The sequence below is a fragment of the Scyliorhinus canicula genome, chromosome 3, assembly GCF_902713615.1.
Source record: "Scyliorhinus canicula chromosome 3, sScyCan1.1, whole genome shotgun sequence".
Classification (NCBI taxonomy): Eukaryota; Metazoa; Chordata; class Chondrichthyes; order Carcharhiniformes; family Scyliorhinidae; genus Scyliorhinus; species Scyliorhinus canicula.
Genome location: NC_052148.1, coordinates 275,085,548 through 275,217,561, shown reverse-complemented (window position 1 = coordinate 275,217,561; position 132,014 = coordinate 275,085,548). Strand labels below are relative to the sequence as shown.

General features: G+C 48.2%; 2 protein-coding genes across 3 annotated transcripts in view; both read left to right on the top strand.

The window, feature by feature from the left end:
* The first annotated feature begins 23,021 nt into the window (after positions 1-23,021).
* On the top strand, positions 23,022-78,564 carry LOC119963571 (ubiquitin-conjugating enzyme E2 D2-like). Of its 2 annotated transcripts, XM_038792895.1 has the most exons (8): positions 23,022-23,316; positions 29,966-30,029; positions 37,122-37,153; positions 37,235-37,312; positions 39,886-39,991; positions 59,145-59,238; positions 71,518-71,567; positions 77,720-78,564. In XM_038792895.1, the coding sequence occupies exons 1-7, from the start codon at positions 23,293-23,295 to the stop codon at positions 71,564-71,566; spliced, it is 447 nt and encodes a 148-aa protein (XP_038648823.1). In that variant the 5' UTR covers positions 23,022-23,292; the 3' UTR covers position 71,567; positions 77,720-78,564. The 2 variants fall into 2 exon arrangements, with proteins under 2 accessions (XP_038648823.1, XP_038648824.1); XM_038792896.1 differs by lacking the exon at positions 71,518-71,567 and having other exon boundaries at positions 23,024-23,316.
* Positions 78,565-111,795: 33,231 nt separating this feature from the next.
* Positions 111,796-132,014, top strand: part of manba (mannosidase, beta A, lysosomal) — a 125,061-nt gene continuing 104,842 nt past the window's right edge. The window contains 3 exon segments of the mRNA XM_038792894.1: positions 111,796-112,045; positions 118,472-118,566; positions 119,537-119,642. Of these exon segments, the coding sequence (XP_038648822.1) occupies positions 111,809-112,045; positions 118,472-118,566; positions 119,537-119,642 (438 nt within the window). The 5' untranslated portion in view covers positions 111,796-111,808.

The following is a 132,014-nucleotide window of genomic DNA, read 5'->3' as shown; positions in this document are numbered from 1 at the left end:
AAACCCCCAAGAGCCTAAATACCCCAAACCACAAATACCCCCAAACACCCCAAAACATAAATGCCCCCACAAAACGTCCCAAATACCCCCAACTCCTCCAATACCCATCCCCCAAACACCCTAAACAGACCTCCACGCAAACCTCCCAGACCTCACAACCCCCCCAAATACACCCAAACAAACCCCCACCCAAATACCCCCAAACAGAGCACCCCAAATACCCCAACTCCCAACAACCTCCAAAACATCCCAAACACACACCCAACCAAACCCTCCAGACCCCACACAAACCCCCAAATACCCCCCAGACCTCCACGGAAACCCCACCAGACCCCACAACAACCCTCCCAAATACCCCCAAACAGAGCCCCCCAATACCCCAAACCGCCCCCAAACACCACAACCCCCCCCAAACATTCCATCCCAAATACCCTCAAATAGATCCCCCCAAAAACCCAAAACCCCTCTGAAAAACCCCAATCCCCCCAAATACCGCAAAAACCCCAAATACCCCCAAACCCTCCCAAATACCCAAAATACCCCACCCCCAAAACAGCCCAAACAGACCTCCACCCAAACCTCCCCCCCAGTCCCCACAACAACCCTCCCAATGCAGAACAATGCAGGCAGCGCGGGTTCAATTCCCGTACCAGCCTCCCCGAACAGGCGCCGGAATGTAGCGAAAAGGGGCTTTTCACAGTAACTTCATTGAAGCCGACTTGTGACAATACGTAGCTATATATATATATTATTAAACCCCCCCAAAACAGACTCCCACCCAAACACCCCCAAACAGAGCCCCACCCAAACCCCAAACCCCCCAAACAGAGCCCCACCCAAAACCCCCAAACCCCCAACAGAGCCCCACCCAACCCCCCCACCCACCCCGCACCCAAACCCCAAACCCCCCAAACAGAGCCCCACCCAACACCCCCACCCGCCCCGCACCCAAACCCCAAACCCCCCAAACAGAGCCCCACCCAACCCCCCCCACCCGCCCCGCACCCAAACCCCAAACCCCCCAAACAGAGCCCCACCCAACACCCCCACCCGCCCCGCACCCAAACCCCAAACACCCCAAACAGAGCCCCACCCAACCCCCCCCCCCACCCGCCCCGCACCCAAACCCCAAACACCCCAAACAGAGCCCCACCCAACACCCCCACCCGCCCCCCCACCCAAACCCCAAACCCCCCAAACAGAGCCCCACCTGCCCCCCACCCAAACCCCAAACCCCCCAAAACAGAGCCGCAAACCCCAAACCCCCAAACCACCCCACTCGTACCCCACCCAAACCCCAAACCCCCCAAACAGAGCCCCCACCCAAACCCCAAACCTCCCCAAACAGAGCCCCACCCAAACCCCCCCCCCACCCACCCCACACCCAAACCCCAAACACCCCAAACAGAGCCCCACCCAAACCCCAAACCCCCCAAACAGAGCCCCACCCAAACCCCAAACCCCCCAAACGGAGCCCCACCCAAACCACCCACCCACCCCCCACCCAAACCACCCAAACAGAGCCGCAAACCCCCAAACAGAGTCCCCACCCAAACCACCCCCACCCGCCCCGCACCCAAACCCCAAACCCCCCAAACAGAGCCCCACCCAACACCCCCACCCGCCCCGCACCCAAACCCCAAACACCCAAAACAGAGCCCCACCCAACCCCCCCCACCCGCCCCGCACCCAAACCCCAAACACCCCAAACAGAGCCCCACCCAACACCCCCACCCGCCCCCCCGCCCAAACCCCAAACACCCCAAACAGAGCCCCACCCAACACCCCCACCCACCCCCCCACCCAAACCCCAAACACCCCAAACAGAGCCCCACCCGCCCCGCACCCAAACCCCCCAAACAGAGCCCCACCCGCCCCCCACCCAAACCCCAAACCCCCCAAACAGAGCCGCAAACCCCAAACCCCCAAACAGAGCCCCCACCCAAACCCCAAACCCCCCAAACGGAGCCCCACCCAAACCCCCCCCACCCGCCCCCCACCCAAACCCCAAACCCCCCAAACGGAGCCCCACCCAAACCCCCCCCACCCGCCCCCCACCCAAACCCCAAACCCCCCAAACAGAGCCCCACCCGCCCCCCACCCAAACCCCAAACCCCCCAAACAGAGCCGCAAACCCCAAACCCCCCAAACAGAGCCGCAAACCCCAAACCCCCAAACAGAGCCCCCACCCAAACCACCCCACTCGCACCCCACCCAAACCCCAAACCTCCCCAAACAGAGCCCCACCCAAACCCCCCCACCCACCCCACACCCAAACCCCAAACACCCCAAACAGAGCCCCACCCAAACACCCCAAACAGAGCCCCACCCAAACCCCAAACCCCCCAAACAGAGCCCCACCCAAACCCCAAACCCCCCAAACGGAACCCCACCCAAACCCCCCACCCACCCCCCACCCAAACCCCAAACCCCCCAAACAGAGCTGCAAACCCCCAAACAGAGCCCCCACCCAAACCACCCCACCCGCCCCCCACCCAAACTCCAAACACCCCAAACGGAGCCCCACCCAAACCCCCCCCACCCGCCCCCCACCCTAACCCCAAACCCCCCAAACAGAGCCGCAAACCCCAAACCCCCAAACAGAGCCCCCACCCAAACCACCCCACCCGCCCCCCACCCAAACCCCAAACCCCCCAAACAGAGCCCCCACCCAAACCCCAAAGCCCCCAAACAGAGCCCCACCCCAACCCCCCACCCGCCCCACACCCAAACCCCAAACCCCCCCAAACAGAGCCGCAAACCCCAAACCCCCCAAACAGAGCCCCCACCCAAACCACCCCACCCACCCCCCACCCAAACCCCAAACCCCTCAAACAGAGCCCCCACCCAAACCCCAAAGCCCCCAAACAGAGCCCCACCCAAAAACCCCCACCCGCCCCACACCCAAACCCCAAACCCCCCCAAACAGAGCCCCACCCAAACCCCCCCCACCCGCCCCACACCCAAACCCCAAACCCCCCCAAACAGAGCCGCAAAACCCAAACCCCCCAAACAGAGCCCCCACCCAAACCCCAAACCCCCCAAACAGAGCCCCCACCCAAACCCCAAACCCCCCAAACAGAGCCCCACCCAAACCTCCCCCCCACCCACCCCACACCCAAACCCCAAACCCCCCAAACAGAGCCCCACCCAAACCCCCCACCCACCCCCCACCCAAACCCCAAACCCCTCAAACAGAGCCCCACCCAAACCCCTCTCACCTGCCCCGCACCCAAACCCCAAACCCCCCAAACAGAGCCCCACCCAAACCCCTCTCACCTGCCCCGCACCCAAACCCCAGAGCCCCCATCCAAACCCCAAATACCTCCAGAGCCCCATCCAAACCCCCCCAAACAGAGCCCCCCACCCAAACGCCCCCCACCAGCCGCCCCCCCCCCCCCAAACCCCAAACACCCCCAAGCAGAGCCCCACCCAAACCCCCAAACACAGCCAACCACAAGTCGGTATTCCTACTTCCGGCTTACAAACAGCAACTCAAGCGTGCTGAGCCAGTCAAGAAAACCGTGCAGTGCTGGTCCGAGGCATGAGAGGACACTCTCCGCAATGCTTGGAGTCTGTGGACTGGTCCATATTCAAGGCCGCGGCAGGTAGCCTGGACGAGTACCCAACCACCGTCACAGACTTCATCAGTAATGGTGTCGAGGACTGTGTCCCAAAGAAGACAATACGGGTATTCCCCAATTGGAAACCCTGGCTCAACCAAAGGGTTCACTCCCTGCTGAAGTTCCGGATGGTGGCATTCAAGTCTGACGACCCTGACCTATATAATAAATCCAGGTACGACGTACGGAAAGCCATCAGGGACGCCAAAAGACAATATCGCATCAGATTGGATTCCAAGGCCAACAACACTAACCCACGAGGACAATGGCAGGGTCTACACAAGATCACAGGCTATAAAGCAAGGCCAGGCGGAATATCTGGGGCTGGAGCATCCCTACCCAATGATCTGAACAAGTTCTATGCCGGCTTTGAACAGTCAGCCAATGTATCAGTGCCACCCACCCCAACAACCCTGGGCACACCCATACCCACTATTACAGTCTCGGAGGTAAGAGCTGCCTTCTAGCACGGTAGCATGGTGGTTAGCATAATTGCTTCACAGCTCCAAGGTCCCAGGTTCGATTCCCGGCTTGGGTCACTGTCTGTGCGGAGTATGCACGTTCTCCCTGTGTCTGCGCGGGTTTCCTCCGGGTGCTCCGGTTTCCTCCCACAGTCCAAAGATGTGCAGGTTAGGTGGATTGTCCATGCTAAATTGCCCTTAGTGTTGGGTGGGGTTACTGGGTTATGGGGATAGGGTGGAGGTGTGGACCTTGGGTAGGGTGCTCTTTCCAAGAGCCGGTGCAGACTCGATGGGCCGAATGGCCTCCTTCTGCCCTGTAAATTCTATGAAAGCGACGGGCCCCGACGGAGTCCCTGGGCGAGAACTCGGATCCTGCACAGACCAGCTGGCGAGTGTATTCGCAGACATCTTCAACACCTTCACTGATCCGCTCCGAGGTCCCTATCTGCTTCAAGAAGACCACCATAATACCAGTACCAAAGTAGAACATGGTAGCCTGTCTCAATGACTACCGACCGGTGGCCCTGATGTCTGTTATCATGAAATGCTTCGAGCGGCTAGTCATGAGACGGATCACTGCCAGCCTCCCAGACGGTCTCGATCCACTGCAGTTTGCCTATCACCGCAACCGGTCCACAGCGGACGCTATCTCCCTGACTCTACAATCAACACTTGAACAGCTCGACAACAAGGACACCTACGTCAGACTGCTGTTCATAGACTACAGCTCCGTCTTCAACACCATTATCCCGACAAGACTAATAACCAAACTCTGCAATCTTGGACTTGGCCCTCCCTGTGCAACTGGATCCTCAACTTCCTCACCAACAGGCCGCAATCTGTCAGGATCGGCAACAGCACCTCCCCCACAATAGTCCTCAACACCGATGCCCGACAACGCCTCTACTTCCTACGGAAGCTAAAGAAATTCAGCATGTCTGCATCGACTCTCACAAACTTCTACAGATGTGCAATAGAGAGATCCTATCCGGTTGCATCACAGCCTGGTATGGCAACTGCTCGGTCCAAGATTGCAAGAAAGTGTGGTGAATTCAGCCCAATGCATCACACACGCCCCACATTGATTCTGTCTGCACCTCCTGCTGCCTCAGGAAGGCAGACAGCATTGTCAGAGACCCCTCCCACCCAGGCATTGCCTTCTTCCAGACCCTTCCATCAGGCAGAAGGTACAGAAGTCTGAAGACCCACACATCCAGACATAGGAACAGCTTCTTCCCCACAGCTACCAGACTCCTCAACGACTCTCCCTTGAACTGATCTGTTTCCTATAAGAATACTATTCACAACGCTCTATGCTACTCTAGTTTGGCTCTTTTTTTTGCACTGTAACCAATCACCATTTGCCGATGTACCATTGTCAATGTACTCTGTTGATTATTCTTTTTTGTACTTACTGTGTACGTTTCCTTGGCCACAGAAAAATACTTTTCACTGTACTTCGGTAGGTGTGACAATAAATGTCAATCACCCAAACCCCCAAACCCCCCAAACAGAGATCCCACCAAAACACGCAAATACCCCCAGAGACCACACCCAAACACCCCAAACAGAGCCCCCATCCAAACCCCCAATACCCCCAAACAGAGATCCCACCAAAACACCCAAATACCCAAAACAGAGCCCCATACCAAATCCAAAATACCCCAAACAGAGATCCCACCAAAACACCCAAATACCCAAAACAGAGCCCCATACCAAACCCCCAATACCCCCAACAGAGATCCCACCAAAACACCCAAATACCCAAAACAGAGCCCCATACCAAACCCAAAAATACCCCAAACAGAGCCCCCATCCAAACCCCCAAATACCCCCAAACAGAGCCCCCATCCAAACCCCCAAATCCCCCAAACAGAGACCACGCCCAAACCCCCAAACCCCCCAAACAGAGCCCCCTACCAAACCCAAAAATACCCCAAACAGAGCCCCCATCCAAACCCCCAAATACCCCCAAACAGAGATCCCACCAAAACCCCAAACCCCCAAACAGAGATCCCACCAAAACACCCAAATACCCAAAACAGAGCCCCCTACCAAACCCCCAAATACCCCCAAACAGAGATCCCACCAAAACCCCCAAATACCCCCAAACAGAGATCCCACCAAAACACCCAAATACCCAAAACAGAGCCCCCTACCAAACCCCCAAATACCCCCAAACAGAGATCCCACCAAAACCCCAAACCTCCAAAAAGAGCCCCCATCAAAACCCCCAAATACCCCCAAACAGAGCCCCAGATGAAATCCCAAAATACCTCAAACAGAGCCCCCAGTCAAACAGACCCCCTGCCCAAATACCCCAAACATCACAAATGGAGCCATAAAGCTTTACAGCAGAGAAAGTGGCTCGTCAACCCATCGTGTCAGCACTGACCATGAGCACCTCACTGTTCTCATCCCATTTTTCAGCACTGGCTCAGCCACGGTATTTCATGTGCTCAGCTAAATACTTTTTAAAAATTCATTTATAGGATGTGAGTGCCGCAAGATAGGACAATGTTTATTGCCCATCTGTAGTTTCCCTTCAGAAGATGGTGGTGAGTTGCCTTTTTGAACCTTAAGTTCTTGAGGTGTAGGTACACCCACTGTGCTGTTAGGGAGGGAGTTCAGGATGTTGCCCCAGTGACAGGGAAGGAACAGCGATTATTTCCAAGTCAGGTTAGTGAGTGACTTGGAGGGGAACCTCCAGGTGATGGGGTTCCCAGGTATCTGCTGCTCTTGGCCTTCTAGATGGTAGTGGCTGTGGGTTTGGAAGGTGCTGTCTAAGGAACCTTGGTGAGTCACTGCGGTGCATCTTGTAGTTGATACACACGGCTGCTGCTGTTCGTCGGTGGTGGAGGGTTTGAATGTTTGTGGAAGGGGGAGCAATCAAGCGGGGCTGCTTTGTCCTGGATGGTGTTGAGCTTCTTGAGTGTTGTTGGAGCTGCGCTCATCCAGGCAAGTGGAGAGTATTCCATTACACTCCTGACTTGTGCCTTGTAGATGGTGGACAGGCTTTGGGAAGTCAGGAGGTGAGTTACTCGCCGTAGAATTCCGAGCCTTTGATCTGCCCTGGTAGCCACAGTACTTTTTTTGATAGAAATTTAGAGCACCCAATTCGTTTTTTCCAATTAAGGGGCAATTTAGCGTGGCCAATCCAGCTACCCTGCACATCTTTGGGTTGTGGGGGCGAAACTCACGCAGACACGGGGAGAATGTGCAAACTCCACACGGACAGTGACCCAGAGCCGGGATCGAACCTGGGACCTCAGCGCCGTGCGGCGGCAATGCTAACCACTGTGCCACCGTGCTGCCCGCTCCTCTGTATACATGGCCAGCTGGGTGTAAGTATCCCGCAAGGTAAGTGTCTGGATTCCCGAGCTAAAGAAAATGTAATAGATATGACAGGACAGGGTAGCACAGTGGTTAACACTGCTGCCTCACAGCGCCAGGGCAGCATGGTGGCACAGTGCTTAGCACTGCTGCCTCACAGTGCAGGGAGGCATGGTGGTACAGTGGTTAGCACTGCTGCCTCACAGCGCCAGGGACCCGGGTTCAATTCCGACCTCGGGTGACTGTCTGTGTGGAGTCTGCACGTTCTCCCGTGTCTGCGTGTGTTTCTTCCAGGTGCTCCGGTTTCCTCCCACAGTCCAAAGATGTGCAGGTTAGATGGATTGCCCATGCTGAATTGCCCTTTAATGTCCAAAAAGGTTAGGTAGTGTTACTGGGTTATGGGGATAGGGCGGAGGCGCGGGCTTAAGTAAGGTGATCGTTCCAAGGGCCAGTGCAGACACATTGGGCTGAATGGCCTCCTTCTGCACTGTAGGGATTCTATTCTATCTGTTTAAAATTAAGGGGTCGTCTGAATTTGAGACAGAGGTGAGAAGAATTTTTTCCTCCCAGGTGGTTGTGAGTCTCTGGAACTCAAAAAGCAGTGGAAGCAGAGACTTTGAATATTTTTAAGGTAGAGCCAGGTAGATTCGTGTTTAACAAGGGAGGAGGGGGTGAAAGGTTGTCGGGGGTGAGCAGGAATGTGGGGGTGAGGTTCCAGTCAGATCATGCATGATCTTATTGAATGGCGGGGCAGGCTCGAGGGGCCGAGTGGCCTCCTCCTGTTCCTAATTCATGTGTTTGTATGTTCTTGATTCTTTTCCATGCGTTCTGGCATAGTGCACCCCACTGGCTAGCTGCTGCACTGTAGACTGACTGCTTGTCCCCTTACCCTGGGTGACTTTGGCAGACAACCCCTACTGAGTCACAGGAGTAGCTTCTGTCATCATGGCAATCGGAAAGGACTGTGCCAATGGTGAACGCAAATACAATGTTAACATTCATATCGAGAGGGCTCGAATACAAGACCAGGGATGTACTTCTGTGGCTGTCTACGGTTCTGGCCAGACCCCATTTGGAGTATTGTGAGCAGTTTTGGGCCCTGTATCTAATGAAGGATGTGCTGGGGCCTTGGAAAGGGTCCAGAGGAGGTTCAAAAGAATGATCCCTGGAATGAAGAGCTTGTCGTATGATGAACGGTTGAGGACTCTGGGTCTGTACTCGTTGGAGTTTTGAAGGATGAGGGGGGGGATCTTATTGAAACTTACAGGATACTGCGAGGCCTGGATAGAGTGGACGTGGAGAGGATGTTTCCACTTGTAGGAAAAATGAGAACCAGAGAACACCATCTCAGACTAAAGGGACGATCCTTTAAAACAGAGATGAGGAGGAATTTCTTCAGCCAGAGGGTGGTGAATCTGTGGAACTCTTTGCCGCAGAAGGCTGTGGAGGCCAAATCACTGAGTGTCTTTAAGACAGAGATAGATAGGCTCTTGACTAATAAGGGGATCGGGGTTTATGGGGAGAAGGCAGGAGAATGGGGATGGGAAAATATCAGCTATGATTGATTGGCGGAGCAGACTCGATGGGCCGAGTGGCCTAATTCTGCTCCTATGTCTTATGGTCTAATAGGAGAATTTGCCCCTATATGGCGTGCCATGAGAGATGCTTTCAGATGGTGGCAGCTGCTGCTTATCCTCCGCTATGAAGAATTAATTAGTCCCCTGTGCCTTCCGGTGAGGTTCTCAGAGCTGGACCAGTGTCCAGGCTTCCAGTCCACCTGGGCCCCTGAGCCCAGGGTCAGGGCAGTGATGTATCCAGTCCACCTGGGTCCCTGAGCCCAGGGTCAGGGCAGTGGTGTATCCAGTCCACCTGGGCCCCTGAGCCCAGAGTCAGGGCAGTGGTGTATCCAGTCCACCTGGGCCCCTGAGCCCAGGGTCAGGGCAGTGGTGTATCCAGTCTACCTGGGCCCCTGAGCCCAGGGTCAGGGCAGTGGTGTATCCAGTCCACCTGGGCCCCTGAGCCCAGGGTCAGGGCAGTGGTGTATCCAGTCTACCTGGGCCCCTGAGCCCAGAGTCAGGGCAGTGGTGTATCCAGTCCACCTGAGTTCCTGAGCCCAGAGTCAGGGCAGTGGTGTATCCAGTCCACCTGGGTCCCTGAGCCCAGGGTCAGGGCAGTGGTGTACAGGTTAGAGTGTATATCACGATTGCGGCAGCAGTGCGCTCATTTTGCCCCTCCAAGACAGTCGAAGCGTGGAACTCTAAAGAGTGGGTGATCGCAGTGCTCATGGCCTTGATGGACACTTCCACAGTCTGCACCAGAGCATGTAAACCCCTCTGGTATATCCGCCAAATCCCTACGCACCTTGCGCTGGACATCCAGCGTCTACTATCTCGTGGACAACTCCAGAGGTTCATATCTGGTAGATACGCATACAGTGCTGTTAGGGAGGGTGTTCCTCCACCTCACGGACTGCAGACGTTCAAGAGGGTGGTTTATTGCCCTCAAGGGCAATAAGGATAAACAATAAATCCTGACTTAGACATCCCCTGAATGACTGAGTAAAAAATATATAATATTTCAACAAAATCTCATGTTGCAAGAGGGATAATGACGAACAAACTATATCCAGGGATGTTTCTGGAGGTCTGATAAATATTTGGAAATTTAATTTACTTACTGTATCTGTATGTTTGCATTGATATCTTTGTATGTTTGTTTTATTCATTCAGGGGATGTGGCTGGGCTGGGCCAGCATTTATCATCCATCCCAATGGCCCTGGAACTGAGCAGTTTGCTAGGCCATTTCAGAGTCAACCACACTCCCATGTAGGCCAGACCAGGTTTTAGGGCAGATTTCTTCCCTAAAGGACATCAATGAACCAAATAGGTTTTTCTGACAATTGAAAATGGTTTCATGGTGATCATCAAACTTTTAATTTCAGATTTTTATTGAATCCAAATTTCACCATCTGCCATGGTGGGATTTGAACCCAGGTCCGCTGAGTCTCTGAATCATTAGTCCAGTGACAACACCACTACGCCACCGCCTCTCTATTTGTATGTCTCTGTACCTGTATTAGTGTATCTGTATCTCCGTATCTGCATATCTGCAGCCCTATGTCTGCATCTGTATATCTGTGCCTGTCGATGTGTATCTGTGTATTACTGTATCTGTATATCTGTGCCTCTCTATCTGTATGTGTGATCTCCAGTGTGAGATCCACTTCTCTGAAAAGCTGTTCTGTCTTGGATGAGTGATAATAATAATAATCTTTATTGTCACAAGTAGGCTTACATTAACGCTGCAATTACGTTACTGTGAAAATCCCCTAGTCACCACATTCTGGCGCCTGTTCGGGTACACAGAGGGAGAATTCAGAATGTCCAATTCACCTAACAGCACGTCTTTCGGGACTTGTGGGAGGAAACCGGAGCACCCGGAGGAAACCCACACAGACACGGGGAGAACGTGTAGACTCCGCACAGACGGTGACCCAAGCTGGGAATCGAACCTGGGACCCTGGAACTGTGAAGCAACAGTGCTAACCACTGTGCTATCGTGGTTCAAGGTCTCCAAATTCACACGACTTATCTCGATTATGAGGGGCATAGTCAGAGTGGATAGTCAGAGACTTTTTCCCAGGGTAGAGGGGTCAATTACTAGGGGGCATAGGTTTAAGGTGCGAGGGGCAAGGTTTAGAGGCGATGTACGAGGCAAGTTTTTTACACAGAGGGTAGGGTGCCTGGAACTCGCTGCCGGAGGAGGTGGTGGAAGCTGGGATGATAGTGATGTTTAAGGGGCATCTTGATAAATACATGAATAGGATGGGAATAGAGGGATACGGGCCCTGGAAGTGTAGAAGATTTTAGTTTAGACGGGCAGCATGGCGGCACAGGCTTGGAGGGCCGAAGGGCCTGTTCCTGTGCTGTACTTTTCTTTGTTCTTTTGTTCTTTGTGTGTGTCTCTCTATCTCTGTATATCTGTGTCTCTCTATCTGCATCTCTCTAGCTCACTACCTGTGTGTCTCTATTGTCAGGATACTGAACCAGGGTCTGGTTAGAATGTTGGGGACCAACATTTGTTAGGATATCGGACATGAACCCCGAACAATTTTTTTTAAATTTGTAAAACTGTGAGGAAAGGATGCTTCACCCCAGGAGTGATGATTCTGACCAATTGGTATCTTTTATGTTAAAACAAACTTTAATTTAAACACACAATTAACCACATTACCATCAAAGAAATAGCTTTACAATGAACAGTTATACAATTCTTAAACACAAGGAAAATTGCTATCTATATCTGCTACTAACTCCAATTAAGCAACCCAATACAGTTCAAACGCCACTTGTAAATGAAGTTAACAAAACAGGTTTACTTGCTTAGCTGTGTAGAGACTTTTGGAGAGAGGTCCTTTCAAGAGCAGATCCAGCGTATTTCTGTCTTGTCAAACTCAAATCCTATGGCAAACTACTGTTCAATTTAAAATATTCCAGCAGATTACAAAACTACAGACAGTGCGGCTCCTCCCATTAATTACATCATCTGTATCCCACTAAGTTCCATGACCTGCTTAGCTAGGACTACACATCTACACCCCCCCCCCCCCCCCCGGCCCCCTCCACATAAATTAACTTCACTCCAGGGAATCTCCAGCAATCAAAACACAATCACATTGACTCTTTAGAACAAAGAACAAAGAAAAGTCCAGCACAGGAACAGGCCCTTTGGCCCTCAAAGCCTGCGTCGACCATGCTGCCCATCTGAGTTGTGCTTTTCACTTTCAAACGCTACACTGAATTCAATCATGATGCGATCACTATTTGATAAATGTGCAATTCGGCCTTAACCCAGGCTTTTAAAAACATTATTGCAACAGATAGATAATATATAGCACTTTCTACATTCATCATACTATCTGTGTTTCTCTGTGTATTTCTATCTGTGCCTCTATATCAATATATCTGTATATCTATATGTGTCTCTATATCTGTGTCTACATCTGTATCTTATCTCTATCTCTGTAAAGTAGCATTTGGTGAAAATTTGTCTGATGGAAATAGGCGAAGACGATCTTGATTGGTGATCACAGGAAAATCTGAGATAAAGTTCAGTCCATTTCTAATTCATCCATTGTGAAAGATCCGACATCCCCCAATTTCAGCGTGTAATTGTTTCTTTTTAAAAATAAATTTAGAGTACCCAATTATTTTTTTTTACAATTAAGGGGCAATTTAGCGTGGCCAATCCACCTAGCCTGCACATCTTTTGGGTTGTGGGGGTGAAACCCACGCAGACATGAGGAGAATGTGCAAACTCCACACGGACAGTGACCCAGAGCTGGGGTTTGAACCCGGGTCCTCAGCGCCGCAGTCCCAGTGCTAACCACTGCGTCACATGCCACCCCGTGTAATTGTTTCTTAAATAATTCCATGGTTCCTCCCTTTTATAACTTTACCTGAAAGTTAACTTGAGTCAAGTGTTAATTACTCATTGTATGTAGAAGTAACTCATGCCATTATTTTAAATTTACCTCCCTCCTAGTTTCAATTTGACCTGCTCTTAGAATGTAATTTTGGGATCACAGATTAAGGTTTCCAATTCCTTAACTTTGCTTTTATCCTTAACTATTTTATTTTATTTTCAATATTAAAATTACCAGGTGTGTTACAAAGTCACATTTCAAAACACATTCTTTTCTGAAAGACCCTTTGGCAACTTTCAAAGATGTGCAAAAGAGTTTTCCTAATATCCTGACCAACACAGGATATTCCCCATGGCTCAGTGCTGGGAACACTGCTTTGCTTGATCTATATTAATGACCTAGACTTGGATGTACAGAGCATAATTTCAAAATTTTTGGATGACACATAGCTGGGAAATATTGTGAGATTGAGGAGGATAGTGTAATAGATTTAAAGAGCGCAGTGGCAGGATGGTGGAGTGGGTGGTCGCACAGCAGACAAAATTACGTGCAGAGAAGTGTGAAGTCATACATTTTGATAGGAACAGCGAGGAGGGCAATATGAAATAAAGGGTTCAATTCTAAAGGGAGTACAGGAGCAGAGAGATCGGGGATACAAGTGCACAAATCTTTGCAGGTGGCTGAGTAGCTTGTGCAAATGATTTGAAAAGCAGAAGGGATCCTGGGCTTTTTAAATAAAGGTATGGACTATAAAAGCAAGGGGGTTATGATGAATCCAAGTAAAACACTGGTTTGGCCTGAACTTGAGAAATGTGTCCAATTTTGGCCGCCACACTTTAGGAAGAATGAGAAGGGATTAGGCAGAGTGCAACAAAGATTTACAAGTCTGGTTCCAGGGAAGAGAAACTTCAGTTATGTGGATAATTTAGAGAAGTGGGGCTGTTATGCTTAGAGAAGAGGAGGTTGAGGAGAGATTTGATACTGTTCAGAATTATGAGAGATCCAGACAGGAAAGTTGAGAGAACTATTCCCATTAACAGAAGGCTCGAGAAGCAGAGGGCATAGATTTAAAGTGATTGTCTATTTCGCCAATGTGAGGAAAATCTTTTTTTACACAGTAAGTTGTTAAGATTTAGAATGCACTGCCTGAAAGACTGGTGCAGGCAGGTTCCACTGTGAGTTTCAAATGGAATTGTGTTGTGTTAAGACCCTGGATCAGATGCCAGCATTTATTGGGATACCATAAAAGAACACCAAACACATTCCTTTTAATTTGTAAAACTGTGAGGATAGGGTATATCACTCCAGGAGTGATTCTACTGACAAATAGGGATATGTTATATTGAAATAAGATTTATTGTCAACACAGGATTAAACTACATTAACATCACAGAAAATAGCTCACAATTAAAAGTTAAATAATTCTTAACAATAAGAGGAAAAACTTTAACTTCTAACTGATACGGCAGCATGGCGGCCTAGTGGTTAACACAACCGCCTCACGGCGCTGAGGTCCCAGGTTCGATCCCGGCTCTGGGTCACTGTCCGTGTGGAGTTTGCACATTCTCCCTGTGGCTGCGTGGGTTTCGCCCCCACAACCCAAAAATGTGCAGAGTAGGTGGATTGGCCACGCTAAATTGCCCCTTAATTAGAAAAAATTATTGGCTAATCTAAATTTTTTTTAAAACTTCTAACTGATACTTTATCTCCAATTAAGCAAAGCTCACCACAGGTCAAAGCCACTTATAAATAAAGTTAACAAACACTTGTTGACCTCTGTATAGAAGTAAATTGGAAAGACTGCTTGGAGAGGGAGAGAGAAACCCTTTCAAATACCAGCTATACCAGGGGTGGGCAAACTACGGCCCGCGGGCCGCATGCGGCCCGCCAAAGGTTTTTATGCGGCCCACCAAGTCATTTAAAAAAAAAATTTTATTTTTTTTTAAAATTTTTTTTTTAAATAAATTTTTTTTTTTAAGGTTAATGGGGGGTGGGGGGGGGGCTGTTGGGTTACTTACTGGTATAGGGTGGATACGTTGACTTGAGTAGGGTGATCATTGCTCGGCACAACATCGAGGGCCGAAGGGCCCGTTCTGTGCTGTACTGTTCTATGTTCTACATGAGGCGCCCAGAATCATAACCGGGTGAAGTAATTATTTTACTTAATATACTATGCGGCCCTTTAAAATTGTGAATTTCTGAATGTGGCCCTTGCATGGAAAAGTTTGCCCACCCCTGAGCTATACGTTCTGCTGTCTTTGGCAGACTAAAAGCTAAATTGCTTGCTACAGACCTGGTTCCTCCCACTAATTACATCATCTTTATCCCACTCAGATCCCATGTGCTGCTTACCTAAATCTTAACAATCAAATTATCTACTCTCCAGGGAATCACCAGTAATTATAACTACATTTCAATAGGCCTTATATAGGCAAACAATTACATGGTTGGAATGAATGATGATCTCACTGTTATGGCATCTTAATTGCACTTTTTTCAACCATAGATTCTGGATATCTTAACCTAGATTCTTTAATGATATTACTCCAACAGATATATATACCTGAACTCGGGCTTTCAAAAAACATTTCTGCAACGGATATAAAATACAATATATATAACAATTTCTTACATTCATCACAGTTAGTAGTTGAAGGAAAAATGTTCAGGGCTATGGGTAAAGTAGGAAGTGGGACTAGTTTAATTGCTCATTCAGAGTGCTGCCATGAACTCAGCAGGCCGAAGGGTTTTCTTATTGACTGTACCCATTATTTGATTCTATAATCCTTTGCCCTCAACTAACATCGCTGCACTCCCGCTCTCCCTCGCGGGGAGAGTTCAGACGATCAAAATGAACGTACTGCCCAGGTTCCTCTTCCTGTTTAGATCCATTCCGATCTACATCCCCAAGGCCTTTTTCAAAGCGCTGGACAAACTCATCATGGCGTTCGTATGGGGGGGTAAAAATGCTAGGATCCCAAAGAAGGTCTTACAAAAAACAAAAACCAGGGGAGGGTTAGCCCTCCCGAATCTACAATTCTACCACTGGGCAGCAACAGCCGAGCGAGTAAGGGGATGGATCCAGGAGCCAGAAGCTGAGTGGGTGCGTGCGGAGGAGGCCTCCTGCATGGGAACCTCCCTCCGGGCCCTCGCCATGGCAGCACTCCCATCCCCACCCAAAAAACACTCCAGCAGCCCAGTGGTGACAGCCACCCTCCAATCCTGGAACCAACTGCGGCAGCAACTTGGCCTGACCAAAATGTCGAACAGGGCTCCCATCTGCAACAACCATAGGTTCAAACCAGCACTGACCGACGCCACCTTCAAAAGGTGGAGGCAGGACGGGGGGACACTGACAGTCAGGGACCTATACACGGACGACAGGATCGCAACACTGGACGAACTGACAGAGAAATTTCAGCTAGCTGGGGGGAACGAGCTACGGTACCTGCAGCTCAAAAACTTCCTACGAAAGGAGACAAGGACGTACCCACAACCGCCACGACAGACACTACTGGAAGACCTACTGGACGCAAGTATCCTAGAGAAAGGGAACTGTAGTGACATGTATGACCGACTGGTAGATAGGGACGACACCGTACTGGACGCAACAAGGAGGAAATGGGAGGACGACCTGGGGATGGAGATCGGGTGGGGACTCTGGAGCGAAGCACTGCATAGGGTCAACTCCACCTCCACGTGCGCAAGGCTCAGCCTGACGCAACTAAAAGTGGTACATAGAGCCCACTTAACAAGAACCCGTATGAGTAGGTTCTTCCCGGAGGTGGAAGACAGATGTGAACGGTGCCAAAGAGGCCCGGCCAACCACGCCCACATGTTCTGGTCTTGCCCCAGACTCGTGGAGTACTGGACAGCCTTCTTCGAGGTAATGTCCAAAGTGGTGGGAGTGAGGGTGGAGCCATGCCCGATAGTGGCGGTCTTCGGGGTTTCAGAACAGCCAGATCTATTCCTGGGGAGGAGGGCAGACGCCCTTGCCTTTGCCTCCCTGATCGCCCGCCGTAGAATCCTGTTTGGCTGGCGGTCAGCAGCACCGCCCAGAGCTGCGGACTGGCTGTCCGACCTCTCGGAATCTCTCCAAATGGAGAAAATCAAATTTGCCATCCGAGGGTCGGACGACGGCTTCCACAGAACGTGGGAGCCATTCATGCAACTGTTCCGGGACCTATTTGTGGCCAATGTACAAGAGGAAGAATAGTCGGGGGAAGGTAGCGGGAGGGGGGGGGGGGCTACAGGTCCGTTACGGGGGTTCGATGGCTAGCTAAGGCCCAAAACCAAACTAAATAAACATGTTGAGGGGGGGGGGGGGGGGGGGGCGCAGTTACTACTACGAAGATGCTTACCTGTAAATATGTATGTTAATTTTTGCGTGTTTGTTTTTTTTCTTTTTTCTTTCTCCTAACAATTTGTAATTTGTTCAATATAAAATATGAAAACTGAATAAAAACATTTATAAAAAAAAAACTAACATCGCTGAAATATATTATCTAGTTATGTATCCCACTGCTCTTTATGGGACCATGCTGTGCAAAATTGACAGTCATGTTTCCTACAGTACAAGAGTGATTACATTTCAAAAGAATGTAATTAGCTGTAAAGTGCTTTTGGATGTCCTGAGGTTGTGAGAGGTGCTATAGAAATGTCAGGTCTTTTTTTACAATGAGAAAATCAACTATAAAAGTGCCACCAGTTCACCTGTAGTTGGTGCTGTGACATAGGTTTCCAAAGCAAATCATTTCTCTGCTTCCTGAACTAACACCACATGTTCAGCTCCTCCAACGTACTCTCCTTCTTTGATGGGCCCTATAAATTGGGATTGGCAAACCTACTCACTGTTTAAATATTTTAGCCTACAAAGCATTTAGGAAGTTGTTTGTGATTCAGAAAATTGTAAAAGTTTCATTGTTGTGGAATCTCTTATCCACCCATTTTGTGGCCACACTGTCTAAGTAACGATGGACAGATTTCTTCCATAAATGACCATGAAATGCAGCACCGCCAACCACATTGCAACTGTTACCGATTTGCTTTCAATCTCAATTGTCACAACAGCAATTGGTTAGGACGTCAAAATTGCTACAACAACAACAAAACTTAGGTTTCTGCAGTGCCTTTAATGTAATGAAATGTCCCACGGTGCTTCACAAGAGCATTATGAAACAAAGTATGATACTGAGCCACATGTTAATAGTGGGGAATACACAAATAGCAGGGACACTAAATCAGTATTTTGTCTCCATTTTCCGGTGGGGGACAACAGTTACAGGCAATGCAGAGATTTGCATTCAATCTCAGGGAAAGGGAGGAATTTACAACAATCATCATCAATAGGGAAAAAGTACTGAACAAACTATTGGAATTGAAGGTAGACAAGTCCACGGAGCCTGGTGGCCTACTTCCTAGGGCATTAAAGGAAGTGGCAGTGGAGATAGTGCATCTATTGTTTGTAATATTCCAAAATTCCCTGGATGCAGGAAAGGGTCCAGTGAATTGGAAAAATGCTAATGTAACACCCTTTTTCAAAAAGGGAGGGAGGCAGAAAGTAGGATACACCAGTTAGTTTTTAAAACATTTTTTCCAATGAAGGGGCAATTTGGTGTATTCAATCTATCTTTGCATCTTTGAGTTGTGGGGGTGAAACCCACGCAAACACGGGGAGAATGTGCAAACTCCACACGGACAGTGACCCAGAGCCGGGATCGAACCTGGGACCTCGGCGCCGTGGAGCAGCAGGGCTAACCCACTACGCCACCGTGCTGCCCTATACACCAGTTAGTTTAACGTCTGTCTAAATTTGCAGGTGACACTATAATAGGTGGGATAGTAAGTTGCAATAAAGGAATAGACATTTACAGATGGATAGGTTAGGTTAGGTGACTGGGCCACAATTTGGCAGATGGCGTTTAACATGGATAAGTGTGAGGTTATCCATTTTGGTCAGTGTGGTGAATGTGATTCACACCGGATTATAATCTGTATATACATGTGTCTATATTGTAAGTGCAGTTGCACTACCTGACCACCAGGGGGAGTAGCTCTGGGAATGCTCGAGAATTGTACTGGGCTTCTCCCTTGGCTCCGCCCAGGACTCCTCCCCCGGAGCTGCGGTATAAAGATTAGTGCCACATGGTCAGCCGGCCAGTTCACCGAAAGTTCAATGGCTAACAGGCTGGCTCTGTTGTGAGTATATTAAAACCGCTATTCTAAATCTACAAGCACGTGTCCGTAGAATTGTTGGTTCCAACAGTCAGAAAAATGGAAAAGCAACTTATGATCTAAATGGAGAGAAACGTCAGAGTGAGTCGGTGCAGAGGGATCTGTGTGTCCTTGTGCATTAATTGCAGAAAACTAGTAAGTGGGTGCAGCAGGTAACAAGGAAGACAAATGAAATGTTGGCATTTATTACCAAAGCAATAGAGTATTGTTGGTCTTGCTGAGTTAGTGTGTTTAACACTCCTCCAATAGAGGCAGTGTGCTTAACACTCGTTTGGCTCTGTTTCTTATTTCTATGCTCTGGAGTCGCCAGGTACCGTAAGAGACACCGTCACAAGTGCTAAGGTCAAGTTCAAGTCAATAAAGTCATACACCGATTAGTAAGTCCAAAACAATTAGAGTTTATTATAACAATTATAATAAATACTCATGCACACGCTAAAAGACTAACTTACTTCTACTATTAAACGACTAATACTTATCTAAGTAGGAACAAGCAAGGTCAGGGAACAAGGCCTTTGTTCCTTTCTGGTCTGCAACTTCTGTTCGCTAATAGTCGGCAAGAGTACAAGCAATGCCTGGGTCACGTAGCGATCGTTGTTTTGGCACTTACTTATAGATGGCTGCTGCTCAACGGCCGGTGATGAAAGACAAGATCTGGAGGCTGGAGTCGGAGGCCGGAGATAGGAGGCAACAGGAGACAGCAGGCCGAACCATGTGCGGGACCTTCTTTTTATAGGTCCCCAGAGGTCCGTGCCCCTTGGGGTGGGCTCTCTCTCACCTGCTGGGGATCGATTGGGTCTTTCCCAATCGATATGAATCGAACCCCCCTATCCTGGGGTCGTTTCTCGATGGCTGGGGCGGTTCCTAGGGCTCATTGTCCTGGTTCCTCTGGCGCCATCCTGGCTGGGTAGCTATAGAAAAGTATCAATCAATACTTAAATGTATCTATTGTATCTGGGGCTGTCCCGGTATCACCTCATTAGTATGCAGATCGTTTTCCCATTAACATCGCTGCCTGGACTCTGCAGCTGTGGGGAAACCGGTTTTTACGAGTGTCTCACTGTTGAAAGCTTCTGCAAGCTGTTTGTCCTGGACTATGTCCGTTTTTCCCTGCAGTCTTTGCAGTTCTCCATTTTGTATACTGGTGTCCATTTTAGATGCCTACAGTATAAAAGTAAGGAAGTGTTGCTGCAACTGTATCAGGTATTAGTGAGACCGCACCTGGAGGACTGTGCACAGTTTTGGTCCCCTTATTTGAAGAGGGACGTAGGTGCATTAGAGACAGTTCAGAGGAGGTTCACTCGATTGATTCCAGAGAAGAGAGCTTGAACAGTTTAGGACTATATTCTCTTGAGTTTAGAAGAATGTGTGAAGATCGAATTGAAGAATATAAGATGATAAAAGGTATGAATAAAGGAGACGTAGAGTGGATGTTTCCTCTTGTGGGGCATTCTAGAATAAGGGGTAGCAGATTTAAAATAGAGATGAGGAGAAATTACTTCTCTCAAAGAATCGTCAATCTGTGAAATTCGTTACCCCAGAGTGAAGTGGATGCTGGGACATTGAGTAAATTTAATGAGGAGCTTGACAGATGTTTAATTAGTAATGGGTTAAAGGGTTATGGACAATGGGCAGGAAAGTGGGGTTGAGGCCGAGATGAGATTAGCCATGATCGTATTGAATGGCAGAGCGGGCTCGAGGGGCTGAATGGCCTACTCCTGTTCCTAGCTCTTACGTTCTTATGAGGCGATATTAGATCAGATGACAAAATGCTTCGTCAGAGTGGTCTTAATGGACGAAAACAAAGTACAGGTGTGGAGAGTTTGGGGCCTAGTCAACTGGCCGAGAGATTAAAATTTAGGATGCACAAGAGGCCAGAATTAGAAGATCACAGATATTTCAGTGGATGGTGGGGTTGGAGAAGATTACGTAGATAAGGAGGGGCAGGGCCAGGGGAGGAATTTTAAAATCAAGGCATTGCTTGACTGGGAACCAATTTAGGTCAGTGAGCTTGGGTGTGGTACCTCATGGAATATTTGAAGTGAATAAAGAATGATGTATTTAAGGGCCTTATATAGGCAAGCAATTACAACTCAGTAAACAAGGGATAGGACTGTAAGGATATGCTGATTGGGTTCATAGAATTTACAATGCAGAAGGAGGCCATTCGGCCCATCGAGTCTGCACCAGCTCTTGAAAAGAGCACCCTACCCAAAGTCAACACCTCCACCCTATCCTCATAACCCAATAACCCCACCCAACACTAAGGGCAATTTTGGATACAAAGGGCAATTTAGCATGGCCAATCCACCTAACCTGCACATCTTTGGACTGTGGGAGGAAACCGGAGCACCCGGAGGAAACCCAAGCAGACACGGGGAGAACGTGCAGACTCCGCACAGACAGTGACCCAAGCCGGAATCGAACCTGGGACCCTGGAGCTGTGAAGCAATTGTGCTATCCACAATGCCACCGTGCTGCCCTGGGTTAGATGCAGGATAGGTGGAGCATAAATACTGTGTGTGGTTTTGAGCTATAAATTCCATGGTGGGGATTTTCCCGATCGCCACGGCATGTTTTCGGAAAGTGGAGGCAGTTCCCCATTGGCAGCTATCGGGATCTTCCGGGTCCTGCTGAACTCTAAGGCATTTTGTAAGGCTCACCCACCCCGGCGGGCGCTGAAGATCCCACCGCCCGGAAGGGCTGGAAAATCCCAGCCCATGTGCAATACGGTGCAACTCGACTCCTGAGACTCCTTCATTTTCTGAGTCCAAGGTGGGAAAATTATTGGTCAGTGGTATGTGGTCAGTGACTGGTCAGTGGTATGTGGTCAGTGACTGGTCAGTGGTATGACGACACATTGGGCGGGATTCTCTAATAATGGGGCTATGTACCCATGCCGGCCTGAAATCCGGTGCCAACGACTCCGGCGTCAATGGTCCTCGAAAGTGAGGAATTCTCACCTTTCTAGGGGGCTATGTTGCCACCGGAGGCGACCCCACTGCTCCAGCCTGCGGGGAACAGCCCGCGCCGTGTATTTCCGCGCATGCGCGGAACAGCCGGCATATTTTCACACATGTGCCGGGGTTCCCTTCTCTGCGCCGGCTCCCGGGCAATATGGCGGAGCCCTCAGGGCCCGGCGTGGAGTAAAATAGGCCCCCACGGAACCAGCCCGCCCGCTGATCGATTGGCCCCGATCGCGGGCCATGCCACCCTCCAGGATGGCCCCCGCACACCTACATTCCAGGTCCCGCCGTGTGGAGGTGAGGAACCCACCCCGGCGGGACTCGGCCAAACGCGTAGGGCACTCGGCCCATCGGGGCCCATCGGGGCCCGGAGAAATGCCGGGGGGGGGGGGGGGGGGGGGGGGGGGGGCGCTGTTAATGGCCCTCGACCAGGATCCCGTGGGTGCCTGAAAAACGGCGCTGGAGAATGGTGCAACTGGCGGCGGGGTGAATCCCAACCATTATATTGTATCGTTAGTTATCTTTACTATGTTTTGTTAACTAATTGAGTATTAAGTAAAAAGAACTCACAAATATAATTTATATTACTGAATAAATTAGTTTCTCTTGACAAGAAGACTACTGTTCATCTCATCAACTGGGCTGGTTGAAAAGAGTAATATATGTATAGAGTATATAGTAATACATATAATGCACAAAGTAATGTAACAAGTGGTCAGTGACTGGTGAGTGGGACCGGTTCTGCGCAGACTCACTGAATGTTACTTGTGGGGCAGCAGCTGCTCTGGGAGGGGCGTGCGCGTGCCAGTGGGGCGTGCGCGTGCCCGCGCGGGAATGGGCAGGGCGGGCTCGGTGACGTGAGCGGGTGGCCCCGGAGATCTCGCGCGGTCTCAGGCTGCCGGGATGTATCCCTCCGCCGCGCTGTGTCAATGGGGCGGCGCGGACTCTTTCTTCGGCGGAGGGATCTGCGGCCCTGGGGGAGGGGAATGTAGTTCCGGCGGCCGCCATCTTGTGCCGACAATCCGAGTCCCGGAGGCCGGCAGCGGGGAAGTGAGAGCGAGGCGAGGCCGGCAGCGGGCAAGCGGAGCCGGGGAGTGGCCGGCAGCAGGCAGCGAGCAGCGGAGCCCGGCAGTGGGCAGCAGGAGCGGACCGGGCGCCCGGGGGGTGGGGAACAGGCCGCCGCCTGCCTGCTCTCAGCCTCCTTTCCCACTGTTCCCCCGCCGCCGAGCGGCTGAGGCCCGCCCTCGGGATGGCGCTGAAGCGGATTAACAAGGTAACCTGGCCGGGACGGCGCCTCTACTCCCTCACACTACTCACTCTGAGCCGGGAACAGCCTCTGGACCGCGGGGTGGCGGCGACATTCCCGGGGGAGGCCAGCCCAGGGACTGGGGCCTCGGGCTGGGCTCGGAAACTGCGGCCTGTCCTCCGGCTGGGGCCTCAAGATGGCGGCCCAGACTCTCCACCAGCAGGACATTCTCCCCCTGTCCCTCCTGGGTGCCCCCCTACCCTTCCTGGGTGCCCCCCTACCCTTCCTGGGTGCCCCTACTCTTCCTGGGTGCCCCCTACTCTTCCTGGGTGTCCCTACCCTTCCTGGGTGCCCCCCTACCCTTCCTGGGTGCCCCCCTACTCTTCCTGGGTGCCCCCTACTCTTCCTGGGTGCCCCCTACCCTTCCTAGGTGCCCCCTACTCTTCCTGGGTGCCCCCTACCCTTCCTGGGTGCCCCCTACCCTTCCTGGGTGCCCCCTACCCTTCCTGGGTGCCCCCTACCCTTCCTGGGTGCCCCCTACTCTTCCTGGGTGCCCCTACCCTTCCTGGGTGCCCCTACCCTTCCTGGGTGCCCCCCTACTCTTCCTGGGTGCCCCCCTACTCTTCCTGGGTGCCCCCCTACTCTTCCTGGGTGCCCCCCATTCTTCCTGAGTGCCCCCCTGCTCTTCCTGGGTGCCCCCCTGCTCTTCCTGGGTGCCCCCCTGTCCTTCCTGGTTGTGCCCCCTCTGCTCCTCCTGGTTGTGCCCCCTCTGCTTCTCCTGGTTGTGCCCCCTCTGCTCCTCCTGGTTGTTCCCCCTCTGCTCCTCCTGGTTGTGCCCCCTCTGCTCCTCCTGGTTGTGCCCCCTCTGCTCCTCCTGGTTGTGCCCCCTCTGCTCCTCCTGGTTGTGCCCCCCCTGGGTCCCCCCCTGCTCTTTCTGGGTGCGCCCCCCTGCTCTTTCTGGGTGCGCCCCCCTGCTCTTTCTGGGTGCGCCCCCCTGCCCACACTTGAGTGGTCTGGACAGCTGGTTCCTGATGCAGAGTGAGGCCAGCAAACACGGGTTCAATTGGATTTATTTATTGTCAATTGTACCGAGGTACAGTGAAAAGCATTTTTCTGCCAACAGCTCAACAGATCATTAAATACATGGGAAGAAAATAAAATACATAATAGGGCAACACCAGGTATACACCAGCGTCGGATGAGGCAAACAGGTTGTAGTGTTAATGAGGTCAGTCCATAAGAGGGTTATTTAGGAGTCTGGTGACAGTGGGGAAGAAGCTGTTTTTGAGTCTGTTCGTGTGTGTCCTCAGACTTTTGTATCTCCTGCTTGATGGAAGAAGTTGGAAGAGTGAGTAAGCCGGGTGGGAGGGGTCTTTGATTATGCTGCCCACTTTCCCCAGGCAGCGGGAGGTGTTGATGGAGTCAATGGATGGGAGGCAGGTTCGTGTGATGGACTGGGCAATGTTCACGATTCTGAAGTTTCTTGAGGTCCTGGGCTGAGCAGTTGCCATACCAGGCTGTGATGCAGCCAGATACGATGCTTTCTATGGTGCATCTTTAAAAGTTGGTAAGGGTTAATGTGGACATGCCGAATTTCCTTAGTTTCCTGAGGAAGTATAGGTGCTGTTGTGCTTTCTTGGTGGTAGCTTCGACATGGGTGGACCAGGACAGAATTTTGGAAATTTGCACCCCTAGGAATATGAAACTGCTAACCATCTCCACCTCGCCCCTTTGATGCTGACAGGGGTGTGTACAGTACTTTGTTTCCTGAAGTCAATGACCAGCTCTTTAGTATTGCTGGCATTGAGGGAGAGATTGTTGTCGCTGCACCACTCCACTCGGTTCTCTATCTCCCTCCTGTATTCTGACTCGTCGTTATTCAAGATCCGGCCACTATGGTCGTATCGTCAGCAAACTTGTAGATGGAGTTGGATCCAAATTTTGCCATGCCATTGTGTGTGTACAGGGAGTAGAGTAGGGGGCTAAGTACGCAGCCTTGCGGCGCCCCGGTATTGAGGACTATTGTGGAGGAGGTGGTGTTGTTCATTCTTACTGATTGTGGTCTGTTAGTCAGGAAATCTAGGATCCATTTGCTAGTGGGGAGCCAAGTCCTAGGTTTTGGAGCTTTGATATGATCTTGGCTGGGATTATGGTGTTGAAGGCGGAGCTGTAGTCAATAAATAGGAGTCCTTGTTGTCGCAATGCCCTATGGATGAGTGTAGGGCCAGGGAAATTGCGTCTGCTGTGGACCGGTTGTGACGGTATGCGAATTGCAGTGGATCAAGGTGTTCTGGGAGTATGGAGGTGATGTGCTTCATGATCAAGCTTTCGAAGCACTTCATTACGACTGAAGTCAGGGCCACCGGCCGGTAGTCATTGAGGCACAGTGAAGCAGGTGGGGACCTCGGAGTGGAGTAGGGACAGGTTAAAGATGTCCGCGAACACCTTTGCCAGCTGGTCCGCACAGGCTCTGAATGCACGACCAGGGAACCCGCCCGGGCCCGTCGCCTTCCGAGGGTTCACTTTCAGGAAGGCCGATCTGGCTTTGGAAGCTGTGATGGTGGGTTATGGGCTGCTGGGGCACTCGACAGTGGATTGTTGGTTACCTGCTCGAACCGTGCATAGAATGGATTGAATTCATTGGGGAGGGGTGCACTGTTGCCGTAGATGCTGCTTGGTTGCTTTGTAGCCCGTTATGTTGTTTAGTCCTTGCCACAGAGAGTCTGCCTGTGACTTTAGCTTGGTTTGATATTCTCACTTGGCATCTCGGATGACTTTGCGGAGGTCGTACCTGGATTTCTTGTATAGGTCAGGGTCGTCTGACTTGGAACGCCTCAGATCTGTCCTTCAGTAGGGAGTCAATCTCGTGATTGAGCCATGGTTTCCGGTTGGGGAACGTACCTACTGCTTTCTTTGGCAAGCAATCGTCCACACGTTTGCTGATGAAGTCTGTGGTGGTGGTGGCACACTCATTTAAGATGGTCGCTGAGTTCTTAAATATGGACCAGTCCACTGTCTCTAAGCAGTCACGTAAGAACTCTTCTGTTTCCTCGGACCGGCACTGCACGACCTTCTTAGCTGGATTCTCCCACTTGAGTTTCTGCTTGTATGCCGGGAGAAGGAGCACCGTCTTATGGTCTGATTTCCCAAAGTGCGGTTGGGGATGGAATGGTAGGCGCCCTTGATTTTTGAGTAGCAGTGGTCAAGAGTGTTGTCGCCCCTGGTGGGACAGGAGATGTGCTGGTGGAATTTTGGCAGTACACTCTTGAGGTTGGCCTTGTTGAAATCTCCGGCCACGATGAACAAGGCCTCCGGGTGTTCTGTTTCGTAGTTGTTTATAACTGTGTACAGTTCGTCCAGCGCCTTCCTCACTTCTGCCTGGGGTGGGATGTAGACCGCTGTGATAATTGCTGAAGTGAACTCGCGTGGAAGATAGTATGGGCGGCACTTTACGGTCAGATATTCCAGGTCCGGGGAGCAGTGGGTCGTCACATCCAAGCACCAGGAGGAGTTGATGAGGAAGGACACCCCTCCACCCTTTGCTTAGCCTGATGACGCGGTGCGGTCCACCTGGTGAATTGAGAAGCCTTCAGGTTGTATGGCATCCGGTGAGGAGGGGGTGAGCCATGTTTCTGTGAAACAGAGCACACAGCAGTCTCTTACTTCCCTCTGAGATGGAAGTCTGGCGTTAAGATCATCCAGCTTGTTTTCGATCGCTTGGACGTTTGCCAGGAGTATGTTGGGGAGAGGGGTCTTGAAACCGTGTTGCTTCGGTCTAACCTGCAGACCGCTGCGTTTCCCTTGCCTCTTCGGTCGGCGTCTGCGGCTGGATGATCCTGGGATCCGATGGGAGGAGTCTGACCTTGTGGAACGTAGGTGGTTGCGACTGGCGGGGTCCAAGGCGCTGGCGGGGACCAGGCCGCTGGTTACGTATTCGGGGTCGCGTCTGGCAGGGTCCCGGGCGCTGGTTGAGGGGTTGCTTGGGGGGGGGGGGGGGGGGGGGCATGTTTGCGATCCGGGTGGGTCCTGGTGTTCTGCGGGTACGGGTATACCTTGCAGCGCGTTCGGGTCCTCGCGTGGGGTCTTCGCCATTTCGGGGGTCCTGGGTCGTGGGCGGGCTGTACCGGCTGAGGTTATTCATGAAGGCCCCGCTTTCCCACCCTTCACTCTGCGGTGTGGTGATCCTCAGGTTAAATCATCACCAGTCAGCTTTTCCCCTCAAAAGGGGAAACAGCCTCGGGTCATCTGGGACTGTGGTGACTTAACATCTGAAAAACAAATTTGCAATCTAAGTATTGTGAAACCATTATGAATGAAATTTTGTCCATGGATGCTTCAGTCCTCATAGAATGTTTAGACCACCGTCATAAAGTACTGCCTGAGAGTGAACTCCATAGTGTTTGTTTTCTGCAGGCTGATAAGATTTTGTCCAGTGACATTGAACAATTTGAAGAGCCATCTGAAAAAAAAAAAATCATCCCTCAAAGGACATTCGGTTGTTGCCAAATGCATAGTGGTTACATTGGAGTCAGGTTCAGTTAACCTCATCTGCTGTCATTGTTAAAGTACAGAGCTTTTGTTAGATTAGGCAAATAGCTAGTTGGTCAAGGGATTATAGATTGGATGGTTTTATGGCACTGAGATTAGGATTTTGGATTAACGGTGATTTGAAACACTGGCATTAATATAGAAGAATGTTCACAGCAAACATCTGATCATTTCTAATTGAAAACAGCCCCAAATTGGAATGACTTATTTATTTTGACTTGCTTTTGTACAAGCTGGTTACTCATACAAGCAATTCATTCAGTGTGAAATTAGTTAAGCGAAAGCATCAAATAATTAATCTCTATTATTTTCCTATACAAATGCAAGTAATCACAATTTGTGCTAAGCAGGATAATAGAAAAGGAGAATTATGGCATAAAAATGAGGCTAGCTTACTGGCTTCTCTGAAAGTATCCCAAATTACTAAGCAATCAAAGAACCAGGAAGACGCACTTCGGCAATACAGTGCTGTACCTTGCTAAAGGAGGTGACAAAAGTACGGTTGTGCAAAATAACAAGAAACAGGAGCAGGAGTCTGCTATTTGGCCCTTTGAACTTCATCATTGAGTAAGGTCATATACTCCCTTCATGCCCAGAATATGGCAATCTCAGCCTTGAATACCCTCACTAGTAGAGAACTGAAGATTCGAAACTGAGTGAAGAAGTTCTTATCTCAGTCTGAAATGGTCAACCACTTATCTGAGGGAACAGTTTCTAGTTTTAGACTCCCTAGTCAAGAGAGCATCAACCAAGCTTTCTAAGAATTCTATACATTTCAATGAGATCACCACTCATTCTTCTAAATTCCAGAGAGTATAGGCCCATCTTGCTTGACCTATACTGATGGGACAGCTGCTCATCATGGGAATCAATCTAGTGAATAAAACTTCACAACAAGCCACATGGGGATATGATCAAAATGTAGGCTTTAAGGTGCAACGTCAAGGAGGAACAGTTTAGAACTTCAGAGAAGTTTACGGATTGAATATAGGGAGATGGAGAACCTAGTGGCATGGTGTAACGACAACAATCTCTCCTAAGTCAGTAAAACTAAGGAGCTGGTCATTGACTTCAGGAAGCAAAGTATCGTACATGTCCCTGTCTGCATCAATGGTGCCGAAGTGGAGATGTTAACAGCTTCAAATTCCTAGGTGTGCACATCACCAACAATCTGGCCTGGTCCATCCATGTTGACGCTACAACCCAAGAAAGCATAACAGCGCCTATACTGCCTCAGGAAACTAAGGAATTTCGGCATGTCCAGATTGACTCTTACCAACTTTTACAGATGCACCATAGAAAACATCCTATCTGACTGCATCACAGCCTGGTATGGCAACTGCTTGGCCTAAGACCACAAGAAATTTCAGAGAGTCGTGAACACAGCCCAGTCCATCACGCATACCCCGCCTCCCATCCATTAACTCTGTCTACACCTACTGCTGTCGTGGGAAAGCGGGCAGCATAATCAAAGACCCCTCCCACCCGGGTTATTGTCTCTACCAACCTCTTCCACCGGGCAAGAGATACAAAAGTCTGAGAACGCGCATGAACAGATTCGAAGATAGTTTCTTCCCCGCTGTTACCAGATTCCTGAATAGTCCTTTCAAACCCAACAACTGGAAATAAGAACAGAAAATGCTGGGTAAACCCAGCAGGTCTGGAGAGAGAGAGACAGAGTTAACATTGTAAAAGGATCATTTAGGTCCAAAACGTGAACTCTGTTCCTCCATAAATGCTGCCAGACCTGTGAGTTTACCCAACATTTTCTATTTTTATTTCAGACTTCCAGCATCCACTGGAAAATTTGCGTTTACTCAACTACCGGATGCTAGTTGAGGTTTAACCAGTGATTCAGAAAGGTCCAGCATAGCTTTGTTGCTGTGAAGGAATTCAGTCGGCATCAGCAGAAAAAACAGTGACCGTGAAGCTGTTGGATTACTGTAGATTGTGTATTTTGTGCGCACCTTTGTATTACCTAATTGTCACCAGTTATTACCTGATTGTCACCATTTGCAGAGTGTCCCATTTGCAGAGTGTATGTTTGATTTGGATGTTGGCACAGCCAAGATTGTCATTCCACATCTGATCCATGAAACTTTAACTTGGTTTTCATTTTTAAATCTAGGAACTCCAAGATCTGGCTCGTGATCCTCCAGCACAATGTTCTGCAGGTCCAGTTGGAGATGACAGTGAGTATTTTAAATAAAATGGTTTGGAAATATAAATGCTTCTTAGTGTTCTTTGAGTTCCATTTAAAATGGATATTGCTGGTCTGTATGAAGGAAACATCAAAAGCACATCAGAGCATTGGCATGATTGCATCAGGTATTCTTCACTGTCCATTTAGCTGTCAGCGGCAGCTGTCTGCCGTTTGAATGCAGGTGTTGTTTGGTTTCCAAGCTTCGCTAAAGAATAGTTGTTTTCTCTTAAAGGGTTCGTGTCGAAACTTTTTAACAATCCGGGTTGGGTTTTGCTGTTTAATCAACATAGTTACCTTGCTGAAAAAACCTTGGTTTTAAGTAGATCTTTCTTTGGCCTTGGCAACCATAGTGTTGAATTATTGACATTATCAATCTTAACAATAACGATCTCTAGATACATGTGTTTGGTAAACCTGTGTTGGATTTTGTCCCAGTGAAGCTACCTGATTCTGTTATGGACTATTTCTGGATGTATTGCCCTCCTTTCCACAGGACAATATAGGAGTATTTGAACCAATTTGCACCCGTTTTATGTAGACAAAATAAATTAGTGATGTTATGACCGCCTAGGTTAGTGCGTGGTCAATTCCAGCCTCACTTGACCCAGAGTCGCAACACAATTGAAATTAAGAAATATTTGTTAGCAAAACACCCAAAGTCTTTGGCTCTTGGCTGCCCAATAACCACAGTTACCAGGTTTGTAAATGTAAACAATAAATGTTATTAATAACAATAACTATGATTAAATAGGCAGAAAATACAACAGGTTAATTATTTAATTCTTACCCCCCCCCCCCCTCTCCCGCAGTATTTTTACAAATGGGGTGTGTAGCACATCCTCAGTATATCCCAAAGAGCTTCATGCCCAGTGAATTATTTGAAAACATAACTAGTGATACAAGGATTAATTCTGAGCTTCTATAAGTGTTTTCAATAGAGTGCCCTGGACTACCTAACAATAAGGTGAAGTACTTAGGAGAAGGAGTAGGCCATTCTGCCCTTCGAGGTTGCTTTGTCATTCAAACAAATCATGGCTAATCCTCTATCTCATATTTCCCTTCTTTCCCCATATCCCTTGGATATAGTACTGGAGGTTAGTGAAGCAGTATTTAAGATGGCTGCTTGGTGGCACAGTGGTTATGGGCTTCATGCTGGCTCAGTGGTTAGCACTGATGCCTCAACGTCAGGGACCCGGGTGACTGTATGGAGTTTGCACATTCCCCCGGGTCTTCAAGTATCTCCTGGGTGCTCCGGTTTCCACCTATAGTCTGGGGATATGTAGATGAGGTGGATTGGCCTTGATCATTGCGTGGGGATAGGGCAGGGGCCTAGGTAGGGTGCTCTTTCAGGAGATTGGAACAGACCTTTTTTTTAAATTTAGTGTACAAATTAATTTTTTTTTTTCAATTAAGGGGCAATTTAGCGTGGCCAATCCACCTAATCTGCACATTTTTGGGTTGTGGGGGCGAAACCCACGCAAACACGGGGAGAATGTGCAAACTCCACACGGACAGTGACGCAGAGCCGGGATCGAACATGGGACCTCGGCGCCATGAGGCTGCAGGGCTAACCCACTGCGCCACCGTGCTGTCCTGATTGGAGCAGACTTGATGGTGAAATGGCATCCTTCTGAACTGTTTGGATTCTATGGTTTTGGGTTATTGTACAAGGTGTTTAGTGTTTGACCATGTTGGTTTATGCCTTTTGTTTCCGACCCTACCAGCACAATAGAGCACCAGGTGGATTTCATTCTGTTGTTTGCCACTTCAACCGTCCACAAATAAGAGTAGTCCCTGAGAGGACTTCATGTAGATTGTCACCTCCTCGGGATTAATAAACTATTCATTGCAAGCTTTTGGGTCTGGACACATTCTTAAGCAGTCCATGAGCCAATTATCTTTCAGCTGAAAAAATTGTTATTGAGAAGCGCCAGAGAGGAAGTTTAGTTTGTAGTGAACCTAGATGTGAAGTTCAGAATATTGAAGCCCGGAACATGTTTACATTGGTTATCTGAGACTGAGGACTTGCATTTATACCACACCTTTAATATAGCACAACTTGTCCAAAGTTCTACTGAAACATATCAAACAAAATTTATCTCTCTGAGCCACATATTGGGAGACATTGGATCAATGACTGACATTTGATCAGAATTCGGTCTTGGAAGTGCAGAGGTTTGGAGAGGGAATTCCAAAGATGGGACGCGTAATTGCAAGCAGAGTAATCTGTTTGGATTTGACCACATATACTGGTTAATAAACAAGTTTGAATTTTGATGAGCTTGGATAATTCTACAATCTTTCCGTTATAGGGACGACTGGGGTGGTTGTGATGGACAGAAATCTGAACCAGCCATTCTTCTGTGATTTGTCTCAGTCACGTTTTGTCAGTAAAGATCCTGGGCAAAAGAGACATTAGGCAGCTTGGTGACTTTGTTTAGTTGGTTGCAGAAATAAATGATTCTGAAGTTACGAGTTCAAAGGATCAGCTGACAGTGTTGAATCTTTCACCAATGGATCTGCTGATGCAGGATTATAGGATATCTTTGAAAGCTATAGCATTACATAGGGTTTATGTTATCAAAAAATAGAAAGGTTCTTGGAATTGATTGAATATGATGCAACCTCCGGGTCTGTGGACGGATGCCCTAAGCAGGGTTAATACATCCTCACCAAGTGCCAGCCTGACCCTGATACAATTCAAAGTAGTCCACCTGATGTTTGAATGTTCTAATACTCTTAACTATTTTAGTCCCTTTTATTGTACACTTGAATTTAGCATTTAGTTTGACATTGGTATCATTAAGGAATTTTTAACAATGCACTTAGAAAAACATAGTATGATTAGAACAGGTCAGCGTGGTTTGAACTTGGGTCCTCGGTGCCATGAGGCAGCTGTGCTAACCACTGTGCTGCCCTTCAAAAGGCTTTTTATAAGTTATCATGCAAAAGGTTAATACACACGATCAGGGCCCATGGAGTTCAGGGGTGATGTATTAGCACGACTAGAGGATTGATTAATGGAAGGGGAGTAGGGATAAATGGTGCATTTTTAATTTAGCAGACGGATAGGTGGTGGAGTCCTGCAAGGATCAGTGCTAGAGCCAAGGCTGTTTGCAATCTATGTTAATAGATGAAGAAAGTAATGTATCTTCAGTTTGCTAATCATAGAATTTACAGTGCAGAAGGAGGCCATTCGGCCCATCGAGTCTGCACTGGCCCTTGGAAAGAGCACCCCACTTAGCCCACACTTCCCAACCTATCCCAGTAACCCCCCCCAACCATGATAAGGTTGGGTGTACATGCAAGCTGAGAGGGGGGCAGTGAGGGAAAAATGGAGGTGAAGCTGCTGATCAGCCAAGATATTGAATGGTGGAGCAGGCTTGAATGACCACATGGTCTTTTCCTGCTCCTATTTGCTATGTTCACTGATCATGTAGATTTCTGTGAACAAAATTGCTGAACTTTATTCTTTTAGATCCAACTTGTGACAGATCCATCTAGATGGCAAACATGACCTGGGGCTGGATTCCCCGCCGCGCCACGTTTCTGTTTCACCCCGCCAGCGGAATGCTCCGTTACACTGGCTAGTCAATGGGTTTCCCATTACCAGGAACTTTTGGAATCTGAGGAAACTCCGGTGGAGGAGCTTAAGGGCTAGTGGGAAAACAAGCTAGGAGGAGAGATAGAGGCGGGTCTGTGGGCGGATGCCCTAAGCAGGGTTAATACATCCTCATCATGTGCCAGGCTTAGCCTGATACAATTCAAGGTAGTCCACCGGGCACACATGACGGTGGCTAGGATGAGCAAGTTTTTTGGGGTAGAGGACAGGTGTGCGAGGTGCGCGGGAAGCCCAGCAAATCATGTCCACATGTTTTGGGCACGAAGCTCAGAGGGTTTTGGCAGGGTTTCGCTAAGGCACTGTCCACTGTACTCAAAACATGGGTTGTGTGTTGGGGGAGTGAGAGTGAGAGAGATGCAGCACGGTGGCGCAGTGGTTAGCATTGCTGCCTCACGGCGCCGAGTTCCAGGTTCGATCCCGGTTTTGGGTTACATAAGAACATAAGAACTAGGAGCAGGAGTAGGCCACCTGGCCCCTCGAGCCTGCTCCGCCATTCAATTAGATCATGGCTGATCTTTTGTGGACTCCGCTCCACTTTCCGGCCCGAACACCATAACCCTTAATCCCTTTATTCTTCAAAAAACTATCTATCTTTATCTTGAAAACATTTAATGAAGGAGCCTCAACTGCTTCACTGGTCAAGGAATTCCATAGATTCACAACCCTTTGGGTAAAGAAGTTTCTCCTAATCTCAGTCAGAAATCTACTTCCCCTTATTTTGAGGCTATGCCCCCTAGTTCTGCTTTCACCCGCCAGTGGAAACAACCTGCCCGCATCTATCCTATCTATTCCCTTCATAATTTTTAATGTTTCTGTCCGTGTGAAGTTTTCACATTCTCCCTGTGTTTGCGTGGGTTTCGCCCCCACAGCCCAAAGATGTGCCAGTGGATTGACCACGCTAAATTGCCCGTTAATTGGGAAAAATGAATTGGGCACTCAATTTATTTTTAAAAATAACAGAGTGTAGTTACTAACTCGGAAAACTGTCTTTAATGGGGCGTATATTCAGCACAAAGACAGGATAACAATAGAATGTATCTTTGGGTAAAGATCACAGATCGTTCTATTTTTACAGTGGGAAATGCATGGATCAAAACTGTAGAAGCTTTAACTTGCTGCTGCCTTGAACAGTTTGGACACTGTTGATAGATATTGTCCAAATACATTGGCACAGGAAAATGAGCAACCTGGTATTGCAGCCCAAGTGATTTGCGTGACGTCACTGAACCCACATCTAGGTTCTCACTTAATTTAGGTTTTTTTTTTGGAATCAAAGAAATAAAGCTGTGAACATGTATGTTTTTCCTCGTTCTGTAAATGTACTTCAGCTCCTCTTTCGAATCCTTTCACCTGCCTGCCTTCCATTTCGAACAGTGATCTGTGGTGCTGTTTTAATGGCACTTGGGAGAGGAATAGTTACCTCTCTGGTTTAAAGCTAAGGCAAATAAAGTGCCTCCAATCCAGAGTTACATGATGCAGTTATGATGAGGCTCTTTGTGATAGTGTCTAGTTTTATTTCTTCCCCCTTTAGTTGATGGCTCCCTCTTTGTGGAGTTCATGGAATGTGGAAATGAAACCTATGATCAGTATCAACAGTGCAATTTCTATTCATATAGTCATAATACAGGTAGTGTCTCAAATCTGGCTCTGAAAACTGGAGTTGTGCCATGCATGAATTTTAATTCTTAACAAATGAGTAAGAGAACTTACTGACTTGTTTGGCTGGGTGCTGTAAAACACACTCTGCCCAACTCCAAAAACCGACTAAACCTGAAATTCGGCATGGATTCAGTCCCAAGTCACCAGTTTTTGAGAACGTCTCTGTGCCACAGAAGGAGGTCATTTTGCCCCTTCACTCAACGCCAGCACTCAGTAGAGTGCTGCCAGTTCCATTGCTCTGCTCTATCCTTGTAGTCCTGCAAATTTATTTCCTTCAAATGTTCATTCAATTTCTTTTTGAAATTATTAATCATCTCTACTTTGACAACCTCATAGGCAGTCAGTCTGCCTGCAGTGAAACAAAAACGTTCTTCCTCACATGCTTCCTGTATCTCATGCGCAATACAGCTTTTTATTGTCTACCTTGTCTAAACCTGTGAATCTTGTACACTCTTATCAAATCTCCCCATAGTCTCATTTGTCGCAAGAATAACCCCAGCTCCTCCGGCCCAACTTTGTAGTTAAAATCCCTCATCCCTGGAACCATTCTGGTAAATCTCTGCATCCCCAAAGACCCTCTTGTCTATCCTTTTTTTAAAAAGAGTTCCCAATTCTTTTTTTCCAATTTGGGTGCAATTTAGTGTGGCCAGTTCACCTACCCTACACATCTTTGAGTTGTGGGGCGAAACCCATGAGACACGGGGAGAATGTGCAAACTGGGGCAGCAGGGTAGCATGGTGGTTAGCATAAATGCTCCACAGCTCCAGGGTCCCAGGTTCGATTCCCGGCTGGGTCACTGTCTGTGTGGAGTCTGCACGTCCTCCCCCTGTGTGCGTGGGTTTCCTCCGGGTGCTCCGGTTTCCTCCCACAGTCCAAAGATGTGCGGGTTAGGTGGATTGGCCATGCTAAATTGCCCGTAGTGTCCTAATAAAAGTAAGGTTAAGGGGAGTGTTGTTGGGTTACGGGTATAGGCTGGATACGTGGGTTTGAGTAGGGTGATCATGGCTCGGCACAACATTGAGGGCCGAAGGGCCTGTTCTGTGCTGTACTGTTCTATGTTCTATGTTCCACACAGACAGTGACCCAGAGCCAGGATCGAACCTGAGACCTGAGCAACATGAGGCAGCAGTGCCACCGTGCTGCCTCTTCGCATCCTTCCTATATGTGATAACCAGAACTGGATGCAATGCTCCTGTTGCCTAACCAATGTTATCTTTGGAACATTTGAAAATAGATGCTAGGAAGTCTTATCTTTTGTAGATTTAGTCCAAGCACATCTCTGCTTTCTGTATTTGTGGTGCTGATACTTGATTCTGACTGCCCGGTTTGACCTGTCTTTGGGAGTGCAGACTGATAATCTGTTTCTTGGTGTGACTTTGCAAGGTTGGGCTTTAAAGTGTGACGCGTTTTAGCGTCTCAGTCGTAAATGGTTAACCATTCAAATTCTAAGTGGATTCATAAATCTAAATTGAAACACATTAGACATTGACTGTTTAAAATATTTGCTGATACTGTTCTGGGTGGCTAGGAAAGATGATCCCTTTTGGGACATGCCTACCCACCATTTGGAGAATGTGTAATGACTCAAGTTATTCTAAACCAGGGGTACTGGCTTTCAGACTATTGCATGTTTCAGTAATGTGTGGTGTGCAATTTTCCATCCCTGTCTTTAAATATTGAATGTAGGATACAACTATACAAACCAATTGGTTGTTTTCCTTCACTTCTCTATATTGGCTAATGGAACAGTCCAAACTGATTTGTACTTTATACTAATTGCCAGTATTTCTTTCTTCTTAGTGTTTCACTGGCAAGCCACAATCATGGGACCTGTAAGTATTTGTTCAAAGTTTGATACGCAAGAGCTTATTATTAAGGGATTGTAAAATTAATTTTTATTTCTCTCTCAACAGAATGACAGTCCATATCAGGGTGGAGTCTTTTTCTTGACAATTCATTTTCCTACAGACTACCCTTTCAAACCACCCAAGGCAAGTATAACTGCTGACATCCAGCATTATTTTGTTGCTTAAAATATGACTAGTCTGACAAAATTCAGTATTTAAAGCCAGGCATTGGAGTAAGGAGGGATAACAAGGAGGGCAAATGCAGTTGGGGACATCAAAGCTGATCCACATCTTAAATTTTCCAATGTAGATGCTTAGAAATGAATAATGTGTGTTTTCCGTAAAGTCCTGGTATACACTTATACCAGCTCCAGCCCACTGCACCACCCACTTCTGCTTGGCCCAGCACAGGACCTTCTCCTTCACACTATACCTACGGAAGCAGAGTCACTACCTGTGGCGGCTCACTCGCCTTTGGTACAGGCCTCCACGACCGATGAGCCCGATCCAGTTCATATCGGGAGGGATCCTCCCCCACCCCCAATAGTTTCGCCAGCATCGCAGCAAAATACTCAGTCGGTCTCGTCCCTTCAACTCCTTCGGGCAGCCCCACAATCCTCAAATTCTGTCGCCTGGATCTGTTTTCCAGGTCTTCCATTTTTCCTCGCAGATCCTTGTTAATCTCCATCACCTTCCACATCTCCTTCCCCATCGAGGTAAGTTGATCACCGTGCTGCAATAATGCCTCCTCCACTTCCTTCAGTGCCTTCCCTTGCGTCCGCAACTCCGCCACTGCACTCGCCACCGCCGTCATCACCGGGGAAATCGCCTCCTTCACCAGCATACTCAAAACCTTCCTCATCTCCTTCCTCATTGTCTCCATGTATTTTGTAAACTCCCTTTCGAATTCCGCCGCCATCACCCTAGTTATTTCTTCAGCCGTAAGCAATGCGGCCTCCCCTAGTGCTCCAGCCTCCATTTTCTTTACCGACCCCGCGGTGACCTTTCTACTCCCCAATGGACTTTCAGCTGTTTTCACAGCCGTTTTTTTACTGGTCCTCGACATATCCCTTCCCTGTGCTTTCTCCTGACCTTTACTGCCTTCGCTGCCCCGAGGACTGAACAAACTTTGTGCTTTCCAAGTTGTACCAAAGAATTTCACAGTCAATAATGTACTTCAGAAGAGCAGTCACTGTTTTAATATAGGAAAGCCTATTAACCAATTACCCACAAACAATGAGCTACTTGACTAATCTCTAGTCAGATCAGTTAAGGGGTAATGGTGATGGTTTGGAGAATCATATGATGTACAGTGTAGGGCAGCATGGTGGCGCAGTCGGTTAGCCCTGCTGCCTCACGGCGCCGAGGTCCCAGGTTCGATCCCGGCCCTGAGTCACTGTCCGTGTGGAGTTTGCACATTCTCCCCGTGTCTGAGTGGGTTTCGCCCCCCACAACCCAAAGATGTGCAGGGTAGGTGGATTGGCCACGCTAAATTGCCCCTTAATTGGAAAAAATGAATGCCCTTGGAAAGAGCACCGTACTTAAACCCACACCTTCACTCTACCCCAGTAACCCCACCAAACCTTTTTGGACACTAAAGGCAATTTAGCATGGCCAATCCACATAATCTGCACATCTTTGGACTGTGGGAGGAAACCGGAGCACCCGGAGGAAACCCACGCAGACACGGTGAGAAAGTGCAAACTCCGCACAGACAGTGACTTAAGCCGGGACTCGAACCAGGGACCCTGGAGCTTTGAAGCAACAATGCTAACCACTGTGCTACTGTAAAGCCTTTATGTGAATCTTCTAGTAGCCTGGGATCTGGAGTGGAGCTATGTTTGACTGTAAACTAACTTGCTCTTTAATGACTGTTATGGTGCATTTTGGATTTTGCATTACTTTGCATTTTACCTGAAAATAACAAATTTTAATATTATTTTGATTGTGCACCATATAGTGGAGTAGAGGCAAATAAAAAAATACAGTGGATGCTGAAAATCTGAACTATTAACAGAAAATGCCGGATAAACGCAGCAAGTCTGGCAGCACCTGTGGAGAGAGAAACAGAATTTATGTTTTGACTCACTGTGACCTTTCTAGAGAACGTCTGTTTGTGGCAGGAAAATTGGAAAGTGCTGACTGGAAACCCCTTGATCAGATCAGTGAATGAAGTAATATGCAGAGACTTGCACCTGGAATGAATTCAATTGCTGAAGATTCCAGTAATGTGGTCTGTTTGACTCCAAATAGCCTGGAACTTGAGAGATTTTTAGACTTGTATCCTGAGATTAAAAATGGTTTTGGTCCTAGTTCTACACCATTTGTTCAATGAGTTGGCTGAGACCTGGAGAACATCTGTAGTTTTAGCTGCAACATGTTTACTGTTCTTCCCTCTGTGCCAGGAATCAACCTTGGTTAATTGTCAGTTAATTGCAGGATTCCCTAGTTTAGTTCCTTTTTCAATACCTTAGATTATCTCCAATTTTAGAACTAACTTTCTTTAACACTATCAGTTGTGACATATTTGTGGGTTCTGGCACCTTAAACACTTATCTGGAGACAACCAAGATTTTTTTTTTTGTTTCTAGATGGTATTTGACGTTAGTTAATGAACCCTCTAAATTTTCACATTTACGTCAAAGTGTTTGTATTGATTGTCTGACTGTGTTTGTGTGATGTTGGTGCAAATTGACTAATGTTCTTTTTTGTTGCAGGTTGCGTTTACTACGAGAATTTATCATCCAAATATTAACAGTAATGGCAGCATCTGTCTTGATATTCTAAGATCACAGTGGTCCCCTGCATTAACTATTTCTAAAGGTACAGTGAAACCATTTTTTTTTTTGAAGGATGCAATCTATAGCGCACCACTGCAAGAGCAGATTGATTGCTAGATACCCTGCGGTGAGTAACTCACCTGACCCCCCAAAGTCTGTACACCATCTCCAAGGTTTTTGAAGGATGCAATCTATAGCACAGCACTTTCCGGGCTAAGCAAGTTGCTTCAATTAGTCCTGATGGTTGAAAGTATAAAGGTGATCCAGCAGCATTTGACCTGGTTATCACCTGCACTTTTTGAGCATTGCCTGCTAATTTCTAGTTGTGAAAACAAAGTAATGGTTAATGGAGGAAATGAGTTAAAATTCTGGAAAAAGTGGAGAGAGGAGAGAGCTAATATTGAGTCTGGAGGACTCTTCATAAGTGAAACAGGTATGGTTTCTGATTAATACAAAACTAACTGAGTATATTTTGTTGCGTAGTACAGTAGCAGTTGATGCATTACTGATTGTTCCTTTGTTTAAGCAGGGATAATCCAGGAAATTATAGGCTGGTGAGCCTTCTCTTGCTTCATCCCATAGGACTGAATGGCTTTAGTAAAGTTACCAATGTTCTCGAGCTGGTGCCAGTTTAATTTGGATTCATTTATTTTCTTGATTGAATTAGGTTGTAGCTTGTTGATGAGCAAGAAGCTGGATGAAAACTTTATAAATTGTGGTGAAATAGAGTAATTTTTAGCTGCTTTGCAAAAGTTTATTTAGATTTATTGTCATGTGTACGGTATAGTGAAAAGTGTTGATCTGTGAACAGTCCAGGCAGTTTGCTCCATACATGAAAACATAGAACATGCTATAAATGCACAATGTAAATGCATAAACATAGACGTCGGGTGAAGCAGACGGAAGATAGTGCTATTATATTGTGCAACTTTCATACTGTTGGGGGGACTTTAACTTTCCAAATATTGACTGGAAAGGCTATAGTTCGAGTACTTTAGATGGGTCCGTTTTTGTCCAATGTGTGCAGGAGGGTTTCTTGATGCAGTATGTAGATAGGCCAACGAGAGGCGAGGCCGTGTTGGGTTTGGTACTGGGTAATGAACCAGGACAGGTGTTAGATTTTGAGGTAGGTGAGCACTTTGGTGATAGTGACCACAATTCGATTATGTTTACTTTAGCGATGGAAAGGGATAGGTATATACCACAAGGCAAGAGTTATAGCTGGGGGAAAGGCAATTATGATGCGATGAGGCAAGACTTAGGATGCATCGGCTGGAGAGGAAAACTGCAGGGGATGGGCACAATGGAAATGTGGAGCATGTTCAAGGAACAGCTACTGTGTGTCCTTGATAAGTATGTACCTGTTAGGTAGGGAGGAAGTGGTCGAGCGAGGGAACCATGGGTTACTGAAGCAGTTGAAACACGTGTCAAGAGGAAGAAGGAGGCTTATGTAAAGATGAGACGTGATGGTTCAGTTAGGGCGCTTGAGAGTTACAAGTTAGCTAGGAAGGCTCCAAAGAGAGAGCTAAGAAGATCCAGGCAAGGACATGAGAAGACTTTGGCAGGTAGGATCAAGGATAACCCGAAAGCTTTCTATAGATATGTCAGGAATAAAAGAATGACTTACGGTAAGAGTAGGGCCAGTCAAGGACAGTAGTGGGAAGTTGTGCGTGGAGTCCGAGGAGATAGGTGAGGTGCTAAATGAGTATTTGTTGTCTGTATTCACACAGGAAAAAGACAGTGTTGTCGAGGAGAATACTGAGATACAGGCTACTAGACGAGAAGGGCTTGAGGTTCATAAGGAGGAGGTGTTACCGATTCTGGAAAGTGTGAAGATAGATAAGTCCCCTGGGCCGGATGAGATTTATCCTCTGATTCTCTGGGAAGCTAGGGAGGAGATTGCTGAGCCTTTGGCTTTGATCTTTAAGACATCTTTGTCTACAGGAATAGTGCCAGAAGACTGGAGGATAGCAAATGTTGGCCCCTTGTTCTAGAAGGGGAATAGAGATAACCCCGGTAACTATAGACGAGTGAGCCTTACTTCTGTTGTGGGGAAAAGTCTTGGAAAGGTTTATAAGAGATGGGATGTATAATCATCTGGAAAGGAATAATTTGATTAGAGATAGTCAACATGGTTTTGTGAAGGGTAGGTCGTGCCTCACAAACCTCATTGAGTTCTTCAAGAAGGTGACCAAACAGGTGGATGAGGGTAAAGCAGTTGATGTGGTGTATATGGATTTCAGTAAAGCGTTTGATAAGGTTCCCCACGGTAGGCTATTGCAGAAAATACAGAGGCATGGGATTTAGGGTGATATGGCAGTTTGGATCAGAAATTGGCTAGCTGATAGAAGACAGAGTGGTGGTTGATGGGAAATGCTCTGACTGGTGTCCAGTTTGTTGCACGTTTTACTATGGGCGTAAAACGCGTTTATTGGAGTGTATTAACACGCCTCCGAGTTCGACGTGTGCTTAACACTGCTAGGCTCTGTTCTATGTAATTATTTAAGCTCTGGAGTCGCCAGCTGCCGTATAGGCAACGTCACAAGTATTCCAAGGTCAAATTCAAAGTAATAAAGACGATACACCGATTAGTCAAGTTCAAACGATCAATATTTATTATACAGTTAATAATAAATACTCATGCACACACACACTAAGAGACTAAGCTACAACTAAACATAAGCAAACAGAATACTTATCTAACAGGAACAGGCAAGGTCAGAGAACGAGGCCTTCGTCCTGGTCTTGTCTGCAGCCTTCAGCAAGCGTTCTGGCACTTGGGAGTCTAGCGGGCTTGGATCGCGTAGCGAGCGTTGAACTTACGGTTTCGGCGGCTGGTGCTCAACGGCTGGAGTCAGGATACCAGGTGTCAGTCGAGGCCGGAGCACAGGTTTAACAGACCGGACAACACGAGGTCCCTATCTTTTATAGGGGTTCCGTTGTCCTTCCCTCTTCTCGGGCGGGCTCTACCTATTGGATCAATTTCTTATCGATACTGGATTAATTCCCCAATGCGAGGGGGTCTCCGTGATGGAGGGGGCGTTTCTTATGTCCTTTTGTTCGGAGGTTTCTGGTGCCTCGATGTCTGGGTCTTGATTGGAATGTGTCCATTCAGAACCAAATGTATCTATTGTGTGGGTGTTCAAGTCTGATGGCCTCATTAGCATGCAAAGCGTTTTGCCATTTGCACCTAGCTAAGGTCTCTGCACCTGAGCCCAAACTGGTTTCTGCTGCTGCAGAATGCAAACTGCTCTTTGCAGACTGCTGTTCTGGCTGAACTGTCTGTTTCTCAGCAGCCTTCCATTTTAGTTTGGCTCAGTGTCCATTTTGCGTGGCCAGCATGGCTACATTCCCTCCTTGTGATCCTCACAATCATACTATTGTGAAGGATCACCTATGTACTTTGCCTCCTTGTGTTCTGACCTCTTGCCAGTTCCTGTTCTACTCTGTTCTAAACTATGGGAAGAAGAGAAAAAAAATTTAACTAACATTTCTACTTGGCCCTATGTCAAAGGGACATGCATTACTACAATTGGGAACCTCTACCTATCACTATTAACCTTAACTTAACTTAAACATTTAATCACTCTAAACCTTAACCATTCACACCACAACATCACACTTCCCAACTCGGCAGTCGAGTATGGAACAATATAATACATGGCTGAATTTTATTTACAGAGTGTTGTAATCAGTGAGGGGTTGAGGGGTTTGGTGGAATCCGAAGATGGGGGATTGCACTCTATAGATGGGTGAGGTGCTGGAACGAGAGGCTCTCCTCTTCCATTTCCTCAACCTGAGGGTCTGCACTAGGATGGTGAGGATCGCAATCACCAACAGTGATTCGATTATGTAGGACATGGAGTACCACGTCATGAATTTAGTACACCAGGTCTGAACCTCGCTGATCAGAGCTGAGCACTGGGGGTTTGCTGTACTAACATTTACGGTGGGGGTTGTGGGGGAAACGTGTCTTGTTTCCACACATATACATATGACATTAAATAGTAATAAGTGGGCTTCCATCATTTTGCTGTTCTTCTTCTTTCTCTTCCTTCTTCCTCCGGTATTGACAATCCTGGCTTCGACCTCTGTCTCGTCCTTTGAAACCTTTGGGATCAAGCACAGTATCTGTCAATACACAGTTTAAGACCTTTACTTGTTAGTGCATCTGTCTTTCAAATCCCAATTGACCCTTTAAAATGACTGGCTAAGTCACACCCTGTGACTCCCCTCATTTTTTTTTTTCAAAAAGCGAATTTAAAGACCAGCATACACCTAACAATCCTTCCTTCTGCGAGCCGTCTCGCAGGCTTTGCTGATTTACCATCCGAATGTTTCCGGATGTAAATAGCATGTGGGATGGCGGCCGAAGGGCTACCTAACCTAAAATGAAAACAAATTTGGAAAGAAACATCCGAATGAGTTGCGTATGGGCCGCTACGGGTACGAGTTGGATGGGATCCCCGGGTAGGGCGTGCTGTGCCATACCCGAGCTTGGCTGACCAAGGGTTGGTTCTCAGACAGGGCGGGTCCTCAGTGCCGTTTGTCCACTGCCTGAGTAACCTGGAAAAACGGGTACGAATGTGTTTACCATGACTTGCAGCCTCTATTTCGCCGAATAGAGGGGCACCTAAAAAAACCAAGGGAGCCAAGATGCTCCGTTCTGAAAACAGGGAACAAGTCGTGAACCGTGTCGGTTCACCAGAGGATACAACTGAAGTTCTCAGAAATATCTGCGGACAAGCTATTTGGCGTGTGGCCTTACAACTTTGGAAAAGATCTCCAATCAAACCGAAGTTCTCAGAAGTATCTGCGGACAAACTAACGTGCATGTGAGGTGGTCACAATCTTTTCAGCTGAAAAGAAGATGTCCATCCTCCAACGGAAACATTGTACAATCCTGAGACAAACAAACATAAAACGAAGACAAACATACGTGCAGGTTCCATCAGAAAGGACATCGTTTCCCTCAAACGATTCCTATCTTACATCATCTGGACACCTCACTTTGATTCTACCTCTGTGAACAGGGTCACAAAGGGGTTGCCGTGTCGGGAGTCAGACACCGTGTCGTCCTGCTCTCCCGGATCCCACACCCTTGTGTGGATCAGGCATGCTATTTTGGCATTGTGTGACCGGGGGTCACTCTCATCATTGCGGACAAGTCTGTAGGAATTGTCCCTGTGCCATTGTGTGGCGTCGAGTGTGTTGTCGGGGTAGTCGGGGTCGGGTGGTGGTTCTGGGTTTTTAAGGTAAGTGACTTCCATGGGGTCACTGGAGTCGGGGTCGTAGGTGGTGCAGTGTGGGCTGTATGGCTGTGTGGTGTCGCTGTCTTCAGAGTCAGTGTCTGTCCTACTGTCTCTGCTGTGGCAGCTTGTGGGCGTGTCGGGGCGTGGTCTGTAGTGGTCTGTGGGCGGAGTCGTGGGCGAGTCCGTTGATGAACTGGTCTGTGAGGGGGATGGTGGAAAAGTGTCTCTGGTGGGCGGGGTGAAGTGTTCTGCTGCGTCTAGCAGGACATGGTGAGCATGGTTGGCCTGTGTTCCATATGCCTTTAACTGGTTTATATGGAACCACGCGGTCTTCCCATTAGGATACTTTATCCTGTAAACGGAGGGGCTAATTTTGTCCGAAATTGAGTAGGGGCCGGAATATTTTGGAGCCAAAAAACTGCTGGGGTTATAAACAGATAACATTACCTGTTGCCCAACCTGGAATTCTGTGGTGTGTACGGTCTTGTTGAAACAGGCAGTCCGTTGCTGTCGGCGTTTCCCTAGCTGGACTGCGGCTGCGAGCTGTGCAGACCTCACAGTCTCAACTAGTTCTTTAACTGCCTTTTCATGTGTGAGGGCCGTCACTTCGGGGCTTGTCATGTCCAGTCCTAAAAGGAATTCTGTACCTTTCATAGGGCGTCCGGTCATGAGTGTGTGTGGTGTGTATCCTGTCGATGTGGAGACAGTGTTCCTTATGAACATAAGTGCAAAGGGGAGCACTGAATCCCATGTGGAATTGTTCTCTTGAACCATTTTCCTAAGGGTAGTTTTTAGGGTCCGATTCATGCGCTCCACAATCCCGCTGGACTGTGGATGATACGCAATGTGGAAGTTATGTTTGATTCCGAATATTGTCAGGACGTTCCTCATGACCCGTCCTGTAAAGTGAGATCCCTGGTCCGAATCGATACTTCGGGGTAAACCCCATCTCGTGAAGATGTGGTGGGTCAGGATCTTTGCAGCTGTCTTAGCTGTGTTTGTTCGTGAGGGAAATGCCTCTACCCACTTGGTAAAGGTATCTATCACCACCAGAACGTATTTATAGCCATTCCTACAAGGGGGCAATGGACCTATAAAGTCGATCTGGAGGTTTGTCCAAGGGCCGTTAACTGGGCGAGTATGCCGAAGTTGTGCTTTCCTAGAATACCTCTCCGGGTTATTCTGAGCACAAATCAGGCAATTCTCTATGTAGTGCGTTACATCATTCCTGAGTTTAGGCCACCAACAGAGTTGCCTGAGGTGCCTCGTCGTTGCATCAATTCCCTGATGCCCGTGTCCGTCATGGAACAAGGCAATCATCTGATTCCTGTCTTGCTGTGGGACCACATAAAGTCGGTCCTTAATGATCACACCCTCATGTGTGGTCAGTGCGTGTTTAAAGTGCTCGTAAGCAGGCACAAAGTTTCCCTTGAAAACCTCCCTGAGGTCTCCGTCCTGTTTTTGTGCTGCCACGAGATCTTTAATATCAGTCTGTGAGACTTGGAGTGCGCTCACAGGGGCGCTAGCTGGTGCGCTAGCTGGGGGGGTCCATAAGTGTCCTCTCCTGGAACCTGCCTTAGCCAACGCGTCGGCTTTTACATTCCCAGGTGGTGATGACCTATGGTGGCTGCGAACTTTTATAATGCCGAAGGTCCTGTCCTTCGCTTTCGCTAAAATATGCTGGAGTAGAGGGGCTGATGGAAGGGGTTTTCCGTCTGCGGAGACAAAACCTCGTGTCCTCCACAGGGGCAGAAAATCGGTTAAACTGTTACAGACATATAAGCTGTCTGAATATATGTCTGCTGGGCTGGGGAAAGAATCGGGGTGGTCCACTATGTACGCTATGGCTGCTAGCTCTGCTGCCTGCGCGCCTAAGTGACCTGGTAACTTAAGAGCGATTTCTTCGAGAGCGCGCCCCTGCGCGTCCTCTACATAGATGCCGCATCCTGTGATACGCTCACCATTTAAAACTGTGGAGGAACCGTCTACATAAATCCTCAAGGGTCCACACGTGTCTGTGGGCTGGGGGTTTTGTTTCGGGTTCCCTATCTTCCTGGGGGGTGTTTTTGCTAAAAAGGGTCCTGTGTTATGCAGGGGAGCTACAATTTCACAGTCATGGGGCTGTCCGGGGTATTGGAGGTTGTCTGCTAAGTATGTGTGGGTGCGTGTCCGTTTCACTGTAATGTCCCGTCCTTGTAAAAGTAGGGTCCACCTAGCTGCCCTAATCTGGCTAACTGAACCGTCCTTCAGTCGACCGTCTAGTAGTAGCTGTGTGGGTGTGTGTTCGGTTAGAATGGTGATGGGGTTGAGTCCGGTGATGTATGAGAAATACTGCACAGCCCAGAAGACAGCAAGGAGGTGCCTCTCACAGGCCGAAAATCCTTGTTCTACTGGGTCTAACAGTCGGGAGGCATAAGCCACTGGTCTTAGCTGCTCGTGCCGTTCTTGAAGCAACACGGCCGAGAGGGTTAGATCGGTGCTCGCTACCTCTATTGCGTACGGTGAAAGTTGGTCGGGGACTAGCAGCGCGGGTGCTGCACTAAGGGCTCGTTTCAACTCTTCCACAGCGCCTGTATGCTGCGGAAGCCATTCCCAGGGGGCTCCTTTCTTAAGGAGGTCTGAAAGTGGGGCGGCTTTTGTCGCGAATCCGTCGATGTGGTTCCGACAATAGCCAACCAGTCCTAAAAACGACCGGAGGGCTGATACATTCTGGGGAAGGGGCAATTTGACGATCGAATCAATTCTTTTGAATTCGATCTCGCGTTTGCCGTGCGTGATGACTGATCCCAAATACATCACTTTACTTTCCAATATTTGGGCCTTTTTCGGGTTAACTTTACAGCCAATTTCAGTTAAGAGTTCTAGGAGTTCGGCCAGAAGCGAAATGTGCTCTGCCTTTGTGTCCGTCTGCAGTAGTAGGTCGTCTACATACTGTACCAGACAATCGGGTCGGGAAAATTTTCCTAATCCACTTGCCAGCTGTCGGTGGAAAATGGAGGGGGAATTGTGGAATCCTTGTGGGAGGCATGTCCACGTGTACTGCTGAGTTTTGAAAGTGAATGCGAATTTGTATTGGCACGCTTTTGCCAATGGTATTGACCAGAATCCATTACTGATGTCCAATACCGTGAAGTACTTGGCGTTGAGACCCTGCTTGAGCATGGTCTCGGGACTAGTAGCTACCGTTGGGGCTACTGCGGGGGTTACTTTGTTGAGTTCCCGATAATCGATGGTCAGACGCCATGATCCATCGGGCTTCCTCACTGGCCAAATAGGGGCATTGTTGGTGGAGGCTACCGTTCTTAGTACACCTTGGTCCAACAAGCTGCCTATAACCTTTTCTATTTCCACCTCTGCCTCGAGGGGAAATCTATACTGCTTTTGCGGTCGGGGGTCCTGTCCGGTAACATGAACTTGTCCAGTCATTCTGCCACAGTCATGACGGTGACTTGCAAATGCTGTCCTGTGTTTGTTTAGTAGGGCCTTAATTTGTCGGTCGGTGTGGAGTGTAGTCAGGTCGAATGAGTACTCTCCCACTGCGCTAATCCGATTAGCGTAGTCTCCTACTGTGAGGGTGGCTGGGGCTCTGTCTGATCTCGCCATTCGCCAGACACACTGGTTCACTGGGTCGAACGACAAGCTGTGGGCGTTCATAAAATCTATCCCCAGGATGTGCTCTGCTGTCCGGGGAAGATTTACTAAAACTACGGGGTGTCTTGTGGAAATGTTCCCTAGCTGGATCGCTACGGGTGCTGTGATATGTCCCTGCTGCGAGTGTCCGGTGAACCCGCTAAGTGTGATGGTGGAGGTGGTCGGCCACGTGTCTGCGTGTGCCGTGGTTGTGGAGTTAATGGTGGTGCGGGATCCTCCTGTGTCCCACAGTAACTCTATGGGCTTCCCTTTGACTTTTGCCGTGACTACGGGCCTCCCTGATGAGTCCCATAGTGTGTCACAGACCCAAGTGGGGGAGCCCGAACACCGTCAGTTCGTCTCGTCCACATTGGTGGGTCCTGACTGTACTGCTACATTGTGGATTGGTTTTGCTTTGTTGCGGTTCAGAGTGCCTGTCTGCTGGCCTCTCTGAGATCGCTGGGGTGCATTACACTCTTTTGCCCAATGCCCTAACTGTCCACAGTTATAGCATTCCTGGCCTTTCTGTTGAGGGCTGCTCTTGCCTTCATTTACCCATGCGGGCTTCTGGTGCTCTCTGACTGCTTGGATGTCTGCAGCAGCCTGAGCCTCTTCTGGGGATCTAACCTTTGCTTTTGCCTGAAGCGATTGCTCCCAAGCGCGGGACAATCTTTTGAGGACCCATTTTTCGTTATGGGCCTCTTCTGAGGGGTCGTAATTATTGCAAGCGCTCTGTCCTGCTTCTGTTGCGTGTGAGATAATTGTGCGCGTCCACTTAACCATGTTTTCGCGGGTTAAATGCGCTCTATCTAGCTGTCCGAAAACTGCGCTGAAATGAATCCACAGCCTTCCGGCGAATGCTGTGGGGTGTTCAGATCTCTTCTGCCTGCACTTATTCAAGCCTTCTACGGGGTCACCTCTATTGTACCCGATGGCATCTAAAATAGCAGTGTGCATCTCCTCTAGGCTGCCTCCTGCCACGTTTTGTGGGTCGGGGAGGGCTGCCACTACACTCTGGTCTAAGCTCAGCACGGTGAGCTTAACCTGCTCTCTCTCATCCAGGCCGTACATGGTAGCCTGCTGTTTTACTTTCGCAAAGAACTGGTGGGGGTCTGCGGTGGGGAGGAACGGAGTGATCTTTTCACAAGCGTCCCTTAGCTGGGTTACTGTTAAAGGGGTGGTGTAAGTTATGTCTGGGGCGCCTTCTGATTCGGCTTTCCTCTGTGTGGTTACGGGATTCATGGGTGCGGTTATGATCTGAGCTGTGGGGGGTTGGGGTGCCTGTCGTTTCTGCTGAGCTGCGGGCGCACATGTTCCCTGAACATAACGCTGCGCTGTCTCGCTTAATTCCTGCCAATCTGGGGCGTTTTCCCCATCTAACTGAGCTCCAAAGGTGCTTTGGAAGCCATTCTGCACCGAAAGCAGAGATTGCAGTTCCGCAATCTGTTTTCTGCATTTCGCGTGGTCAACTGTGCTTTGTCTTTGTTCGGTTGTTGCAGCGTGGAGTGCTCTCAAAGCTGCTTTGAGATCGGAACATTGCCTCTGCAATGCCTCCACCTGCTTTTCCGATTCCTGTCTTATCAGAACGGCACGTTGCACGTCCTGATAGGCTTTCTCATACTGGGTCTGGGAACTGTTCAGATGAGCTAGACAAGACTGGTGAGCCCTCTTGGCATCATCCACCTCTCTACCCTTCTCTGCCAACTTCCCTTTTAGATCCAGGTTTTCTTTCTCGATGTCCCTGACATCGACCTTACTCATTCGGTTCCTTTCCTCTAAATCTGCCCGGAGCGTCCTGATGACCTCCTCTGCGCCTCGCAACTGTGCCAAGCAGGACACAATCGCCATCGGCTTGCGTGCTTTACTTAAACTCTTTTTGTGTATCTGAGAGAGGTTCTCCCACCAAGTATGACCTATACTTCCGGGACCTGTCTCCTCATTTGCACAAAACTCTTTCCAAAGGGGCCATCCCTTTCCCTGCAGATATTTGCGGAGTTCCAGCTCCCACGTGGGACACTGGCCTACTCTGCTACTGCTGCTGGTCGCTGCGACCACAAACCTTTCTGGGTCCATCAGACGTTCCATTGCCTGCATGGCCATTTCCTCTGACTCTCTTTTTATAATTTGGAACAGGGGGTTGCTGGGGTGGTGTTTTGAGAAAAGGGTACGGCTTACGCTATTTTCCGATCACAAAACTACCGAAAGTTTGTCGCAACAAAAAGCTTTCAGTTTTACCTTACAGCCCTGTTAGTACGCATGCACTAAAACACACTTCCGAATTTCGCTTATTATTTTGAACACCTTGAATACTTGTGATCTCTTTCTTTCTCTGCAATTTGGAGTTCTAATTCAAATTTCAGGGTCCTGGACACTGTGGTGTTTCCACTTACAACAGGGTCCCGGCGGATGTCGCCACTAAATGTTGCACGTTTTACTATGGGCGTAAAACGCGTTTATTGGAGTGTATTAACACGCCTCCGAGTTCGACGTGTGCTTAACACTGCTAGGCTCTGTTCTATGTAATTATTTAAGCTCTGGAGTCGCCAGCTGCCGTATAGGCAACGTCACAAGTATTCCAAGGTCAAATTCAAAGTAATAAAGACGATACACCGATTAGTCAAGTTCAAACGATCAATATTTATTATACAGTTAATAATAAATACTCATGCACACACACACTAAGAGACTAAGCTACAACTAAACATAAGCAAACAGAATACTTATCTAACAGGAACAGGCAAGGTCAGAGAACGAGGCCTTCGTCCTGGTCTTGTCTGCAGCCTTCAGCAAGCGTTCTGGCACTTGGGAGTCTAGCGGGCTTGGATCGCGTAGCGAGCGTTGAACTTACGGTTTCGGCGGCTGGTGCTCAACGGCTGGAGTCAGGATACCAGGTGTCAGTCGAGGCCGGAGCACAGGTTTAACAGACCGGACAACACGAGGTCCCTATCTTTTATAGGGGTTCCGTTGTCCTTCCCTCTTCTCGGGCGGGCTCTACCTATTGGATCAATTTCTTATCGATACTGGATTAATTCCCCAATGCGAGGGGGTCTCCGTGATGGAGGGGGCGTTTCTTATGTCCTTTTGTTCGGAGGTTTCTGGTGCCTCGATGTCTGGGTCTTGATTGGAATGTGTCCATTCAGAACCAAATGTATCTATTGTGTGGGTGTTCAAGTCTGATGGCCTCATTAGCATGCAAAGCGTTTTGCCATTTGCACCTAGCTAAGGTCTCTGCACCTGAGCCCAAACTGGTTTCTGCTGCTGCAGAATGCAAACTGCTCTTTGCAGACTGCTGTTCTGGCTGAACTGTCTGTTTCTCAGCAGCCTTCCATTTTAGTTTGGCTCAGTGTCCATTTTGCGTGGCCAGCATGGCTACAAGTTACTAGTGGTGTACCACAAGGATCTGTTTTGGGGCCGCTGCTGTTTGTCATTTTTATAAATGACCTGGAGGAGGGCGTAGAAGGATGGGTGAGTAAATTTGCAGATGGCACAAAAGTCGGTGGAGTTGTGGACAGTGCAGAAGGATGTTACAAGTTACAGAGGGACATAGATAAGCTGCAGAGCTGGGCTGACAGGTGGCAAATGGAGTTTAATGCAGAAAAGTATGAGGTGATTCATTTTTGAAGGAGTAACAGGAAGACAGAGTACTGGGCTAATGTTAAGATTCTTGGCAGTGTGGATGAGCAGAAAGATCTCGGTGTCCATGTCCATAGATCCCTGAAAGTTTCCACCCAGGTTGAGAGGGTTGTTAAGAAGGTGTACTGGTTGGGGGGGGGGGAGGGTGTTTTTGCGGCGGTGGGTTTGTTATGTTATTTTCTTCTTTCTTGTATTGCTATTTGTTATTATTTATTTTGGGGGGGAGGAAGAGTTGTTTTCTTGTTTTGGTGTGGAACATGCCTTGTTTGTTTTAAATTGTGGGGAGAAAATTTGTTACTGTTATTAAAAAACTTGAATAAAAATTAATTTAAAAAAAAAAGAAGGCGTACGGTGTGTTAGCTTTTATTGGTAGAGGAATTGAGTTTCGGAGCCATGAGGTCATGTTGCAGTTGTACAAAACTCTGGTGCGGCCGCATTTGGAGTATTGCGTGCAGTTCTGGTCGCCGCATTATAGGAAGGATGTGGAAGCATTGGAAAGGGTACAGAGGAGATTTACAAGGATGTTGCCTGGTATGGAGGGAAGATCTTGTGAGGAAAGGCTGAAGGACTTGAGGTTGTTTTTGTTAGAGAGAAGAAGGTTAAGAGGTGACTTAATTGAGGCATACAAGATGATCAGAGGATTAGATAGGGTGGACATTGAGAGCCTTTTTCCTCGGATGGTGATGTCTAGCACGAGGGGGCATAGCTTTAAATTGAGGGGAGATAGATATAGGACAGATGTCAGAGGTAGGGTCTTTACTCAGAGAGTAGTAAGGGCGGGGAATGCCCTGCCTGTAACAGTAGTGGACTCGTCAACACTAAACCCATTCATATGGTCATTGGATAGGCATATGGATGATAAGGGAATAGTGTAGAGGGATTTTAGAGGGGTTTCACAAGATGGCGCAACATCGAGTGCCGAAGGGCCTGTACTGCGCTGTAATGTTCTATGTACTATCGCTAAACTAAGCCAAATAAAAGGAACAGTAACTTGTTGAAAACCAAACCCAGAAAAGGGCAGGAAATTGTTGCTATTCAATTTTAAATCTTCACAATCGGCAACCAATTTATGGGATCAAATTATTGGCTTCCTTTGTAATAATCTGAAGTCTGATTTCTTCAGATTATTCCAGAATATTTACACAAACTGGAAGTAGTGTTGGAGGTTTTTGTAAAGAAGCTAAACAGTTTTGTACATGCCCTTTATCAAGTTTTTTAGTTCTAATTGTGTTTTTTTGTGCTGTTGCACACTTCTGTCTCACAGTGCAGCACGGTAGCACAGTGGTTACCACTGTTGCTTCACAGCGCCAGGGATCTGGTTCCCGGCTTGGGTCTGTGCGGAGTCTGCACGTTCTCCCCGTGTCTGTATGGGTTTCCTCGCACAAAGATATTGCCCTTGGTGTCCAAAAAAAAAGTTAGTTGGGGTTATGGGGATAGAGTGGAGGTGTGCCTTAAGTGGGTACTCTTTCCAAGGGCCGGTGCAGACTCGAGGGCCGAATGGCCTCCTGCACTGTAAATTCTATGATCTATAACACATTGTTTGCATCTAATCATAGTCAAATTTATTATAACCTAGGCAAATTTAGTATGCACATTCGCTCTCCCTCAGCTGACTGATTGGCAGCCTTGACATCCACAGCAACTGCAACCACCACAGATAAGAAAATTTAAACAAACACAAAAATAATTGAACAACTCCCATGTGAGGGGTAAATATAAGGAAGTTTAAATAATACTAATCTTTATTAGTGTCACAAGTAGGCTTACATTAACACTGCAATGAAGTTACTGTGAAAATCCCCTATTCGGGGGCAGTGCGGTGGCGCAGTGGTTAGCACTGCTGTCTAAGGCGCCGAGGTCCCAGGTTCGATCCCGTCTCTGGGCCACTGTCCGTGTGGAGTTTGCACATTCTCCCCCTGTCTGCGTGGGTTTCGCCCCCACAACCCAAAAGGATGTGGAGGGTTGGTGGATTGACACGTTAAATTGCCCCTTTTTAAAAAAATATAATAATTTAGAGTACCCAATTTTTTTTCCTTTTTACCCAAATATGGAAGCATCACATTTTTTAATGATTCTAAAAAATTGGATATTTGGTTCCTCTGGTTCCTGTCAGTTTGATATGGCACAATTTTTAAAAAATAAAATTTAGAGTACCCAATTCATTTTTTCCAATTAAGGGGCAATTTAGCGTGACCAATCCACCTACCCTGCACATCTTTGGCTTGTGGGAGCAAATCCCTCGCAGACACGGGGAGAATGTGCAAATTCACACGGACGGTGACCCAGATATGGGATCGAAGCTGGGTCCTCGGCGCTCTGAGGCAGTAATGCTAACCACTGTGCCACCTTGCTGCCCTATATGTCACAATTATTAATGGGTTTTTTGATTATCTAAAGCCAGGGCTCGGATCTACAGCTTGACCTGTAGCATGAATCTGCAGTAGTTATACCTTACTACAAAAGAACAAGCATGCAAATATTACAGCACTTATCCCTGTATTTAAATATCCCAAAGCTGCCAAATATTGCCCCCCCCCCTTCCAACTGCATTGCCCTCCGTACCTGTGGGACAGGTGGATTCTCAACCCTCCTTGTGACTTGCATCTACTTTCCTTTCTGTTCCCTTTCACGAGGTTCACCTACATCTGTATTTCCCCAATTATTTTCTTTCCCTCCTCTCCGGTCATGATGCCCCTGCAAATTGAGTCACTCAGCATGAGGCTGGAGGTGGTGACTGACCCCTCACAGCATCGCAAAAGAGATGGAAATCTGCACCAACCATATCCCATCCCTGAGTAAGCAAATACATTTTGGGGGGGCTGGGGTGGGAGCACAATTTTTATTTCCATCCAGTCATAACATAAGAAATACGAACAGGAAAAATCCACTCAGCCCCTCGAACCTGCTCCGTTGTTCAAAAAGGTCAGGAGTGATCTGATTGTGACCGCAGCTCCATTTTGTTTGTCTGCTCACCAACTCCCCATAACCGTTAAAAATGATCTAACTCAGCCCTGATCATATTCAATGAATCAACCTCGACTGCTCGCTGGAGAAGAGAATTCTTAGAAATTCCACCTGTGTCATAAATGGGAGACCAATAGATTAGTCAAGCAACAGCTTTGATGTAGTCATACTCATGGAATCACAGATACCACCATCCCATCAGAGGTGGCGGTGACACTGGTAGAGTTGACTGGTTTGGGTGTGCTGTAGTCCTTTCCGGTGCCTTGCTCGATGCCAGGTGGCCTCTCTGGTTTCATTGCTTTTTTTCGACTTCATGACATTTTGATTGAACTGAGCAGTTTGCGAAGCCATTTCGGAGGGTGTTTGAGTCATCTACAATGCTATGGGTATGGAGTCACGTGTAGGCCAGACCAGGTAAAGACGGCAGATTTCCTCCCCTAAAGGACATCAGTGAACCAGCTGGGTTTTTACAACCATAGACAATTGTTCCTTCGTTACTATTACTGAGACTAGCTCTTTAATTTCAAATTTACCAATTTAATTTAAATTCCACCATTGCTGTGGTGGGATTTGAACTCGGGTCCCCAGAGTATTAGCCTGGACTTCTGGATTACTAGTCCTCTGACATCACTATGCCACCCTCTCCCCTCAATTGGCAGTGCATCACGACTCCTTGCTCACTGTAATTTGCATGCAAGTGTTTGAATGGGCAAGGAAGTCTCCTGGTTTCCATCTACCGTCTTCCACGGCTAATGAATTGGTAATCCTCCCATGTTGAACACCACTTGGAGGGAGCATTGAGGGTATCAAGGGCACAGAATGTACTCTGGGTGGGAACTTGAATGTACATCACCAGGAGTAGCTTGGTTACAATATCACTGACCGAGTTCGCCAAGTCCTGAAGGGCTGCTGCACTGGGGCTGTGGCCTGTGGTGAGGAAACCAACAATAGGAAAAAACCTACATCTACCAGGGGCAGCAGGGTAGCATGGTGGTTAGCATAAATGCTTCACAGCTCCAGGGTCCCAGGTTCGATTCCCGGCTGGGTCACTGTCTGTGTGGAGTCTGCACGTCCTCCCCCTGTGTGCGAGGGTTTCCTCCGGGTGCTCCGGTTTCCTCCCACAGTCCAAAGATGTGCGGGTTAGGTGGATTGGCCATGCTAAATTGCCCGTAGTGTTCTAATAAAAGTAAGGTTAAGGGGGGGTTGTTGGGTTACGGGTATAGGGTGGATACGTGGGTTTGAGTAGGGTGATCATGGCTCGGCACAACATTGAGGGCCGAAGGGCCTGTTCTGTGCTGTACTGTTCTATGTTCTATGTTCTACCTGTTGTGGACACATTCATCCACAACAGTATTGGTAGGAGTGACCACCACGCAATACATGTGGAGACAAAGTCCTGTCTTCACATTGAAGATGCCCTCCGTTTTGTTGTATGTCACTACCACCATGCTAAATGGGATAGATTTTGAACAGATCTAGCAATTGGGCATCCCCGAGGCACTGTGGGCCGTCAGCAGCAGAGTTGTATGCGACCACAATCCGTAGCCTCATGGCCCATCATACCCCCCCCCCGCACCACCATTACCATCAAGGGGCAGCACGGTGGCACAGTGGTTAGCATTGCTGCCTATGGCGCTGAGGACCCGGGTTCGAATCCCGACCCTGGATCACTGTCCATGTGGAATTTGCACATTCTCCCCGTGTCTGCGTGGGTTTCACCCCCCCAACCCAAAGATGTGCAAGGTAGGTGGATTGGCCACGCTAAATTGCCCCTTATTGGAAAAAATAATTGGGTACTCTAAATTTTAAAAAAAAAGAGCTGGGGATCAACCCTGCTTCAATGAAGAGTGCAGGAGGGCAGGCCAGGAGCAGTACCAGGCACACTCAAAAATCAGCTGTCAACTCGTGGCGCTACAGCACATGGCTACTTACAAGCAAACCAGTGAGAGTAACATGTAGTAGACAGAGCTAAGAGTTGTGAATGGTGGTGGAACTGGGGGAGGACACTCCACAAATATCCCCATCCTCAATGATGAGGGATCTCAGCTTATCAGTGTAACAGATAAAGTTGAAGCTTTTGCAGCCATCTTCAGCTAGAAGTGCAGAATAGATGATCCATCTCATGCCAATCTTCAGTCACAGTAAGAAGTCTTACAGACCGTCACCCAAGGCTGGAATTGAACCCGGATCCAAGGGTAATGTGTCAAAGTTTGTGGATGACACTAAGATGAGTGGTAAAGTGTGCAGAGGGCACTGAAAGTCTGCAGAGGGATAATAGGTGGTTTAAGTGAGTGGACAAGGGTCTGGCAGATGGAGTACAATGTTGGTAATTGTGAGGTCATCCATTTGGTAGGAATAACAGTAAAATGGACTATTATTGAAATGCAAAAAGTTGCAGCGACCTGGGTGTTCTTGTTCATGAATCACAAAAAGTTGATTTGCAGATGCAGCAGGTAATTAAGGAAGGCAAATTGAATTTTGTCCTTCATTGTGAGGGATGGTGTTTAAAAGCAGGGAGGTTATGTTGCAGCTGTATAGGGTGGTGGTGAGGCCACACCTGGAGTAATGTGTACAGTTTTGGTCTCCTTACTTGAGAAAGGATGTGCTGATACTGGAGGCAGAAGAGATTCACTAGGTTGATTCCAGAGTTGAGAGAATTGGCTTATGAGGAGACTGTGACTATACTAATTGGAATTTAGAAGAATAAGAGTGATCTTATAGAAACATATAAAATTATGAAGGGAACGGTTAAAATAGAAGCAGAGAGGTTGTTTCCACTAGCGAGCGAAACTAGAACTCGGGGGCATAATCTCAAAGTAGGGGGGAGCAGATTTAGGACTGAGTTGAGGAGAAATTTCTTCACCCAAAGGGTTGTAAATCTGTGGAATTCCCTCCCCAGTGAAGCAGGTGAGGCTACCTAGAAACATGTTTTTAAGGCAAAGATAGATTGATTTTTGAACAGTAAAGGAATTAAGGGTTATTGTGAGCGGGCGGGTAAGTGGATCTGAGTCCACAAAAAGATCTTATTGAATGGCGGAGCAGGCTGGAGGGGCCAGATGGCCGACTCCTAGTTCTTGTGTTGAGGCAGCAGTGCGAACCACTTACCATGCCGCCAGGTTTCTATTTCAACTTTGATTTCAAATTTCCAGTATGCTTTCTTGGGCAGCATGGTGGCACAGCGGTTAGCAGTGTTGCTTCACATCGCCAGGGTCCCATGTTCGATTCCTGGCTTGGGTGACTGCGGAGTCTGCACGTTCTCCGTGTCTGTGTGGGTTTCCTTCGGGTGCTCCGGTTTCCTCCCACAAGTCCCGAAAGACATGCTATTAGGTAATTTGGACATTCTGAATTTTCTGTGTACCTGAACAGCGCTGGAGTGGCGACTAGGGGATTTTCACGGTAACTTCATTGCAGTGTTAATGCAAGCCTACTTGTGACAATAAAGATTATTATTATTCAAGTGCAGATACATTAGTAATTGCTAATCTTTGACATATCCATACTTAATTTACACTGAAGGCTGGAAGAGCATTCTGAAGAAGAAATATTGACTTGGATATTATGCAACTTGTGGTTTTTCTTGTACAGCTAGCGTTGTTTCATATTCAGTAAGATGATTTAAAACTAGAATAAATTGCAAATGTATAAATGTTTCACAAGAGAGACGAAAAGCTAGCTGATTATAGAATAAAGCTGAATTGCTTATTATTTCTTTTTCAGTTCTATTGTCCATTTGTTCACTGTTATGTGATCCAAACCCTGATGACCCACTAGTGCCAGAGATTGCACGTATCTACAAAACAGATAGGGAAAAGTGAGTATCCTTAAAAGGAACATTATTCAATGTCAAACTTGAACGTTTTAAATGTGCAGTCTTCTGTTTCTACTTTATGCAGTGTCAAATGGCTATTTTGTATAAAATTCAATGCTTTGAATGGCAAAACTTCACAAAGATATTAAAAACAGTAATATTTTAATGGTAGCCTCTAGAAACATGAACTGAGTTACAGTGGGACATCACTTTGGTGCAGCAGACTGCACTGGAGTACTGTTATAAATACTGAATCTAATTTGCAATAGGAGGAAAATATTCTCAACAGTCTACTTAACATGACTTGAAATGCAATAAAAATTTATGTCATGTCATGATGCCTTGATTTGGTTCTTAGAAATGTTCAGTTCTAGTTGTTGCATAATAACTATTCACCTGGTATGTTCAGCTTGCAGCTGTTTTTAGTGAGCCTGTTCCATTGTTCATTGTGTTCAAATACAATCTCTTGCTAATTGTGCAACCTTTTCAAAACCACTCTTCCTCAACCAGCCTATTCATTCTCTTTCCCCTGCCTCCAAGTAGGTCATGGGTTTGTAAACAAATGAATTAAGAGCAGGGGTAGATCTTTTGGCCTCTTGAGCCACCTCCGCTGTTCAATAAGATATTTATTTTTCCACTGCAAGTGCTGGCAGGAATCGGTAAATGTTTGTTAAGACTGCCATTGGAAGCAAACTTCAAAAGACCACGTTATTCAGGAGCAATCTTCCAGTGAAATATTGAAACCTGGCAAGGCTCCAGGAGACCCTGTTCAGTTGAGTTCCACAGCATTTCACACTCGGGTGTGCAGTGTATGTTTGTTATACTGTAGGTGAGAAGAGCATTCCCAACCTTCGGTGGTGAGATTGTGTAAAGCAATTCTAAGGGCCTTTAAATGGCTTTGTGTTTAAGTAGCCATCAATGCATTGGTGCCTTCTGTTACTTTTTTTTTAGCGTGCCCAATTCATTTTTCCAATTAAGGGGCAATTTAGTGTGGCCAAAACCTACTCTGCACATCTTTGGGTTATGGGGACGAAACCCACGCAAACACGAGGAGAATGTGCAAAGTCCACACGGATTGTGACCCAGAGCTGGGATCGAACCTGGGACCTCGATGCCGTGAGGCAGCAGCACTGACCACTACGCGACCGTGTGTCTTCTGTCACTTTCTAAGCATGGACTGCTGCTACGATCAGTTCCTAGGCCTGTGAAAGTGGATACATGGTGCAGTTCAAGATGGTTCCTGGGTTCTGATGGTGGTATAGGCTTTTAAAAAGCACTCAGGAAAGTTGCAATTTGTCCTGAAAGTCACCTGATAATTATAGATGAGCAAACCAATGGAGCGAGATTTCCAAGCACCAACCAGGTCCCAAACCCACATTGTTTTCTGAAGAGGCCCTCGATCAATCACAATGTCTGCCTCTGAGAAGGCCCTCAAAGAAGATCACTTGCACACTCCCTAGGGATAGATATTCTGGGAAGCTGAACATTTTTTCAGAAATTGAATGAAAGCAAGATTACCATTAACATGCTTGCTTTATAAAATTGTCATGTAATCAGCATGGGACTAGCCAAGATGGTAATGGGGGCTATCTGTATGGATTTAATACTAAACCACTGTCCAAACCTCCCCTAACAGCACTAAGGTGTATCAGTGTACCACTGGACAGAAAAGATGTTTTGGGGAACCATCCTTTCTGGTGCTGTCCAAATTCTAGACAATACTTTCAAACAATCATAAATCATAGAACATACAGTGCAGAAGGAGGCCATTCGGCCCATCGAGTCTGCACCGACCCACTTAAGCCCTCACTTCCACCCTATCCCCATGGGACAGCATTTCTAGCCAATAGAAAATGGGGTATGTGGGCCAATAGAAAATGAGTATTTTCAATCCTTTGTTTGTGCACCATATTTCCCCAATTGTCCTTGGGTGGTTACTGCAGTTTACAGAGTACATTTGTTTTGGTTACATTGAATCATAGCTATGAGGAGCGGTTGAATAAACTCGGTTTGTTCTCACTGGAACGACGGAGGTTGAGGGGGCGACCTGATAGAGGTCTACAACATTTTATTATTCCAAATTTTTCAATAATTTTTCAAAACGCTACAAAAAAGAAAATAATAGGGCAGCACGGTGGCCTAGTGGTTAGCACAACCGCCTCACGGCGCTGAGGTCCCAGGTTCGATCCCGGCTCTGGGTCACTGTCTGTGTGGAGTTTGTACATTCTCCCCGTGTAGCGTGGGTTTCGCCCCCACAACCCAAAAATGTGCAGAGTAGGTGGATTGGCCACGCTAAATTGCCCTTGGAAAAAATTATTGGGTAATCTAAATTAATTTAAAAAAAGAAAATAAAAAAAAAAAAGAAAATTTAAAAAAAAGAAAATAATGCAAAGAGAACAAAGCAATATATCAACAAAAACCACTTAACCTTCTATCCAGCTAGAAATTAACAAACAAAACAAAATGGGGCATCGCCCCCAACAAATAACGTAAACCCCCCCCGGATCCCTGCTGCTGCTGACCTCCACCTATCGTTCCGCGAGAAAGTCGAGGAACGGTTGCCACCGCCTGGATAACCCCTGCAGAGACCCTCGCAAGGCAAACTTTATCTTCTCCAACCTGAGAAACCCAGCCATGTCACTGACCCAAGCCTCCATGCTTGGGGGATTTGCGTCTCTCCACATTAACAAGAGCCTTCTCCGAGCTACCAAGGAGGCAAAGACCAGAACTCTGGCCTCTTTCGCCTCCTGCACTCCCGGATTGTCCGATACCTCAAATATCGCTATCCCCCAACTCGGTTTTACCCGAGTATCCAAGACCGTGGACATATCCTTTGCAAAGCCCTTCCAAAATTCTGTAGGTGCCGGGCACGCCCAGAACATATGGGCATGATTTGCTGGGCTCCCTGAACACCTCACACACCTGTCCTCTACCCCAAAAAACTTACTCATTCTCGCCCCCATCATATGCGCCCGATGCACCACTTTAAACTGAATCAGGCTAAGCCTGGCGCAAGATGAGGAGGAATTGACCCTCCCCAGGGCGTCAGCCCACAGGCCCTCATCCAGCTCCTTGCCCAGTTCCTCCTCCCACTTGTGCTTCAGGTCTTCCAACGAGATGTCGTCTGCCTCCTGCAGCTCCTGATATATTTCCGATATCTTGCCATCCCCAACCCACACGTCTGAGACCACCCTATCCTGCATCCTCCGAGCAGGCAGCCATGGGAATTCCCCCACCTGCTTTTTCACGAATGCCCGAACCTGCATGTACCTAAAGGTATTCCCCGGGGGTAACCCAAATTTCTCCTCCAGCGCCCTCAGACTGCCCAAGGTCCCATCGATAAACAAGTCTCCCATCCTTTTGATTCCCACCCTATGCCAGCTTAGGAACCCACCATCTATCTTACCTGAAACAAACCTGTGGTTGTTCCATACCGGGGTCCAAACTGAGGCCCCTACCTACCCCCTATGCCGTCTCCACTGCCCTCAAATCCTCAGCGTCGCCGCCACCACCGGGCTTGTGGTATGCCGCGTCGGCGGAAGCGACGGGGAGGGGTTGCTGGTGTAGGGTGGATACGTTGGCTTGAGTGGGGTGATCATTGCTCGGCACAACATCGAGGGCCGAAGGGCCTGTTCTGTGCTGTACTGTTCTATGTTCTAAGCTAGTGTCTATACAGGATGCCGCTTCTAACCGTTTCCACGCCGCCCCCTCTCACTCCATTACCCACTTCCGAATCATAGACACGTTCACTGCCCAGTAGTAGCTGCACAAGTTCAGCAGTGCCAACCCACCCCCTCTCACGACTGCGCTCCAGAAACAGTCTCTTAACCCGCGGGGTTTTATTTGCCCACACAAATCCCGTGATACTCCTGTTTACCCGCTTAAAGAAGGACTTGGGGATGAGAAAGGCAGGCACTAGAAGGCGAACAGGAACCTAGGGAGGACTGTCATCTTTACGGACTGCACCCTACCCGCCAGGGAGAGTGGCAACACGTCCCACCTCCTAAAGTCCTCCATCTGATCCACCAGGCGCACTAAATTGAGTTTGTGCAAAACCCCCCCAACTCTTGGCCACCTGGATACCCAAGTACCGAAAGCTCCTCTCCACCATCTTGAGCGGTAGCTCCCCTAATCTCTTTTCCTGGCCCCTCGCATGCACCACAAAAAGCTCGCTTTTCCCCACACTTAACTTGTATCCCGAGAAGTTTCCGAAATCCCTAAGAATCTGCATAACCTCCCCCATCCCCTCCACCGGATCCCCCCCCTCCCCCCCGAACCAATCCCCTCCAGTTTCTGGATTCCCTCAACGCCATGGCCAGCGGCTCAATCGCCAGGGCAAACAGCAGGGGGGACAAAGGGCACCCCTGCCTCATTCCACGAAATAACCTGAAATACTCTGACCGCAGCCGGTTCGTCGAAACACTCGCAACCGGGGCCTGGTACAACAATTTGACCCATCCTATGAATTCCTCCCCAAACCTGCCTAACACCTCCCACAGGTACTCCCACTCCACCCGATCAAAGTCCTTCTCCGCGTCCATTGCCACTACCACTTCTGCGTCTCCCCCCCTCTCTCTCTCTCTCTCTCTCTCTCTCTCTCTCTCTCTCTCTCTCTCTCTCTCTCTCTCTTCCCCCCCCCCCCGGAGGGCATCATGATCACTTTCAGGAGCCTCCGCACATTCGTATTCAGCTGCCTGTCCTTCACAAACCCCGTCTGATCCTCATGAATCACTCCCAGGACATAATCCTCAATCCTAGTGGCCAGGATCTTAGCCAACAGCTTGGCATCAACATTAAGAAGCGAAATCGGCCTATAGGAAGACCTCGTTTATTTTAGCTGGACTCCGCACCATGTTCCCCCTCCTATCCCTAATTCCCCCAATCTCCCTAGCCGCCTCCCTCCTCCGCAGCTGATGTGCCAACATCCGACTTGCCTTCTCCCCATATTCATACACTGCTCCCTGTAGCTTCCTCAACTGGGCCTCAGCCTTCCCCGTGGTTAGCAAGTCAAACTCCGTTTGGAGGCTCCGGCACTCCTTCAACAACCTCTCCTCAGGGGATTCCACATATCTCCTATCCACCCTCAGTATCTCCCCCACCAATCTCTCCCTCTCCATCCTCTCCCCTTCTCCCTGTGGGCCCTGATTGAGATTAACTTCCCCCCTGACCACTGCTTTCAGCGCCTCCCAGACCACATTCATCGACACCTCCCCATTATCTTTGGCCTCCACATATCTTTGGATGCACCCACAGACCTCTTCGTCCGTCAGTAGTCCCACATCCATTCGCCACAGCGGGCGCTGGCTTCTCTCCTCCCCCATCGCCAGGTCCACCCAGTGCGGGTCATGGTCCGAGATTGCAATGGCCGAATACTCCACCCCCTCCACTCTTGGGATTATCGCCCTGCTTACCACAAAAAAGGAAAACTCCCTCGCCCTTGGCCTAGCAAATCGCCACGGATCCACCCCCCCCCCCCCCCAAAATCTGGTCCATGAACCCCCTCAGAACCTTGGCCGCTGCCGGCCTCTTACCCGACCTCGATCAAGACCGATCCAGTGCCGGGTCCAGAACCGTATTGAAGTCCCCCCACCCCATTATCAAACTATCTGCCTCCAGATCCGGGATCCGACTCAACATCCGCTTCATGAACCCTGCATCGTTCCAGTTTGGGGCATACACATTCACCAGCACCACCCAGGCCCCCTGCAGCCTGCCACTCACCATAACATATCGGCCCCCTTTATCTGCCTCAACACCCACCGCCTCAAATGCCACCCGCTTGCTCACCAGGATTGCGACCCCCCCTGTTTTTCACATCCAGCCCTGAGTGAAAAACCTGTCCCACCCATCCCTTCCTCAGCCTAGTTTGATCCGCAACCTTCAGGTGTGTTTCCTGTAGCATGACTACGTCTGCCTTCAGCCCCTTTAAATGCAAAGACACCCGGGCCCTCTTGACAGGCCCATTCAAGCCTCTCGCATTCCACGTGATCAGCCGGATCGGGGGGCTACACGTCCCCCCGACTAGCCATCTCCTTTAGGCCTCCCGCACTCTCCAGCCCCCCAGGAGGAGGCGCCCCGCCTGACTCTCCCTCTTACCGTCAACTCCCCCTCAATCAGCACAGCAGCAACCCAGTTTCCCCCCCTTTCCCCGGTCAAGCAAATGCTTTACCCCCCCCGGCTGCTCCAGCCTCTGCCTCCGATCCCCTTTTGGATTTCCCATCCAGATGACCAACCCTCCCCCTACCAAAGTGGGGTAGTGAAAGTCGTTGTCTCCCCCCCCCCCCCACAAACACCCCGTATAAACCAACGCGGACATCAAACACAGTACCCCCCCCCCCCCCCCCCCCCCTTCAAGTACCGCCCCCACCATTTCACGGGAAAAAGCCACGTTCCCTGCCTGAGCCGACCCCGCCCCCTGTGGCGCAGCTCCTTTCAACTGGTATTCTCCCACGTGCTGCTCCGTTCCTCCTTCGCCCATCGCAGGACACACTCCCTGTCAGTGAAGCGGTGAAACTTCACCACCATCGCCCTCTGCCTCCTGGCCAGGACTCTGTGCGCTCCATCCTGCTCCAGGGGCCTAGGGAAGGAAGCATGCGACCCCTCCACGCCTTCAGAGAGACCCAGAATCCTCAGGTTCTGTCTCCTCGACCTGTTCTCCAGGTCCTCCAGCTTCTCCTGCCACTTTTTGTGAAGCTCCTCGTGCGCTTCCACTCTGTCCACCAGGCCTAGAATCTCGTCCTTGTTGTCAGAGGCCTTCTGCTGCACCTCCTTGATCGCCGTGCCCTGCATCTTCTGGGTCTCCACCAACCTTTCAATCGACGTCTTCATAGGGGCCAACATCTCCGCCTTCAACTCAGCAAAGCAGCTTTTTAAAAACTCCTGCTGCTCCCGAGACTACTTTTTGTTCTACTTTACAGTGTAGAAGGAGGCCATTCAGCCCATCGAGTCTGCACCAGCCCTTGGAAAGAGCACCCTACTTAAGCCCCATGCCTCCACCCTATTCCCTTTATCCTGGGGATGGTTTAACACAATGGGCTAAATAGCTGGCGTATAATGGCGAACAAGGCCAGCAGCGCAGGTTCAATTCCCGTATTGGCCTCCCTGAATCGGCGCCGGAATGTGGCGACTAGGGGCTTTTCACAGTAACTTCATTGAAGCCTACTTGTGACAATAAGCAATTATTATTATTATTTATCCCCATAACCCCACCTAACCTTTTTGGACACTATGGGCAATTTAGCATGGCCAATCCACCTAACCTGCACGTCTTTGGACTGTGGGAGGAAACCGGAGCACCCGGAGGAAACCCACGCAGACACGGGGAGAACGTGCAGACTCCGCACAGACAGTGACCCAGCCGGGAATCGAACCTGGCACCCTGGAGCTGTGAAGCGACTGTGCTAACCACGGTGCTACATCCATCATTCTGTCTCTGCAGACCCATGTCATTCGCTAAGAAAAAGTTTTTAATGGATTCCACATATACACCTCTTGGGCTTCTGTTTAGAGCCCTCCATATCTGCCATAGGCCTCCCTTTTTCTCCTTATCTAATGCTGTATGTCCTCGATATCCAGGGTTCACTGAATTTGTTAGTCCCACCCTTTTTCTTCATTGGAATATGTTGGCCCTGTATTCTCTCTATTTCCTCCTTGAATGTGTCCCAGTGTTCTGTCACAGATTTACCTAAACGTTCCTGCTCCTAGTCCACTCTGGCCAAATCGCATCTGATCTTATAGAAATCGGCCCTCCCCCAGTTTAGAACTTTGATTTCAGGCCCACCCGTGTCCTTTTCCATAACCAGTTTGATTCTAACTGAGTTATGGTCAGTCTGCAAAATGCTCCCCACTGATACTTCAATCACTTTCCCAGCTTTGTTACCTAAAATTAAGTCCAGGACCACCCCTTCTCTTGGAGGAGATTATTGCATGGCTTGGAGATTAACTGAGGTCAACACAGATTTTACAATACTAGGCTGAATCAACGGACAGGTGGTGTTAACCAATGATGTTCTACATTGAATCTGGTTAGTGTTCTTGGCTAGAGCTGTATGCTTTGGAAAACATTAAGCACTTTAAAAAATATGTAATATGCCTCACGGTAGCATGGTGGTTAGCATCAATGCTTCACAGCTCCAGGGTCCCAGGTTCGATTCCCGGCTGGGTCACTGTCTGTGTGGAGTCTGCACGTCCTCCCCGTGTGTGCGTGGGTTTCCTCCGGGTGCTCCGGTTTCCTCCCACAGTCCAAAGATGTGCGGGTTAGGTGGATTGGCCATGCTAAATTGCCCGTAGTGTAAGGTTAATGGGGGGATTGTTGGGTTACGGGTATACAGGTTACGTGGGTTTAAGTAGGGTGATCATTGCTCGGCACAACATCGAGGGCCGAAGGGCCTGTTCTGTGCTGTACTGTTCTATGTTCTATGGTTCTGACACGGGGGTGCTTAGCTTTGATTTTCTGTTGAATGGCATTCATTAAATCTACAGTGCAGAAGGTGGCATTGGCTCAAATGGGTCTGCACCGACCCTGCGCACATTCCCCCACCCTATCCCCGTAACCCCACCCTATCCCCGTAACCCCACCCTATCCCCGTAACCCCACCCTATCCCCGTAACCCCACCCAACTTGTACATCCCTGGACACTAAGGGGCAATTTATCATGGCCAATCCACCTAACCTGTGCATCTTTGGACTGTGGGAGGAAACCGGAGCACCCGGAGGAAACCCACGCAGACACGGGGAGAAAGTGCAAACGCCACAGACAGTTCCCCAAGGCAAGAATTGAACCCGGGACACTGGAGCTGTGAGGCAGCAGTGCTGATCACTGTGCCCTCCTCGGTTGATTTAAATCATCTGCAGTTGAAACTGGAACCTAATGCTGTTAACTGGATGGAGTATATTATGTTGAATTGGATTCATTGTTAAAACTTTCTCAAGCTTTAAGTCTGTTAATCCAGTTTTGTCTGATGTGAATTTAAAATCGTTGATGGTGTCGTTTTTAAAAAAAAATTTTTTAATACAGGCACTGCTTGTGATAATTAACGATAAATGTGATCCAGCCATTTTTTAAATTTAAGAATTTGCCATGATCTCAAACCCATTGCTGTGGGTCTGGAGTCACAGTGAGGCAAGGCACAGTAAGCACAGCGGATTCCCTTCGCTATAGGAGTCAGTGAGGCTAAGTACAGTAAGCACAGCGGATTCCCTTCGCTATAGGAGTCAGTGAGGCTAGGCACAGTAAGCACAGCGGATTCCCTTCGCTATAGGAGTCAGTGAGGCTAAGTATAGTAAGGACAGCAGATTCCCTTCGCTATAGGAGTCAGTGAGGCTAGGTACAGTAAGCACAGCGGATTCCCTTCGCTATAGGAGTCAGTGAGGCTAAGTATAGTAAGGACAGCAGATTCCCTTCGCTATAGGAGTCAGTGAGGCTAAGTATAGTAAGCACAGCGGATTCCCTTCGCTATAGGAGTCAGTAAGGCTAGGTACAGTAAGCACAGCGGATTCCCTTCGCTATAGGAGTCAGTAAGGCTAGGTACAGTAAGCACAGCGGATTCCCTTCGCTATAGGAGTCAGTGAGGCTAAGTATAGTAAGGACAGCAGATTCCCTTCGCTATAGGAGTCAGTGAGGCTAAGTATAGTAAGGACAGCAGATTCCCTTCGCTATAGGAGTCAGTGAGGCTAAGTATAGTAAGGACAGCAGATTCCCTTCGCTATAGGAGTCAGAGGCTAGGTACAGTAAGCACAGCAGATTCCCTTCGCTATAGGAGTCAGTGAGGCTAGGTACAGTAAGGACAGCAGATTCCCTTCGCTATAGGAGTCAGTGAGGCTAGGTACAGTAAGGACAGCAGATTCCCTTCACTATAGGACATCATTGAACCAGATGTGAATCATTCACAGGCAAGGCACGGTGGCACAGTGGTTAGCACTGCTACCCGGGTTCGATCCCGACTCTGAGTCACTGTCTGTGTGGGTTTACCCCCACAACCCAAAGATATGCAGGTAAGGTGGATTGGTCACACTAAATTTCCCCATAATAAATAAAAAAAAATAATTGAACCAGATTTTTGTGATGACAATCCAGGCCTTTTTTAGTCACCATTACTGAAACTGTTCTAACATATTATTCCAGTTTTCTTTATTAGCTAAATTTAATTTTATCAGATGCTGTGGTGGGATTTAAACTCATGTTTTTGGATTGTTAGTGCAGGCCACTGGATTAGAATCATAGAATTTATAGTGCAGAAGGAGGCCATTCATCCCATCGGGTCTGCGCCAGCCCTTACAAAGAGCACCCTACGTGTCTACCCTATCCCCGTAACCCAGTAACGCACTTAACATTTTTGGACACTAAGGGCAATTCAACATGGCCAATCCACCTAACCTGCACATCTTTGGAGTGTGGGAGGAAACCGGAGGAAACCCGCGCAGACACGGGAGAACGTGTAGGCTCCGCATAGACAGTGACCCAAGCCGGGAATCGAACCTGGGACCCTGGAGCTGTGAAGCAACAGTGATAACCACTATGCTACCGTGCTGCCCTTACTAGGCCAGTTATATAACCACTATGTTACTGTTCCCTATTTGATGCTGCAAGTAAAAACATAATTTGCTTACATTGCAACGTTTTGCTATTCCTTAAGGGAGGCGGGATGAAGTTTGTGGTTGGAGAGAGCAGAAGAGGAGATGATGATTATATTTCCATAATCATTTCTCCTCCTCTCCCCATTCAAACCAAGGCCATGATGAAAATATATTCCGTGAGGATGCCATGAGATATTTATTCTGCAGTCTGGAATCTTGGCAGGGGTCCTCGCTTTTTTGACAGAGAATCAGGATTTGTTTTTGAAGAGCAAACCTGTGACCTCGCATCTGAATTTTTATATTTGCCTGCTTTTGGAGTTTTTGCCTCTACTGACAATGTGCTGGTTACTAAGAATTGTGCAGTTTGATTTACTAGAAAGGCAGCTGTGCTGTTCTGAACAATGGAGTGTAAAGGTAACTAGCAATAAATTCAGGTACCCCTTAGTTAACTGTTTCTGTCTCAAAATACAAGTTTGTGTGTCACGTGTATATAATGCTGTAAAATGAAGCCAAAATACTCTGGGTGCTGGCAGTCTGGAATGAAACAGAAAATGGTGGAATCCTTCCGGCTGGGCAGCATCTGTGGAGGAAGAGATAGTTAGCATTTCAGACTGATTGTTCCATATCAAAAAAAATGAAAATCGCTTATCGTCACAAGTGGGCTTCAAATGAAGTTATTGTGAAAAGCCCCTAGTCGCCACATTCCGGCGCCTGTTCGGGGAGGCTGGTACAGGAATTGAACCCGCGCTGCTGGCCTGCCTTGGTCTGCTTTCAAAGCCAGCTATTTAGCCCCGTGCTAAACCAGCCCCTGACAACCTGATACTGCGTTACATTGCCTGTTTAGAGCTACAGTTATACCGCAGTTGTTAAAAGCATGACTAAGCTACGAGATAGTTATCAATAAACTTATTATTGCCCTTGCTAATTAAATTGGATTTTAACCTGGTCTTGTAAGACTTCTTTCTGTAAATTCAACAGATGAAGGAGCTTCGCTCCGAAAGCTAGTGATTCCAAATAAACCTGTTAAATTTTTTTTTTTTAAATTTAGATTACCCAATTATTTTTTCCAATTAAGGGGCAATTTAGCGTGGCCAATCCACTTACTCTGCACATTTTTGGGTTGTGGGGGCGAAACCCACGCAGACACGGGGAGAATGTGCAAACTCCACACGGGACCTGTTAAATTTTAACGTGGTGTTGTAAGACTTCTTACTGTGCTCACCCCAATCCAAATTGAAGATAGCTATACTCCTATTTGGGAGAATTGGAGAAATCCTATGTTCTCAAGTTTTCTAATTTGTAGGTGGGCATTTGTAGTCCGGGGGCAGCAGGGTAGCATGGTGGTTAGCATAAATGCTTCACAGCTCCAGGGTCCCAGGTTCGATTCCCGGCTGGGTCACTGTCTGTGTGGAGTCTGCACGTCCTCCCCCTGTGTGCGTGGGTTTCCTCCGGGTGCTCCGGTTTCCTCCCACAGTCCAAAGATGTGCGGGTTAGGTGGATTGGCCATGCTAAATTGCCCGTAGTGTCCTAGAAAAAGTAAGGTTAAGGGGGGGGGTTGTTGGGTTACGGGTATAGGGTGGATACGTGGGTTTGAGTAGGGTGATCATGGCTCGGCACAACATTGAGGGCTGAAGGGCCTGTTCTGTGCTGTACTGTTCTATGTTCTATGTTCTAGGTCTGACGTTTGTGTTTATCAACATTAATAGGTATAGCAGACTAGCAAGGGAGTGGACAGAAAAATATGCAATGCTCTAGGGTAAGGTGCTTGCAGCTTTTGAAGCTCAATGCGTACCCTTGGAAGTTCTCTTATACTAAATACATCTGCATGCTGGCTCATGGAGTGATCGGAGGTTAACTAAATCATAAATCGCATGTTTTGTTTGGTTGGAAGGTAGAGAAAGCACAGCAAGGATGACCAGTCTTTTGTCAATTGATAATTTTATCAGTGCATGGCAATGTTTAGGATGCTTGATCTTTTAGGCACTGTTCCACAACAATACTAAAGTGCAAAATTACTAGTGTCCTGTGACCCTGCTGTTTTCATAACACAAACTAGATATTTTAACTTGTGATTGAATTCTCAGATTTAGAAGTAAATATGTTCAGTGTGGTAATTATTGGAATCCCTGTGGCACTTCTGCCAATGCATTTTAATTTACACCATTAGAATTGTGGAACTGCAGTGTACCTTAACTTGTAACAATTTATTTGACGCCTAATTTGACAATTAAGAATTGCCCCTGTGCAGTAGTATTGGCTTATCTTGTTCCCCACACTAATAATATGGCTCAAACATTGGATAACCACCAGAATTAAAATAGAAAAGCAGGTTAACCGCAGACCAGTTAGTCTACCTGTGGGAAAATTCTTGGAATCCATGATTTAAGAAAAAAATAGTGATCGCTTATAAATGCACAGATTAATCAAGATTATCCACTAGGATATCTTAACGGTCAATTATGTTTGACCATTTCCATGGATAGTTTTGAGGTATGGATAGATTAATTATATACAGTTAGATGTATCTTCACGAAACTTTCAGATGGTATTTTAAAAAAACTTAGGATATATCATATAAGGGACCGTAGTTTCTTGGCGAGTTGAGAGAAATCTGTATAAATGGGTGCTAGGATCAGAGTTCTTTTTCTCTGGGCTCAGTCCACTTTTGAGCTTTCTTTATGATTTGGCTTAGGTAGATGTAATGGAATCTTAAAGCTGCTGACACAAGTAGATTATTTTCCTGTCGTCATTGGGATGCTGAGAAGGCTAGCACCTTTTGCCCATCCTCAATTGCATTTGAGAAGGAAGTGGTGAGCTTTCTTGTTAGAGGTGCTGCAGTTCCTGTGGTACGAGCACACTGATGCTGTTAGATGGGGAGCTCCGTGCTTTTGACCCAGCAAGTGGGAGGACTACAAATGACTTCAGTAAGACATGTTAGTGTAATAGACAAGTGGCATTTGAATTTCAATCCAGGTACGTGAGATTGGAAGAGAATGGAGGAGTGTTGGAAAGATCCTGAAGGAGTGTGATGAATAGATGCCTCTGGATTCAAATATACAATTGGCTGAAAGTATAAGTGCAGGTTGATGGTCATCAGACCAACAGAATTCTGTGTTTTGTATATAGAGACAGCACACTATTAAAGGATGTTGAAACCCAGTGAATATTGTCGATTCACCCGAGTTAAAGAGGTGGGATGATTTAGTTGAAGGAAAGATTAATGATGTTGGGAATATTTCCACTGGGACAGAGCAACCTAAAATGAGGTTTGATTTTTACATTGGAGTGTCAATGGAAAGACTATCCCTTGAGATTATGGAGTTAGTTTTAATGAGATTTTTAAATTATTTATATAAAGAGAGGGCTGAGGAAATATTCTTCAAGCAGAGGGTTTTGAGGCAGAGACCATTGCATCTTTCAAAGGGAAATTGAATAAAATGTTGAAATTGGAGGAAGATGTAGCACCATGTGGAGAGGGCAGGGCAGCGAGATTTGTTTTGGATAGACCTGTCAGGTTGACATCAATAGTGGGGAAAACTGATGGAGGCCATAATATGGGATGAGATTCGCTTAGAGAAAAATAGGTTAATACTAGACAGTCAACGTGGCTTTGTCGAGGGCAGGTCATGTCTGACAAATTTAATTGAGTTCTTTGACGAGCTGACACAGGTGTTGCCCAAAGAGAAAATGCTGGAAAATCTCAGCAGGTCCGGCAGCATCTGTTGGGAGAGAAAAGAGCGAACGTTTCGATTCTGGATGAATGACCCTTTGTCAAAGATGAAGGTGGTGCCATGGATGTTGTATATTTGGACTTTCAGAAAGCATTTGATACAGTGCCACATGGCAGGTTGGTTAGCAAATTAAAAACGTTTGGAATTGATGGGACCTTGGCAGCATGGATTAGAAGTTGGCTGAGAGATAGGAAACAGAGGGTTGATATAGATGGGCTTGTCTCAGACTGGAGACGAGTCAAAATTGGTGTTCCCCAGGGCTCAACACTGGAAACCTTACTTTTTCTGATTTGTATACATGATTTAGAAGTGGGTATTGAGGGCAAAAGAGTTGGATACATATTTGAAAGTGATTAATCTAGAGCCCGGCAAGATCGGGCTGGAGAATGGGACTAGCTCGAGAGCTCCTTTGGGAGTCAGTGCGAAAACGATGGGCCAAATGGTAAATAACATTAGCAGAGTTGCTATAGACATGACTCAGCTTCCTGTGCAGTAAAGGCCTACAGTTCTATGGAATATTCTTTACTGCAACAGGAAATACTTGTTGCATTGAATTTATCATTGCTGCAGTCAGTCTTTGGGAACTGCATTTTTCAGATTCTTCTTCCGCTGCGTTTGATCAGGGGTTGACGGGCTTTTTATCCCACTCGAACCATTTTAAAAATTGTGTAAATTAAAATCAATCTGAAGCCGCAAGGTGAAAGTTAGCATTTCTAAACAGACTACTTGACGAATTGCCAAATGTCTGTCAGGATGTAGATTTACATACAGGCAGTCCGCAGACTTATGACCCAACTGGTTCCTGAAAATCGCATCTGAAGTTGAAATGTGGAACGTCAGAACTAATTTTCTCATGAGAGGAATGTTATAAATCCGGGATTGGTTCCTGAACCAAGGCCTGATGGCTAATTTTCATCAAAATAACCCAGAATTTTGTATTCAGTATAAAAAAAGTAACACAGCAATAAATTAATTTAAATATAAATTTCAAGAAAACGTTTGCAGAAACAATGATTCACCAAGTACAAATACGTCAGACCAGCAACGGAGTGTCTTAAATCAGGGAGATGGACGACACCGAGAGCGATGTGCATGTAAGAAGGTTGAACTTGTTTGCTGGTATCGTAAAGTCGAGACCAATATTATAAGTTTGAAACAGGGTGTCAATTCATAAATGTTGTAAGTGCCGTTGTCGTAACTCGAGCATCATAAAATTGAGGACTGCCTGTATATAATAAATAAAATACATGAATTGAATTCGTGAATCAATAAAAAAAAATTGGCCCAACTGAATTGATTTTTGATTATTTTTGTATTATAATTTTAATTCGGTCACCTTTAAAGCAAACTGACTTAAGATTTGTAGAATTAAGACAATTTTTTGGCAATCATTTTTTTTAGTGCTGGGTTAAAAACCGTAATAGTCGTAACCATAAAACCAGGGGTGATACAGTGACACAGTGGTTAGCACTGCTGCCTCACCATCAGGGATCCGGGTTTAATTCCGGCCGTGGGTGACTGGAGTTTGCATTTTCTCCCTGTGGCTGTGGGTTTCCTCCGGGTGCTCCAGTTACTTCTCTCAGTCCAAAGCTGTGCAGGTTAGGTGGATTGGCCATCCGAAAACCACAGCTTTAACTTTTTGATTGAGGCTTTTTTTTTTCAAGTTAACGTATTCCATACCGGGCAAGTTTGAAAGCCACAAATGAGGTTTGAAGAGCTACGGGGGGGGTTGCAGTCCGATGACTGCGTGAAGGAGGCTGACATGATTGATATTATATATTACAAACAAACAATTGAGGGTGATTTGAAATGGGAGTGTCTGTGGATTCTTGTTTGACCATCCCATTTGTACAAGTAATATGAGTAACCCAAGTTAATTTGTTCATCCACTGTATTTTGCTCTATATGTTCAGAATACCATTTGCAAAATTAGGATTTTCTCTGACTCGTGTTGAATCAGAGGGTGAATTGAAGCAAATTACTGACTAGTCAGTTGAGTCTGGGTTCTGATTGTATGTGGATGTTCCAGATATAGGTGTAAAGTGCATGTTTGGACCATGATACTAGCTGCTGTTTTTTTAACTATAAATTACAGTACCCATTTATTATTTTTCCAATTAAGGGGCAATTTAGTGTGGCCAATCCACCTAACGAGCACATCTTTTGGGTTGTGAGGGTGATACCCACACAGACGCAGGGAGAATGTGCAAACTCCACACGGACAGTGACCCAGGGCTGGGATTCAAACCCGGTCCTCAGCGCGTAGTCCCAGTGCTAACCACTGTGCCACCCAGTGTTAACCAGTGCACCACACTAGCTGCTGTTTTGTGGGGGTAATGTGCCAGACTTAATTGCCTGTGAAGTATATTGTAACTTGTTTTGTTTTATTTCAGAAAGCTAAAATTTACTCCGCTTGAATTGGTTTTAAAATATTGCAGCTTTTATTGAGCAGCACAGCACAGTGGTTAGCACAGTTGCTTCACAGCTCCAGGGTCTCGGGTTGGATACCCGACTTTGATCACTGACTGCGGAGTCTACACATTCTTCCTGTGCCTTCGTGGGGTTTCTCTGGGTGCTCCGGTTACCTCTCACAATCCAAAGATGTGCAGGTTAGGTGGGGTTACTGGGTTACGGGGATCGGGTGGAGGCGTGGGTGCTCTTTCCAAGGGCCGGTGCAGACTCGATGGGCCGAATGGCCCCCTGCACTGTAAATTCTATGTCGCTATGAAAATTTCTCTTTAAGCTTGGTACACATTGCAATAAAATGGAGTGGAATAGCTAGTGTAGACCAGTGGTTAGGTGGTTTTCCCTCTTTGTCTTCTTGACCGTTGACACAATTGACCACATCATTCTCCTCCAAATCTCTTCCCACTTTTGTCCAACTGGTTGGGACTGCTGTCACCAGGTTCCATTCTTATCTATCTATTCAGAGTATCACTTGCAGTGCCTTCTCTTCCTGCTCCTGCATCATTAACTCTGGTGTTCCCCAGCAATCTCCCCTTGGTTCCAAAGACGAGTTCCAAAATTGAGGTCCTGGGCAATAATACATTGCAGCAACATCTTCCTTTCAATACTGGAGGAGGAATTTCCATCGGGCAGGAGATACAAAAGTCTGAGAACACGCACAAACAGACTCGGTTTCTTCCCCGCTGTTACCAGACTCATAAACGACCCTCTTATGGACTGACCTCATTAATACTACACTGCTGTATGCTTCATCCGATGCCGGTGTCTATATAGTTACATTGTGTACCTTGTGTTGCCGTATTAGGTATTTTATTTCCATTTCTTTTCAAGTACCTTATGATTTGTTGAGCTACTCGCAGAAAAATACTTTTCACTGTACCTCGGTACACGTGTCAATAAACAAAATCCAAATCCGCAATGCAGAGGATTGTGTGTTTTATGCTCAAGGGGAATGAGTTAGAATTTCCGGAACTGCACTGATCAGAGTCCTCAAAATGGAGACAGATTTCCAGGGATTGATTGATTGGAATTTGGAGCTGCAAAGGTTTACCCAGTTTTTAAAAAATATTCCTTCAGTGAAAACTCATTGGATCCATGAACATATTGGATGTGTTTTATGGAGTTAATGAGAGGGAAAAATGAGAGTTTTGAATGAAAATGGAATCTTGCTTCTTGGAGGAGAATTAGCAATGGAGCAGTTTTAGAATGAAGAGAAGCTAGTTCATCACCTTGCGTAATCATCTGCATGTTGTGGAGCGTGAGCTGCTGGCTGAAATGGAGCATTGGTGCTTCTGTTTGAAAATGGCTCTGATCTATTGCTCTTCTCTCCGTTTGCAATTCTGGGCTTTCTCTAATCTCCACATTTTTTGGGGGCAGAAATATGGTGCTGTCTAAATCCTCTCTTTTCTCATTGTGCAAAAACATGCACCATGATCCAGGTCTCAAATTGGTAGCAAAGGGAAAAGAGTGTATTCTGACTGCCCCTAATCTTCCCTCTGCTTTGGAGTGTGACTTCATTGTTAACAGTAGATAGTTAAATCTCACTTCTCAGTTGTACCTCATGTTGGTGCTCAAATCTGTTGCCTTGATCCATGTGCTTGTGTTCATGTCCAATGCCAGAAAAGGTTTTTGCAGTTTGCTGTATACAATGTCTTCCATATAAATTGATCAAAGGGTAAAATCATGTCTCTTTTTCTCTCTCCACTTGCAGGTATAACAAAATAGCCCGGGAATGGACTCTGAAATATGCAATGTGATACCTTGGAATTCAAATATCGTACATTATAGCTGGAATAAACTTTAAATTCTGATTTTTGGTTTTCTATTTGGCTGCCCCCATATAAGACCACATCCTTCATTCCACCATCCACATGCTATTGAGAAAACAATTTAGTACTTCCTGCTTCGACATGACCAGCTCTCTGAATTTCTAATATAGTTTCATCAATCATCTGAAACTCTGACCTCCTTTATATATGGAGCATGTGTTAAGTGGCCAATACCTTCATAATAACTTGGTTATGAGACTAAAAGCATTCCTCGTTGCAGTAAGTGGTGATTTTTTAAATCTGGAATTGGATGGTCAGCAGCTAAACTCTATCATTAAAGGATTGCTGCATTGTTGGGATGGCATTTTTCATTTTCTTCACATAAAATGGCATTTGAGTTTATTTACTTTATGCTCATAACTTTGTTATCAATGGTGGATTGGTACAGGATGTTATAATGTCGGCATTAATTAAAATATCCGCTGTATTTTATGCATGTGTTAATAAAAGGAATGACTTACGGTTTTTGTTGGTTTTGCGCAGAATGGAAATGGAAGTTACTGTCTCTCCACCTTCCCAAATGGACTAGCTCAGATCATTTTTGTAAATTTCATTTATAGTACTGCTTTAAAAAAAAACGCTATTAGTTAATCTGTTTCCCAGAACACTTTTACATGGCACTGAATTATGATTCAAATCTGTTGGTTGACTGATCAACTAATAGCTCATATTCACTGGGTTTTTCTTTTTAATAAAGTTGCATAAACCAATTTTTGAGCAGCCTGAATGAATGCAGTACAACTTGCTTTATTTTAGTCATTACGACATAGCTGTATCATTGCTGTAAGTGTGGAGTGTGCAGCATTTGAGATTGTGTAAAAATTGGGTAAAGCCTCAAACTGTTTGTAATGTGCGAATTTAAATATTTTGCCAAACAATTCTAACTAGTGGTTATAGATGTCTTAATGCTGTACTTGGAATACACTGTTCTACATAATGTTCCTGCTTGATGTATGATAATGCTGATTTTTTAATTACACTAAAAAGTAATTCCAGGGGCATCACGGTGGCACAGTGGGTTAGCCCTGTTGCCTCACGGCGCTGAGGACCCAGGTTCGAAGCCCGGCCCTGGGTCACTGTCAGTGTGGAGTTTGCACATTCTCCCCGTGCCTGCATGGGTTTCACCCCCACAACCCAAAGATGTGCAGGTTAGGTGGATTGGCCACGCTAAATTGCCCCTTAATTGGGAAAAAAATAATTGGGTACGCTAAATTAAAAAAAAAAAGTAATTCCAGAAATGAATTGACAGATGTAAGCTTACAGAGTTTCCATAGAATCCCTACAGTGCAGAAGGAGGCCATCGGGTCTGCACCTTCTGAAGGAACCTTACCGTACCCTATCCCGGGAACCCATCAAGCCCGCACATCTTTTAGACACTAAGGGCAATTTATCATGGCCATCCACCTAACCGGCACATCTTTGGACTGAAAGAGGAAACCGGAGCACCCGGAGGAAACCCACGCACACACGAGGAGAAGGTACAAACTCCACACAGTCATCCAAGGCCAGAATTGAACCCGGACCCCTGCGCTGAGGCAACAGTTCTAACCACTGTGATAGCGAGAATGCAGTTTGTAAATCGAGTGAAACCCAGGAGTTCAACTTCCCATCCATCCACCCACCACTTTGCACTTGGGTTTTGCAGCCTAAGATATCTCATTTTAATTGGTGAGAGAGGAGGAGCAATTATTAATTATGCTTCATTTTAAAATATTTTCAAAGTGTGGATATTTTTGATAAAGTAACTCGTTACGTCTTGAACTGTTAATAAAAGCTGTGTAAATCTGAAGATGCAGTAATTAAAATATTACTGAAATGAAGATGTAGCAAGGATTTCCGAACTATATTAGAAAACTTGAATTTTATCTTTAATTTTGAACATTTAAAATGTTTAACCTTAAAACATAAGCTAAAATTGGTTTTAGTCTTGGCAGTTAGTGATTAGGGTTGATTGTAAACTTAGTCAATGGTATTTGTTCTAAACTTGGTGACTTTGTATGAATACTTGCAGCTACTTTAACTTCTGTGGAAATTCCTAGCACTGAGAAAATATGGAAATGGTGGCATGGTAGTTTAAACTACCATAGCTATGGGCAATTCACTTTATTATGCAACATCCTACATCAAATCCTGGAGGTTTTAATGCCTGGCTGTAGAGTATTTTGCATACCATCTCAGAAACTGAATTTTCTTGGCAACAAATCGCTTCCTGCAATAAATTGCTTGTCTTAACCATGGCTCTGCAGGGTAAATGGTGCATGTTGCTAAATTTAATTTCATTTAAATGTGGGATCTTTCTGCACTGTACAACTTCCTTTCTTTGTGTTAGTATTGGGTCTCTACATATTTTGTACGGGATGTGGGCTTTGCTGGTTAGGCCAGCATTTTATTGCCCATCCCTAATTACCCTTGAGAGGGTGGTGGTGAGCTGCCTTCTTGAACCGCTGCAGTTCCTGAGGTGTAGGGGAGGGAGTTCCAGTATTTTAACACGGTAAAGGAACGGCTGATATATTTCCAAGTCAGGGCAGTGAGTTACGAGGAGGGGAAACTTCCAGGTGGTGGGTTCCCAGGTATCTGCTACTCTTGTCCTTCTAGATCAGGGGTGGGCAAACTACGGCCCGCGGGCCGCATGCGGCCCGCCAAAGGTATTTCTGCGGCCCACCAAGTCATTAAAAAAAAAAATAAAAATTTTTTTTTATAAAATTTTTTTTTTTTTTTTTTAATTTTTTTTTAAAGGTTAATGGGTGGGGGGCTGTTGGGTTACTTACTGGTATAGGGTGGATACGTTGACTTGAGTAGGGTGATCATTGCTTGGCACAACGTCGAGGGCCGAAGGGCCTGTTCTGTGCTGTACTGTTCTATGTTCTATATGAGGCGCCCAGAATCATAACCGGGTGAAGTAATTATTTTACTTAATATAATATGCGGCCCTTTGTGAATTGTGAATTTCTGAATGCGGCCCTTGCACGGAAAAAATTGCCCACCCCTGTTCTAGATGGTAGTGGTTGTGGATATGGAAGTTGTAGCCAAAGGAAATTGGTGAGTTCCAACTGTGCATCTTATAGATGGTGCGTACTGCTGTGACTGCGTCGGTGGTGGACAGAGTGAATGAAATGGAAATCGCTTATTGTCACAAGTAGGCTTCAAATGAAGTTGCCGTGAAAAGCCCCTAATCGCCACATTCCGGCGCCTGTTTTGGGAGGCTGGTACGGAAATTGAACCGTGCTGTTGGTCTGCCAATCAAGTGGGCTGTTTTGTCCTGGATGGTGTTGAGCTTCTTGAGTGTTGTTGGCGCGGCATTCATCCAGGCAAGTGGAGAGTATTCCATCACACTCCTGACTTGTGCCTGTAGGTGGTGAACAGGCTTTGGGTGTCAGGAGGTGAGTTATTCCTCACAGGGTTCCTAGCCCCATACCTGCTCTTGTAGCCACAGCATTAATGTGGCAAGTCCAGTTCAGTTTCTGGTCAATGGTAACCCCCAGGATGATAGTGGGGGATTCAGTGATGGCAATGGAACTGAATGTCATGGGGCGATGGTTTAATTCTCCCTGATTGGAGATGGTCATTGTGTGGCACGAATGGAACTTGCCACTTGTCAGGCCAAGCCTGGATATTGTCCAGGTCGTGCTGCATTTGGACATGGACTGCTTCATTATCTGAAGGGCCATGGATGGTACTGGACATTGTGCAATCATCAGCGAGCACCCCCACTTCTGACCTGAGGATGGAAGGTGAAGCAGCTGAAGCTGATTGGACTGAAGAAAGTACCCTGAGAAACTTCTGCAGTGATGTCCAGGGACTGAGGTGAATGACCTGCAGCAACCACAATTCCTTTGTGCTTTTATGAATTCAACCTGCGGAGAATTTTTCCCTGATTCCCATTGACTCCCTGATGCCATACTCTTATCAAATACTGCTTTGATGTCAAGAACAGTCACTTTTTCCTCACCTCTGGAGTTCAGCTCTTTTGTCAATGTTTGAATCAAGGATGTGTTAGCAGCTGAGTGACCCTGGCAGAACCCAAACTGAGACTGGGCAGGTTACTGCTGAGTAAGTGCCGTTGGTTAGCAGGGTTGTTGACCCCTTCCATCACTTTACTGATGATTGAGAATAGACATAAGGGCGGTAATTGGCTGGGTTGGATTTGTACACAGGACGTACCTGGCAATTCCCCCCATTGCTGGGTAGATGCCAGTGTTGTAGATGAACTGGAATAGGTTGGCTAGAGAAATGGCAAGTTCTAGAGTACAAGTCTTCAGTACTATTGCTGGAATATTGTCAAAACCCATACCCTTTGCAGTATCCAGTGCCTTCAGCAGTTTCTTGCTATCACGTGGAGTGAATCGTATTGGCTGAAGACTGACATCTGTGTTGCTGGGGACCTTTGGAGGAGACAGAGATGGATCATCCACTCGGCTCTTCGGGCTGAATATTACTGTGAATGCTTCAGCCTTGTCTTTTGCACTGATGTTCTGCGCTCCTCCATCATTGAGGATGGAGATATCTTATGAAGCCCCCTCCAGTGATCTGTTTAATTGTCCTCCATTCATGACTGAATGTGGCAGGCCTGCGGAACTTGGATCTGATCCGTTGGTTGTGGGATCGGACTGTTTAGCTCTATCACTTGCTGCTACAGTTGTTTGACATGCAAGTAGTCCTGTGTTGCAGTTTCACCAGGTTGACACCTAATTTTTCGGTATGCCTGGTGATGCTCCTGGCATGTCTTGGACTTTGCATGGAACCAAGGTTTGGTAATGGTAGAGTAAGGGATATACCAGGCCATAAGGTTATAGATTGTGAGTACAATTCTACTGCAGGATTGGCAGCTGAATGTTGGAGGATATAGATGCGCCAGGAGAAATAGAAGGGGGTGTAAAAGGGGTAGGGGAGTGGCATTACTGGTTAAGCAGGCTATTCTAGCCGTACTGCGGGAGGACACCTTGGAAGGCTCACACAATGAGGCAATTTGGGTAGAGCTCAGGAACAAGAAGGGGGCAATCACAATGTTGGGGTTTATTACAGGCCCCCCAACTGCCAGCGAGAGAGAAGGAGCAGATAGGTAGAATGTTTTTGGAGAGGTGCAAAAGTAACTTGTTGTGGTAGAGGATTTTAATTCCCCTATATTGACTGGGACTCTGTGCTGGGGGTTTGGATGGGGCAGAGTTTGTAAGGTGTATTCAGGAAGCCTCCTTGATGTAATATGTAGATAGTCCAACTAGGGAAGGGGCTGTACTGGATCTGGCATTGGGGAATGAGCCTGGACAGGTGGTTGAGGCTTCAGTAGGAGAACATTTTGGATGTAGTGACCACAATTCCGTTAGTTTTAGAGCACTTTTGGACAGGGATGAGGTTATCCCTCGTGTTAAGGTGTTAACCTGGGGAAAGGCAAATTCCAATAACTAGATGGGAATTGAAGAATTTGGATTGGGCGCGGCTGTTGATAGTAAATGAACATCGGACATGTGGGAGTCTTTCAAGTGACAGTTGATTAGGATTCAGGAAAGTCATGTTCCTGAGAGAATGAAGGATCGGTATGGGAAGTTTAGGGAGCCTTAGGGATATTCTGAACCTCGTCAAAAAGAAAAAGGAGACTTTTGTACGGTCTAGAAGGATGGGAACAGTCAAAACCCTTGAGTATAAAGAAACTAGGACGGTACTGAAGCAGGAAATTAGGAGCGGTCATGAAAAGTCCTTGGCAAGTAGAATTAAGGTGAATCCCAAGGCTTTTTATTCATATGTAAAAAGCAAGAGGGTGGCCGTGGAAAGGATTGGACCACTTAAGGGAATCTGTGTTGAGCCAGAGGAAATGGGTGAGGTGCTAAATGAATGCTTTGCATCAGTGTTCACTAAAGAAAGGGACTTTGTGGAAGATGATTCTTGAGTAGGGTCTAGACATCAAAAAGGTGGTGGTATTGGGTCTTTTAAAAGATATTAAAGTGGATAAGTCTCCTGGGTCAGATGAGATTTATCCCAGATTACTGAGGAAAACAAGGGAGGAAATTGCTGGGGCCTTGACTGCCATCTTTGTATCCTCATTGGCTACAGGTGATATCCCAGAGGACTAGAGAATAGCTAATGAGTTTAAGAAACATAGCAGAGATCATCCTGGAAACTATAGGCTGGTGAGCCTCACGGTAGGTAAATTATTGGAGATAATTCTCAGGGACAGGAATTATTCCCATTTGGAAACAAATGGACTCAAGCGATAGACATCATGGTTTTGTGAAGGGGAGGTTGTGCCTCACTAACTTGATCGAGTTTTTTGAGGAGGTGACAAAGATGATTGATGAGGGGAGGGCAGTGGATGTTGTTTACATGGACTTCAGTAAAGCCTTTGACAAGGTGCCTCATGGCAGACTGGTACAAAAGGTGAAGTCACACTGGATCAGAGGTGAGATGGTAAGATGGATACAGAACTGGCTTGGTCACAGAAGGCAAAGGGTAGCAGTAGAAGGGTGGTTTTCTGAATGGAAGGTTGTGACTAGTGTTCCACAGGGATCGATGCTGGGGCCTCTATTGTTTGGTGGACATAAACGATTTGGAGGAAAATGTAGCTGGTCTGATTAATAAGTTTGCAGATGACACCAAGGTTGGTGGAGTGGCAGATTGTGTTGGGGATTGTCAAAGATACAGCAGGACATAGGTTGGAGACTTGGGCAGAGAAATGGCAAATGGAGTTTAAGGTAAGGTGAATTTTGGTAGGTCCAACTTAGAAGGGAAATGTAACGTAAATGGTAAAACTCTTAGATCTGGGCATGCAGGTCGAAAGATCTTTGAAGGTGGCAACACAAGTGGACAATGTAGTCAAGAAAGCAAACGGAATGCTTGCCTTTGTTGGACGGGGCATTGAGTATAAAAACTGGCAAGTCATGCTACAGTTGTATCGAACTTTGGTAAGGCCACACTTGGAATATTGCGCACACTTCTGGTCGCCATACGACCAGAAGGATGTGAAGGCTTTGGAGAGGGTGCAGAGGAGGTTGACCAGGATGTTGCCTGATGTGGAGGGTGTTACCTATGTGGAGAGGCTGAATAGACTTGGATTGTTTTCATTAGAAAGACGGAGGTTGAGGGGTGACCTGATAGACGTCTACAAGATTATGAAGGGCATGGATAGAGTGGAAGGGCAGGCACTGTTTCCCAGGGTGGAGGAGTCAGTCACCAGGGGGCATAGGTTTAGGAGATGTGCGAGGCAGGATTTTTTACACAGGGTGGTGAGTGCCTGGAACACATTGCCTGGGGAGGTTGTGGAAGCAGATACATTAACGGCGTTCAAAAGGCATCTTGACATCCACATGGATTGGATGGGTGTAGGGGGATACGGCACAAGGAAGTACTGAGGGTTTTGGCAAAAGTTGGTATCATGACTGGTACAGGCTTGGTGGGCCGAAGGGACTATTCCTGTGCTGTATTTTTCTTTGTTTCCACTCTGTGCCGATCCATACTGGCTACTGGTACAGCATTGTCTCTGTTAAAATTCTCACGTGTGTTGAAATACTTGCATTGCTTAACCCCTCCTTATCTCAACCTCCTTAACCCCACAGTTCTCTGGAAGGTACATTCCTCTTGTGGACCCCCACTTCCTTCGCCCTATCGTGGGCAGCTATGCCTTCTGCTCAGGCCCTGAGCTTTCAGATTCCCTCCTCAACCTCTATCCTTTAAGAAATGCTTTAAAATCTACTTTTTTTGACTAAAGTCCACCTTGAATTGTCTGAATGAAATGGCTTTGTACGTTTTACTATGAAAATGCTTTGGAGGTAGGTATCATTTGTGTATTTAAAAATGTAACATCGAAACTTAAACAATAGCTGAAGAAGCCTGAGCAAAACAATGTAATGAATTTGCTGCTCTTTGATTGACAATCTGCTGTAACTGGTGAAAGATAATGAAATTAGAGTGGGTCCCAGCCTTCCTGCACAAAGCATTGGCTAGCCTGGTAGTATGTTATTCAAATTCAGAAAGATGAAATCAGGAGTAATCTCAAAGTAATCAAATGTGAACATTTTAAAAACTGTTTTCAGTTCAGATTTTCCCTCGACAGTAAGGTTCCAGAAATGCAAATAAAAATACTGGTGCTGAAAACCAGGCTACAACCTGGTCTCATGTTAAAAGATAGTATCACACATCTGAGGGGGGATCAGCATTGTCCCTGTGTCAGCTCTTTGGAAGAGCCGTATGATTGGTCCCGCTCCCTCTGCTTGTTACCCAGGGGCCTAAAAGCTCTCCTTTTACAAGTATTCATCCAAGTTTTTTCAGTTATTGAATCAGCTGCCACCACACTTTCAGGAAGTGAATTCCTGATCATAACTTAGTGTTTTAAAAAGGTTTCCTCTCTGATTATTTTGCCAAATACTTTTTATTTACTCAATTGATTTTTAACACCTTTCTGCTTCCAGTTTTCTTGCATACAAATGCAAACTGAGTGTAATGCAAGTTGATTTTTCACTACAAATTATCAGGAAAATATTGTCAATTTGTATATTAAAAGTTTTTTATTTGGGAGATGTGGGCATCGCTGGCTAGGTCAGCATTTATTACACATCCCTAATTGCCCTCAAGACAGTGGTGGTGAGCTGCCTCTTGAACCGCTACAGTCCATGTGGTGTAGGTACACACACAGTGCTGTTAGGGAGGGAGTGCCAGGATATTGACCCAGTGACAGTGAAGGAACGGTGATATATTTCCAAGTCAGGGTGGTGAGTGACTTGGAAGTCAAGCAGTCTGCTTTGTCCTGGATGGTGTCGAGTTTGTTATGTTGTGGCAGCTGCACTCATCCAGGTAAATGGAGAGTATTTCACTCTGTCGCCTTCATAGATTTCATAGAATTTACAGTGCAGAAGGAGGCCATTCGGCCCATCGAGTCTGCATCGGCTCTTGGAAAGAGCACCCTACCCAAACCCACACCTCCACCCTATCTCCATAACCCAGTAACCACACCCAACACTAAGGGCAATTTTGGACACAGAGCAATTTAGCATAGCCAATCTACCTAATAGTCACCTAATCTGCACATCTTTAGACTGTGGGAGGAAACCAGAGCACCCAGAGGAAACCCACGCGCACATGGGGAGAACGTGCAGACTCCGCACAGTGACCAAAGCCGGGAATCAAACCTGGGACCCTGGAGCTGTGAAGCAATTGTGCTATCCACTATGTTACCATGCTGCCTCTTCACTATCTGCCAATCCTTTGTGTCGTCCACAAACTTACTAATCAGACCAGCTACATTTTCCTCCAAATAATTTATATCTACGATGAACAACAAAGGTGTCAGCACTGATCTCTGTGGAACATCACTCATCCCAGCCTTCCATTAAGAAAAGCACCCTTCCATTGCTACCCTCTTGTCTTCTATGACTGAGCTAGTTCTGTATCCATCTTGCCAGCTGACCTCTAATCACGTGTGACTTCACCTTCTCACCCAGTGTCAGGAGGGACATTGTCAAAGGCTTTACTGAAGTCCATGTAGACAACATCCACTGCCCTTTAATCATCTTCATCACTTCCTCAAAAATCTGGATCAAGTTAGTGAGACACAATCTCCCCTTCACAAAACCATGTTGCCTATCACTAACAAGTCCATTTGTTTCCAAATGTGAGTAAATCCTGCCCCTAAAAGTCTTCTCCAATAATTTCCCTACCATAGAACGCAAGGCTCACCAGCCTATAATTTCCTGGATTATCCCTGCTACCCTTTTTAAACAAAGGAACAATAAGTAATGCATCAACTACTACTGTACTACGCAATAAAATATACTCAGTTTTGTATTAATCAGAAACCATACCTGTTTCACTTATGAAGAGTCCTCCAGACTCAATATTAGCTCTCTCCTCTCTCCACAGATATGCTCACCACTTTTTCCAGAATTTTAACTCATTTCCTCCATTAACCATTACTTTGTTTTCACAACTAGAAATTAGCAGGCAATGCTCAAAAAGTGCAGGTGATAACCAGGTCAAATGCTGCTGGATCACCTTTATACTTTCAACCATCAGGACTAATTGAAGCAACTTGCTTAGCCCGGAAAGTGCTGTGGTATAGATTGCATCCTTCAAAAACCTTGGAGATGGTGTACAGACTTTGGGGGGTCAGGTGAGTTACTCACCGCAGGATATCTAGCAATCAATCTGCTCTTGCAGCTAGTCCAGTTCAGTTTCTGGTCAATGGTAACCCCCAGGATGTTAGTTGTGCGGGATTCAGTGATGATAATGCCATTGAATGTCAAGGTATGATGGTTGGATCCTCTTGTAGGAGATGGTCATTCCCTGGCACTTGTATGGGATGAACATTACTTGCCACTTGTCAGCCCAAATCTGGAAATTATCCAGATCTTGCTGTATTTGGGCATGGACTGTTGCGTTATCTGAGGAGTTGCGAATGGTGCTGCACATTGTGCAATCATCCGCAAACATCCCCACTTCTGACCTTCTGATGGAAGGGAGGTCATTGATGAAGCAGCTGAAGATGGTTGGGCCAAGGACACTACCCTGTGGAACACCGGCAGTGATGGTCTGGATATGAGATGATTGACTTCCAACCACCACAACCATCTTTCTTCGTGCCAGGTGTGACTCCAACCAGTGGGGGGATTTCCCCCTCCCAACTGGATACCAGTGTGCCACCCGCTACTGCTGCTGGGTCTGTCCTGCTGGTGAGACGGCATACCCAGGGATGGTGATAGTGGTGTCTGAGACATTATAAGGTATGATTCTGAGAGTATAACTATGTCAAGCTGTTGCTTTGAGATGGCTTTCTCCATTTGGATGATAGGAGGTCGTCAGGGCTAAGTTTGTTTCTGGTGCCAAGGCTGATGTCGGGTGGTCCATCTTCATTCCTGTTCACTGACTTTGTAGTGGTTTGATACAACTCCATGGCTTTCTCGGCTATTTCAGAGGGTATTTAAGAGTCAACCACATAGGTGTGGGTCTGGAGTCACATGTAGGCAAGACCAGATGAGGGCGGCAGATTTCCTTCCTAAAAGGCATTAGTGAACCAGATCGGTTTTATAACAATTGATTGATGGTCATCATGAGATTTTTGTTGAATGTAAATTCCATCATTCCAGAGGGGTACCAATATCCTGGGGGGGGAGATTTGCTAGTGCTCTTCGGGGGGGGGGGGGGGTTTAAACTAATTCAGCGTGGGATGGGAACCTAAATTGTAGTCCCAGTGTACAGGATGTTGAGAGTAGTGAGGTCAGGGATAGGGTTAAAAGTTCGAAAGAGGGCACCGGCAAGCAGGACGCTGGTTTGAAGTGTGTCTACTTCAACGCCAGGAGCACCCGGAATAAGGTGGGTGAGCTTGCAGCATGGGTTGGTACCTGGGATCTCGATATTGTGGTGATTTCGGAGACATGGGTAGAGCAGGGACAGGAATGGTTGTTGCAGGTTCCAGGATTTAGATGTTTCTGTAAGAACAGAGAAGATGGTAAAAGAGGGGGGTGTGGCATTGTTAATCAAGGAAAGTATTACGGCGGTAGAAAGGACATTTGAGGACTCGTCTACTGAGGTAGTATGGGCCGAGGTTAGGAACAGGAGAGGAGAGGTCACCCTGTTGGGAGTTGTCTATAGATCTCCGAATAGTTCCAGAGATGTAGAGGAAAGGATTGCAAAGATGATTCTCGACAGGAGCGAGAGTGACAGGGTAGTTGTTATGGGGGACTTTAACTTTCCAAATATTGACTGGAAATACTATAGTTCGAGTACTATAGATGGGTCAGTTTTTGTGCAGTGTGTGCAGGAGGGTTTTCTGACACAGTATGTAGACAGGCCAACAAGGGGCGAGGCCACATTGGATTTGGTACTGGGTAATGAACCCGGCCAGGTGTTAGATTTAGATGTAGGTGAGCACTTTGGTGATAGTGATCACAATTCGGTTATGTTTACTTTAGCAATGGGCAGGGATAGGTATATAATGCAAGGCAAGAATTATAGCTGGGGGAAAGGCAATTATGATACTATTCGGCAAGATTTAGGATGTATAGGATGGGGAAGGAAACTGCAGGGGATGGGTACAATCGAAATGTGGAGCTTTTTCAAGGAACAGCTACTGTGTGTCCCTGATAAGTATGTACCTGTCAGGCAGGGAGGAAGTTGTCGAGCAAGGGAACGGTGGTTTACTAAGGAAGTTGGAGCACTTGTCAAGAGGAAGAAGCAGGCTTATGTTAGGATGAGACATGAGGGCTCAGGGCACTTGAGAGTTACAAGTTAGCCAGGAAGGACCTAAAGAGAGAGTTAAGAAGAGCGAGGAGAGGACATGAAAAGTCGTTGGCGGATAGGATCAAGGAAAACCCTAAGGCTTTCTATAGGTATATCAGGAACAAAAGAATTACTAGAGTAAGATTAGGGCCAATCAAGGATAGTAGTGGAAAGTTGTGTGTGGAATCAGAGGAGATGGGGGAAGCGTTAAATGGATATTTTTCGTCGGTGTTTACACTGGAGAAAGACAATGTTGTCGAGGAGAATACTCAGGTTCAGTCGACCAGGCTAGATGGAATTGAGGTTCACAAGGAGGAGGTGTTAGCAATTTTGGAAAGTGTAAAAATCGATAAGTCCCATGGGCCAGATGGAATTTATCCTAGGATTCTCTGGGAAGCCAGGGAGGAGATTGCAGAGCCTTTGTCCTTGATCTTTATGTCGTCTTTGTCGACAGGAATAGTGCCGGATGACTGGAGGATAGCAAATGTTGTCCCCTTGTTCAAGAAAGGGAGTAGAGACAACCCTGGTAATTATAGACCTGTGAGCCTTACTTCGGTTGTGGGTAAAATGTTGGAAAAGGTTATAAGAGATAGGGTTTATAATCATCTTGAATAGAACAAATTGATTAGCGATAGTCAACACGGTTTTATGAAGGGTAGGTCATGCCTCACAAACTTTATTGAGTTTTTTGAGAAGGTGGCCAAACAGGTGGATGAGGGTAAAGCGGTTGATGTGGTGTATATGGATTTCAGTAAGGCGTTTGATAAGGTTCCACACGGTTGGCTATTGCAGAAAATAAGGAAGTATAGGATTGAAGGTGATTTAGCGATTTGGATCAGTAATTGGCTAGCTGAAAGAAGACAGAGGGTGGTGGTTGATGGCAAATGTTCATCCTGGAGTTCAGTTACTAGTGGTGTACCGCAAGGATCTGTTTTGGGGCCACAGCTGTTTGTCATTTTTATAAATGACCTGGAAGAGGGTGTAGAAGGATGGGTTAGTAAATTTGCAGATGACACGAAGGTCGGTGGAGTTGTGGATAGTGCTGAAGGATGTTATAGGATACAGAGGGACATAGATACGCAGCAGAGCTGGGCTGAGAGGTGGCAGATGGAGTTTAATGCGGAAAAGTGTGAGGTGGTTCACTTTGGAAGGAGTAACAGGAATGCAGAGTACTGGGCTAATAGCAAGATTCTTGGTAGTGTAGATGAACAGAGAGATCTCGGCATCCAGGTACATAAATCCCTGAAAGTTGCCACCCAGGTTAATAGGGCTGTTAAGAAGGCATATGGTGTGCTAGCCTTTATCAGCAGGGGGATTGAGTTTCGGAGCCACAAGGTCATGCTGCAGCTGTACATAACTCTGGTGCGGCCACACCTGGAGTACTGCGTGCAGTTCTGGTCACCACATTATAGGAAGGATGTGGAAGCTTTGGAAAGGGTTCAGAGGAGATTTACTAGGATGTTGCCTGGTATGGAGGGAAGGTCTAACGAGGAAAGGCTCAGGGACTTGAGGTTGTTTTCGTTAGAGAGGAGAAGGCTGAGAGGTGACTTAATAGAGACATATAAGATAGTCAGAGGGTTAGATAGGGTGGACAGTGAGAGTCTTTTTCCTCGGATGGTGATGACCAACACGAGGGGACATAGCTTTAAATTGAGGGGTGGTAGATATAGGACAGATGTCGGAGGCAGTTTCTTTACTCAGAGAGTAGTAGGGGTGTGGAACGCCCTGCCTGCAATAGTAGTAGACTCGCCAACTTTAAGGGCATTTAAGTGGTCACTGGATAGACATATGGATGAAAATGGAATAGTGTAGGTCAGATAGGCTTCAGATGGTTTCACAGGTCGGCGCAACATCGAGGGCCGAAGGGCCCGTACTGCGCTGTAATGTTCTATGTTCTATCATCTGTCATTCCATTATCTGTCATTGTGGGATTCAAACCAGGTTCCCAGAGCATTACCCTGGGCCTCTGGATTCCTAATCCAGTCCCCCAGAGCATTACCCTGGGCCTCTGGATTCCTAATCCAGTCCCCCAGAGCATTACCCTGGGCCTCTGCATTCCTAATCCAGGCCCCCAGAGCATTACCCTGGGCCTCTGCGTTCCTAATCCAGTCCCCCAGAGCATTACCCTGGGCCTCTGGATTCCTAATCCAGTCCCCCAGAGCATTACCCTGGGCCTCTGCATTCCTAATCCAGGCCCCCAGAGCATTACCCTGGGCCTCTGCGTTCCTAATCCAGGCCCCCAGAGCATTACCCTGGGCCTCTTCGTTCCTAATCCAGGCCCCCAGAGCATTACCCTGGGCCTCTGCATTCCTAATCCAGTCCCCCAGAGCATTACCCTGGGCCTCTGCATTCCTAATCCAGGCCCCCAGAGCATTACCCTGGGCCTCTGCGTTCCTAATCCAGTCCCCCAGAGCATTACCCTGGGCCTCTGCATTCCTAATCCAGGCCCCCAGAGCATTACCCTGGGCCTCTTCGTTCCTAATCCAGGCCCCCAGAGCATTACCCTGGGCCTCTGCATTCCTAATCCAGGCCCCCAGAGCATTACCCTGGGCCTCTGGATTATTGCCCAGCGACAATACAACTACATTACTGGCTCCCCTGTACATTAAAGTGTTGCAAACTTTGCACTATAAGGAAAACTGATAATAGCAAGGTTCTGAAGAAATGGTTTGCATTCATTTTTGATATGTACTCAAATTAAATTGATGACCTTTTCAAAGTGCAGGTTTATTATGGATAGTATGTTCTTTTCAAGAAAGCTGAATCCATCGAATCCCTACACTGCACAAGGAGGCCATTCAGCCCTTCGAGTCTGAACCGACCCTCCAAAAGAGCACTCTACCCAGGCCCACTCCCCTGCCCTATCTCCGTATCTCATTGATCGTGGCCAATCCACCCAACCTACACCTTTTGATTTTTTCGGAATCCCTCGCAGACATGGGGAGAATGTGGAAAGAATTTGTTTATTTTTTAAAAATGTATTTTATTACAAATGTGTCGAAACAGGTTACAGCGAATAAACACCCCGGGAAATATACATCCCAACAATCAGCTACACAGTCTGTAGAGATTTTTTCCCTTTTTCACCCCCCCCCCCACCCCCACCCCCGCGACGTACAGCCCCTCAAACATCCCCCACCTTTCCTCAAACCCCCCCGAAGAGCCCCTTAATTCAGATTTTATCTTCCTCTAACCGCAGGAAGTCGTACAGGTAACCCAACCGTGCCGCTACCCCCGGTGGCGATGCCGACCGCCACTCCAGCAAAATTCACCGCCGTGCAATCAGAGAAGCGAAGGCCAAGACATCGGCCTTCCTCCTCTCCATGAGCTCCGGCTTCTCTGAGACCCCAAATATCACCACCAAAGGGTCCGGGTCCACCTCCTCCTCCTCCACTATCCTGGCTAAGACCGTGAACACTTTCGCCCAGAATCTTCCCAATTTTTCGCAACCCCAAAACATGTGCATGTGATTTGCTGGCCCCCGCCCACACCTCTTACTCATCTGCTACCCCCTGAAAGAACCCACTCATTCTCGCCTGAGTCATATGCACCCTGTGCACCACCTTAAACTGTATCAGGCTCATCCTTGCACAAGAGCAGGTCCTATTTACCCTACGCAGTGCCTCACTCCATACTCCCCAATTGATCTCCCCTCCCAACTCTGCTTCCCATTTCTCCTTTATCTTCACCATCTGCTCGCCTCCCTGCTCGCCCAACTACTTGTATATATCCCCAATTCTTCCCTCCCCTTCCACATCTGGAAGCAGCAGTCGCTCCAGCAGGGTGTATCCCAGAAACCTAGGGAACCCCCTCCAGAACCTCGGGAACCCCCTCCAGAGTGCAAAGAATTTATATTACTGAGATAGTTAGTAAGTTGGTGGTTCAACAAACTGCAGCTGGTGGTAGTAGGTTACATATTTGGGCATACTGCTCTTTTAAAATAAAAACTTAAAACTGGTATGCTAATACAAATTCACCAAATTTCAGTCCTTGTTCAATTGGTAGTTCTTATGCCTCTGAATCACTTCTATTTTAAGGCATTCGAAGGATGTATTTCACTTTGATTACCTTTCTTGCCTTTGAGGGAGAAGGTAGGGAGTTCAAGACCCACACCAGAGACTTAACCGTGTAATTTAGGCTGACCATCCAATGCTATCCTGAGGGAATGTTCCACCAGCAGAAGTGTCACCATGTGTTGAGATGTTAAACTAAGCTCCCTCAGCTCGGTGTGATGGATCCCATAGCACAATTCAAAGGGGAGTTCACCCTAGTATCCTGGCCCCTCAACAACATCTAAAACAGAGTACCCCATCAGTTAATTCTCTTCCTAAGACATGGCTACGCACAACAGTGACTGAGCTTAAATTAATTGGCTTTGTGATGTTCAGAGGTTGTAAACGTTGCTGTAGAAATATGTGTTAGGTCTTTGTTTTACCTGCTTTGTAACTGGAAAATGAAAACTTATGACTCCCCCCTCCTGTTAGTTACCTGCTCACTGCCGGCTAAAGTGGCTTTACCTGTTTCAAGTTTGCAGTTTTAGACTGGCAATTAATTTAGTCAAAGTCTAACGTTAAGATAGGAACAACATCCTGACTTGAAGTCATGAAAATTCAAACATGGTAAACCAATTTATCCAGGGGTCAGGAGGCAGCTGGGTGCCTTAAAGTTCTCCCAAAGTTTTTTTTGTTGTTTTTTGGCATTGTAGTTGTATAAGTTAACCTAAGGTTTAACACATGGCAGGAGATCCCAGACCCGTGTTGTGCTCCTCTTGTGTGATGTGGGAGTTCAGGGACACGTCCACTGACCCTGACTCCTTCACGTGCAAGAGGTGTGTCCAGCTGCAGCTCCTCTTAGATCGCATGACAGCTCTGGAGCTGCGGATGGACTCACTTTGGAGCATCCGCGATGCTGAGGACGTTGTGGATAGCACATTTAGCGAGTTGGTCACATTGCAAATAAAGAGTACTGAGGAAGATGAGGAATGGATGACTAACAGGCAGACAGAGTAGGAAGGCAGTGCAGGGATCCCGAGCGGCCATCTCCCTCCAAAACAGGTATACCGTTTTGGATACTGTTGATGGAGATGGCTCATCAGGGGAAGGCAACAGTAGCCAAGTTCATGGCACCATGGCTGGCTTTGCTGCACAGGAGGGCAGGAAAAAGAATGGTAGATCTATAGTGATAGGGGATTTGATTGTAAGGGGAGTACACAGGCGTTTCTGTGGACGCAAACGAGACTCCAGGAAGGTATGTTACCTCCCCGTTGCAAGGGTCCTGGATGTCTCAGAGAGGCTGTAGGACATTCTAAAGGGGGAGGGTGAGCAGACAGTTGTCGTTCCTACTCTTTGTTATAAATTTAGAGTCCATACAGGCATCAATGACAGGTAAAATAAACGGGATGAGGTCCTAGATGTTGAATTTAGGGAGTTATGAGCTAAACTAAAAAGTAGGACCTCAAAGTTACTAATCTTGGGATTGCTACCCTAGCTAGTCGGGTGGCACATGCTCGTTAGAGTAGGAAAGGGCAGCACGGTGGCGCAGTGGTTAGCACTGCTGCCTCACGGCACCGAGGTCCCCAGTTCAATCCCGGCTCTGGGTCACTATCCGTGTGGAGTTTGCACATTCTCCCCGTGTTTGCGTGGGTTTCACCCCCACAACCCAAAGATGTGCAGGATAGGTGGATTGGCCACGCTAAATTGCCCCTCAATTGGAAAAAATTAATTTGGCACTCTAAATTTATTTTAAAAAAGAGTAGGAATGACAGGATAGACAGGATGAATGTGTGGCTTGAGAGATGGTGCAGGAGGGAGGGATTCAGATTTTTGGGACATTGGAACCAGTTCTGGGGGAGGTGGGACCATTACAAATTGGGCGGTCTACACCGGTCTACAGGAGACGGAGAGTAGTGGTGGAAGGGAGTGTCTCAAAATGGAGAAGGATGACCAGTGGTGTTCCACAGGGATCCGTGCTCGGACCACTGTTGTTTGTGATCTACATAAATGACCTGGAGGAAGGTATAGGTGGTCTGATTAGCAAGTTTGCAGATGATACTAAGATTGGTGGAGTTGCAGATAGCGAGGAGGACTGTCAGAGAATACAGCAGAATATAAATAGATTGGAGAGTTGGGCAGAGAAATGGCAGATGGAGTTCAATCAAGGCAAATGCGAGGTGATGCATTTTGGAAGATCAAATTCAAGAGCGGACTATATGGTCAATGGAAGGGTCTTGGGGAAAATTGATGTGCAGAGAGATCTGGGAGTTCAGGTCCATTGTACCCTGAAGGTGGCAACGCGGGTTGATAGAGTGGTCAAGAAGGCTTGCCTTCATCGGATGGGGTATTGAGTACAAGAGTTGGCAGGTCATGTTACAGTTGTATAGGACTTTGGTTCGGCCACATTTGGAATACTGCGTGCAGTTCTGGTCGCCACATTACCAGAAGGATGTGGATGCCTTGGAGAGGGTGCAGAGGAGGTTCACCAGGATGTTGCCTGGTATGGAGGGTGCTAGCTATGAAGAAAGGTTGAGTAGATTAGGATTGTTTTCGTTGGAAAGACGGAGGTTGAGGGGAGACCTGATTGAGGTCTACAAAATTATGAGAGGTATGGACAGGGTGGATAGCAACAAGTTTTTCCCAAGAGTGGGGGTGTCAGTTACAAGGGGTCACGATTTCAAGGTGAGAGGGGGAAAGTTTAAGGGAGATGTGCGTGGAAAGTTTTTTACGCAGAGGCTGGTGGGTGCCTGGAATGCTTTACCAGCGGAGGTGGTAGAGGTGGGCACGATAGCATCATTTAAGATGCATCTAGACAGGTATATGAATGGGCGGGGAACAGAGGGAAGTAGACCTTGGAAAATAGGAGACAGGTTTAGATAAAGGATCTGGATCGGCGCAGGCTGGGAGGGCCGAAGGGGCTGTTCCTGTGCTGTAATTTTCTTTGTTCTTTGGGCAGGACTGGTACTAATGTCCTGGGGGGGGTTGTTTGCCAGCGCCGTTGGGGAGCATTTAAACTAATGTAGCAGCACAGATGGGAACCAATACAGGAAGTCGGAGGGTAGTAAAAGAGAGGATAGAAACAAAAGTCAGTGAGGAGAAAAGTGGAAGGCAGAGAAAAAGATGGTGCTGCATTTATTTCAATGCAAGAAGCCTAACGGGTAAGGACAATGAACTCAGGGCATGGATAGCTACATGGGACTGGGATATTATCACTATTACTGAAACGTAGCTAAAGGAGAGGCAGGACTGGCAGCTGAATGTTCCGGGGCACAGGTGCTATAGGAAAGATAGACCAGGAGATAGGAGAGGAGGGGGAATTCTGCTTTTGATTCGGGACAGTATCACGGCAGTGGTGAGATAGGATATATCTGAGTCTATATGGGTAGAACGGAAAAATAAGAAGGGAGAGATCACTTCGATAGGACTGTACTATAGGCCCCCAAATAGTCAGACAGGTATTGAGGCGCAAATATGTAAAGAGATTACAGATAGCTGCCGGAAGAAAAGGGTGGTAATAGTTGGGGACTTTAACTTTCCCAACATGAGGGCAACACGGTGGCGCAGTGGTTAGCACTGCTGCCTCACGGCAACGAGGTCTCAGGTTCAATCCTGGCTCTGGGCCACTGTCTGTGTGGCGTTTGCACATTCTCCCCGTGTCTGCGTGGGTTTCGCCCCCACAACCCAAAGATGTGCAGGGTAGTTGGATTGGCCACGCTAAATTGCCCCTTAATTGGAAAAAATGAATTGAGTACTCTAAATTTTAAAAAAAACGTTCCCAACATTAACTGGGACAGACATAGCACTTGGGGTTTGGATGGAGGGAAATTTGTCGAGTGTTATTCAGGAAGAATTCCACATTCCATATGTGGATGGCCCGACTAGAGAGGGTGCAAAATCTGACCTTCTCTTGGGGAATGAGGAAGGGCAGGTGACGGAAGTGTTTGTGAGGGATCACTTTGGGACCAGTGACCATCATTTCCATTAGTTTTAAGGTAGCTATGGAGAATCATAATTCTGGCCCAAAAGTTAAAATTCTAAATTGGGCAAGGCCAATTTCGAGGGTATTAGGCAGGAACTTTCAAAAGTTGATTGGGGGGGTGCCTATTTGCAGGCAAGGGGACAGCTGGTAAGTGGGAGTCTTTAAAAAAAATAAATTTAGTGTACCCAATTCATTTTTCCAATTAAGGGGCAATATAGCATGGCCAAGCCACCTCCCCTGCACATCTTTGGGTTGTGGGGGTGAAACCCACGCAAACACGGGGGGAATGTGCACACTCCATACGGACAGTGAACCCAGAGCCTGGATCGAACCTGGGACCTCGGCACCGTGAGGCAGCAGTGCTAACCACTGCATCACCTGTAAGTGGGAGTCTTTCAAAAAGGTGTTAACTAGGGTTCAGGGTGAACACATTCCTCTTCGAGTGAAGGGCAAAGCTGGTAGAAGGAGGGAACCCTGGATGACTCAGGATATTGAGGCCATGGTCAAAAGGAAGCATATGACATGCAAAGGCAGCTGGGATCAAGTGGATCCCTTGAAGACTATTGGGCCTTGTCGGAGTAGAGTTAAGAGAGAAATCAGGAAGGCAAAAAGGGGATATGAGATTGTGTTGGCAGATAAGGCAAAGGAAAATCCAAAGTGCTTTTACAGATACGCAAAGGTAAAAAGGTGACTAGGGAGAGGATAGGGACTCTTAAGGACAAGGGATCCACAAGGGATGGGAGAGGTCCTAAATGAATATCTCTCGTCAGTATTTACTGAGGAGTGTACATATTACAGAGAAGAAGGTGCTGAAAGTATTAAAGCACATCAAGATAGATAAATCCCCGGGACCGAATGAAATATATTGCAGGACGTTGTGGGAGGCTAGGGAGGAAATTGCCGGCCCCCTAACTGAGATATTTGAATCATCGACAGCCACAGGAGAGGTGCCTGAAGATTGGAGGGTAGCAAATGTCTATAAAATAATGAGGGGCATCGATAAGGTAGATAGTCAACATCTTTTCCCAAAGGTAGAGGAGTCTAGAACTTGAGGGTATAGGTTACAGGTGAGAGGGGAGAGATACAAAAGAGACCAGAGGGGACATTTCTTCACACAGAGGGTGGGGAGTGTCTGGAATGAGCTGCCTGAAGCAGTGGGAGAGGCGGGTACAATTTTGTCCTTTAAATAAGTTGGACAGTTACATGGGCAGGGTGGGTATAGAGGGATATGGGCCAAATGCGGGCAAGTGGGACTAACTTAGTGATAGAAACTGGGCGGCATGGACCAGCTGGGCCGAAGGGCCTTTTTCCATGCTGGAAACATCTATGACTCTATGATTGGGCAGAAAGCCTGGATCACTAACAGTCCCTCTCTTTACTGGCTGTACTTAATGGCTGTTTTTTGCCAATGTGAAACTAGCTGTTCACTTCTTGAAAGATATTCATTATTACCACCGTAAATAACATTTATTGAAATATGAACTGCTGGAAAAGAGTGAACAGCACCAACCCTGCGTAATGGAGAGGTAAATCAGAGAGAAGGCCATAGAAGGGAAGGAGAAACAGGGAAATAATGAAGGGATAAGAGCAATGGTAACATAGAAAATAGGAGGAGGAAGCCATTCGACCCCCGCCATTCATTATGATCATGGCTGAATGTCCAACTCAATAGCCTAATCCCCCCCCCCCCCCCCCCCCGCTTCCTTTAATCCCCATCGCCCAAGAGCTATTTCCAATTTCTTTTTGAAAGCATACTCTTGGCCTCAACTACTTTCTGTGGTTGTGAATTCCACAGGCCGACCGCTCTCTCACCTCGGTGCTAAATGGTCTACTCAGAATTCTCACTGTGATTCATGGTTCTGGACACCCACACCATCGGGAACATCCTTCCAGAATCTACCATGTCCAGTCTTGTTAGAATTTTATAGGTTTCTATGAGAACCCTCCACATTCTTCTGAACTCCTGCAAATACAATCCTAACCGACTCAATCTCTCCTTAAAGGTCAGTCCTGCCATCCCAGGAGTCTGGTCAACCTTTGCTGCACTGACCTGTAGAGAAATAACATCCGTTCTCAGATAAGGAGACTAAAACTGCACACAATATTCCAGGTATCGCCTCACCGAGGCCCTGTATAATTGCAGCAAGACATCCCTGCTCCTGTACTCAAATCCTCTCGCAATGACGGCCAACATACCATTTGTCGCCGGTTGCATGTTTATCTTCAGTGACTGGTGCACGAGAACACCCAGGTCTTGTTGCACATTCCCTCTCCTAATTTATGGCCATTCAGATGATAATCTGCCTCCTTGGTTTTGCTCCCAAAGTGGATAACCTCGCATTTCTCCAAATTAAACTGCATCTGCCATTCATTTGCCCACTCACTCAGCCTGTCCAAATCACACTGAAGGATCTCTGCATCCTCCTCATCTAAATCATGTACATTTTGAAAAGTTGGGATCCCAGCACCGATCCCTGCGTACCCCACTAGTCACTGTCTGCCCATTCGGACCTGTTTATTCCTGCTCTTTGTTGCCTGTCTGGTAAACAGTTTTCTATCCCTCTCAATATACTACCCCTAATCCCATGCTCTTCAATTTCACTAATTGTGGTGGTATGATTTGCATAGCTGTCTGCCATTGGTGCAGAACACTGGCTTACCATTGGCCCTGGTCGGTCATGTGCCTCTCGACCGATTGGTTGAGACCAGTCATGTGACGGCTCTCCGATTGGTCGAGAGGCTGAGTTAACCCCACCTCCAGAGCGAGGTATAAATAACCAGAACGCCCGGCCGTCGTCCATTTACTGTAGTCGACTGCAGGGCTAACTTCTAGCTTATTAAAGCCTAACTTTTGTACAGCAACTCGTCTCGCGTTCGATTGATGGTTCATCACTAATCTCTTATGTGGGACATTGTCAAAACCTTTTGAAAACCTTAACAAACCACATCCATTGGCTCCCCCTCATCAACTCTACTAGTTCTATCCTCGAAGAATTCCAGTAGATTTGTCGAGCATGATTCCCCCCTTCCTGAATCCGTGCTGACTCTGTACAATTCTGCCACTGTTTTCCAAGTGCTCTTCCATAATGAACTCCAGAAATTCCCCCACAAGGAATGTCAGGATGACTGGTCTATAATGCTCTGTTTTCTCTCTACCTTCCTTTTTAAATAGTGGGGTTACATTTGCTACCCTCCAGTCTGTAGGAATGAAAATCGCTTATTGTCACAAGTAGGCTTCAATGAAGTTACTGTGAAAAGCCCCTAGTCACCACATTCCGGCGCCTGTTCGGGGAGGCTGGTACGGGAATTGAACCGTGCTGCTGGCCTACCTTGGTCTGCTTTAAAAGCCAGCTATTTAGCCCAGTGTGCTTGACCAGCCCCTGTTGCAGAGTCTATATAATCCTGGAAGATGACCACCAATGCATCCACGATTTCTAAGGCCAGTTCCTTCAATGCTCTGGGATGTAAATTATCAGCCCTTGGGGATTTTATCAGCCTTTAATCCCATCAATTTCCACAACACCATTTCCTTCAGTTCTTCCCTCTCACTAAACCATGTGTTCCCCAAGGTTTCTGGTATGTTATTTGTGTCCTCCTTTGTGAAGATGGAACCCAAGTATGTGTTTAGTTGCTCAGCCATTTCTTTGTCCCCTACAATACATTCCCCTGTTTCTGACTGTAAGGGACCGACATTTGTCTTCACGAATCTTCTTCTCTTCAATTACCTATTGAAACATTTACAGTCAGTGTTTATGTTCCCCGCAAGCTTACTCTTGTACTCTATTCCCCTTTTAATCAATCCCTTGGTCCTCTTTTGCTGAATTCTAAATTGCTCCCAATGCTCGGTCTGTTTTATTTTTGCACTAGACAGGAATGAACAATTGTTACAGTTCCCCCATGCGCTCTTTGAATGTTTGCCATTGCCTATCCACCGTCATCTCTTTTAGTAACATTTCTCAATGCATCAAAGCCATCTTGCGTCACATATCAACGTAGTTTCCTTTATTAAGATTCAGCACCCTAGACTTAGAATCAACTACATATTTCTCCATCTTGATGAAACATTCTATCATATAGGGAAAGAGAGGGAGTTGGAGATGTGGATAGGGGGAGCGAGGACGAGGATTGAAGGGTGTACAGTGGAGACTGGGAGAGAGAGAGAAGCGATACATTGAAGGGATAATAGTGGCTGAGTGAGGGGGAAGTGGTCACTTGTAGGGTGTTGGATACCGTTTGGTAGACCCTAATGAAGTTTTTGTAGTTTTTTTTTTTAAATAATTTTTATTGAAATTTTTCGATACAAACATTTACCCCTACTACATTTTAAATTATAACACAACAAATCCCCCCTGGAAAATCCTCCCCACGCCCTCCCCCGCGCGCACCCCCCCCCCCCCCCCCCGCGCTACCAGTCTAGCAACCAAACCGTTTCTCCCTTTCTGCCGATGGCCTCGGGCAGTCATTGCCCGCGACTCCCCGCTGACGTGCTCCCTTCGTTGCTATCCCCCCCCCCCCCCTCCCTTCCCCCCCCCTTTCTCCCCGGGTTGCTGCTGTTTCGGCCTCCAGTTCCTATCTCTGATCCAGAAAGTCAAGGAAGGGCTGCCACCGCCGGAAGAACCCCTGTACCGACCCTCTCAGGGCGAATTTGATTCTTTCCAATTGGATGAAGCTTGCCATGTCGTTTAACCAGGTGTTAACACTTGGTGGCCTTGTGTCCCTCCACTGAATCAAGATCCTTCTCCGAGCTACCAAGGACGCAAAGGCCAATATTCCGGCCTCCCCTGCCTCCTGTACTCCTGGCTCCACCCCAACCCCAAAAATCGCTAGCCCCCACCCTGGTTTGACCCTGGTTCCCACCACTCTCGATACCGTCCCCGCCACCCCCTCCCAGAACTCTTCCAGTGCCGGGCACATCCAGAACATATGTACATGGTTCGCAGGGCTTCCCGAACACCTAACACACCTGTCCTCACCCCCGAAGAACCGACTCATCCTAGTCCCCGTCATATGGGCTCTGTGCAGCACCTTAAATTGGATGAGGCCCAACCTTGCGCACGACGACGACGAATTGACCCTCTCTAAGGCATCCGCCCATGTCCCATCTTCTATCTGCTCTCCCAGCTCCGCTTCCCACTTGTCTTTCAGCTCCTCTATCGATACCTCCTCCACCTCCTGCATTATTTTGTAGATGTCCGAGACCTTCCCTTCTCCGACCCAGACCCCTGACAGCACCCTATCACTCACCCCTCTATCGTGAAGCAAGGGAAATCCTTCCACCTGTCGTCTGGCAAATGCCTTCACCTGCAGGTATCTAAACGTGTTCCCCGGGGGGAGCTCAAATTTCTCCTCCAGCTCTCCCAGGCTCGCAAACCTCCCCTCTATGAACATGTCCCTCAGTTGCCTGATGCCCGCCCTGTGCCAGCTCTGGAATCCCCCGCCAGTGTTCCCCGGGACAAATCTGTGGTTCCCTCTCAGTGGCGCCGCCATCAGACCCCCCACTTCCCCCCTGTGTCGCCTCCACTGCCCCCAGATTTTAAGGGTGGCCACCACTACCGGACTCGTGGTATACCTTGTGGGGGGGAGCGGCCATGGTGCCGTTACTAGCGCCCTTCTCACTCTAGGGGTGCCATGTGCCCACACATAGCCCATAATGCTGCTAGTTACCTTCTTGAAGAAGGCCCTGGGGAGAAAGATGGGCAAGCACTGGAACAGAAACAAGAACCTCGGGAGGACCGTCATTTTGACTGACTGCACCCTCCCTGCTAGCGACAGCGGTACCATGTCCCACCTCTTGAACTCCTCCTCCATCTGCTCCACCAGCCTTGAAAAGTTCAGCTTGTGGAGGGTCCCCCAGTTCCTTGCCACCTGCACCCCCAAGTACCTGAAGCTCTTTACTGCTCTCTTAAAGGGGAGCCGCCCAATTCCCTCCCCCTGATCTCCCGGGTGTATCACAAAGACCTCACTTTTACCCACATTTAATTTATATCCCGAAAAGTCCCCAAACTCCGCTAGTATTTCCATTACCTCCGGCATTCCCCCTTCCGGGTCCGCCACATATAACAACAAATCATCCGCATAGAGTGATACCCGATGTTCCTCCCCTCCCCTTGTCAGTCCTCTCCACCCCCCTGAACCCCTCAGTGCCATCGCCAACGGTTCGATCGCTAATGCAAATAGTAAGGGGGATAGGGGGCATCCCTGCCTGGTACCTCGATGGAGCCCAAAATACTCTGACCTCCTCCCGTTTGTAACCACACTCGCCATCGGGGCCGAATACAGCAGCTTCACCCACTTGATAAATCCCTCCCCAAACCCAAACCGTTCCAGCGTCTCCCACAGGTATTCCCACTCCACCCTATCGAATGCCTTCTCCGCATCCAGTGCTACCACTATCTCAGCCTCCCCCTCCACTGCTGGCATCATAATCACATTCAACAGTCTCCGGACATTTGTGTTAAGTTGTCGTCCCTTTACGAACCCCGTCTGGTCCTCATGGATTACCCCTGGCACACAATCCTCTATTCTGGTTGCCAGGACCTTTGCCAACAGTTTGGCATCTACATTCAAGAGGGAGATAGGCCTGTAGGACCCGCACTGTACAGGGTCTTTGTCCCGCTTCAGGATCAAGGAGATCAGGGCCTGTGACATTGTCGGGGGCAAAACCCCCCCCTCTCGCGCCTCATTGAAGGCTCGCACCAGCACTGGACCCACCAAGTCCGCATACTTCTTATAAAATTCCACCGGGAACCCATCCGGCCCCGGCGCCTTCCCCGCCTGCATCTGGCCTATCCCTTTAACTAGCTCCTGCAGCTCTATCGGCGCCCCCAGCCCCTCCACCCGTTCCTCCTGGACCTTTGGGAACCTCAATCTATCGAGGAAGTTCTCCATTCCCCCCCTCCTCCTGGGCGGCTCAGACCGGTACAATTCCCTGTAGAAATCCCTGAAGACCCCGTTCACCTCTTGCCCCTTCTGCACTACGTTCCCTCCCTTCTCTCTCACTCCCCCAATCTCTCTGGCTGCATCTCGCTTGCGCAGCTGGTGTGCTAGCATCCTGCTCGCCTTTTCCCCGTACTCATAGACCGCGCCCTGTGCCCTTCTCCATTGCGTCTCCGCCTTCCTAGTGGTCAGTAGGTCAAACTGGGCCTGTAAACTGCGCCGCTCCCTCAACAGCCCCTCCTCTGGTGTCTCCGCATATCTCCTGTCCACTTCTATAAGTTCCCCCACCAGTCTCTCCCTCTCCTGCCTCTCCTTCCTTTCTCTGTGTGCCCTTATGGGGATCAGCTCTCCTCTGATCACTGCTTTCAGGGCCTCCCAGACTACCCCCACCTTCACCTCGCCCGTGTCGTTCGTGCCCAGATATCTCTCAATGCCCTTCCGGACCCTTCCGCACACCTCATCGTCCGCCAGCAGCCCCACATCCAGGCGCCACAACGGGCGCTGGTCCCGTGCTTCCCCCAGTTCTACCTCTACCCAGTGTGGTGCATGGTCCGAAATCGCAATGGCCGAGTACTCCGTGTCCTGCACTCTCGAAATCAGCCCCCTGCTCAGTACAAAAAAGTCTATTCTGGAGTACACCCTGTGGACGTGGGAGAAAAAAGAATACTCCCTCGCCCTTGGCCTGCCAAATCTCCAAGGGTCTACCCCCCCCATCTGCTCCATGAACCCCCTTAGCACCTCTGCCGCTGCCGGCCTCCTATTCGTCCTGGAACTCGATCTGTCCAGCCCAGGGTCGAGCACTGTATTGAAGTCCCCCCCCATGATCAGGCCCCCTGCCTCCAGACCCGGAATGAGGCCCAACAGGCGCCTCATAAAACCCGCGTCATCCCAATTCGGGGCATACACATTCACCAGCACCACATTCTCTCCCTGCAGCCTACCCTTCACCATCACGTACCTACCCTCCTTATCTGCTACCACCTGCGCCGCCACGAACGACACCCTCTTTCCCACCAAAATCGCCACCCCCCGGTTCTTTGCGTCCAAGCCTGAGTGGAACACCTGTCCCACCCACCCCCTTCTCAGGCGTACCTGGTCTACTACTCTCAAGTGAGTCTCCTGCAACATTGCCACATCCGCCTGCAGTCCCTTTAGGTGTGAAAAAACCCTTGATCTCTTGACCGGCCCATTCAGCCCCCTCACGTTCCAAGTAATCAACCGGGTCGCGGAGCGACCCGTCCCTTTCCCCTGTCTATTAGCCATGTCCTGTCCCCTGTTCGCCCCGGGTCGACCCTCCCCTTCTGACCCGTTCCCCATGGCGATGGCCCCCCCCCCCTCTCTCCTCCCGTTCTTCCCTTCCCGTCCTCGGCCTTTCCAGCAGCAACCCGGTATCCCCCCCTAACCCCCCCCCCCCCCCCCCCTGGCTAGGACCCCTCCTAGCCGCGGTGTATCCACCATCGTACTCCCGAGAGTCAGCTGGTTTTCGCTGACCCGGCTGCCCCTGCCACACTCCGACTCCTCCCGATGTGGGGGGGGGGGCCCCCCCCCCCCCCCCCCCTTGCCATCCCTCTCTGACCCCGCTTCAGCGCGGGAAAAGCCGCCATTGCTGGCCACACCCCACTCTTCTCTCCTCCCCCTTCCTCCGTCCCGCGCGCGGGAAACAGGGGAAAGCCCGCGCTTTCGCCCGGCCACACCCTACCCCGCCATCTTCAATTCCACCCCCGTCCCCATCCAAGCCCATAAAAAAGCCCCCTTAAAACGAGAGGAAGAAAAAAGAGAAAAAGAAAACCAACTTGCACCCCCCCCGTCCCGCCTCCCCAACTTAACAATATAACAATATAAATAACAAATCTCAAATAAATACATAAATACATAACTATGCCTGCATAACTAAATAACTACCCAATAATAACGTATTTAACCATCACCCTCCATCGAACAGAACAGTAACCATAACCCTTAAAGAACAGATCAAAAAACAGTAAAAAACGCCCCCCCTACAACAACAATAATTAAGGGAAGTTGGCAACGGGAAGAGACACACAAAAAGGAACAAAGAAACCCCCCATAACACAAGTTTCAAAGAAACCAAACGATCCATCAACTTTAACCAAGTTCCGACCTGGCCTAAGAAAGACATGGGCCACTTGATCAGTCAAGGGTACTCGGGCGGCCTCGACCGCCGGCGTTCCCAAGTTCTAGTTCAGGTCCAGCTTTTCCTCCCGAACAAAAGTCCATGCCTCCTCTGGGGTCTCAAAGTAATGGTGCTGGTCCTTGTAGGTGACCCACAAGCGCGCTGGCTGCAGCATTCCGAACTTGATCCTCTTTGCGTGCAGCACCGCCTTCGTCCGGTTAAACCGGGCCCGCCGCTTTGCCACCTCCGCACTCCAGTCCTGATATATCCGCACCGTCGAATTCTCCCATTTTCTGCTTTTCTCCCTCTTGGCCCACCTCAGCACTTTCTCCCGATCACAGAAACGCTGGAATCGCACCAGCACCGCCCTCGGGGGCTCGTTCGCCCTAGGCCGCCTAGCCATGACCCGATATGCTTCTTCCAGCTCCAGGGGCGATGGACCGGCCCCCTCTCCCATCAGGGAGCTCAGCATCTCCGCTACATATTTCGGGAGATCAGGCCCCTCCAGGCCTTCTGCTAGGCCCAGGATCCTCAAGTTCTTCCGCCTCATTCGAGTGTCCAGCTCCTCAAAGCGGCTCTGCCATTTCAGGTGGAGTGCCTCGTGCACCTCCACCTTTCCCACGAGGACCGTGGCCTCCTCCTCCCTTGCAGTCATCTCCTGCTGCAGCTCTCTTATCGACGCCTCTTGGGTCGCCTGGGCCCCCATCAGCCTTGTGGTCGTCGCGTTCATAGACTCTAAGAGTTCCACTTTCAGCTCCGTAAAACACCGGAGGAGAGCGGCCTGCTGCTCCTCCGCCCATTTTCTCCAATCTTCTAGTGCACCACCGGCCGCCATTTTGGTCCTCTTCCCCCGCTTTTTTCGGGGAGCTGCTGCCGCTTTTTTTGTCGCCCCACTCCGAGTACCGACCATAAAGTTGGTCTCACTCTCCTCAGGGAGCCTTCCCCCACCGGGATTCGTCTTTACAGTACCGTCGGGGCCCTCCAATCGGCCCTTAAACACCTTTGTCGCAGGAGCTGCCAAATGTGCGACTTAGCTGGTCATAGCCGCAACCGGAAGTCGCTTTTTGTAGTTTTTAGTAGTTTAGTTATGTATTTACTAATCATGAGAACTATATGCATTAAGGAATCAAGTTAGGAACTGTCTCCATGCTGATGGTACAATTCTAAACTGCTTTGTCTATCACTAAACTGACCCCTAGGTATCAGGTCATCATTGAGTGGGTGGTACTGTATGCAGTCCCACCTCAATCATATATGTACTTATAGTCTTAGACCTCAGTAACAGTGGAGACTGGGATTGACAGTGAGTGAAGGGAGGATTTTAAATTTGTTGATTTTATTCCTGTTGATTATGTTCCTGTTGATTTTATACTTGTTTATTTTATTCTTGTTGATTGTATTCCTGTTGATTTTACTCTTGTTGATTGTATTGTTGTCGATTTTACTCTTGTCGGTTGATTGTATTTCTGTTGGTCGATTGTATTCATGCTGATTTTACGCCTCAATAAAGTAAAGGCCTACCTGGGTCCCCTCCCACAACTCCTTTACCAGTACATCAATGACTATTTTGGTGCAGCTTCATGCTCTCGTCCGGACCTGGAAAAAATCATCAACTTTACTTCCAGTTTCCACCCCTCCATCACTTTCACCTGGTCCATCTCAGACACTTCCCTTCCCTTCCTTGATCTTTCTGTCTCCATTTCTGACAATAGACTATCTACTAATATCCTTTACAAGCTCACTGACTCCCACAGCTATCTGGATGACAGCTCTTCGCACCCTATACCCTGTAAGGACTCCATCCTTTTCTCGCAGCTCCTTCACCTCCGTCACATTTGTTCCGATGATGCCACTTTCCAAAGTGGTGCTTCGAAAATGTGTTCCTTCTTCCTAAATTGTGGTTTCCCACATATAGTTGCTGACAGGGCCCTCAACAGTATGCGGTCCATCTCCCGCGCTACGACCCTCACCCCCCTTCCTCCCAGAACAAGAATAGAGTCCTCCTCCTTCTCAGATTTCACCCCACCAGCTTCAGTCCTCTGACATTTTTGCCAACTCCAGCGTGATGCCACCATCAAACACATATTCCCTTCACTCCGTCTGTCAGCATTTTGCAGATACCGTTCCCTCCGAGATAATCTTGTCCACTCCTCCACCATACCTAACACCTCTCCCATCACCCATGGCACCTTCACATGCAATCGCAGAAGGTTTAACATCTGCCCCTTTACCTCTTCCATGCTTGACATCCCAAAACACTCTCATTCCAGGTTCAGCAGCGTTTCACTTGCACCTTATTCAATCTGGTCTATTGCATTCACTGCTCCCAGTGTGGTCTCCTCTATATCGGAGAGACCAAACGCAGACTGGGTGATCGCTTTGCTGAGCATCTTCAGTCTGTGCGCATTCAGGATGCTGACCTTCCCGTTGCTTGCCGTTTTAGCACAAGACCCTGCTCCCATACCCACATGTCTGTCCTTGGCCTGCTGTAATGTTCCAGTAAAGCTCAACGCAAACTGGAGGAACAGCATCTCATCTTCTGGTTAGGCACGCTACAGCCTTCCGGTCTCAACATCGAATTCAACAACTTCAGATGATCAGCTCTACCCCACCTCAACCCCTTTGTTTTAATTGTCTTTGACCTTTTATTTATTTCTTGTCTTTCTTTATATATTTCCCCCCCACTCTTATCCCCCCCTTTCCTTATCTTTTCTCCCCTTTTGCTTGCCCTACCCCCCCTCCCCCCTTTTTCTCAATTTGAGCTCTCTCCCACTCATGTCCCCCATCCTCCCACACCTACATCTGTCACAACTTACCCTCAGATGTTAGTTTCTCTGCTGTTTGTCCTTTCACACCTTTTATTCTCTCTGGGGACTGCCATGAGCACTCCTTTCCTTTGGGTTCTGTGGCTATGACTCATCTTTCATTCCCTCACCGCACAGTATACATTTCCCACATTCTGTGCCTTTTAACTTTGACAAAGGGTCATCTGGGCTCAAATCGTTAGCTCTTTTCTCTCCTCACAGATGCTGCCAGACCTGCTGAAATTTTCCAGCATTTTCTCTTATGGTTTCTGATTTTACTCCTATTGATTGTATTCTTTAGTTTCTTTTTTTAAAATTTAGAGTACCCAATTCATTTTTTTCCAATTAAGGGGCAATTTAGCGTGGCCAATCCACCTGCCCTGTACATTTTGGGGTTGTGGGGGTGAAACCCACGCAGACACGGGGAGAATGTGCAAACTCCACACGGACAGTGACCCAGAGCCGGGATCGAACCTGGGACCTCGGTGCTGCCCTCCCAGTGCTAACCATTGTGCCACCCCTGTTGATTCTGTTGATGCTGATTTCACTGGTTTGTCCTCTTGTTGGTTGTGTGCCAATTAACTAATACCCAGCCCCTGTGTACACAGGCGTGGGGCCGGCCCGCCGGGGTCAGGGGGTCACAGTGCTGGGCCTGAGGCGAGTTCAGGGGTCGCAGTGCTGGGCCTGAGGCGAGGTCAGGGGTCGCAGTACTGGGCTGAGGTGAGGTCAGGGGTCGCAGTGCTGGGCCTGAGAGGTCAGGGGTCGCAGTGCTGGGCCTGAGGAGAGGTCAGGGGTCGCAGTGCTGGGCCTGAGGCAAGGTCAGGGGCCGCGGGCCTGAGGGGAGGTCAGGGGTTGCAGTGCTGGGCCTGAGGCGAGGTCAGGGGTCGCAGTACTGGGCCTGAGGTGAGGTCAGGGTTCGCAGTGCTGGGCCTGAGAGGTCAGGGGTCGCAGTGCTGGGCCTGAGGAGAGATCAGGGGTCGCAGTGCTGGGCCTGAGGAGAGATCAGGGGTCGCAGTGCTGGGCCTGAGGCGAGGTCAGGGGCCGCAGGGCGGGGCCCGCCAGGGTCAGGGGTCGCAGGGCCGGCCCAGCGGGGTCAGGGGTCGCAGTCCCGGGCCTGAGGCGAGGTCAGGGGTCGCAGTCCCGGGCCTGAGGCGAGGTCAGGGGTCGCAGTGCTGGGCCTGAGGTGAGGTCAGGGGTTGCAGTGTTGGGCCTGAGGCGAGGTCAGGGATCGCAGTGCTGGGTCTGAGGTGAGGTCAGGGGTGGCAGGGAGGGGCCAGCCGGGGTCAGGGGTCGTGGGGCCGGCCCGCCGGGGTCGCAGTCCTGGGCCTGAGGCGAGGTCAGGGGTCACAGGGAGGGGCTAGCCGGGGTCAGGGGTCGCGGGGCCGGCCCACCGGGGTCACAGTCCCCGGCCTGAGGCAAGGTCAGGGGTCGCAGGGAGGGGCCAGCCAGGGTCAGGGGTCGTGGGCCCGGCCCGCCGGGGTCGCAGTCCTGGGCCTGAGGCGAGGTCAGGGGTTGCAGGGAGGGGCCAGCCGGGGTCAGGGGTCGCAGTCCCGGGCCTGAGGCGAGGTCAGGGGCTGCAGGGCGGGGCCTGCCGGGGTCAGGGGTCGCAGTCCCGGGCCTGAGGCGAGGTCAGGGGTCGCAGGCCTGAGGCGAGGTCAGGGGTCGCAGTGCTGGGACTGAGGCGAGGTCAGGGGTCGCAGTGCTGGGACTGAGGCGAGGTCAGGGGTTGGTGTTGGGCCTGAGGCGAGGTCAGAGGTCGCAGGGCGGTGCCAGCCGGGGTCAGGGGTCGCGGGGCCGGCCCACCGGGGTCAGGGGTTGCAGTCCCGGGCCTGAGGGGAGGTCAGGTGTCGCAGGGAGGGGCCAGCCGGGGTCAGGGGTCGCGGGACCGGCTCGCCGGGGTCAGGGGTCGCAGTCCCGGGCCTGAGGCGATGGCGGCGGTTCCTGTCCCCGGCTCCCGCTCCCAGGGCCGCCTCCCGCCGCCGCTGCTGCTGCTGCTGCTGGTGGCCGTGTGTCTGCGGGCGGAGGCCGGGCCCGCTCGCCGGCCGGAAGTTCACAGTTTGCGGGGAAACGGCTGGAAAATCCGCAACGGGAACGGCAGCGTGAGCGCGGAGGCGGCGGTCCCGGGGAGCGCCCATACTGCCCTGCTCAGCGCCGGCACCATCCAGGCAAGGGGGAAGGGACCCTGAGGGGACTGGGGGAAGGGACAGGGGCGGGGCCTGAGGGGGAGGGGACTGAGGGGCGGGACCTGAGGGAGGGGACTGAGGGGCGGGGCCTGAGAGGGAGGGGACTGAGGGGTGGGGCAGGAGGGGACTGAAGGGGAAGGGACAGGGGCGGGGCCTGAGGGGGAGGGGACTGAGGGGGAGGGGACAGGGGTGGGGACTGAGGGGGAGGGGCCTGAGGGGAGGGGACTGGGGGTGAGGCCGGAGGGGACTGAAGGGGAAGGGACAGGGGTGAGGCCGGAGGGGACTGAGGGGGAAGGGACAGGGGCGGGGCCTGAGGGGGAGGGGACAGGGGTGGGGACTGAGGGGCGGGGCCTGAGGGGGAGGGGCCTGAGGGGAGGGGACTGGGGGTGAGGCTGAAGGGGAAGGGACAGGGGTGAGGCCGGAGGGGGCTGAGGGGGAAGGGACAGGGGCGGGGCCTGAGGGGGAGGGGACAGGGGTGGGGACTGAGGGGCGGGGCCTGAGGGGGAGGGGACTGAGGGGCGGGGCCTGAGGGGGAGGGGACTGGGGGGCGGGGCCAGAGGTGGAGGGGACTGAGGGGTGGGGCCTGAGGGGGAGGGGACTGGGGGGTGGGGCCGGAGGTGGAGGGGACTGAGGGGCGGGGCCGGAGGTGGAGGGGACTGGGGGAGGGGACTGGGGGTGGGCCTGAGGGGCCTGAGGGGTGGGGCCTGAGGGGTGGGGCCTGAGGGGCGGGGCCTGAGGGGAGGGGCCTGAGGGGCAGGGCCTGAGGGGAGGGGACTGGGGGAGAGGACTGGGGGGCGGGGCCAGAGGGGCCTGAGGTGGCGGGGCACTGGCACGGTCACAAGCACGGGGGAGGGGTCAGCACTGGCACGGCATTTCTGTTCCGAAAATTATAAAATAGATTCAAAGAAATCAAGATCGCATTTCATTTTTCTTTCTTAAATTTAGAGTAACCAATTCACTTTTTCCAATTAAGGGGCAATTTAGCGTGGCCAATCCACCTAGCCCACACATCTTTGGGTTGTGGGGGTGAAACCCACGCAGACATGGGCAGAATGTGCAAACTCCCCACAGACAGTGACCCAGATATGGGATCAAAGCCAGGTCCTCAGCGCTGTGAGGCAGCAGGGCTAACCACTGTGCTGCCCAAAAATTGCATTTTAGAAGAAGTGAGGTGAGAGTGACTGCCCTATGGGCAGCATAGTAGCACAGTGGTTAGCTTTGTTGCTTCACAGCTCCAGGGTCCCAGGTTCGATTCCCGGCTTGGGTCACTGTGCGGAGTCTGCGCGTTCTCCCCGACTCTGCGCGTTCTCCCCGACTCTGCGCGTTCTCCCCGACTCTGCGCATTCTCCTCGACTCTGCGCATTCTCCCCGACTCTGCGCGTTCTCCCCGACTCTGCGCATTCTCCCCGACTCTGCGCATTCTCCTCGACTCTGCGCATTCTCCCCGACTCTGCGCGTTCTACCCGACTCTGCGCATTCTCCCCGTGTCTGTGTGGGTTTCCTCCCACAGTCCAAAGATGTGCAGGTTGGGTGGATTGGTCATGCTAAATTGCCCTTGGTGTCCAAAAAGACGGTTAGGAGGGGTTACGGGGATAGGGTGGAGGTGTGCTGATAGGGTGGAAGTAGGGGCCGAGGTGGGGTGTTCTTTCCAAGGGCCGGTGTAAACACAATGGGCCAAATGGCCTCCTTCTGCACTGTAGATTCTATGATTCTGACATCAAGGCAGCATGTGACCAAGTATGGAATCAAGGAGACTTAGCTAAACTGGAGTCAGTGGGAATCAGGGGGAAACTCTCCAATGGCTGGAGTTATACCTGGCACAAAGGAAGATGGCTGTGGTGATTGGAGGTCAATCATCTCAGTTACAGGACTTCACTGCAGGAGTTCCTCAGGGTAGTGTCCTCGGCCCAACTACCTTCAGGTCTTCATCAATTACCATTCACAACTCCTCAGATAATGAAGCAGTCCGTATCCGAATGCAGCAGGACCTGGAGCATGGTAACACGGTGCTTAGCACTGTTGCTTCACAGCGCCACGGACCTGGGTTCGATTCCTGGCTTGGGTCACTGACTGTGCAGAGTCTGCACGTTCTCCCCGTGTCTGCGTCGGTTTCCTCCCATAAAGTCCTGAAAGACATGCTTGTTAGGTAATTTGGACATTCTGAATTCTCCTTCCGTGTACACGAACAGGTGCCGGAGTGTGAAGACTAGGGGCTTTTCACAGTAACTTCATTGCAGTCTTTCTATTTGTGACAATAATAAAGATTATTATCATTATTATTATAATATCCAGACTTGGGCTGTTACATTCGTGCCACACAAGTGCCAGGCAATGACCATCTCCTGCATAAGAGGATCTAACCATCGCCCCTTGAGATTCAATGGCATTACCATCATTGAATCCCCCACAATCAACATCAAACGTGATGCAAATGTGAAAATCGCACTGGACGAAATTTTCACCACCACAAATAGCCTTGAAACGAAACATCCCGAAGCCTTGTTCATTGTAGCTGGGGTCTTCAATCAGGCCAAGCTCAAGAGCATACTACCAAGTCACCACCAACACATCACCTGTTCCACCAGAGCCCAAACATCCTGGACCACTGCTACACAAATATCAAACATGCCTACCGCTCTATCGCCCGCCCACACTTTGGCAAATCTGACCACAAGGCTATACTCCTGCTCCCGGCTTATAAGCAAAAACTGAAGCGAGAGAATCCATCAAAGAAAGTTGTGCATTGTTGGTCTGAAGAATCGGATGATCTCCTACGGGACTGCTCAGTGGATTGGTAAGTATTTAAAAACTCTGCGACCAGCCTGAACGGGTACGCCACTACAGTAACTGACTTCATTAGTAAGTGTGTCAAAGACTGTGTACCAAAGAAGCAAATCCACGTGTTTCCCAACCGGAAACCCTGGATGAACAAGGATATCCACTGCTTGCTGAAGTCTAGGTCTGAGGCGTTCAAGTCAGGTGACCCTGACCTATACAAGAAAGCCAGATATGATCTAAAGAAATCTATCAATGTGCCAAAAGACAATTCTGGACCAAGCTCGAGTCCCAGGCTAGCTACACGGATCCCCGCCGTTTATATTAAGCTCTGCAAGATATAACGGGTTACAAGATGAAGGCATGTAAAATCGCCGCTCCACCGCACCCCTCCCTGCTGAGCTCAACGCATTCTATGCCGGCTTTGAGCAAGAGGTCAGCGAGAGCACGCCCTCCACCCCAGAAGCCGCGGATGAACTTGTATCTGAGATCCCCACTGCAGATGTCAGAGCAGCCTTCTCGAAGGTCAACCCACGGAAAGCCACTGGCCCGGATGGGGTACCTGGACGAGCACTCGGGTCTTGCGCGGATCAGCTGGCGGGAGTATTCGCAGACATCTTCAACCTCTCTTTACGACAATTTGAGGTCCTTATTTGCTTCAAGAAGACGACCATCATCCCTGTACCAAAGAAAAGCCAAGCAGCGTGCCTTAATGACTATCGTCCAGTGGCTCTGACATCCATCATCATGAAGTGCTTCGAAAAGTTAGTCATGGCACAAATCAACTCCTGCCTCCCGGATTGCCTTGATCCACTACAGTTCGCCTACTGCTGCAACAGGTCCACAGCAGATACCATCTCCATGGCCCTGCACTCTACCCTGGAACACCTAGTAACAAAGATACCTATGTCAGACTCCTATTTATCGACTACAGCTTGGCCTTCAACACCATCATTCCCACAAAATTAATCTCCAAACTCCGTAGCCTTGGCCTCTGCGACTGGATCCTGAACTTTCTAACCCACAGGCCACAATCAGCAAAGATAGGCAACAACACCTCCTCCACGATCATCCTCAGCACCGGTGCCCCCTACTATACTCCTTATACACCTATGACTGTGTGGCCAAATTCCCCATCAACTCAATTTTCAAATTTGCTGATGACACCACCATAGTGGGTCGGATTTCAAACAATGATGAGACAGAGTACAGGAATGAGATAGAGAATCTGGTGAACTGGTGCGACGACAATAATCTCTCCCTCAATGTCAACAAAACGAAGGAGATTGTCATCGACTTCAGGAAGCGTAGTGGAGAACATGCCCCTGTCTACATCAATGGGAACGAAGTAGAAAGGGTCGAGAGCTTCAAGTTTTTAGGTGTACAGATCACCAACAGCCTGTCCTGGTCCCCCCATGCTGACACTATAGTTAAGAAAGCCCACCAACGACTCTACTTTCTCAGAAGACTAATGAAATTTGGCATGTCAGCTACGACCCTTACCAATACAGATGCACCATAGAAAACATTCTTTCTGGTTGTATCACAGCTTGTTATGGAGCCTGCTCTGCCCAAGACTGCAGGAAACTACAAAAGGTCGTGAATGTAGCCCAGTCCATCACGCAAACAAGCCTCCCATCCATTGACTCGATCTATAATTCCCGCTGCCTCAGAAAGGCAGCCAGCATAATTAAGGACCCCACGCACCCCGGCCATACTCTCTTCCACCTTCTTCCGTCAGAAAAAGATACCAAAGTTTGAGGTCACGTACCAACCGACTCGAGAACAGCTTCTTCCCTACTGCCATCAGACTTTTGAATGGACCTACCTCGTATTTAGTTGATCTTTTCTCTACACCTTGCTATAACTGTAACATTATATTCTGCAGTCTCTTCTTCCTTCCCTATGTACGGTATGCATTGTTTGCACAGCATGCAAAAAACAATACTTTTCACTGTATACTAATACATGTGACAAAAAATCAAATCAAATCCTGGGAGTTGCCATTGATCAGAAACTGAACTGGACCCAGCCACATTAGTACTGTGGCTACCAGGGCAGGTCAAAGTGTAGCAATCCTCTGGTGAGTAACTCACCACCTGACTCCCCATGACCTGCTCCGACAGCACTCAAGCAGATCGACATGCTTGATTGCTCCCCCCCCCCCCCACCTAGCTGTGGTCTGTGGTAGTGGATGGAATTCCACCTGGAGGTTGGTGACCAGTGGTGTCCCGCAAGGATCTGTTCTGGGACCTCTGCTCTTTGTGGTTTTTATAAATGACTTGGATGAGGAAGTGGAAGGGTGGGTTAGTAAGTTTGCCGATGACACGAAGGTTGGGGGAGTTGTGGATAGTGTTGAGGGTTGTTGCAGGTTACAGCAGGACATTGACAGGATGTAGAGCTGGGCTGAGAAGTGGCAGATGGAGTTCAACCTTGATAAATGTGAAGTGATTCATTTTGGAAGGTTGAATTTGAATGCTGAATACAGAGTTAAAGACAGGATTCTTGGAAGTGTGGCGGAACAGAGGGATCTTGGCGTCCACGTACATAGATCCCTCCAATTTGCCACCCAGGTTGATAGGGTTGTTAAGAAGGCGTATGGTGTGTTGACTTTCATTAACAGGGGGATTGTGTTTAAGAGTCGTGAGGTTTTGCTGCAGCTTTATAAAACTCTAGTTAGACCACACTTGGAATATTGCGTCCAGTTCTGGTCGCCTCATTATAGGAAGGATGTGGATGCTTTGGAGAGGGTACAGAGGAGATTTACCAGGATGCTGCCTGGACTGGAGGCATGTCTTATGAAGAAAGGTTGAGGGAGCAAGGGCTTTTCTCACTGGAGCGAAGGAGGAATTGAGGTGACTTGATAGAGGTATACACGGTGATGAGAGCCACGGATAGAGTGGATAGCCAGAGATTTTTTCCCCAGGGTGGAAATGGTTGTCCCGATGGAACATAATTTTATGGTGATTGGAGGAAGATATAGGGGGGATGTCAGAGGTAGGTTCTTTACAGAGTGGTGGGTGTGTGGAATGCGCTGCCAGCAGAGCTGGTGGAGTCAGAGTCATTAGGGACATTTAAGCGACTCTTAGTCAGACACATGGACAGCAGTAAATTGGAGGGGTGTAGGTTGGGTTGATCTTTGATTCGGATAAATGGTCAGTACAACATCGTGGGCTGAAGGGCCTGTACTGTGCTGTACTGTTCTATGTTCTAAACATTCGAGCCCTCCACCACCGACGAACAGTGGCAACCATGTGTACCATCTACAAGATGCACTGCAATAACTCACCAAGGTTCCTTCCACAGCACCTTCCAAACCCATGACTGCTAATATCTAGAAGGACAAGAGCAGCCGATACACGGGAACCCCACCACCTGGAGGTTCCCCCTCCAAGTCACTCCCCATCCTGACTTGGAAATGTATCGTTGTTCCTTCACTGTCGCTGGGTCAAAATCCTGGAACTCCCTCCCTAACAGCACAGTGGGTGTACCTACACCACATGAACTGCAGCTGTTCAAGAAGGCAGCTCACCACCACCTTCCCAAGGGCATCAAGGGATGGGCAATAAATACTGACCTAACCAGTGACACCACATCCCGTATGTGAATTTAACTCTCGATTTTTACTTATAGGATCCTTACTATAGGTTTAATGATCATGTCTATAGATGGATTGCGTTGGATAATTGGACATACAGCCGGACATTCACACTACCGTCTGATGTCAGGTTAGTACAAATACTGTGATTCCTAGTTGTTGGCAGAGCCGACTGGGATTGACAACTAAGTGGTTTTTGCTTCCTATCCTTTGACATTGGGAGATGCCCTTTGAGTGGGAGAAAGGGTAAACTACCTTGTTGGGACTTGTAATTCCAATGGCAAGCTGTATTTTGGAACTTTCTGATCTGTTAATTTACAATTAGATTCACGTACATAACTAATATCTGCAGTGTGTTGCCCCTTGAAAGTTTTGCCCAACATGTTACATGGATATCAGGATATCAGGCTTCACTAAAATGTTTATAGGTTTAAGCAGAGTGGTTTCTGTGCTGTCCCGTCCACTCCCTGACCTCCCCGCCCTCTAACCTCTCTGTTCTCCTCATTCCTAAATTTCCGTTGCTCTGTCCGACTGTTTGTCTGACATCCAATTAGGGATAAGTTCCGATTTGCTCCAGATAGACATGGGGAAGAGCAAAGCCGTTGTCTTTGACCCCAACACACATTCTGTTCCCTCGCTACAAGTCCATAATCTGACCCACACAGTGTCTCAGCCTGACAGGCTGAGTTCTTCTTCTACCCAGAACCAAGTTTGTTTTTATTCCTTCACAGGACATGAGCGTTTCTGGCTCGGCAGCATTTTTATCGCCTATCCCTGATTGTCCTCGCGAAGGTAGTGGTGAGCTGCCTTACTGAGCGGCTGCAGTCCCTGTGGTGTAGGTACACCCACAGTGCTGTTAGGGAGGGAATTCCAGGATTTTGATCCAATGACAATGAAGGAACAACAATATATTTCCAAGATGGTGTGTGACTTGGAGGGGATCTTCTAGATTGCGGAGGTCCCATGCATTTGATGCCCTTGCCTTCTAGTCGGTAGCAATCACTGATTTGGCTGGTGCTGTCTAAGGAACCTTGATGAGTTCCTGCAGTGAATCTTTAAAGTAGATCTTTTCACCTGATTCAATTTCTTTCTTATAACAGTAAGTGGAAGAAAGTAAATCTGGTTTGTGATGGACTCGACACTGTTGCAACAATCCTCATCAACAATATCACAGTTGGGACGTCAAACAACATGTTCAGTCGATATGTGAGTTCAACCTTATCAAACTCATGTAACACTAGAAATGCAGAGATTGCTTATTTAGAATCGTAGAATTTTACAGCATAGAACTCTATGACTCTAAACATTCTTAGTAATTTAAAAATAATACTTAAATAATAATAAGATTCCGGCATATAATGTATGGCCACTTTCCCCATTTCACACATTTAGCAAAAAAAGGTTTGAAACTCGTGCCAGTCTGATGCTTTATTTTCTGGTTGACTCATTGATCTTTTGAAGCATGTTGTCCCGGTATGTATATATGGCTGACAATTTGAAGATACCATTAATATTTTTAAAATATAAATTTAGAGTACCCAATTATTTTTTTCTCCAATTAAGGGGCAATTTAGCATGGCCAATCTGCCTAACTGTACATTTTGGGTTGTGGGGGTGAAATCCACACAGACACGGGGAGAATGTGCAAACTCCACACGTACAGTGACCCAGGGCCGGGATTCGAACCCGGGTTCTCAGCGCCGGTTGAGTGACCGGTGTTGACAGGTCACTCACCCATTACCCCGGCCTTCCACGGCTCTGAGTCCCACCAACACAACAAAATCCATCTCCAGGCTATCAGGGTGGCAAAGGCTGATACAAAGCTTTGACAAATGGGTCATCTGGACTCAAAACGTTAGCTCTTTTCTCTCCCTACAGATGCTGCCAGACCTGCTGAGATTTTCCAGCAGTTTGGGAGCAGGAATAGGCCATTCAGCCCCTCGCAGCTGCTCCGCTATTTAATCAGATAATGGCTGATCTGATTGTGACCTCAACTCCACATTCTGACAACCCCATAACCTTTGACTCCCTTGTTAGTTAAGAATCTATGGACCTTTGCCTTAAAAATATTCAATACTCTTGTCTTATAGTTCCAATCAGTTTTTTTCTGTACCCCTTCCCTGGTGATTGTAATTGTTTTAAATTCCACTCTCCCTTTCACCTCCTGGTTTAGTTACTTCTGGGATGTTATTTTCATGTGAATGAAGACAGACAAAATATCTGTTCAGTTAATCCACTATCCCCTTATTTCCCATTATTAATTCCCCAGACTCACTCTCCCGAGGACCAACACTCACGTTATTGACTCTTTGCCTTTTAAATACCTGGAGAACTCTCACTATCTGTTCTTAAAATTTCTCCCTCCTTTTTAATCTTAATAACCGGCTATGACTCTTTGGAAAGGAATTTCTGATTTTCAGAACAGCAGCAACCTCGTTATCGCTAAAGAAACATATATTTGACTGCGACTGCAGAGATCAAATCCAAAGAGTTGTACAAAGGCCCTGTACATTTCTACGGCCGGGCCCCTGGGCATAATCAGTCTGCAAGGACAAAAGGAATATGAAACCTCTGTTGAACGTATTAATGGGTGAAACATTAACCCTCTCAAGAATCCAGAGAAGGATTATCCATCCATTGTCCAAACCAAGGTGGAGAATTGGGAGTTATGAGTCATGTTACATGACCGCTCCCCCCAGAAATAACCTGCCAGAATCTGTAATATTGCCTTGTGGAGCTGGAAAGGGCGGACTGCAATTTTCCACCTAGCAGGCTCCCCACCTACACTGTTTTCTACTGGAACATTTAAACCTCTGTACCAGCACCTATTAGACGAATGCCAAACGTAGCCCCACTATTTAAAAAAAGGAGAGAGGGAGAAAACATAGAATTACAGATCGGTTAACCTAACATCAGGAGTAGGGAAAATGCTCGAGTTGATTAGATACAATGCGATAACAGGACACTAAGAAAATATCAACGGGATTAGGCCAAGGCAATGTGTATTTATGAAACAGAATCATGTTTGACAAATCTACTGGAGTGTTTTGAGGATGTGACTACTAGAATAGATAAAGGTGAACCAGTGGATGTGGCGTATTTGGATTTTCAGAAAACTTAAAAGTTCTACATAAGAGGTTAGTGTGCAAAATTAAAACACCTGGGATTGGGGTAATACCCTGACAGGATTGTCGTCTGGGGAGAGATTGGGTTGAGTAGGCCTGTATCAACTGGAATTTAGAAAAATGAGGTGGGATCTCATTGAAGTGTAGAAACATCTGACAGAGCTGAGCAGACTGGACGCAGGGACGGTGTTTCCTATGGCTGGAGGAGGGGGTCTCGAACAAGGGGCCAAAATCTCAGGATACTGGGTGGGCCATTAGGACCGAGATGAGGAGAAATGTCTTCACTCAGAAGGTGGTGAGCCTGTGGAATTCGCTACCACAGAAGGCTGTGGAGGTCAAGTTACTAAATTTATTGAAGAAAGAAACAGATTTGTAGACTCTAACGGTCAGTATGGGGAGAGCGTGGAGACAGGATCAGCCATGATGGTGCAGAATGGCGTAACAAGCCTGAAGGGCTGAATGGCCTGCTCCTATTTTTAAAAAAATATTTTTATTCAAAGCATTTGCAGATTTCTTACAAAACACAAAGCACCCATTTAAACCCAAACTTACAAAAACGTATCCACAATACAGTAAAATAACAACCCCCCCCTCCTCCGCTGATGTTTACCATTCCTTAAAGAAGGTGACGAACAGTCTCCATCTTGAAAGAATCCTCCTCAGATGCCCTCATGGCAAGCTTAACTTTCTCCAAATGGAGGAATTCCACCAAGTCACTCACTCACCTGGGCTCCGGATCCCATCATCCTCCTCTACCGGGGAGGAAAAGCCCAACACATTGGCCTCTCTCCCCACCTGCACTCCCCGATCCTCCAACACCCTGATCATCGCCACCCACGGACTCGGAACCACCTTCACAGTGAGAATTCCCCCAACTTCGGGCACGACCAGAACTTTTGGGTGTGACTGGCCGGATCCCTAAGTACTGTCGCGTCTTCTACACCTGGAAAAAACCTGACTCATCCGCCCCTGGTCATGTGCGCTCTTTGTACCACTTTAAACTGAATAAGGATTAGCCTTCCATACGAGGAGGTCAAATTTATTCTACGCAGGACCTCAATCCATAACCCTGCCACAAATACCCCAGCTCCTCCTCCCACTTTTGCTTTACATCCTCCACTGATGTCCTCTCCCTTTCCATTAGTTCCCTGTTTATCTCCCGAGATCGAACCCTCCGCGATCTCGTCCTCAGAGAAACCTTGCATACCCCAGCAGGCGTGGCAACTTCGGAAACTTGTCCACCTCCTTTCTAACAAGCTTCCCAGTCTGCAGATAACGGAGCCTGTTACCCCCTCGGCAACAGGAATTCCTCCTTCAACTCTCCCAACTCCGCAAATCGAACTCCACGAACAACTCCATAAAGCAGTGTTTTTCAAACCTTTTTGCCCAGGACCTATTTTTACCAACTGCCCATCCTTCACGACCCATGCCGGCCGACCTTCGCGCCCCACGCTGCCCCACCTTTGTGACCCACCATTTTCACTTACCTTTCATGCGACAGGTGAGCCTACCTGGTCCTCACGATCTCTCTTGCTTTGTCATTCAATGTTGCATTTCTGCTAAGGACTCCAGCTGATGATTTAAGTTCTCGCTGCATCCGTTGAAAAAAATCAAGAGGTTTGTCCTCTAACTCGCCACGCTTAATCTTCAAATGCCTTTGAAGTTTTGAGGGTTTTAATCTTGCATTTGCCAGCACTTCCCTGCATATAACACACATGGGCTTTACATCCTGATTTGCATTGGCATAATTAATAAAACCATACCTTAAAAAATCATCTTTTCCTGCTTTGTTCCTGTTTTCAGCTTCTTAATTTATTGTTCATCAGAGACCTGGAACTCACAGCAGCTCTGCTTTGTCCTGTTGTGGACTCTCCCGAGCAGCTCACACCAACACTGCTTTGTCCTGTTGTGGACTCTCCCGAGCAGCTCTGACCCTCTCTTCCTTATTACAAAACAATCCATTTTAAATCTGGGGAATTTTCTGGGGAAATTTGCATACGTGCAGTGCGGTCAGCCTAAGTTGAAGGTGAACCTGCGAAGAAGACCCAAGGAGTTTGAGTAAAGGCAAGCAACCAGCAGAGGGCAGCAGAGCAGAGCTACTGATCAGCTGTTCTTTTTTTTTTTTAATTTAGAATATCCAATTTATTTTTTCCAATTAAGGGGCAATTTAACGTGGCCAATCCACCTAACCTGCACATCTTTGGGTTAGACAGTGACCCAGGGCCGGGATTCGAACCCGGGTCCTCAGCGCCGTAGGCAGCAATGCTAACCACTGTGCCACCGTGCCGCCCCTGATCAGCTGTTCTGGGGAAATTTGCATACGTGCAGTGCGGTCAGCCTAAGTTGAAGGTGAACCTGCGAAGAAGACCCAAGGAGTTTGAGTAAAGGCAAGCAACCAGCAGAGGGCAGCAGAGCAGAGCTACTGATCAGCTGTTCTGGGGAAATTTGCATACGTGCAGTGCGGTCAGCCTAAGTTGAAGGTGGTTTGTGGAGGGGCTGTTGGCAAGTGACAGTTAAACCCGAAACACTTTGTGAGTGTTTCCCACCCTACCTCCTCCTCTAACCAACCCCCCCACCCCACAGTGGTTGGGAAGCGGGAGCAGGGGCCTGTCGTGAAGGTGAGTGAGTGCCTTTAAATTTGCTTACCTTTCAGCGGGATCAGGGTTTGAGGTAATATCAGGTAAGCTCTTCCTTTCTTTTTCTTTTTCTTGTTTTTTTTTAATCTAGAGGGGATGTCAGGGAAGGCAGTACAATGCTCCTCCTGCAGAATGTTTGAGGTGAGGGAAGCCGTCAGTGTCCCTGCTGATTTCATCTGTGGGAAGTGCACCCAACTCCAGCTCCTCAAAAACCGTGTTAGGGACCTGGAGCTTGAGCTGGATGAACTTCGGATCATTCGGGAGGCAGAGGGGGTCATAGATAGGAGCTTCAGGGAAGTAGTTACACCAAAGACTGGAGATAGATGGGTAACTGTAAGAGGGACTGGGAAGAAGCAGTCAGTGCAGGGACCCCCTGCGGTCGTTCCCCTGAGTAACAAGTATACCGTTTTGGATACTTGTGGGGGGGACGACTTACCAGGGGTAAGCCATGGGGTACGGGCCTCTGGCACGGAGTCTGTCCCTGTTGCTCAGAAGGGAAGGGGGGAAAGGAGTAGAACATTAGTAATTGGGGACTCAATAGTCAGGGGCACAGATAGGAGATTTTGTGGGAGCGAGAGAGACTCACGTTTGGTATGTTGCCTCCCAGGTGCAAGGGTACGTGATGTCTCGGATCGTGTTTTCCGGGTCCTTAAGGGGGAGGGGGAGCAGCCCCAAGTCGTAGTCCACATTGGCACTAACGACATAGGTAAGAAAGGGGACAAGGATGTCAGGCAGGCCTTTAGGGAGCTAGGATGGAAGCTCAGAGCGAGAACAAACAGAGTTGTTATCTCTGGGTTGTTGCCCGTGCCACGTGATAGTGAGATGAGGAATAGGGAGAGAGAGCAATTAAACACGTGGCTACAGGGATGGTGCAGGCGGGAGGGATTCAGATTTCTGGATAACTGGGGCTCTTTCTGGGGAAGGTGGGACCTCTATAGACAGGATGGTCTACATCTGAACCTGAGGGGCACCAATATCCTGGGGGGGAGATTTGTTAGTACTCTTTGGGGGGGTTTAAACTAATTCAGCAGGGGCATGGGAACCTGGATTGTAGTTTTGGGGTGCGAGAGATTGAGAGTAGAGAGGTCAGGAGCACAGTTTTGACTTCGCAGGAGGGCGGCAGTGTTCAGGTCTGTGGTTTGAAGTGTGTCTATTTCAATGCCAGGAGTATACGAAATAAGGTAGGGGAACTGGCAGCATGGGTTGGTACCTGGGACTTCGATGTTGTGGCCATTTCAGAGACATGGATAGAGCAGGGACAGGAATGGTTGTTGCAGGTTCCGGGGTTTAGGTGCTTTAGTAAGGTCAGAGAAGGGGGCAAAAGAGGGGGAGGTGTGGCGCTGCTAGTCAAGGACAGTATTACGGTGGTAGAAAGGATGCAAGATGGGGACTCTTCTTCCGAGGTAGTATGGGCTGAGGTTAGAAACAGGAAAGGAGAGGTCACCCTGTTGGGAGTTTTCTATAGGCCACCTAATAGTTCTAGAGATGTAGAGGAAAGGATGGCGAAGATGATTCTGGAAAAGAGCGAAAGTAACAGGGTAGTTGTTATGGGAGACTTTAACTTTCCTAATATTGACTGGAAAAGATATAGTTCGAGTACATTGGATGGGTCGTTCTTTGTACAATGTGTGCAGGAGGGTTTTCTGACACAATATGTTGACAGGCCAACAAGAGGTGAGGCCACTTTGGATTTGGTTTTGGGTAATGAACCAGGCCAGGTGTTAGATCTGGAGGTAGGTGAACACTTTGGAGACAGTGACCACAATTCGGTGACCTTTACGTTAGTGATGGAAAGGGATAAGTATACCCCGCAGAGCAAGAGTTATAGCTGGGGGAAGGGCAATTATGATGCCATTAGACATGACTTAGGATGTGTTGGTTGGAGAAGTAGGCTGCAAGGGTTGGGCACACTGGATATGTGGAGCTTGTTCAAGGAACAGCTATTGCATGTTCTTGATAAGTACGTACCAGTCAGGCAGGGAGGAAGGGGTCGAGCGAGGGAACCGTGGTTTACCAAAGAAGTGGAATCTCTTGTTAAGAGGAAGAAGGAGGCCTATGTGAAGATGAGGCGTGAAGTTTCAGTTGGGGCGCTTGATAGTTACAAGGAAGCGAGGAAGGATCTAAAGAGAGAGCTGAGACGAGCAAGGAGGGGACATGAGAAGTCTTTGGCAGGTAGGATCAAGGAAAACCCAAAAGCTTTCTATAGGTATGTCAGGAATAAAAGAATGACTAGGGTAAGAGTAGGGCCAGTCAAGGACAGTGGTGGGAAGTTGTGTGTGGAGGCTGAGGAGATAAGCGAGATACTAAATGAATACTTTTCGTCAGTATTCACTCAAGAAAAAGATAATATTGTGGAGGAGAATGCTGAGACCCAGGCTATTAGAATAGATGGCATTGAGGTGCGTAGGGAAGAAGTGTTGGCAATTCTGGACAAGGTGAAAATAGATAAGTCCCCGGGGCCGGATGGGATTTATCCTAGGATTCTCTGGGAAGCCAGGGAAGAGATTGCTGAGCCTTTGGCTTTGATTTTTAGGTCATCATTGGCTACAGGAATAGTGCCAGAGGACTGGAGGATAGCAAATGTGGTCCCTTTGTTCAAGAAGGGGAGTAGAGATAACCCCGGTAACTATAGGCCGGTGAGCCTAACGTCTGTGGTGGGTAAAGTCTTGGAGAGGATTATAAAAGATACGATTTATAATCATCTAGATAGGAATAATATGATTAGGGATAGTCAGCATGGTTTTATGAAGGGTAGGTCATGCCTCACAAACCTTATCGAGTTCTTTGAGAAGGTGACTGAACAGGTAGACGAGGGTAGAGCAGTTGATGTGGTGTATATGGATTTCAGTAAAGCGTTTGATAAGGTTCCCCACGGTCGGCTATTGCAGAAAATACGGAGGCTGGGGATTGAGGGTGATTTAGAGATGTGGATCAGAAATTGGCTAGTTGAAAGAAGACAGAGAGTGGTAGTTGATGGGAAATGTTCAGAATGGAGTTCAGTTACGAGTGGCGTACCACAAGGATCTGTTCTGGGGCCGTTGCTGTTTGTCATTTTATAAATGACCTAGAGGAGGGCGCAGAAGGATGGGTGAGTAAATTTGCAGACGACACTAAAGTCGGTGGAGTTGTAGACAGTGCGGAAGGATGTTGCAGGTTACAGAGGGACATAGATAAGCTGCAGAGCTGGGCTGAGAGGTGGCAAATGGAGTTTAATGTGGAGAAGTGTGAGGTGATTCACTTTGGAAAGAATAACAGGAATGCGGAATATTTGGCTAATGGTAAAATTCTTGGTAGTGTGGATGAGCAGAGGGATCTCGGTGTCCATGTACATAGATCCCTGAAAGTTGCCACCCAGGTTGATAGGGTTGTGAAGAAGGCCTATGGTGTGTTGGCCTTTATTGGTAGAGGGATTGAGTTCCGGAGCCATGAGGTCATGATGCAGCTGTACCAAACTCTGGTACGGCCGCATTTGGAGTATTGCGTACAGTTCTGGTCGCCTCATTATAGGAAGGACGTGGAAGCTTTGGAACGGGTGCAGAGGAGATTTACCAGGATGTTGCCTGGTATGGAGGGAAAATCTTATGAGGAAAGGCTGATGGACTTGAGGTTGTTTTCGTTAGAGAGAAGAAGGTTAAGAGGTGACTTAATAGAGGCATACAAAATGATCAGAGGGTTAGATAGGGTGGACAGCGAGAGCCTTCTCCCGCGGATGGAGGTGGCTAGCACGAGGGGACATAGCCTTAAATTGAGGGGTAATAGATATAGGACAGAGGTCAGAGGTGGGTTTTTTACGCAAAGAGTGGTGAGGCCGTGGAATGCCCTACCTGCAACAGTAGTGAACTCGCCAACATTGAGGGCATTTCAAAATTTATTGGATAAGCATATGGATGATAAGGGCATAGTGTAGTTAGATGGCCTTTAGTTTTTTTTTCCATGTCGGTGCAACATCGAGGGCCGAAGGGCCTGTACTGCGCTGTATCGTTCTATGTTCTATGTTCTATGTTCTAAATCCTTCAGTCCTGTTGCTTGCTTGCTAATAACAAAATGGAGGACTCTCTCTTCAGCCCAGAGCATGTAACGTCAGTGTTTGGGGTGCGTGACCTCTCTGTCGCCGGTCCAGGCCGGAAGATTGCATCAATTAAAAAAAAAAGCAATCTGCTCCTGAGACAGTATGCTGGCAGGAGGCGGTCTGCCTTGCTGAGCTCTGGGCCTGTGCACTGCTGAGGAGGCACAGGGAGGGCCGGAATTCTGAAAGCCAGTCTTGGCCGTTGGGCACTTCCCGCAATCGGGCACGCTGCAACGCAAGGCCCCATGACCCACCCGACACCCGCCCATGATCCACCGTGTCGCGACCCTGGGTTTGAAATTGACTGCCCTAAAGCACTACCCTGCCTGCTCCCAAACCCTAAATGCAAAGTCCAGCCCTGCCAGGACAAATCACTGATTTCCCAGACCCCCTCCCTCACAACTCTTCTCCCACCTCATGTCCGTTAACCAGCCTCCATGCTAGCAGAATGGCCCTCACCCATGGCAACCAACCCACTCCCCCTATACCAAAGCACCCTTGAACCACCCAACCGCGCACCACACCAAGCCCTGCCCCACTCCCTCCGCATTGCCCACCAAGCCCTGCCCCACTCCCTCCGCATTGCCCACCAAGCCCTGCCCCACTCCCTCTGCATTGCCCACCAAGCCCTGCCCCACTCCCTCCGCATTGCCCACCAAGCCCTGCCCCACTCCCTCTGCATTGCCCACCAAGCCCTGCCCCACTCCCTCCGCATTGCCCACCAAGCCCTGCCCCACTCCCTCCGCATTGCCCACCAAGCCCTGCCCCACTCCCTCCACATTGCCCACCAAGCCCTGCCCCACTCCCTCCGCATTGCCCACCAAGCCCTGCCCCACTCCCACCGCATTGCCCACCAAGCCCTGCCCCACTCCCTCCGCATTGCCCACCAAGCCCTGCCCCACTCCCTCCGCATTGCCCACCAAGCCCTGCCCCACTCCCTCCGCATTGTCCACCGAGCCCTGCCCCACTCCCTCCGCATTGCCCACCGAGCCCTGCCCCACTCCCTCCACATTGCCCACCAAGCCCTGCCCCACTCCCTCCGCATTGCCCACCAAGCCCTGCCCCACTCCCTCCGCATTGCCCACCGAGCCCTGCCCCACTCCCACCGCATTGTCCACCAAGCCCTGCCCCACTCCCTCCGCATTGCCCACCAAGCCCTGCCCCACTCCCTCCGCATTGCCCACCAAGCCCTGCCCCACTCCCTCCGCATTGCCTACCAAGCCCTGCCCCACTCCCTCCGCATTGCCCACCAAGCCCTGCCCCACTCCCTCCGCATTGCCCACCAAGCCCTGCCCCACTCCCTCCGCATTGCCCACCAAGCCCTGCCCCACTCCCACCGCATTGCCCACCAAGCCCTGCCCCACTCCCTCCACATTGCCCACCAAGCCCATACATTTTATGTTACAAATCACAGTACCCCCAACACGGGGAGGCAAAAAAGGTACAAAACTCTACATATACAGAACTCAACAGAGTCCACTGTACAGAGTGGGTAGCAAAAGCAAAACCCAACCAAATAACCCCATGTAACAACATACAATTCCCCTCCCTCCCTGAGTCCCAACACCTCCAGTTCGTTACGCATATGAATCCAACCGAAATTCAAGGTCCTCAAATCTCCCCCAATCCATGGTCCCTCAAAAAAGCTGCCCACCTCCTCCAGCGTGTCGGAATAAGGTTCCTGTCCCCCATGCGAGCTGGGTACAGCACCCTACACCACACCTTTTACCGATAGATGGCTGCCTCACCTTGTTAAACCCGGCCCACCGCTTGGCCAGCTCCACTCCCAAGGTAGATACGAACTGTATCCCCTTCCCAGGTACACTCCCGTGTCTCCTTCGCCTGCTCCAGGATCTCCCTATCCAAGTACTGACGAAGCCTAGTGATAATCACTCTTGGCAGCTCCCTCCCTTTTGGCCTCCTCCACAGTGACCTGTGTACCCGACCCACTTCAGCAAGGCGGTCAAAGACACCCTCCCCCACCAGCTGCTCAAACACCTTGCCCGTGTATTTTGTGGCTTGCGTTCCATCAATCTCTTCAGGCAGCCCCATGATCCTCAGGTTCTGCCTCCTCGAATGATTATCCAGGTCATCGACCTTCTCCCTCAACTTTTTCTGACCCTCCACCATCATGAGCATTTCAGCCTCCAACGAGGCTAAGCGATCCACATGGTCAGTCACCTCCTCCTCCACCTTCCGGATCGACGCATTCTGTGCCTTTCAGCTTCTGCTCCACTCTCTCCAGGCAATCCGAATCGGCTCTGCCACCTTGGCCAAATCTTCTGAAGCTGGCTTTCTTTGCTGCTTGGACTCAGCCCCCAGGAATGCCACCGACTGCCCTGTTGACCATTGAGCGGGCAATGGTGCCACAGGCCCCTCTGCCACATGAGTCTTCTTGGTTTGAATGTTGCCCCTTATTTGTCACACCTTGTTTAGTAACTCTTCGGCATTATGATCCAGCATGATCTGGACAGGTTGGGCGAGTGGGCAAATCAGTGGCAGATGCAGTATAATTGGGTAAGTGTGAGGTTATTCACCTTGGAAGGCAGATTACTACCTGAATAGTTGTAAATTGGGAGAGGGGAGTGTGCAACGGGACCTGGGTGTCCTTGTACACCAGTCACTGAAGGTAAGCATGCAGGTACAGCAGGCGGTAAAGAGGCTAATGGTATGTTGGCCTTCATTGCGAGAGGTTTCGAGTATAGAAGCAGGAATGTGTTGCTGCAATTATACAGGGTCTTGGTGAGGCCACACCTGGAGTATTGTGCGGGGTTTTGGTCTCCTTCTCCAAGGAAGGATTTTCTTGCTCTCGAGGGAGGGCAGCAAAGGTTTACCAGACTGATTCCAGGGATGGCGGGACTGTCATATGAGGAAATATTGACTAGGTTGGGATTGTTCTCGCTGGAGTTCAGAAGAATGAGGGGAGATCTCATGGAGACTTATAAAATTCTAACGGGGCTAGACAGGGTAGATGCAGGGAAGATGTTACCAATGATGGGTGTGTCCAGAACCAGGGGTCACAGTCTGAGGATTCAGGGTAAACCATTTCGGACAGAGATAAGGAGACATTTCTTCACACAAAGAGTGGTGAGCCTGTGGAATTCATCACCACAGGAAGTAGTTGATGCTAAAACTTTGAATATATTTAAGAGTCGGCTGAATATAGCACTTGGGGAGAATGGGATCAAAGGCTATGGGGAGAAAGCAGGATTAGACTATTGAGTTGGATGATCAGCCATGATCGTGATGAATGGCGGAGCAGGCTCGAAGGGCCAAAAGGCCTCCTCCTGCTCCTATCTTCTATGTATCTATGTATTGTCCACCAGAGGTCCAGAAAACGGGCATACAATGGCCAATAGTTCACCCTCAGGCAGGAGCCACCTTACATGTGATCACAAATGTGTTGACAAATGTGAGGTTATCCATTTTGGTAGGAATAACAGCAAACGGGATTATTATTTAAATGATAAAATATTAAAACATGCTGCTGTGCAGAGACCTGGGTGTGCTTATGCATGAGTCGCAAAAAGTTGGTTTACAGGTGCAACAGGTGATGAAGAAGGCGAATGGAATTTTGTCCTTCATTGCTAGAGGGATGGAGTTTAAGACTAGGGAGGTTACGCTGCAATTGTATAAGGTGTTAGTGCGGCCACACCTGGAGTATTGTGTTCAGTTTTGGTCTCCTTACTCGAGAAAGGACGTACTGGCACTGGAGGGTGTGCAGAGGAGATTCACTAGGTTAATCCCAGAG

Coding starts and splice junctions, on each gene's coding strand:
- LOC119963571 (XM_038792895.1), top strand. CDS start 23,293: ATGGCGCTGAAGCGGATTAACAAG. Junction 37,154..37,234: donor AAGCCACAATCATGGGACCT/GTAAGTATTTGT, acceptor CTCTCTCAACAG/AATGACAGTCCATATCAGGG. Junction 59,239..71,517: donor TACAAAACAGATAGGGAAAA/GTGAGTATCCTT, acceptor CAACATTAATAG/GTATAGCAGACTAGCAAGGG.